This window comes from Rutilus rutilus (assembly GCF_951802725.1).
Source record: "Rutilus rutilus genome assembly, chromosome: 17".
Classification (NCBI taxonomy): domain Eukaryota; kingdom Metazoa; phylum Chordata; class Actinopteri; order Cypriniformes; family Leuciscidae; genus Rutilus; species Rutilus rutilus.
In genome coordinates this window covers 14,331,940-14,476,118 of record NC_140230.1, presented here as the reverse complement: position 1 = coordinate 14,476,118, position 144,179 = coordinate 14,331,940, and the positions used below count along the sequence as shown (strand labels likewise).

The 144,179-nt window shown below is 38.3% G+C and overlaps 2 protein-coding genes across 5 annotated transcripts; one reads left to right on the top strand and one right to left on the bottom strand.

Moving 5' to 3' along the window:
- Positions 1-19,990: 19,990 nt before the first annotated feature.
- Positions 19,991-22,260, top strand: twist1b (twist family bHLH transcription factor 1b). Of its 3 annotated transcripts, none has more exons than XM_084435703.1 (2): positions 19,991-20,865; positions 21,409-22,260. In XM_084435703.1, the coding sequence occupies exons 1-2, from the start codon at positions 20,449-20,451 to the stop codon at positions 21,460-21,462; spliced, it is 471 nt and encodes a 156-aa protein (XP_084291829.1). In that variant the 5' UTR covers positions 19,991-20,448; the 3' UTR covers positions 21,463-22,260. The 3 variants fall into 3 exon arrangements, with proteins under 3 accessions (XP_084291829.1, XP_084291830.1, XP_084291828.1); XM_084435704.1 differs by having other exon boundaries at positions 19,995-20,810; XM_084435702.1 differs by having other exon boundaries at positions 19,996-20,998.
- Positions 22,261-54,090: 31,830 nt separating this feature from the next.
- hdac9b (histone deacetylase 9b) lies at positions 54,091-117,357 on the bottom strand. Of its 2 annotated transcripts, XM_084386100.1 has the most exons (12): positions 117,071-117,357; positions 116,749-116,874; positions 71,090-71,331; positions 70,822-70,972; positions 69,502-69,625; positions 68,876-68,997; positions 63,062-63,193; positions 61,624-61,739; positions 59,718-59,840; positions 58,366-58,561; positions 57,698-57,909; positions 54,119-54,992 (listed from the first exon to the last, which is right to left on the bottom strand). In XM_084386100.1, the coding sequence occupies exons 1-12, from the start codon at positions 117,084-117,086 to the stop codon at positions 54,666-54,668; spliced, it is 1,887 nt and encodes a 628-aa protein (XP_084242226.1). In that variant the 5' UTR covers positions 117,087-117,357; the 3' UTR covers positions 54,119-54,665. The 2 variants fall into 2 exon arrangements, with proteins under 2 accessions (XP_084242227.1, XP_084242226.1); XM_084386101.1 differs by lacking the exons at positions 116,749-116,874; positions 117,071-117,357 and adding an exon at positions 80,754-81,372 and having other exon boundaries at positions 54,091-54,992.
- Positions 117,358-144,179: the final 26,822 nt, after the last annotated feature.

Below are 144,179 nucleotides of genomic sequence, written 5' to 3'. Positions count from 1 at the left end.
CTCACAGCAGCGTGTCGTGTATGTATTGGCAGTAGCAAGTCCCGAACAGCAGCAGCATACCAGATCTATTCAGTCAAGATCAAACATATCAACATTCTCATATTCATTACCATGCCAAACACTCAGAAAGTTGTCATGACAGAAATATAATGACCCATAGACAAAATAACCGATAAAAATAATAATTTATGCGGGAGCAATAGCTTTTTGAGCAGCACCGTGACATACTGCAGCTCTGCACAAAGCCACCCGAGTTCGAGTCTGGACTCGAGGTTCAGGCAAGCCAATTTGTTCACAAACTTTAGCCTCAAATCGTGGCATCTTGCAAAGCATTCCCATCTCTTGTGTTTTTATTAATGACATAATCAGCGATTATTTATATAATGCAATCAAACTGACTCTTGGCTTCTAGTATATATCATCACTTTTATGCCATCTTTCATGGTACGAAAGGTTTGTACATTATCATTAAAAAGCAATTTCTCTATAGAGAAAATGAATGGGATTTTCCGACGATTTGACTTTGTTCCCTATACATCTCACTAACATTTTAAAACTTCCCCCATTTTATCTTAGATAAACATAAACACACCCTGTTTAGATGGAAAATATTTTATGGATAGTTATCAGAGGACGACTTGCTCAATCAGCTGGAACAATGTTTCTTTAAATCAGTCAGTTTGTTTCTCTTGCTGGTCGCTTTCCACATTCGCTCGTCTGGATGAGCGGCGACCTTGTTCCACTGACTCATACGAGCAGAGTTTGTGACTCACAGTTGGCGGTGTCTGAGGGATGAGCTGTGTAAATCATCTCTGTTCTTCTCCCCTCCCAGAGCCACCAAGAACTTGGGGTAACCTGGACCAGTGGGACGTTCTGTCCGTAATTGCCTCTCTGAGCATTAAACCACACAGCAATCACGATATGAGTGAGTATTTGGAGGAAACTAGTGGAGACAGGAAGTAGTCCTCTCGTATCGTTTGCTGGCTCATCACTCTGGCAGAAGACGCTCGGAAAATTAAATGTCACTGTGTGGTTCATTTCAGAGGTGCCGCTGAGTTGATTTTGAGTGCAGAAAGTTCTACTGACTGAAGTTCAAAAATAACTGTTGCCCTTGGCTATCACGCTCTGTTGAGCTGAACTGATACATTACCGTATATATAAGGCAATGCATAGAGCAGCTTTTGTTGTTTTGACCACTCAAACAGAGGGCTCTACCAGGTAGCGGCGTGTGTGGTGAGTGCTTTAGATGGAGAAGACGAAGGGAATTCTCTTGTGACAGATCACTGACGCTGTAGCAGCTTAGGTTTTGCCAACCCCCACCTATAATGCAGAACACAGGCATGGAGAAGTGCAGTGAAGGATGTGGTCAGCGGGAGACGAGGCTTACCGACTTTATTAATGACTCATTAATTGTCTGTAAATGTTAGAGGTGATTTCCCATAGCACACCCTTTGGTACACTCCGCCTGATCCTAGATCAGAGTGGAAATTTGACGGAGGGTTATTTATTTTCACTGATTAAGCGTGTGTTCGGGAATTTGGGAAGTTCTGGGAAACCTTGTTACGAGGTTACCCATATCACCATTTATAAACAGTTTCACACTTTATAAAGAACATTTTGAATGAGTATTTTTGTCTTGTTTTCCAGTAAAAAGTTAAAAATCCTGATAACATTCACTTGAGAAGCAAGTAGAAGATAATAAACTGATTTCACAGAGAAGACTTAAGTAGTCCCAGACTAAAATGCACGTTGAGCTGTTTTAACTGAAAGCAACTTGCAATAAAACGTTAATGGTGTGCATCTTGAGAAAAAACAATGAATACATCTTTATGTTTATCTTTCTTACACAATTGGATTTTCTTTTCTCTTGATTTAGACATATAATTCACAAAAAGGTGTAGTCTAAATCTCATTATCTCCACTATGTTGCCTCCAGTTGTCATTTGGAGATACTACAATAAATATTTGTATTCTTTGATAACTGTATATGTATGATTCAGGGTAGTTTATTGTTGTCTAAGATGCCTACTATGAATCATGCAGCCTCTCCCTAGTTCACCATTAAACACCAGCCCCTCATGTGTGGTGCTGAGAGTCAGCCGAATCCTGAACAGACAAACAGCGACCCGCCGTCACCTCTCTAATGTCCAGCAGATGGCTGTTATAGGCGTGAACTGCAGGTGCACATTCAAATACCTGCTCTAACACACATGCATACGTGCACACATTTTTTTGTACTTAAAGGGATAGTTCACTTTGAAATTAATTTTTGATATGTTTTAGCTTACCTCAAGGGCATCCAAGATGTAGGTGTCTTTGTTTCCGCAGTAGTTTCAATTTTGATATTTTTAGGTCAAACCGTTCTTGTCTGTCAGTCATATAAAGCAGGTCTATGGTCACTGTCTCAAAACACAAGCACAGAGTCCAAATTAAAACAATTCCCCACGTCCAAATGAAACAATTCCCCATCATAAGTACACATTGATGGCCTAAGACACGAAACGAGCGGTTTGTGTGAGAAAACGAACAGTATTTATATCGTTGTTATCTCTTGAAAACAGCACACGTCCAAATGATCTGACGGCGCGGGCGGGTATAGATATATACATAGAGGTCGCCTTGGCTACGGTTTCGTTCCAATGAACTGCAGTAGAACTGCAGTAGCGAAGGCGACATCTAGTGTATACTGGCGGGTATAGATATATACACTAGATGTCGCTTGGCTACTGTTTCGTTCCAATGAACTGCAGTAGCCAAGGCGACATCTATGTATATATCTATACCCGCCCGCGCCGTCAGATCATTTGGACGTGTGCTGTTTTCAAGAGATAACAACGATATAAATACTGTTCGTTTTCTCACACAAACCGCTCGTTTCGTGTCTTAGGCCATCAATGTGTACTTATGATGGGGAATTGTTTCATTTGGACGATGGGGAATTGTTTTAATTTGGACTCTGTGCTTGTGTTTTGAGCCAGTGACCATAGACCTGCATTATATGACTGACAGACAAGAACGGTTTGACCTAAAAATATCAAAATTGAAACTACTGCGGAAACAAAGACACCTACATCTTGGATGCCCTTGAGGTAAGCTAAAACATATCAAAAATTAATTTCAAAGTGAACTACCCCTTTAAATCTTTTTAAGTACAAAAAAGGCTTCACACAGACCTCACTCATTCTGTTTCCAGTGGCAACTGAAAATGTTGTCCAAAAACAGATTTTTGATTTGTCCACATTTTTAAGGTAAGTGGTTGCAAAGTTATACTCTGTTAAGTGAGTGAGTATATTAAATAACTTCTTATTATGTTTACTGAAATTCATGAAACTGCATAATACCTCCTAAAGTGAAAAGTTATCTCAATCAGACTTTTTAATATTTAGACATTACATCTTTCAAATCTACAGGATGCAATAACATTAGTTGCTGCAAATGCATGCATAACTAAAATAGCCAGTTAAACATAATGTGCACCAAGCATGTTCTCATCAGTTAGTATGTTAGAATGGACTCTATCTTTATGATGGTGATTTCATATAAAACACCATATTACGTACTAGTTTGCCTACTTATATGCCCTAAAAGTGAGTACTCTTTTTGAGAAGAAAAAGTGGATACTTTTGAGTAGGCTTTTTGAACAAACTACCATGTCACAAAGCCGTAATACCATAAAACAGCCTGTCAATTAACCTGTCACAGTTAACGGTCACCGTGATTTTGCCAAGACACGTTCCTGGATCAACATAATTTTGTTGATCCTGGAACAACATCCCTGTCTTAAAATGTAATCCTAATCATATCCCTACCCCTAGACTTAACCCTACCCATAATTTATCCTTAAAATCAGAGGAAAATGTCAGATGAATAACAGTTATGTAGAAGCACCTAACGCTGACTGTAAGCCTAAATTTCACATAAACTGTAAACTTGTCCCTCAAATCTGATTGGTTGACAGGAATGTTGTTCCAGGTTCAACAAAGATTTTGATCCAGGAACAAGTTGTACTTGGTGAAATCACATTCCTCACAGTTAACACCCTCATTTACACTCTCCACATTGTCATTGGTTAAATTTCTGCTTCTCAAACAATTCTTCCTGTATTGAAAATGTGGCATAATGAGCTGAAAGCCCATTTGTCCGCATTCTAAGTTATGTGACGTCATTAATCTGCGCGTGTATTTAGGCTCCTTGCGCGTCTTCTGTGAACGCTCGCCTGTTTGTTTCATGCTGCACGCTGCTGTGACCGCTCCCAGCATGTTATTTGGGAACCCTCGCCTAATTGCTGCATGCTGTACGCTGCTGTGACTGCTACTAGCGCGCCTTTTGTGGACTCTCGTCTGGTTGCTTCTCGCTGCACGCGGCTGTGACCGTTTCAGGCGGACAACAATTTCCCGATTCGTTTCATTATAAACGTGGTTCTGGCTTCATTTGGATGGCTGTTGTGCAGGCGTCTGTGGACTTCAGGTGCGGTTCGTGACTTGGTGTGAATGACGACTGTATTAAACTATTGAGGGGATGTCCTTTTGGGTGCCTGGCTTCGCGGCTACGGAGAGCTACAGTTTGTGCAGTGTCATCGCTGTTTTGTCATAGGCCATTTTGAGACTGCTGTGATACGATGTTTTGATCCTGCTGTGCTTTGTTACATCTTCATATTTTCTGCTCACACACAGTTCCTTAGTGGATATTTTGCCCATATTAAGATCTCAAATTATTGATTTTTTTGTCTTTTGTTTTGATATTTTACTTTGCAGAAGAAGTAATTTAGGGTTTTCATAAGTGTGGGTTTTCTTTCTTTTGTATAATTTTTCATGTCTTAAATTGTCTTTTTTTGGTAAAGATAATATTTGTGAATTTATTTATTTTGTGTATTGCTTATTCATTTAAAATGTTGATTTGTGTGTAAAACAAATGTATTTGTTTTTTTGTTGATTTTGGTAAAAAGACTGTTGAATTTGTTTATTTTCATTTTCTTTATTTGATTTGACCTATTAAGGTTGAATGCCAAGGTCTGTTGGTGGATGCGTCTTTGCCATCCACCTGTTAGCTTGTATAACCTTTTTTTCTAAAATACTTTCTTCTTTGTGTGGTGTGGAGTGTTCTTTTTCAGGAACTGCGGCCTTTTTGGCTTAGGAAATTGATCGTTTCCCTCCTATCCTTGGTGGTGGTGTCTACAACGTGTGCCGTGACTGATCATTTCACTGGGGCTCTTTGTGCTGTGAGAGTGAGTGTGTAGTGTATGAGGGGAACATGCATATCTTTTGCAAGGCCGCAGCTTCCTTTTTGTGAACATTGTATTTGACTGTTTGAGGCTTGTCTTATGGGTTTTTTTATTATAAATTATAATAAACTTTTTGTAACTTTGTATAAATACCTGTGTCTCCATGCTTTTGTCTTTAGTGGGGAACCTGTGCGCGGATAATATTCTCTGGGCGAAATTCCCAGGGTGGCGTAGTCTAAACTAGAACATATAACATATATAGTGTCCTTTGTCCTCGTATTGCCACATTTGGCGTATAGTCGGCAGGACTTGCTTATTAATTTGATGAGGTTTTGGAGACATGGGTATTTGTTTTGTTTGTGTTTTTGTGTGATTGTATGCATTTTTGACAAAACAGCAGTGCCATAAACTGTTTCTCTCTAGCATCCCTACGTTTTTGTTTAGGTTTATGTATTTAGTAATTCATAATTCTCTTCTCAATTAAAATTGTTAGATATGGATGTTGAGTTGCAGGAGCTGCGGGACCTGGTGGCCCAATTGAGGACTGAGAATGAAAGGCTGCAGGGACAGCAACCTTCAGTAAGTGCCATAAGTGATTCGCAGGGTAGTAATGCAGCGACATCTAGGCCTTTAGAGGTCGGTGCTGGCACTGAAGCTGTTGATAGGTTTGTTTTTGTCCCCAGGGACCGGAAGTGCCCAAAGTTTAGTGGTAAATCAGGAGTAGGTATTAATGAGTGGGTTGAGGAAGCACGGGCCTGTATGCGGGTCCGTTGTCTGTCCACGGCCGATAAAGCTTTTTTCCTTTTTGATCATTTGGAGGGGGAAGCTCGAGAGGAGATTAGGCATCGTCCTGATTCAGAAAAGGGAGACCCTGATAAAATTATTGTGGCACTTCGTGACCTGTATGGTTGTTCCTTGTCGTATGTAGCACTACAAGAAGCTTTCTTCTCCCGTAGGCAACAGGAGGGGGAGACCTTGTTGGAGTTCTCCCTCGCCTTAATGGGCCTCCAGGAGAAGGTGAAGCAACAGTCACCGGCTGCGATGCCAAATGCAGGGGTTTTGCTACGTGACCAGTTTGTTGAATTCGTTTTAGATCCAGCATTGCGCCGTGAGCTTAAACAATTGGTCCGTCGTGAGCCGTCCTGTAATTTTTTACATGTGCGTAGTGAAGCGATAAGGTGGGAAAGGGAAGGGATGTTGGGAGGTGCGAGAGCTCGGAGTCAGTCCCTCCCGTTAGCGTATGGTGTCCAATATGGAATGCAAGGGCGTTCTGGGTTAGAGGGTGGTGGCTTGGTGGCCAGATCAGAATTTGATGAGTTAAAAGAGATGCTAAAACTTCAACAGGAGCAGTTGGGCCAGCTTACTCAAGGGCTTGCCCAGTTACAGGGTTCGTCCTTGCAAAAGCCCTCCCCTCGCAGGGGTCCTGTAATATGTAGACGATGTCAACGTGCTGGGCACTTCGCTAGAGAATGCGATGGTGAGCGGGTTTCTCCTCGCCCTTGGTCTCCCTCCACGGTAGTACCCGCATCTGGGGGAAGACAGCCCCGCCTAGCACAACAGTCGGAAAACTAGTTCCCACCGGGCTGCAGAGCCACAGTCCGGTTGGGGTGTCAATGGGCTCAGTTTTAAATCACGTTGAAAACATGCCTCTACTAATTTCGTCCTGTCCACATCTTGTTGCCGTCTTTGGTGGAGTTTCAGTTCCCTGTTTGGTGGACACTGGTTCAATGGTGTCCACTATTACAGAGAGCTGTTTCCGTAGAGATATTGCACCAGGAGAACAAGAAGAGCTTAAAATGTGTCATTGGTTGCAGCTGCGTGCGGCAAATGGGCTTGAGATTCCATATATTGGTTATGTAGAGTTAGACATTGAGCTTTGTGGGTGCTTGGTGCCTAAGTGTGGGGTTCTGGTGGTCAGAGATCCTCCTGGTGGCATGGGTGACAAAGTTCCTGGTGTATTGGGGATGAATGTCTTGCGCCGATGTTACCAGGAGCTCTTTGGTCAACATGGCCCTGCATTGTTTAGTGTGCCTTTTGTTACCCAGGCCCCGAGCGTTATGGTTCAGGCACTTCAGTATTGCTGTCACGTTAATACTGAACCTGTAGAGGGTCGTGCTGGTAAGGTCAGAGTTCGTGGCCACCGGGCTTGTTGTATACCCGGTGGTACAGTGAAATTTGTCGCTGCCACATGCTCTGAGCACTATTCTGATTCTCCTGTGCTTTTTGAACCACTCGAGCAGGGGTTACCTGCGGGATTATTGGCGTCTCCTGCGCTAATTCAGGTAATCCGGGGTACTGCATATGTGCCCATTATTAACGTCGGGATTTCTGATGTCATGCTTTATCCCCGTAGCCCTTTAGGAACTTTGGATCAGGCGCTTGTGGTCAGTTTGCCCCCAGATGTGGCCGAGATTCGATCTGTTGTCGCCACTGCCCAGACTCAGGTTCCCCAGGTGGTTCTCACTATGGAGGAACAGATTAATGCTTTAGGATTGCCAGGATTATCGGAGAAGGAGGTAAGTCAAGTGAGGGCGTTGCTTCATAGATACCAGTCGGTATTTTCGGCCCATGAGGGGGATTTGGGGTGCACTGGTTTGTTGGCTCATGATATTCCCCTCATGGACGACATTCCAGTTCGGCAGCGTTATCGTCGGATCCCGCCCTCTGAGTATGAGGTGGTTAAAGCACATATTAATCAATTACTTGAGGCACGGGTGATTAGAGAGAGCTGTAGCCCCTACGCTTCACCGATAGTCCTGGTAAAGAAAAAGGACGGTACCCTACGCATGTGCGTAGATTACCGTCAATTAAATGCCAAAACCCGAAAAGATGCATTTCCCTTGCCTCGCATAGAGGAATCTTTAGATGCCTTGTCAGGGGCCTGCTGGTTCTCAACCATGGACTTGGCTAATGGATATAACCAAGTCCCGGTAGCTGAGGGGGATCGGCCTAAGACCGCCTTTTGCACCCCATTTGGCCTATTTGAGTACAATCGTATGCCATTTGGGCTCTGCAATGCCCCCAGTACCTTTCAGCGATTAATGCAACGCTTGTTTGGAGACCAGCAGTGCCAGTCGTTATTACTATATCTTGATGACATTGTAGTGTTCTCGTCATCAGTGGCACAACACTTGATGCGTCTAGAGGTGGTTTTGCATCGTTTGGAGAATGAAGGGTTAAAAGCTAGGTTGGGGAAGTGTTCCTTTTTCCAGAAGGAGGTGAAATATCTGGGACATGTTATTTCGTCTGAGGGAGTGTCCACCGACCCCAGTAAAGTTGAGGCCGTGGCCCAGTGGCGCCGCCCAGAGACGGTCAAGGACTTGCGTTCATTCTTGGGTTTTGCAAGTTATTATCGTCGCTTTGTGGAGGGCTTTGCTCAATTGGCTGCCCCTCTACATCGGTTAGTGGCAGAATTTGCAGGGTCTAAATCCAGGAAGCATACGGTTGAACGCTTTGGGATGGCATGGTCTGAACAGTGCCAACAAAGCTTTGATGGTTTGAGAGGTAGGCTTACGTCATCTCCGGTCCTGGCCTATGCTGATTTCTCTCGACCTTTTGTTCTAGAAGTAGACGCCAGCTATAGAGGACTGGGAGCAGTGCTCTCTCAGGAGCAAGGGGGCAAGGTGCGACCTATCGCTTATGCGAGTCGTAGTCTACGGCCCACTGAGCGCAACATGTCAAATTATAGCTCCATGAAGCTGGAGTTTGTAGCGCTCAAGTGGGCCATGACAGAGAAATTTAGGGAATATTTGTTTGGACAGAAATGTGTAGTTTACACGGACAACAACCCCCTGAGTCACCTGAATTCTGCAAAGCTTGGTGCTACAGAGCAGCGGTGGGCCGCACAGCTTGCCTCATTTGACTTTGAGATAAAGTATAGGTCCGGCCGAAGTAATCGTAATGCTGACGCTCTTTCAAGACAGGGTCCACCTGGTTGTCATGGATTAGATTATGCGCTTCCTGGGACCAGTGTACCAGAGGAGATGCTGTGTTCTGTGAGACCGGAAGAAGTAGGTCCCCACGTTCTTCAGGCAGCAATGTCCGCTCTACCGAGTTACTCTACTGAAGAAATTAGAGTCCAGCAGCGTGCTGACAGAGTCCTTGCTGAGGTATTAGAGTTTTGGGATGGTCAGACCTTTCCCAAGGTGGAGCAGCGCCGAGGGCTCTCTAAGTCAGCACGAGTCCTACTCCGCCAGTGGAATAGGCTGGTAGATCGAGAAGGTGTAGTGTACCGCCGTGTTTTCCGTTCTGATGGAGGAGAGGAGATTTTTCAAATCCTTCTCCCTTCTTCTCTGTGCAGTGAAGTGTTGACCCTGTTGCATCAGGAACACGGACATCAGGGGATAGAGCGCACTCTCGAACTGGTGAGGCAGCGCTGCTATTGGCCAGGTATGGCAGCAGAAGTGGCCCAGTGGTGTCGAGATTGTGAGCGGTGCCAGGTTGCTAAAGATACGCAACCAGCTGCTCGTAGTCATATGGGCCATCTGTTGGCATCTCGGCCTAATGAGATTCTAGCAATTGATTTCACTATTTTGGAGGCATCTCAGACAGGGATAGAGAATGTTTTAGTGATGACCGATGTGTTTACTAAATATACATTGGCTGTCCCAACTCGAGACCAGCGTGCTGAAACAGTTGCTAGGGTGTTAGTGGGGGAATGGTTTTATAGGTTGGGAGTCCCTGGTCGAATCCATTCCGACCAGGGGCGCAACTTTGAGTCCATCCTGGTGCAGCAGTTATGTAGATTGTACAACATCAAGAAGTCTCGCACAACGCCTTACCATCCTGCGGGTAACGGCCAATGCGAGCGATTCAATCGCACTTTGCATAATCTCTTGCGCACCCTTCCCCCTTCAAGGAAGAGGGATTGGGCGTCTTGCCTCCCGCAAGTGGTATATTACTACAATACCACTCCCCACCAGGCCACCGGTGAGTCTCCATATTTTCTTATGTTTGGGCAGGAGCCACGGCTCCCAGTGGATTTCTTGCTTGGAGGGGTCCAGGACGTTGTTCCTGGCGACGTGCATGAGTGGATTGTAGAACATCAAGTAAGGCTACAGGCTGCTTTTGAGGGAGCTAGGGCACGGTTAAAACTCGCGGCAGATCATCGAAAGGTGAACCATGACCAGCATGTTCGGGATGTCCCATTGGCTGTTGGCCAGCTGGTGTATTTGAAGGAGTGTGGTAGACGAGGACGCCATAAAATCCAGGATTTGTGGAGTCCTGTAGCCTATTATGTAGTGAAAGCACCAGAGGATAACGGTGCTGTTTACTCTATTGCATCACGGGAAGAACCTGGTCAGGTTAAACATGTTCATCGTTCCCTGTTGAAGGGACGAAGTCAGGTGGTGACTCCGGAGTTGAGTTCTAGTGATGTGTCTTCAACTTTGTTAGAGACTGTGTATGAGGAGGGAGACGAGGTGGATTGCTGGCATGTGGTTCCAAGGGAACATCAAGAAGCAGGTGTGTCAGCCTTGGATGGTCATGCTTTGGTTGAGTCATCCATTACTGATGCAATGCCATTGATGGCCCCAAGTGAGCCTGATCCTGTAGAAGTGGGGGGTGGCAGCTTGGTCTCTATCTCGCCAGGGGTCATACACCCCCCTGAGCCAGATAATGGTCAGGTGAGGCCAAGACGAATGACTGCAGGACAACACTCTAACCCCCATCATCTTCCTAGGGCATTAGGAGGTTCTGGGTCTGCTATTCGATCAGCAGCTGTTTTTAGTTCAGTTTCTGTTTTTAGACCCTGGAGTTGAGTCCATCGTCGGGGCGACGTTGCAAAAGGTGGGGTAGATTGTGGCATAATGAGCTGAAAGCCCATTTGTCCGCATTCTAAGTTATGTGACGTCATTAATCTGCGCGTGTATTTAGGCTCCTTGCGCGTCTTCTGTGAACGCTCGCCTGTTTGTTTCATGCTGCACGCTGCTGTGACCGCTCCCAGCATGTTATTTGGGAACCCTCGCCTAATTGCTGCATGCTGTACGCTGCTGTGACTGCTACTAGCGCGCCTTTTGTGGACTCTCGTCTGGTTGCTTCTCGCTGCACGCGGCTGTGACCGTTTCAGGCGGACAACAATTTCCCGATTCGTTTCATTATAAACGTGGTTCTGGCTTCATTTGGATGGCTGTTGTGCAGGCGTCTGTGGACTTCAGGTGCGGTTCGTGACTTGGTGTGAATGACGACTGTATTAAACTATTGAGGGGATGTCCTTTTGGGTGCCTGGCTTCGCGGCTACGGAGAGCTACAGTTTGTGCAGTGTCATCGCTGTTTTGTCATAGGCCATTTTGAGACTGCTGTGATACGATGTTTTGATCCTGCTGTGCTTTGTTACATCTTCATATTTTCTGCTCACACACAGTTCCTTAGTGGATATTTTGCCCATATTAAGATCTCAAATTATTGATTTTTTTGTCTTTTGTTTTGATATTTTACTTTGCAGAAGAAGTAATTTAGGGTTTTCATAAGTGTGGGTTTTCTTTCTTTTGTATAATTTTTCATGTCTTAAATTGTCTTTTTTTGGTAAAGATAATATTTGTGAATTTATTTATTTTGTGTATTGCTTATTCATTTAAAATGTTGATTTGTGTGTAAAACAAATGTATTTGTTTTTTTGTTGATTTTGGTAAAAAGACTGTTGAATTTGTTTATTTTCATTTTCTTTATTTGATTTGACCTATTAAGGTTGAATGCCAAGGTCTGTTGGTGGATGCGTCTTTGCCATCCACCTGTTAGCTTGTATAACCTTTTTTTCTAAAATACTTTCTTCTTTGTGTGGTGTGGAGTGTTCTTTTTCAGGAACTGCGGCCTTTTTGGCTTAGGAAATTGATCGTTTCCCTCCTATCCTTGGTGGTGGTGTCTACAACGTGTGCCGTGACTGATCATTTCACTGGGGCTCTTTGTGCTGTGAGAGTGAGTGTGTAGTGTATGAGGGGAACATGCATATCTTTTGCAAGGCCGCAGCTTCCTTTTTGTGAACATTGTATTTGACTGTTTGAGGCTTGTCTTATGGGTTTTTTTATTATAAATTATAATAAACTTTTTGTAACTTTGTATAAATACCTGTGTCTCCATGCTTTTGTCTTTAGTGGGGAACCTGTGCGCGGATAATATTCTCTGGGCGAAATTCCCAGGGTGGCGTAGTCTAAACTAGAACATATAACATATATAGTGTCCTTTGTCCTCGTATTGCCACAAAAAAAAAAAAGGGGCCTGTTGATCTGTCAGTTGTGGGTCTTTTGTGCTGAGAACGCTCATGGTTTTTGCATATGTCGGACATATATACTGCCAACTTTTGAAGTCATGATTACGAGCTTGTCACATTCAAGTGCTTTGTTGTCGGAAAGAACAGGAATGGATTACAAAATATCCTTATAAAACTGAGTACATAGTGCATAGTATAAGTGCATTAACAACACGAATCATGGAGGACACCAGCTTTATTCATGCCTATTTATTGGGTAAATCATATTTAAATTCACGTACTTATGCACTATTCTATTGCATTTTGTAGTATAAATAGATTGAGTGCATTCACACTAAAATTCCAAATTGAAAAAGTGCACTTCAAATACCCTGATGATACACTTAATTAACCGGAGCTATCAGGCTCTGATGTTGGATTACACAATAGCCTTATAAAATGTAGTACATAGTGCATAGTATAAGTGCAATGTGTATTGTAGTTGGGACACACCTATAGACTTGTGCTTGATGATTTTTCTGCCTTATTTCACGTATATGTATCGTCGCACACCGACATTCTTTTACAGTGGCTGTAGTAATCTCTCTTTTTCGTTGAGCCCCATCTCAGCAGAACCCTACATATCTCAGGAGAAAGCGTCTATAGGGCAGCACTATGTTCAAAGTGGCGTTTCCAGGAACCGTGGCCTGGAGATCACTCAGGAGGGGTGTAGCTTTCAGCGTCCTGCAGGGAAGGGCTGAAGGGTGGTGGAGTTCTCACTGCTCACTTTGCACCTCTTTCCTCGCAGACTTTCTCTCTCACGCTGCCTGTTCCTCTCGCTCACCGACTGTATCTCTCAAGCTGTTCGTCTCACTCTCACGCTCTGCCTTCCGTGAGCTATTTGACTTTCTCCAACTCTAGTTGCCTGTCTCGCAAACTCTTTGCTTTTCTCCCTCTCACACTCTGTCTTTGTCGTTCTGTCCATCCGTCTGTCTCCCATGAGCAATTCACACTGGCTGAGATGGGAACCTCATAGTTGTGCCGTTAAGTCACTTCATTAAAGTTAAACAAACAAGCCGCCAGAAGCTCCGAGAGGTAACGTGATATTCAGCCCAATATCATGAATTCAGATTATTCTTTGGGCTAAAGTGAGTTTTCACCACACATTTCTGCCAGTGCATAATAAAGAAACTGTGGCTGTCTGCGGATCGTTCCAAGAAAAACATTGTTTAGCAGGCCAGTGATTGTGTACTGACAGGCAGGAGTAGTTCCCTGGGAAAACTACGCTTAGGTGAATTGAACGGTTGGTGTGATGGAAAAATTGTGATGGTGCAGACAAGAGGAGAGATATTGTTGCTGCTCCCACACATTTTTGGAGATCTCCTGTTTCTAAAAACCTCCAAAAAAAAAGATCGTCAGTGTAACGCGAGGCCTTAAAGCTGACAAAACGAAAAATATTCAGACGTCTGTGGCTCTAACTACCCCACTTGAATCGAAAGGGTCACACAAATTTTAATACCTCAGACAACCAGTGCATGACCCCTAAACACAATCTCTCCCTTTCTGCATCTCTCCCTCTCTTCCCCCAGCTGCAGAGTTTAGGAGTGCTGGTGGGAGGACGTTGTGGCTAAGCTTCCCTCGAGTGCAGGCTGCAGAGCCAGCGGGAGCATCCGTCCCCTTTCTCTGTTGTTTTTGGCACGGGACGCCCGGTCCCTCCCCTGCTTGCACTCCCTCAGCCTACAACCCTCAACCTCTGCCTGTTACCCCAACGTCCCATATTCATCCCCACACACAGCTGTAGCACTCTATGTGACCCTGACTGTCATCGCACACACACACACACCAACAAACAGGCATGCAGTAATATAACTCAAGTTTAAATAGATAGTCAAGTATGTTGATAACCAAGTATTTCACTTTGATTCATAGCATGCTGGTACACACCAAGGGTGCGTTTCCTGTACAACAACGTAAGTTGCTGCTTAACTTATGATGCGTCGTTGGAGAAATTAACTAGCTAGTTGCGACTGTTTCCCAAAACTGCAATAACATGGTTGCAACTCCATTGTTCGAACCACATTGGTTCAACAATAAGGGCTTTCGCACATGAGGAACGTTTTCATAGTGCCTATAACTATTGGCAGAAGTACCCACTTTTTGGAGTGTTTGGGAACTGGGAACAACTTTAGTTATAGGAACGCCTTTTGGGGGCACTAAATTAGCTCCTACTTCAGAGTAGGGTCTAACCCAGAACAATAGGAACTAGCAGAGGCGCAAGTGTATGTTGATTGGTCAAACGCATGCCATACAAAACACCAGCACCTGCCATTTTTAAATATACTTAGTCCACGAACAGTGAAAAGATGGATGGACCGATGCAAAAGTCCAGTCACTTCTCAATAGATCATGGCATCCTCCATCCTCCAGTTGATGTTAAATGCTGCGCTTAAATGATGTCGCTGTCGGCCATCTTACGTCTCTTCAGAGTTTCTACTGGCGGTGCGAATGCAACCAGGAAAATGGTCCTAGGGGAAAATTTAGTTCTTAGTGGGACTGCCCAGGTGGCTAGTTCCTATAACTGAGTGCCTATAACTATCCAGTGCGAAAGCCCCTAATATAGGACTGTCGTAAATGGCGTCACACGCAAGTGGTGGAGTAATAACCTCTGCTAATTAATCAATTCAAGATTGCAATTAATGTCAAATTTTTATAGTTAATTTACTCAAAACAACAACAAGCACGTAATCATGTTGTCGTGCAGTATATAATTGTAATTGGTGTACATTTTACTACTATAGGCTATATGCGGTTGTTCCCTGACGTTTTGCTTTATTTGACGTTTGTTTCATCACAGGTTGCCTCTTCATTGTTGACGTGCTAAAATATATTGATTGAAATGTATGTATGTATGTATGTGTGTATATGTATGTATATATATATATATATATGGGATAAAAGATATGTTGGCCTGTACCGCATGTTAGCTTGCTTAATGTGCCCAAGAGCACGATCAATTCCTAAAGTTATACAAACAAAGGTTTGCAATGCTGTTTACGAACATTGATTGGAACTATGGTTTCAAGAAACGCTGAATCATTGAACTGTGTTACTAACAGATCTGCTGAAAGAATTGTTCCTGCAATAACCTTTAATCTACTTCAAGCATAATCATATAGTGATCTAGGCAATGTGCTCTGGCATTTTCTATTGTTGTCACTGCCACAGATGCCCTGCGATTTATGGTAAGATGGGGGAAGATTCCCCCCTTAAGAACAATATGTATTTACATTTAAACTGTAAAATATTTATATATAAGATTAGCATGTGCGGGATGATAATGCCATTGACATCTAGTATGGGAAAAAAATGATTTTGGCAGTCAATAGCTACCGTCAACTGTTCGGTTACCAACATTCTTCAAAATATATTTTGTGTTCAACAGATGAAAGAAACTCATACATAAGGGTGAGTAAGTGATGACAGAATTTTCATTTTTGGGTGAACTCTCCCTTCAAGAGAAATAAAAACATTTTCTAAATTACTTGTCATAACACAAAAGGTAAAATTGATCAAAGTAACCCACAAAAAATGTTGTGTGTGTGTGTGGTCTGCCATGACATTCTGAGTAATGATTTGGACTGGTGTGGAGCAACTCAGTGGCCCCAAGAACATTAAAACAATGGAACAGTGTCTAATCTAAAAGCATAAAGCAGATCATGGGCCTCAAACAGATTTATTGTATAAATATAAATTCAGCAAATTTACTGAAATTTGATTGAAAATGGCTCTGAATTGGAAAAATGAATGGTGTCAGAGCAGACTTGTCATGCTAAACTTTATCTCTGGTAAAAAGAGGAAAAGCCAAATGTTGATTCAGTAAAGGACTGAAGGACCGAATTCCGTTCATTAATGCCACACACTATACATCTTATGTAGCCCCGCCCCTTTTCAGCACTACGCTCGTTGTCTTCCGGTTTGTATTTCCACAAAATCTTACTGAACCACTCCTTTCAAAATCTTCCCGGTCTACTGACATGTGTTATGACTAACCCGCATCAAACAATACAATGATCATGCTAACTTTTGTTAACTCTACACTAAATAAATCCACCTCAACAGGTAATAGACAGCGATGCCATAGAAATATACTGAGCTACCCCAAAAACGGAAGTTCAAAAGATGGCTGTGCGCTTGTTTCACTGGCTAATAAGGTTTATAGCTACGACTTTCACAGTCATCGGTTTGCTGTTCTTTTCTTGCTACACAACTATCTGTCGCCAATTAGTTTTAGTCAATACCCATTTCACAGGACTTATATCACACATTGAAGAAAGGTATAGATATTTAAACTGCTAAATATCTTACAGGCATCACGACACATCGGCACTTCTCTCAAATTGCGTCTTCGCTGTTTCTATTCAAACATAGCAGTTGTCACCCATGTGAACGAGCATAAATTTGCCTCAGATTTTGGGCTTTTGTGGGTGATCTCCATTGGCAAGTGGAAAATCAGGACTAAAATCGTGTAGAAATTATGTTTCATTAACAAAGTTCAGGAGAAGCACGTTCAAATGTTCTATCCAATCAACATGTCATCAGCAATTAAGACATCTATCCTATCAGCAATATTGGAGGCGCATATATATATATACACACACACACAGTTGACTCTCCTACGTTCCTCAACAGTTTCCAGGATCCCTCCACCACCCCAAATCCTCACTCTTGGCATGACGGCCATGAGGAGGATCGGCTTTGTTTCCAGGCGGACTGTCTAAGAACACGACACACACATCTCCTGGAAATCCTGTAGGATGTGACCAATCAGATGACAACTTTGAAACTCCCAAAGTGTTTTCCATTTGTGTGCCTTGCATATCAGACGTTTAGCCAAGGTTTGTCTGACACTAGCCACATCCAGACCAGCACAGTCCTATTCACTGAAAGCACTCATTCATAGTCCAGTCCTCAGATCCAGACAGACTAGATCTGTTTATATTCATCCTCACCTCTCTAATCTTCACCCATATCCGCTCTCTTTTTCGGTCCAGACAGGTCCTATCAAGAGCCGATATGATGTCTGGAGTCTGCCTCTCATCATGGCGTTAGTTCACTGAGGGCCTTAATATAATGAGAATAAACTGCTAACCCAAGCCCTCCAGCAAACATCTATAAAAAGTGATCAGTTGATTTACTTAAAAAAGTAAGGAAACCCGTTGCCTTAAAATTATTAAAGTCCCCCTGTAGTCAATAATTTTATCCCTTAAAACTCATCTTTGATCACCAAAATGACATATTTAAACGTTTTTTCCTTGAATTTTTTTTTATTCATGCCTTAAAATAGCTTGCAGTTCTATGAATATGCAATATGAATATGAATATTGCATGAATATGTAAATTATCCCCGCCTCCATTCACTCACACCAGCTCAGAGATCCACTTGTTGACGATCACACATTGACGTGATTGGCTAAGGTAGTTTGTGACGTCAAAAACACCAGCGATTTCAAACTGAGTTTTCGAGACTGTCTTTGGTTTGTCTTAAAGCATATTAAAAACACCACATAGACATATAACCAACATTAAAAACTTAATTTTCACCACAGGGGGACTTTAAGTAAATAATCTTTGTGCGTAATTAATGATGATTAGTAATGAACTTCCACGTAACTTATTTTTTTCAATTACGCATGAAGTATATTTACTTAATTTTAAGGCAACAGGTTTCCCCACTTTTTTAAGTTAAGTCAGCTGATCACCTTTTACAGTCTATCTATCTATCTATCTATCTATAAATGATTTACTGGCCTGTTTGGCCTACCAAATATACAATGGAAGATGGAAGAACAACTTGGTTAGGATATCCTGAGAAAGGGATGGATATACTTGAGCAGAACCCCTAATGAGCCTTCAACATTTTGAAATCAAAGCTTATGCCTCCCCTTCAAGACCAGTTGCGGATGAGGTTGTGGTGAATTCGAAACTACTCCATATATTAAAACACGCAGACATACAATGTTGACGGTTTGTTTCAGCACTTGACAGGAGTAGAGGCCCAAAGAGACAAGGATGTTCCTTTCACACTGTGGCTAATACATGATAATGCAGTCATTGGTATGGCTCCAGAGCAGTGCTGGATCTGGCCTGACGGGAGGAGCTGTAAAATATCAGATTCTTGGACTTCTCGATATTTGAGTCAGAGCATGAATCATCATCACATACTTAGTGCAAGTCAAAATCCTCACTCACTCGGCAGTCATGTGCAGGGAAATCGATTATATGCCACGTGTGTGGTGTTAGATGTATAATGTAAATCCAGGACCTGACTTTTAAGAGACCCAGGGAGCTGAAACAGGACTGCACAAACATTGGACTGAGCCGAACCAAAATCCCCATGTTTATCAATCCCCCGCCCTGGCTGCACAAATTGTGCAACAACTTTAAATTATGCAAGAGGTGAATATTGGACATAAACAAGATAATATAATGTCCCCTTGGTAAGGCTGTAATGAGTGTTATAAGGGTTATTATCGGCTGGTAGCTGAAAGACTCTGTAATGTTGTCCCTGGGTTAGAACATGAAGCATCACAGGGTGGAAATGTAAGACAAATTGCTGCCTTATATTTTTAAGTACAATCACCTTGGATGTTTTGGTAATTCCAATTTAATTGCATTAAACTGACTTTTTTTTTTAATTGTTCAATCTTGTTTAACTTAAAGTTGAAATTTGCAATGAGTTAAAGCAATTTAAAAACATATGTTGTATAACTTATTGATCATATCATTTTTTACAGTGAGTATTTGTTTCTACCTTCTGTCTTGAGATCGTTCTGCCTTAAAATTGGATGATTTGAGATTATTATCAGGTGATCTGTGAAAGTGTAAACTGTAAATGTCACAAAGTTACCTCCCAGATCAGTATGTTTTTCTGAATGATTTCAAGATCATTTAGTGTCTTTGATGATTGAGTCCACTGCCAATTAAATCCAAACACTTGGAACTCTAGTATTATGACTTTGAAATGAACAAACTACTGTACATCAACCAGAATATCACGACCCCTGGTGGAGAACGTTTATCAGTTCACTATAAACAAAGCTATAAACTTACAAGTCTGTGGAGTGTTACAGTGGATAGTATTTTATTTATGTGTTAAAAATAATTAGATTCTGATCCTTTACACTTAACATGTTTAGGTTTTATGTCTTGGTTTTGGATTTCAAATTGTTCTCCCAAGTGAAAGGCTGTCACAATCAAGATAGATTATGTAACGTAGCCTATATTTCATGGAAATTACTACACTGTGTCTGAATTCCACTTATTTGAATATTTTATATTTTCAGACATAGTTCTAAATGTATAATTCATAATTAATTTCTAAACACAAATCAGATACACATTTGTCTAATGCGTGTTTAACTTAGTAAAAAAAAAAAAAAAACACGTTTCTTCAGTGTTATTGAAAATTGTTGGTTGTTTTCAAAGTGTAATGTTTCACTGGACTATATTATTAAAAAAATAAAAAATTCTCAGAAACTAAATGTTGTGGTGGTTGTGATTTTGGTTCAAATTAAATATTTTCGTGTGATGAAAAACCCAATAACCGAATTAAAGAGTAGGAGGCTATAATTTCACAGGAAATACCGAGTTGATTAAAAAATGTCCTGACTTTGCATTCGTTGTTTTAAAATCGAATCAAAGCACAACGAATCATTTCGGTTAGTTGAGCGTGCAATCGCTATTTTTTCTGTTCACCAAAGAACTGTCAGACTTGACAAGGAAAATATCTTGAGTTTAAAAGTTCCCCCCACCCTCCTTCTCACGTCTTAAACCTTCTTGGCCAATCATCTCTCTTCTCACAAACACTTCACCAGACTATAAGAACTCCCCAACTTTTTCCCTTTCAACCTAACTCAAAGTTGCTTGGAATCCAGGATACCTAGTTATTTCCTCCAGAATAAGAAACATACGCTTGGAATTGTATTTCACCCTCATGAGGGAATAACGTCTCTATCCGCACGCGCTTTCAGCAGACTTGAGCGAGATGCCCGAAGAGCCCGCGCGAGACTCCTCCAGCTCCCCAGTGTCTCTCGCGGACAGTCTCAGCAACAGCGACGGAGAGCCCGACAGGCCACCGAAGAGGAGCGCGAGGAAAAGACGGTCTAGCAGGAAAAACGGGGAGGATTCCGATAGCTCGACCCTTGGGAAAAGGGGGAAAAAGTCTAGCAACAGCAGCAACAGCCCTCAGTCTTTCGAGGAGCTGCAGACACAGCGCGTGATGGCGAACGTGCGCGAGCGACAGAGGACGCAGTCGCTCAACGAAGCGTTTGCGTCTTTGCGCAAAATCATCCCAACTTTACCGTCCGATAAACTGAGCAAAATACAGACGCTGAAACTCGCCGCCAGGTACATCGATTTTCTCTGTCAGGTTCTACAGAGTGACGAGCTGGACTCCAAGATGGCAAGTTGTAGTTATGTTGCTCACGAGCGCTTGAGCTACGCGTTCTCGGTTTGGAGGATGGAGGGCGCTTGGTCCATGTCTGCATCTCACTAGTGCGCAGGGAAACTTTTTTTTTTGTTTTTGTTTTCAGATGGTACGCTTTCACAATATCCATCGCCTTTAATGGTGCAGCTTTGTAAAAAATTAAACCTTTACTAAAGTCTACACGTTTAGGCACACGTTGCAAAGCCAACAACTGTTGCATGTAATCAGATCGGATTTGTTTACTAGCAGTAAGGCTTTAATTTGAGACAAACTGCCTCTCTATTTAGAGATGGTAATAGCGCAAATAAATAATGAAGATTGGTCAAAATGTAGCTTACATCTAAAAAAGTTGCTAAACAGCTATTGCATTATGTAGGCTAATGCATAAGAATTTGTTTACTATCAGTACGGCCTATTGTAGCACATAATTTCCACAATCGATTAGAATTTTCTCAGAACAAGGGGTTTCTGTAAATAATGTTTTATATTGTCCCGCCTAAATCATGCTATTATTCGCAGGTGAAAGCCACGAACTTGGAAAACACGAGGACCAATGCGTCAACACAATGCTAGATTTCTACATAATCTTGGGGAAAACGGCAAATGTTCCAACAGAGGTCATGGCTATTATCGAGAGAAGGCCACGGACAGCGATTTGTTGCGCGTGCGCTGCATATGGACTTCCTTGCGAGTGTTATTGACGACGAATGTTGGAAATGTGTGCATATGCATGTCTTTTATTTTTTTTTAATTTTTAGTTTTTTGAAGATTCAGTTGTGCATAGCTTTCTTTGAGAAAGTGAAATTGCATCACAAGGACTGTTGATGAGAAGACGGGGAATGAAGCCTCTAGTTCGAATCCTGTGCAAAATACAAAGTTTTAGTACAATTCTATTTATTTATTGATGACACACTATTTGAAATGAAGGCAAATGTATCCTGTGTCGAAATGCATTCTTATTTTTTTTTGTTACTTCTGTAAATAAATGTGTATTTCTGCAATAAAAATGAAGAACCTTTAAGAAATATTTCACGTTATAGTATAATAATTCATTCACGTCATTCGTGTGTCCGATTCAGGAAACATTTAGGAAACATTTAGAAAGGGGAAATACAGTAAATACTCATTATTACCATTCCTTTAGTGTTATTATCACGGGTTGACTGACATGAAAAGCAAATCAGAGACAAAATACGTTAATAAAAAATAAATAAAAAAATCTGATCAAAACAATGAGGTATAGCCTAATTTTTTATCTTTAGTGTAAAAAAACGTGACAATTTTTATCAATACAATATATATTATATTGTATCGTTATAAAATGGAGAGAAAATGGTGTATTATCACATAAGAACACATCATAGATGCTTTTTCTTTAGATACATAAGACTGCGGTGGGGGAGGGGGGGAGGGGGATAATGGCATGTACCACTAAAATTTTAAGTCTAAACTTTTCTTTTTTTTTTACAGTTGCACTTAATATCATCGGTTTCATCAAGCTTGAGCTTCACAAATACGCACGTGTGTCATAGGGTCAAATCCCCAGGGACTGAAATGGATGTATAGCCAGAGGCTGCTCCAAAAAATACTGTGTGCAGGAAAAAAAAGCAAGCTACTCAATAGTTTTGTCTGTGTTGTGATGTTATTGTCAGGTTTAATTCATTTGTAAAGAAATAAAAATAAAATAAGAGCATTGCAATTTATAAAAAGTACAGTAATACTTGGGTATTATTCAATTCACTGGATGAAATCGAATGATTAATTAAATGCTTAAATTGCTATAACTGCGAAAGGCCTTCGTTACATTTTTCGTTACATCTATGGTTTGCACTGTAAAAAGTGATCAGTTGACATAACTTAAAAAAAGTTGGGAAACACGTTGCCTTAAAAAATATTAAGTAGGCTTAACAAACTTCGTGCGTAAATGATCAAATTAAGTTAGGCTATTTGGAATTGTCAACTTTTTATTTATTTATTTTTAATTACGCATTAAGTTTATTTTCTTGATAATTTTAAGGCAACGGTTTCCCTTTTTCTTTTTACAGTGTATGGCGTTAAATAAACGTATATGTAGTATACTGTCAGTTGACTTTGGTTTTATATGAAGTCTGGGAAAGTATTTTGGAAACATGGAATATTTGAAATAAAAGCACGTGCACGTTTGAAGGTGTGTAATTGGATTTTGAGGCATGTGTGGAATTCCCAGATGTCTATGAAATTTAAGCTGCCTTCAGCAGGACATGGGAAGGTGGGGTGGATGAAGCTGGCCTGTATGCTTGCTGAGCAACTGTAATGTTAACCTAAATAAAATAAAAAACCCTGAGAGACAAACAAACGAATTACATAAAGTTTTTATTTTATTTTTTATTTAGGAATAATTTATTGTGCCACTTTTCTAAGTGCCCTAACTGGTTTAAATGATAGTGCACATTTCTCATTTTGACATAAACGTCATAAAGTTCCCAGTGAACTTCAGGAGAAAAGTTTTGAGTTCATTTCCACTTGTAAGGCTTTTGGCAGATGGATGTTAGAGGCACACGAATGAAACTTATTTTGAACAGATGTTAGCATTTTAGAGTCACGTGAATTGAGCAGATGTTCAGATGTTGAGGTCCGCCTTTAAATAGACTATACTGAAAAACTTAGAAACAAAGCGTCGGATTTTCTTGAAGGAATAGACGCGCGTGGAGTGACGCTCGTTGTCCTCGGAGATTCGAGGTCTATACGGCGATTTGCTCTAAATCACGGCCCGTGGGATCCAGTGTCGAGAAGAACGCGAGTGGGAGTTTCCCAAATAAAGAATCGCTGTTCCAACAGGTACTGTTGCCTATGACGGTGCTGCTTATACAACATCATTGTGCATATGTTTGACTTTTGTTTGTTTGCTTGTTTGTTTGTTTTTTTACGTTCGGTCGAAACGTGAATGAGTTTGTGGCCTACTTGTCTTGAACGCCAGAACTAAGAATATATCTATAAATGATTCGCTATACTTTACACCCTAAATGATAATTCTGATGTGGTGTCACATAGCCTATAATTACTTTTATTATGACCCGATAATGCTCTGATGTCAGTAATCAGCTTTCCTAAACCTGCCTAAATAACAGACCAGTGTTATGCAGTATTATTTTTAATATTAGCCTAACAAATATGGAATTTTAGATGAGTTATTGTATTATAACTTAACATTTTCGTGGTTTGCAGAGTTCTTAAAAGTCTATAATCTATATTAAAAAGTGATTCTTTGTTCCGTGAAAACCAAAATGATCAAAATAAGTATTTTAAAAAAGCGAAACGAACCTTCATGTAGGGTCAAAAAGAAAGAAAGTGGAGATGGAAGTCAAAGCGAGCACAGCTGGCTCGCTAAAGCAACAGCTCAACAACTGCTGGCAATTCACTTTATGAAGGAAAATCATTTTCCACTAAAACGACAAGCAGATCTTCTGCTCCTGGAAACAGGTGCAACTTGCAGCAATCATTTTAAGCGTGCGAAAACTAATGCTCCATTTAATGTTTACTGGATAGGCCTACTTCATCTTTCAATTTTGTAGGGTAAAAAAGACACGGTGTTCATGCATTAGTTGTGATTTAGCGAAAGTGCAGCAACATGTTTTATCAATTCTTTTTTAGCTAAATTACTAATAAGCCTATACCATTCCCAAATAGGCTATAACGGTTTTTTCCCCCGTGAATTTCTGTATTGCAAACCATTATATATTTTTATGTGCAAGATTTTTAAGCTTTTGTTTTGAGATGTACATTTATTTAACATGCTAACACCTGTCAGTTAGCACTATTAATGATAACTTTTGAACCTTCCATAGTTTTATTTGGTTTAACTGTTAAAACTGTTAACCGTTTAAACGTGTGGTTTACATTTATCGTAGCCTATATAAATAAAATAAACAAATAAAAGTACTTTTGAAAAAACATTTGTCATCTGACATGCTGCAATTTCTACATTAAAGGCTTGGGCTCTTTAGACCGAGGGACATTAGAGTGTAACAATCTGGAGATGGTGCAGGGTTACAGTTATGCTCAGGTCAAGGTTTGTTCCTGGAGTAAGAGTTAGGGTTATATAAAACAGAAACTGTAGGCCCACATCTTAAAATCCCTTAACTTCCGATTTCCTATCTGAGCAAAGTGAATTAAGTCACACAATTCAATTTCAATATAATCTGACAATAAATATAACATTGTATGTTGTATGTCAAGATCATTTAATAATTAATGTGAAAAAAGTTAAAACAAAAAAGTGAACTTTTAGAAACTTAAAATATACTTATTTTAAGTTTATTTTTTATTGATAATACTTATTTTATTGATTAGATGAATCAAAAATGCTGTTTACTTCTGTAAAAAGCAAACCTTAATTTGAATCTATTTTATCATTTACCAAAAACGTGCAATGCACAATTCATGGTAGTTCATATATATATACTGTATAAAGTTAAGTCAAGTCACCTTTACTTATATAGCGCTTTATACATAGATTGTTTTGAAGCAGCTTTTCAGTGATAACAGGAAAATGATGCATTTTGGCTGTTGTTCAGCTGAAGTCAGTTCAGTGTTGATTCAGTTCCGTTGTGAAGATCATCAATTATTAAGTTAGTTAATTTAATCTATAATGCAGCTTTGCCAAACTGATGTCATCGTCCAGTTCAGTTCTCATTCAACAGCATCGGAACAGTCAGATCAATAATATTGTTGAATATTATCCAACAATACTGGATACAAGAACTGATAAGAATGTGTACCTTGAAATGCAATGCAAGTCGCTTTGGATAAAAGCGTCTGCCAAATGCATAAATGAAATGAAAAATCCCCACCTAAGCAAGCCTTGACAGTGGCAAGAAACCCAAACCAAAAAAAACCCCAAAAATATCATCCAATGTTTTGAAATCGGATGTTAAGATGTATATATATCGTCACCTTGGAATTATAAGGGTCTATCTGACATTTGTGTCAAAATTGAGTTATTCATATTCATATTCATATTACATTATGTGATTTTTTTTTTTTAATTGTGTACATTTTGGGACTTTTTTTTTAGAAAACAAAAAAGATCTATCCACAAAGGAGAATGAAATGCAAAAACTTTAAAGCTCAATATATCAAAACTGCTCAGAATGCAGATAGACCTTATAATTCCAAGGTGGCGATATATATATATATGCTCACATTTATTGTTACTAATGTTGCTTTGTAATGTTGATTGCATATAGGAGACAAAAACCTACAGGCACAGTCTTCTCAGCTAAACAGTGCAGTTAAAATCAGAAATCAGGAATGAAAAATGCCTTTAAGAATACTACCACTACCACTGAGAAAACTGTCATCCTTTTGCTTTTTGGGAATGACAAAAACTGACAGTTTGGTTGCCTTTGGCCTAGTGCTGCAAGTGTAGCATTAAGAGTGACAGAGCATCAAAAGTCCCCTTTCAAACTCATTCAACAAAGAGAGCGCTGAACCCCGATGTTTACGCAATGCTTAGCACACGCCACCCAGGGAGCAGACAAGACACGCATCATGCTGCCGCTAGGGGATACACAATGATGTCACACACAGGAAATGGCTGGAGAGACTTGGCACCTCGCGGTGGTTGGCCCAGCATCCACTGGCTCAGGAGGGCTGCTGCGAAAATAAACAGGCAATCAGAACACTGCACGAGAAGTACACAAATCCATTGTAATGTTTCATGGATAATAAAGGCAGAGTTTTCATATCTAGAGAACTGTTTATTTGTGCAATCCGCTTGTCCATAAATAGACTTGTCTTTTGCAGGACGGATAAACAGAACGTGGAAGTTAAAGCCGTTTTTGTCCTGCTTTCAAACTTTCCTGTTAATGTTTAGTGATGTTTACTGGGTGCTCAGACGAAAAAGAATACGAAAAATTGGATTCGTAAACGAGCTTAAGAAATACATCCTGGAAGGCTGGAAGCCGATTGGACCTAAAATATCATTTTAAGCTGCCATAATTTAACATGATCCTATAATTATATGTATTTACCGAATACATTCACATTATGAATTAAGGAATAGTTCTCCCAAAAATGAAGATTTACTTTCCAAAGTGTGGAACACAAAAGAAGATATTTGATATGCCTCAGTTGTTTTTGTCCATATGTCAATGGGGTCCAGAAACATTGATTAACTCATGACAGAGCCCAAATCAAATATTGCAACATATTTAAATGTCAATAACATCAAACCAATAACATCAAACAAGTTGATCAATGATTTCATTTGACAGACTTTTGGACCCCATTGACTTTCTTTGTATGGACAAAATCAGCTGAAACATTCGTCAAAATATCTCCATTTATGTTCCGCAGAAGAATGAGGGTGAGTAATTTTTATTTGTGGGTGAATTATTCCTTTAATAACATCAATGTATTATCCATTTATGTGTAGCATACTGTTACTTAGCTTTTGTTATTTCAGTGAATTGGTGCTTTAGCTTTGTTAAATGGTAAACAAATATCCCCAAGACAAATTTTATCAAGCAGCTCATATTGTATCACTTAACACCATATCTGCTGTTTGGCAGTAAAGTACCTCATCTGGCTCCAACCTGTTATGAAGAAAAATGTCTAGTGAATATACTGTAAAATAAAAGTCAGTTTAATGGAATTTAAGTTGAAATGACCTAAACAATACAAGTTGATTGTACTTAAAAATTTGAGTTGAATCTTGTATAACTTTTTAATGTACTTTAAATACTTGGATGACAACAACATATGTTGTCATAACTTATTGATCATATGTGACCCCGGACCACAAAACCAGTCACAAGTCGCACGGCTATATTTGTGGCAATAGCCAACAATACATTGTATGGGGTAAAATTATCGATTTTTCTTTTATGCCAAAAATCATTAGGATATTAAGATCATGTTCCATGAAGATATTTTGTAAATTTCCTACCGTAAATATATCAAACATTTATTTTTGTGAGTGAATGCAGCATAATCGCGAACATAAATGGACAACTATTTTCTCATATATTTAGCCAAATATTTTCCCATCATAACAAACCATACATCAATGCAAAGCTTATTTATTCATCTTTCAGATGATGTATAAATCTCAATTTCAAAAAAAGAAATTTACCCATGAGACTGGTTTTGTGGTCCAGAGTCACATATCAATTTTTTTTACAGTGTATAGTGAAAATACTGCTTGCAGCACTGGCACGAAATAACGCCATTGTCAGGCAAAAGAAAAGAGAACCGAACGTCAGCTTTCATGAAGGAGGCCGACTAATTACAATGGCCAACTTTCTGACAGCGCCATTAAATAAACACAAGTCTAAACATAAGTCCTTTCAGACATCTTAAAGCTTCTACAGAGCACTTTGTTAATATCCACAGATGTCAAATTAATGCACTTTTCCAGAATCATTTACTGGAGCAAAAAGTGAACCCTTAGGTATGTTATGATTGGCTCATTATTAAAGCTCTCCATCTCATGGTATTTTAGCTTGCCTTGAAATGTTCAGTACTAAGGAATCTTTCAGAGACAATGTGTGACTGATGCTCTTACCAGTCAAATGGCCTACGTCACTTTCTCCGGCCCAGGGGCGCTCACCCTAATGACACCCCCCACTCTCCCTCCTATGGGGTCGGCTCCTGAACAGCTACTAAGCTCCATAGAGTCATTAACCTGGAGCCCACCGGAGAACTGAAACACAGGCCTAGTTTCACTACTATATGAGGAAGATAAGTGATGTGTTGTTTCTTGGGCATTACAATGATTCCCCTTTTCCTTCCTCTGGATGTCAGGAAGCGTAACTGGGGCTAACAAGGCAAAAACAGCCTTGAGGTTAAAACAGGAGGGTCATTATCATTTAACCTCTACATCCTAAGCATGATTTGGCAAACATGCTAATAATTTAACATTTCATGCTTTTATTTTGTAATTATATAGCTAGATTTTGTATTCTAATCTGGAACTCGTGCATTTTAACACTATAGAACCTGTCAAAACTTTAGAAACATTACAATTATTTTTAGGCTGTATTTATTTAATCAAAATATTTTTTTAAATGTAATTTATTCCTGTGATGGCAAAACATAATAATAATGATAATGCTGCTCAGGAAACATTTCTTATTATTATTATTAATGGTCAGTTGTGCTGCCCTCATATTTTTGTGGAAATGGTGATACTTTTTTCAGGATTCTTTGATGAATATAAAGTTGAATGAACAGTATTTATTTGCATTTATTCTAAAATTTATTAAAGCATTTATTAAACATAAATCTTTGGGAACATTATAAATGTATTCACTGTCACTTTTGCTGAAATTAATGCTTACTTGATGAATAAAAGTATAAATGTCTCTCTCTGTTTTAATATTACCACAGATGTTTGAATGGTATCATTGTTTCCAATATTAAGCAGCACAACTGTTTTCAACATTTATAATAATAATAAACGTTTCTTGAGTACCAAATCAGCATATTAGAATGATTTCTTATGGATCGTGTGACACTGAAGACTGGAGTAATGATGCTGAAAATTCAGCTTTGCCATCACAGGAATAAATTACATTTGTAAATGTATTAAAAATTGAAAACAGTTATTTTAAATTGTAGTAATATTTCACAAGATTGTGTTTTTTACTGTATTTTTGAATAAATAAATGCAGTCTAGGTGAGCATAAGATATTTCTTTCAAAAATATAAAAACATTGTAAAGTTTCCAAACTTTTGACAAGGTGGTAATAAAAATGAAATATCACATCAAAAAGTGATGGCTGTATTTTTTAATGAGAGCGTGTTAGTCTTATCTGACCTTATAAACAGGCCTTCATTTCACTTTTGTGGTTGATATGATACATAACAGAATATAATATAAAAATGTATAGCCTTCAAATAGCCTAGTTAAACTGTGTGTTAATATGTATTTGACTAAATTAAAAATGTATTTATATACACAACCCTCTATAAGGGTTGTGTATATAAATATTCACAGCTATTCATGTGTGAAGAATGTGTCAGAATCAGAGCATAATCATTGGTTCTCATGAAGGTGAGTCAATCTGATGCATCTTTCAGTTCATTTCCCAGCAGGATGACGGTTATGATTTATTGTTAAAGGTGTCACGTTTCAGTCCAGCTAATTTAAATCCATAACCTGAGATGCAATAATTAGAAAAGCACAAGTAAAATTTTGATTGCAAATGACAAAAGTACAGAAATAAAGTATTAACATTCAAAATAAATAAGGTAGTTGTAACACATTTATTCCATTGAATATCTAAGCTAAGTTTATAAAAAATAAAATAAAATAAAAATCTATATACTATACACACAGACATACTAGCACATAATAGTGAGCCATTAAACAGCTTAATACAAGGTTTTCAGATAAAATTTAAACAGTAAAACTAAAATGAAGTATTGTAATTAATCAACTGTTACAAAGCATATAAAATGACTCTTGACAACTATCTCGAATAAAAATGTGACATCTTGTCCTGGCATTTATGAAAAGCTTAGTTTCAAAACCTCATACTGTATTTATCGAACTTCACAGAGCAACTGGCCCTGTATCCCCCTATTGTTATTGTTATGAATTTTCACTAGTAAAAGGGTTAAATCAGAGCACATCTGTTCGGTATAGAACAAAAATTCTGTGTGCAGGTTTGAATCTCTTTATATTATAGACTATTAGGCCTATTAAATATATTTAAAAAAAAAAACTAAAATCTAATAAGAATGTGACGAATATGAAAGATCAGAAAGTTTTGATGTGATACATGTACAAGGTCATTCTGTTTCTTATTTTCAGTGGACCTTTGATGTAGTTTCCCAAAAATCCTGCAAAGAGATCGGAATTTTGATGCATTTTGGTAATGTTGAAAGTCTGGTTTTTAGACTGCTAGTAAAGCCAGCCTTAAAGGGACTAATAATATTTCTGTGTGCTATATCTGATGTCTGAGTGATCTCTGCATGGCAGCTTGTTAGTTAATCTCAAGTCTCTTTGTCGTAACATGGAGGATGACATGAAGCTCTAACTTATCCGCGTGTAAGGGACCGGCGTCCCCGGGGAACCGGCTCCAACCTGCAGAGAGGCAAACCAAGTCACTTGTGACCCGGGTACTAAATCAAGTTCAAAGCATCCCACGGCATGCTCGCAGGTTTTGTGTTACGCATACGCTGTTGGGATCTGGTCAGCCTGCCTTATGTTTGGTCAACCCTGGGGTTGGCCCTTTGACTCTTTCTCACAGCTTGAAGCGTGCGGAGTGACATTTCTACTGGCAGGAAATACTCATTTAGACCTTGAAGGAATATTAAGGTTCAATACAAGTTAAGCTTAATTGACAGCATTTGTGACAATGTTGATTACCACACAATTTATTTCAACTTGTCGCTCCTTTTCTTAAAAAAATTAATAAAATCTGGGTTATAGTGAGGCACTTACAATGGAAGTGAATGGGACCATTCCGTAAATGTTCAAATATTCACAATTTTGATATAAAGTCACAAGATGTAAACACTAAACATGTTAACATGATTTTTCAGTGTGGAAAACAATGCTTATGACCGCTTACCACCGTTCAAGTTTGAGGTCGGTAAGATTTTTAAATGTTAAACGTTCAAGAAGTCTCTTATGCTCACCGAGGCTGATTTGATTGGCTCAAAAGACAATAAAAACAGTAATACTGTGAAATGTTATCACAATTTAAAACGACTGTTTTCTATTTGAAGATATTTTAAATGTCATTTATTCTTGTGATGACAAAGCTGACTTTTCAGCATCATTACTCCAGTCTTCAGTGTCACATGATCCTTCAGAAATCATTATAATGTGATGATTTGCGGCTCAATAAACATCTCTTATTATCATCAATGTTGAAAACAGTTGTGCTGCTTAATATTTTTGAAGAAACCATGATAGATTTTTTTAACAGCTTTTATTTAAAACAGTAATGTAACACTGTAAATGTCTTTACTGTCGCTTTAATCAATTTAATACATACTTGTCTTAAAAATTTACCTTTTTAGACAGGCTTTCCGGTGACTGTATCCATGTGTCTTTTATTGCTTGTGGTGTAAAGGGATAGTTCGCCCAAATTTTTTAATTTTGTCATAATTTACTCACCCTCAAGCTGTTCCAAACCTGCATGAGTTTCTTTCTTTTGTTGAACACAAAAGAAGATATTTTGAAGAATGTCGGTACCATTGACTTCTATAGTATTCTTTTCCCTACTATGGAAGTCAATGGTTTCTGTCAACTGTCTGGCTACAGACATACAGGTTTGGAACAACATGAGGGTGAATAAATGATGACAGAATTTTCATTTCTGGGTGAACCATCCCTTTAAGTCTGCACTTATGTGTTTTTAGGCCAAGCTGAGGGCCTTTGTCCTTTTATCTGCTTATATAAGGTGTCCTTGAGTGTCATGAAAGGCACCTATAACAAAAAAATATTATTACTAAAGTATTCATTTCTTTACAAAAAAAATCTTACTGACCCTAATTTTTTCAAGGATAGTATTTCTTATTACTTTATTGCTATGACAGCATAATGCCTAAAACAAGCATCAGATTTATCGGGACAATTTTACAGCTCAAATAATACACAAGTTAATTAATGTAAATGATTTATACAATTTTCTGCTTTTAAATCCTCCAATTACTTCTACTGCTCTGTGACCTTGATTTTTGCCTTTGAAAACAAGGAACCAGTCAGTCGAAACTATTTTTGGTGGTATAATCAACATTTTGCCACAAATTCTGCCAGTTGAGCTTAACTTGCATTGAACCCAAATGATTCCTTTAAACCGTTCCAGTATTTCCCATCTCCTGGCTTGCATATTTAAATGCATACAAATAAAAACTCAAAATACAGTCTGTGAATGTACAGTGATGAAAGCTGGTCGATCGCCGTGTTGTCAACACGTGATAAATCCTCGAAAATCATGAGAATTGCATAACTCATTGAGAACAAAGCAGACCCATTAGGTCAACAGCAGCCCATTAGGACTTTCTGCCTGAAATCAACATGTTAAATCTGCCCGCTGGCATCACTATTTTCCGACTGCACATACCACATGTCCGATAAGACGAAACTGTGGGGAAACTGGGTAGAAGAGGCATGGCAGAACGTAACGCTGTTTTAAAGCTCAACTGTCTGGCACCATTGATCGTGTTGATTAGCCTGCCTAAAGAATGTGGACATTCACGAAAAGTGTGGAGCGTTCTGAACTGCGCAGTGGCATGGGACCGTAATTACTGCCTTTTCCCTGCGACACACCATTAACTCTTCATGGGCTGTGGATGAGTGCAAACTACCAGCCTTGAAGGAAAACTCCATTCCAAAACGCCATTCCATCCTCCTTCCTTGCCGTTTCACTAACATTGTAAAGCTGCATGATGAGTACAAGGATTGATTGAAGAGTTCAATTTAAATCATGAGCTTAGATTGGACAGAAATGTGGAGAAAGCATTGATTTCAGAGAATAATACAAATATTGCATGTTGGGTTTGCAGGTGCCATTATTTTGCTATGATGTTAAGATAAATATGTACTTCAATGCTGAGCCAAAGCAATCTGTGAGTAAGATTTCACATCATTTTAAAGAACTCATCTTAAGCATTATTTTCAAAGTTTCAAATATATTTTTTCAAGGTAAAATGTTTTATTTACAAATTTCATGAATTCATAAATATGCCTATCATTAGTCGCACCACATGATAATGACTAAACTTTTCTTGTCATAAAAAGATCAAAATAAATTTTAAGAACCTTGACACAGTTGTGATTTATTGTCATTTCCTATTTTTTTTATGTTTATGCATGTTGGTTGGACAACACGACACGTTTTTCAAATATTAATAAGCAGTTTCTAAGAAATAACTAAAAGATTGAGCCAAACTACTGACTTTTATTTTTAAGAATGTAATTGTTTTTTTATTCTGATATCAAGACAATTGTAACAGCCTGATATTTTTCATTTTATGCCCTCCAACAAATTAAAACTTAAGGTTTTTATGAATCTAATTATTTTAATGAGGCTGTTTTCATTCTGATATCAGGACAGTTGTATCACCCTGATATTTTTCACTTTATGCCCTCTAAAAATATTTAAATGAATTTTAATATACACTAAAAAAAATGCTGGGTTTGTTTCAACCCCATGTTTGGGTCAAATATGGTCAAATTTATTAAAAATTTTAAACCAATGGTTGGGTTCGTCCAAATTTGACCCAAACATGGGGTTGAAACAACCCAGTATTTTTTAGAGTGTAGAAGTGTATTTAAGTCATTGTGTATAATGTATTTTTTAATTAGTTAATTGATAGGACAAAAGAATGAGTGTCACTTCCTTGACACAAAGTAGTTTGAGTAAAGGAACACAGAAAATGAATGTTTTGTTCTCCAGTTTCTTCCTCCACCCACACATGCATACTTAAACTTCTACCTGAGGACAGAAAGAAAGGCCTGGAAATCTTGGAGTCTTTCCACTTTATTCCCATGGTTGTTTGCATCTCTTAAAAGTAGTGGCCTGATCACAATCAAGTATTTTGGTACTAGTACAGTTACTTCAGCTTCTGTGACGGATGCGATTTGGTGATCGGAGCTTTTAAAATCTCAGATTAAACCAGTTCAGGTGACCTTTGACACTGGGCCCAAAACCACACGAATGCCCCAAGGCACATATAATGGCTGCTTTCCTTCATAATAAAGTCAGCATTAAAGTGCGCAAATTAGAGTAACCACAGCAACCAAATTAGAAGGCCAACAGCTCTACGAACACTTTTGCGACTTCAAAAGGTCTGCGAGCTACAGACTATGCAGGGTCTGGAAGAACCGGGCCTGGTTTAAATTAAGAAGCGACTTCCACATGCCTCACAAACGCAAACTCAAGAGAGACAGAAAAAATAATAGAAGGGAAACCAAAAAAAAAAAAAAAAAAAAAAGTGAGAAAGGTCCTGGGGAATGCCTCGCTGAACCAGCTCTCTGGATTCTATTAGGGCCAATTATCTTATCTGTTTCATTTCAAAGGCTGACCCAAGGGGCTCAATGGCATTTCAATACTGTGTTCATAAACAGACTGCAGCCTGCCGACTGGGTCATTACAACACTCAGACCCCCTGCCTGGGGTGATCAAATATTTGTGTGCTTTTGTAAATAATGCTTACCTTTTTTTTTTTTGTGCCTCCCGACAGGAAACAAAGGTTGGGTTTTTCGTGCAATGTATTTCGCTCTGCAAAGTATTTAACTTTTGACATCTGGTACTGATAGTGCGCATACATTTATTACCATACATTATATTCCGTATATCTGTTTCGAGCACAAACAAACATTTACTGCTTATCTTTCCCCTCAGTGCATGTTTTAAATACATTGTTTCATAATTCAAGCCGTTCCGATAAGGTGAAAACTTGAAGACCATCTTGGTTTCCTTCCCAGAGTCACTGTAATGGCTCCCAGTTCATGCATCAACTGTATCAGTGTAAGGAATGCAGTCCCTACGCAAATCGATCAGTCCAATAGTATACTAGATGACAGTTCAAAGTTTCCACCCAGTAGTTACATAACACCCTTATGACTTACAGTGTGATTTTCCACCCATGCTATTCTCACTGCTCTTTTCTTAAACATGCATCTCAGTAAGTATGCGAGTTTCTTTTTCATGATTTATATATCTGAAGAGATTTCTCTAATTATGGTCCAATGCATAAAATAAAGCGTTTCTTCTCAGTTTTTTAATCAGTTACATACATTAGGGTTTTATGTTACATCCAATATTGTTAAATTAATGTTTATTGTTTTTTTTTTTGTGTCATGTATTACAATGATGGTGTTTTGTATTTGAGCGAATGACACTTTAATCTTTCAATTAGTATTAACTCTCAGCTTGTGGAAAAGCTTGATTCATCCTGTGACTTTCTGATCACCACCTGTTTTTGGTGGTTGGCAGTGTATTACAAAGATACAAAAGTTTAAGTTGGTATATTAACATTATATCAGTTTATGAAATACATGTTTTACTGTTAATTTGAGTGTATGCTATCTTAGTGTGAGATGTATGTGTCATTGACATGCACCTCATTTATTTTATTTAAAAGTATTTAATAAGAAAATGTAGCTTGTATCATTGCTTTGTAGTATGGGTCAAAGACAAATAAGTGTGTCTGTGATAATAAACTAATTCAATATCCCTTTTTAATTTGTGCCATTAAGTCAAAAGTAATACAAATGATATCATAATGAGGGGGAAAATCTTTTTAAAAGGAACCTCTGTTAACTAGTTTGGTATAAAATACCTTTAAAATGATGATTAAGATGTGTAAGGAAATGATTCAAGGTGGAAAATCAGAGACTTTTTACTTGATGTTCACAATGCACTTTAAAAATCATTCAGTTGAAACTTTTTTTGAAATGGTATAAACGGTTTTCCACAAACCAAATAAATCCTACATGAATACAAAGAAGTTGGCACAGGTGTTTTAAACTCATTTTCATTATCACTTATTCATCACTGACCCACCTACTACAATGATTCGTTATTTAAACACACAGAGAAAACATTACTTCGTCAAAGGACTGGCAATGAAGTAAGTACTGGATATAAAAAAGGACCTAAAGGCTAAGCTGTGCCAAGATATTTACCTTTAAGGGATATTTCACCCAAAACTGAAACTTTGTCATCACTTACTCACCATCAAGTTGTTCCAAACCTGTATGAGTTTCTTCTGTTGAACACAAGAGAAGATGTTGGTAGCCAGACAGTTGACGACACCCATTGACTTCCATAGCATTTTTTGGAACAACTTTATGGCGAGTAAGTAATGACAAAGTTTTCAGTTTTGGGTGAACTATCCCTTAAGGTAACAGACCACCTGCCTAAGCACAATCTGAATTATTTAAATCTGGATTCATGCTCCCACATGATGGTTCAGGGAAACATCATCCCAGAAATAACACTGACTGGTCATGCTCTCTGGCCTGCATCATCAAACAGCACATCAAGCAGGGGCCCAATTCATGGGCCCTGACAGGGCCCCTCTCCAGCTCCAGTGTCCAGAGTGACACCCGGGTGTGGTGGGGTCCCATAGGCCAATTTAGGTAATCATACAATTAAGCAGCTCCGTCACAGAACTTAAACAATGCAGGTCTAATCAGGCAGGAGCTCCGTTGTGATTGAACAGCAATGGGGGGAAGGGGGCAGAATGAAAGGGGTTTGGGACCTGGAGCTGAAACAGAGACCCTGCCTCATCACGGAGATCTCATCACGGGCACACCAGGAAATGCAAAGGACGGTGGGGTCACCGCCGATTGGCCTGCTATGTGCCGTTGTCATGGCTACCATCCCTGGGGCCAATGAAAACAGATGACAGGAACAATAATATGAGGTGTAATCACCAAGGTCAGTTGCCTTCACTCCAGTCCACCTCACCCTCCGGTCTGAGCAAACCCATCTAATATTGACATTTTTTCCAGCATGTCGCAAGACTTTTGGAGGAGTTTTCTGTTCATCACAGATTCAGTATGACTACACACTGAGAGAACCCTGCCCTAACTTTTATATTTATTCCTCCTTGTTGCATAATTTTGCAAGCAAAGTCTGCCATCCTCACATAATGACTTGCAAACTGCAATGTCTGTTTTTAGACAATGGTGCGAGGACCTTCTTGGAATTGCTCCGTTTATTAAGACTTAAAATGTAATGATAAGTTTCCATTAAAATGGATTAAGTTGTCTTTAAAAGTTGTACATTTGAATATGAACTTTAAAAACTTGAGAAAGGAACAGTCATAAACAGTTTGAAGTGGTAAATGGCAACTACGTTTGCTTTGGCGTTAATTTTATACTCAGCAAAATTATGTATATTATTCATTTAAATAGATCTAATTGTTCCTCTAAATATTGCTTGAGGACTTTTTTGTGTGTGTGCCAACAAATGGAACACAAAAGGAAATATAAAAAAATGTCTCAGTTTTGTCTTTGTCTATTCCATGATAAAGTCAATGGGGTCCAATGATGTTTGGACACTAATGTTCTTCCAAATATATTTTACATAGACCCACATTCTATGTTCCAATGATTAAGTTTTACAGTGTTTTGATATTTTTATACGACTCATTCAGATTCAGTAAAATCACTATTACAGTGTATATTCAAACATATCGTCCTCCTGACCCAACATCCCTGGTCATACAGATTGAACAGTTTAATAATAGCGACTGAAAGCTTTAACCACTATTAAAACATATCGCAATCATTTTACTTTTATTTTGTCACTCTGCCAAAGTATTTTGAATTACTGTAGGCCTATAGTTTTTTTGAGCATTGTTTTTGTCTTGAAAAAATGATGTCAGAGCTGCATGGCTAAATCTTTTATCACTTGCCAAAAAGAACGAGGGCAAATAATTGCATCCAGATGTGAGGCGTTCTCATTGATAGCAGCCTTCATTTCCTGCCTCTGCTTTTTCAGACAACCTATTACACCTCAGAGGGAACTGCTGTTAAAATATACCGTCATCTTGTAAATCAACACTAACTTTGGGCAAGTGTCATTTAAGAACATCTAAACACATCTCCAGGTCTGTTATGTTTCACAGCGAGTTTTTCAAGAGTGTGCTGTTTACTATCAGTCATGAATGTGATCGGTCTGTCATATCATCAGGCTGTGCTAATCAGAGCTCATTAACGAGAGCTGAGTAATTAGTGGGTTCGCTGTTCAAAGCTCATCATGCCCCATGGTTATCAGCTGATGTGTGAAATGAAGGATGTACTTTTCCTTTGCATTACCTTTTCGATGTTTTATACTCCTTTTGTCTTGGTGATTTGAAAATATGCTTATGAATGCAAAATAAATGCACTGTGAATTTATTTCTAAAATTAAACTAAATAAATAAATCACTTAACTTTTTATTTGCCATCTGTTTTTAAAGGTAGAGTAGGCAATTTTCGGAGAGGCTAGCATAGCGAGCTAGCTTTGAACATCTCCAAAGCCACGCCTTCTTCGAAACACATGAACGCTTACAGGGAGCAAACAAAAGCGCACAAGAGATATGGCGTTAAACTACCTCATGTCTCAAAGCACATAACATTACAATTAACAATGAACATAACTTAAAGAGCTCTGACCTGTACCACCTGACTGCTGCAGATTAATTTCGGCATTGATGGTGTTGCCATTGAAATGTATAAATTTGAGTCACGAACCGCTCCGTGTATAACGTCACAGGTTTCCATCTCTTCCAAATTACAGTAGTTATGGCGTGAACGCAGCATAGGCTTGTTGTTTTGGTGCAGGAGGAACAGTAAAAGGTGGCTGTTGTTTTGGCATTCGGAACGAATGCAATGATTGGACGAACATTTTATGGTCCTGTGCCTTCCACCGATGACATATATTGTATATGCCATTCTGACATAATATATGTATATACATAGGCCTACATATAAATACATTTAGACCACTTGACTTAGTGATTGCTATCAGGATGTTGAAGCAAAATGTCTTATGCTTCAACCAGCTACCCTGCCTTTAAAGAGATAAATCTGTTGCTAATGGTTTTGCTAATAAATAAAGTGTATTAATGAGGCTTTTGTTCATAATCAATGGGATGGAAAGGCGTAGCGCCAAACACTAGTCCTTAACAGATTAATGAAATATCGATCTTGCGGTGCGTAGATTTAAAAAAAAATCCGCACAACGAAAATTGGCCAAAAAGCTCATAAGATTTTATTGTCCAGAGGCCACAAATAAAGTGCAAAAGTGCAAAAAAGTGCAAGGTGCGCAAAACGTTTTCGGGTTCAACCCTTCATCAGTGCCATGTCATAATGAATGTGCTTTTGTTCATAATGAAATTAAGCTTTTTTGTATAATATATATAAAAAATTGTAGATGGCTTTGTTTTAAGTGTATCTGAAAATGTACACCATAAAAGTGCGGCCTGTGTGCTATATTTATACATTTTGGTTGCTAAAACGGCTTAAATTACTTCATTTTCAGCCTGTTCTTCACACAGAGCTATTGTAGCGCACAAACTCTATGGACCACTTTTGGTTTGGCACATTCCATTGGTCGATATTGTTTGGCAAGAGCTGCAAAATGATTTTATATTTGTGTTTCACAAGAAAGGATATAGTGACAAAGTTGTGGTGAACTATTCCTTTAATGTAACATTAACATAACACAATCTTAAAACTGTATTCAAAAGTATCAATGTTTGATTTCCATTTTTTTTTTTTTTTCATTTCCATTTTTTTCTCAAAAATAAACGGCCTAGAGGCAAAATTCAATCTCAGACTGATGTCGGGATTGTTTGGAAGCAAAAGTAAACAATACAGTGGGGTTGCCTATTGACTCAGATGTCGTGTTTAGACTGTGATTAGTCTTCACAAAATGAGAATTCCTGACAGAGGTTCTGAGACGGCATGGCATGATAAAATAAACGGAGAACCGCGCTGTTTCAGGGCGAGTTCCACAGACCATAAACTTTCAAATCCATAACCGGGCCCCAGCGCTCATTGTCTAAACGGGTGGTCGCCCACCTCTCGATTTCCGTCTCCTTCATTTTCGTCTTTTTAGCGTGTATACATACTCTCCATCTTTTCACCTCCTTTGCTTATTTCCTCCTCTTTCCTCACTCTCTTTCTCCCTTTGCACCCCGTCTCTCCCTCATCTTTCACCATCTATCTGGCCTGTATTTGTGTTGCAGCTTCCTGCTTCTCTCCCACCCACTGTGTGGAGGGGCTAGGAGCTTACCTTCCCTGCGTGACACAACTTTTGGCCGCGCACAGGGAGATGGTGGAGCATGCTTCACTTCTAACTGTGTCACCATCCACCTGAGCAAACACTTTCTGGCGTTACAAGGGAGAGAGCAAGAGGAATGAAAGCGAGAGAGCGACCTGTCGGGGGACTATCAGTGGAGGCCTGGCATTGGTGCAGCCAATATATCAAAACATTAGTCTTGCGCCGGGCCCAGCTGAGATCTCCTTCTGGACATGGTTCTGCCTAGACTTCTTTTTTTCTTCTTTCCTTTGTATTTTCTTGTGAGGGGCTCCCTCCAACAGAAACACATACTTGTCATGCCTCACTGCTGTCCCTTGTTTGTATTTCTCATTACAAACAGCATTACGTTTGCAGGGCTCAAGTCTGGCCAACACACACCAGCCAGATTGTCAGGTCCAATGGTATGCTGAGTTGGATCCAGAGAATCCCAGTTTCCTCTTAGTGCATAAGGGTATAAGATAAAAGACGTTGGCAAAAATGTATCGGACATAGGAGCAATGTTGGGAAGGCTATATTTGGAACTGTAGCTTTGCAATTTTTGTTATTTTACAAGTAGCTGTCATGTAGTTCTTGACTAATAAGTATCTAACTCAGGGGTGTTCAATCCTGCTCCTGCAAGGTTTAGCCCCAACACACCTGCCTGGAAGTTTCTAGTGATCCTAAAGACCTTGATTAGCTGATTTAGGTGTGTTTAATTAGGGCTAGAGCTAAACTCTGCGGGATAGTTGCCCTCCAGGAGCAGGATTGAACACCCCTTGAAGTGCCTGATCAATAACTGCACTAATTGGTTGACCCTAACCTAACACTCACAGCTGAGTCGTTGCTTTTAAGATCTGTTCAAAGAAGAAACAACAACAACAGTTGAAGCCTGTGTCCGAAATCACCCCTATACCCCTAAATAGGGCACTATTTGAGGGGGCAGCTATTGGTAGTGGTGTCCGAACCCATAGTGCCCTCACTCAATCCCACAATGCACAATAATAACGAGTGTACAACCGATGAATGCTCAATGACTAGAGAATACCCATAATGCACTGTGAGAGTCACACGCCGAATGAATTCCCGCGTCTGACCAGAAGATGACGCCTACAGCTGAATCATCCATCCATTTTCCAAACTACTGGTCCAATGTGGCTACAGCATAATATCACACTCATGTAAATTATAATTTTTTTATTGATTATTACATAGTTTAATTAAGGTTTATACATAGTTTCCATGACAGAGACCAAGATAAATATTTTCATACTGGAGCTGCCAGTTTGCTAAGTTTTAAATCATTATTAAACAGCACAAACTATGCAAAAGCGGCAGCCCATTCGGCACACTCAGTGTCCAAATTCCCGAATTCATTCAATCCTTCAAGTGAACTAAGGTTGGGAATAGTATAGGGGCGATTTCAAACACAGCCAAAGACAATAGTTAAAGAAGGTGGAAACAACATAAACGGATATCAGAGGAGGTCAGAATAATGTTCCCTTCAAATGAAATTGAAAATATGTAATTATAAGCAAAGTATTTACGAGTAGGAAACTCAGAATTTGCAGAAACGCTAATCTATAATATAGACATCATATACCTATAATATAAAGTATAATATAAAGTCTGTAGTGAATTAGAATGTTATTTTAATTTTACATGCTGTATTTAAATCATTTTAAAGGTGTGATGTGTATAAAGTGTATAATCACTCAGATTTCACGGTTTGCTTCATGTAACAAACATTTAGTTTTCAAACCATGTTTAAATGAATTTTATTCAGATGTAGTTATTTGGGCTTATTGTTCACAATATATTTATTTTGTGTGTATAGGCTACCTCTGAGTTATTTATCAGGCTTGAATGCATGATTAATAAAATAAAATAAAAAGTGTAATACCCGATTTGGAGGTAGCTCTAATAGCATTGCTGCTTTTAGTTAGTTACTCCTCAACATTGAGACATTCAAGTATTGTTCAATCTCCAAACATTCATTTTTTATAAAATAAATAAATACATACAACAGATAAGTATGCATGTGTGAATGTCTTCAAGCATATAACAAAATGAAATATTCCACCAAATTCCTTACAAGCAAATGTTGTTAAAGTTAGATATGCCTCTTAAAGGCATTTCACTCAAGACCTTGGCAGTGGGGCTATAAAAAGTATTTTGCTGACAGCCATCAAACAAGCGATATATGATTGCACTGTCAGTCTTTCTTGGCGGATACCAGCATTTTATTATTAAAACCAGCATGTTGTCTTTCTCTTGATCCTTTTTTTCATCTTTTGCCAATCCCTGCTATAGAGGCTATGTCACTGTGCCATACCTCAAGAAGACCGGAGCCCGTCTTTCAAAACAGTCCCGAAAAGCCTCATCTCTAGGAGCTGTGGAACATTATGTATTCTGGAAAAGAACTCATAACTCAAAATAATGGCAGTCAAAATATGTCTGTCAGAAAACCAGTCAAAAATGAAAAATCAATTTCTTTTTCAATGGAACACAAACAGAGATTTGTGTTCATGCTGCTCTTATCCATTCAATAAAGGTGAATGGTGACCAGGAGCTGGACCCCCTGCAGTCAATAATTTCATCCCTTGAAACTTATCTTTGATAATCAAAATTTCATATTTAATATTTTTTTTCCTGTGAAAATAATTTATTCATGCCTTAAAATAGCCTGAATGTACCTCTACACCCTTGCTTCATTTAGTATACAGACTCATAAATGCAAATTAGTCCCTGCCTCCACTCCACTCCACTCCACTTGCACCAGCTCAGATCTATCTATCTATCTATCTATCTATCTATCTATCTATCTATCTATCTATCTATCTATCTATCTATCTATCTATCTATCTATCTATCTATCTATCTATCTATCTATCTATCTATCTATCTATCTATCTATCTATCTATCTATCTATCTATCACAATGTGCCAATTTAAAATATGCATATATTTAGTTTGCATGAATACTATTTCAGAGCTTGTGAATGACAAATAAAATTTCAATCTTTTATAGTGTTTGACAGCCCCATGTCATCTTCCTCTTTTTATTATATGGCAAAAAGCAGCATGAAAATTCTACTTAAAATGTCCTTTTTTACAAAAGATTGAACATCAAACAGGTTTGGAATGATCTGTTGGGGAGTATAATAGAATTTTCATTTTTGGGTAAATTATTCCTTTAATCATGTTGCACCAACTATTCTATGGTGCAATACAATCCCATTTTATTCTCAGGCTTTTGACTCTTGTCCCAGTGCAGAGGTCCATTCCTCATTCAAACAAAAATTACAGTGTCTCAAGCATTTACTACCCCCCTTGAAAAAAAAAAAAAAGAAAACAAAGTGCCTTCCCTCAGCACAGAACAGGATCCAAAGCAATCTGTTATCAATTTGAGGCTGTGTATCCAGGGAAAAGCACATGATTCCATCCAAGATATAAACGATAACAAACGTGCTTGAGGTCTTTTGAAGTTACGATGACAACATTCTCTGAAAAAAAAAAAAAAAAAAAATAGTGGTCGAAATTTCTAGAGTTAACAGATACAAACGGATGGAAAATAGTCCAAGATTTCCAGGCTTTTGTTTTTTCCTTAGGTGAAAGTTTAAGCATGTGGGTGGAGGTGAAAATTGAGGGACTATTTTTAGTTTGTGGCAGCCATTTCTTTGCATTCTCTGCAGAGATTACATACAGTAAATGGAGAAAACATCTGCCACTCAGTAAATCAGTAAATCCTCCTGAAGGACTTCAACTAATCTTAACACCTCCTTTATTTTCTTTGGCAAGAGTCAAAGTCTTTTTTTTTTTTTTTGCAAAGCTGTGGACTTCCAAAAATGTTACAAATTAAATAATTAATATTTTGAGGCCTGTATTTTGAGGCCTGTGGATAATTATATATATATGTGCATCATACCCTTTCTGCCAAAGTACCAGAACACAACACAACCAGCGATGCAGGCATGTGTTGGCAGCGTCATGTGTGACACTTCAGGCATTCAGTCGACATGCCTATGAGGCCTAAGCAAAATTCCAATCAGAAGAATGTCAGTTTCTCCATTCACATGAATGAGACCCACACTAGAGCTCTGATTATACAGAGGGCAGCTGCGGAAGAAAGCACCTGTTCCATCGCCAATTCCCAGAGTTCTTGGCATTAGGTAAAATTTTTCATGGCAGAGTACCCTTAGGCCATATGAGTTGGCGGTGCCAGCTGAGTTTCAAAATGTAAATAAGGGCTAGTGTTAACTGCAGTACATTGAGAGCTGTGGCATCCAACGACTCAAATCAGTTGATCCCCGTTAATAAAGAGTGATTTCCCAGCATGTTACGACTGGCATGCCATCACCAGCCTCACCAGAGATTCTGTTCCTGTCAGGACGGATGTGTTAGCTTTTAGCCTTATAGCACTCCAGCTGATGTTTAACTATTTACCATACAAAGTGACAAGATACAATACTGGTCAAAAGTTGGCCGTTAGTAAGATTTTTTTTTATTTTTTTATAACTTAATATAGCAGCCCAGACAGCTACATAGTGTTGGCCCAGATCTGGCCCACATGTGGTACGTGTGAAATCCACGTGTACCAGATGTGGGCTGGATCTGGGCCAACACTATGTTGCTGACTGGGAAGGATGCAAAATGAAAGCAATTTGCATTGTTACAAAATCTTTTTCAAATAAATGGTATTCTTTCTATTCATAAAAAAATCCTGAACTAAAAGTCATCACAGTTTCTACAAAAACATCAAGCAACGTTTTTTTGTGATAATAATAAGAAATGTTACTTGAGCAACAAATCAGCATATTAGAATGATTCATGAAGGATCATGTGTATAAAATAGATTATAATTGTAATAATGTGTTTACTCTATAAACCTATGAATTCTGACATAATGTTTCTAATCCTTTAAAACTGTTGTTTGGTGTGTGACTGTATTTTGTGCTTGCGGCCAAAAAACACCAGGAGACAGCCTTTTAAAACCGTTTTCAGCTCATTTAACCAAGGGTGTTGGGCAGATGGTGGGGGCAGCGGTGCTTAGTCAGCTCTGTTAATTCATGCAACAGATGTGAACACTCTTTACTCACACTGTTTATTTCTAAATGGGCTTGACTTTCACTTCCACAATAGAAGATTGATTATGATTCTCTTTGTTATTCATCATTGGAAACCAGTGAGTAAAAAGCATCGATGGTTCTGACTGTGAGTAAAAGCATCTATAGGGTACAAACCTTTGGCAGGCCTCTTCACGCTGTAATAGAGGCCTGCAAATTCGAATGTTACAAAATCTAACCAGGTATTCATTGGCTATACAATCACATTTACAGTACTTAGAGGAAATGACAAAAACAAAATAGAGCAGGGTAAAGCTGGCTGTCACAAAGAGGCCCGGTTTCTCAGACAGGGCTTAGATTAAGCCAGTATTAAGCCTTAGTTTAATTAGGACATTTAAGTAGCTTTTAATAAAGTTGAGACAAAACAAATTGCTTTCAGTTAAAGGAATAGTTACCCCAAAATGAAAATGATCCCATAATTTACTCACCCTCAAGCCAGGTGTATATGACTTTCTTCTTTCAGTCAAACACAATCAGAGTTATATTAAATAATATCCTTGCTCTTCCCAGCTTTGGAATAAAATTAAACAGTGTCCGAGTTTTTGAATCTATACGACTCCAGGGGGTTAATAAAGGCCTTCTGACGCTAAGCTATGGGTTTTTGTAAGAAAAATATCCATATTTAAAACTTTATAAACTATAATCACTGGTTTCCTGCAAAGGTACGCGTGTTCACGAGAGAGAAGTTGAAGTTTTAAAGAAAAATGTAGGAGGATTTCGATATCAGAGAAGAGGAGCTATGTCATACATCAGGTCAGAGGTCACCCTTCCGCCGGAAACTCGACTCTCTCGTGAACACGGCAGTGATTATAGTTTATAAAGTTTTACTTTTCGAACAAAAACCCATCGCTTCGCTTCAGAAGGCCTGTATTAACCCACTGGAGTCGTATGGATTATTTTTATGATGGATGGATGCGCTTTTTGGAGCTTCAAAAACTCAAACACTATTCAATGCCATTACAAAACTGGGAGAGCGAGGATAGTATTTAATATAACTCCGATTGTGTTCAGCTGAAAGAAGAAAATCATACACCTAGGATGGCTTGAGGGTGAGTAAATTATGAGATAATTTTCATACTTGGGTGAACTATTCCTTTAAGACTGCTCAAACATGCATTTTAGTCTGGGACTATGCTTAAGCCTTGTCAGTGAAACAGGGCAAGAGAAGTTGTCTCAAGGGCGACATTTCAGTGCATAAAAGGTTTTACGTTAAAAGTCCACTTACACAAATTTGTGTTTTCGATTCAGAAAATTGTATTCAGAATCGATTCAGATTCTGTCAGTTGGTTTCCAAAACCTTGTTCAAATGCATTTTTTTTAAATACAATTTCAATGACTGAGTGATTCATTTCATCTAATGAAAAACTGCCTTTTTCACTGGTATTAATATCAAGGTCAGGAGCATAACCTCACACCTTCAGTGGAAACAGTATTACAGTATATATGCTTGGCTTTATGCAAAAGCAATGTCTGCACCATAAGTTTAAGAAAAAAATATTTTCACCGGAAATTTGGCTCTAATAGATTTATACTGCATCCTTGATTTGATATCCAGCCATTTCAGAAGTGCACTAAAAAGTTCATCTTTGCCAACTTCGCCCCACTGAGCGAGACAAACCTGCTACATTTAATATAAGCTTCAGCCCGAAGCATGCGAACATGAACTTTACAGTGACTTTTATGGTACCCCAGCTCAGCAGTGACTTGAAACTGCAAGAGCGACGTAAAAAAAAAAAAAAAAACTGGCCCCACTGGTTATTCCTGCCAACTGTGTGATGACGTTATTTACACACTTCTAGGGAGAATTGTGATAGTAGTGACAGTTATAGTGTTTTGGACCTGTGTTTTATGTTTAAAGTGCAATGGTTGCTGCACTGCATGCCTGTGTTATCTGCCTTATCTTCCAAAAGTTCTCCTCAGAGAGCAGTCACTGACATATTGTGGATAATGCACTTTTATAACACGTTTCTCTCTTCAGCAGTTGAAGAGAGTAATATAGGAACATGTCATTTCTTCCTGTTATACAAAATTGCACTGGAAAAGGTTTGCGCTAAAAAGAATATTTACGTGAACAAGGTTGTTTTTTTAGTCTTGTTTACATTATTTTCGTATATATACATATATTATATACATATACACTGGCTGTGGGGGGAAGAAAAAAACATTTGACACAATGATAAAAAAAGGGGGAAAACTTTGCATAAGCATGTAGTTTCGTCAAATATTATCACGTAAGGAGGTGAAACCCTTGAAATTGAAATGTGTTTAAATGGAACCCTCAGTCCTTGATCACTTTGAATCTGCTATCTTCCCATTTGTCATCTTAGGTTTTAGAAGAGTGCTCGTGAGCCCGGCGTTACGTCTCAAAAGTGCAGACTCAGAGCAAGACTGCGAGTGTTTAGAGTGCCATTTAGGGACAGACAACTGTGGTTACAGTTCTCTCACTTAACTGCAAATAATTTTTCGCTTTAGTCTGATTCGAAAACTGGAAAACGTTATGTAGCCTATTTTTAAAGTTTGTGAGACTCACATTAGTCTATGGGGTACGTTTACATGACAACGATATGCTTAAAATGGAGAAGGTTTTCCTTTGAGTTTTCCGCGTACAGACGACACCATTGTCAAAACGATAATCATTCTCACAGATCCGCGAAAACGACTAAAAACGCTGTATTCTGCTGCCAGGCCATCAGATGGCGATGAAACACTATAGACTGAACACGTAGTACGCATGTGCATGATGCCATCGTCTTCAGATATTCACGTTTTTGTTGTTTACACGCAGACTTTTTTCAAAAACGTGCAATTTGAAACCCGTTTTCTAAAGTTTGCGTTTTCAGGCACCCAAAATACTGTTGTCGTGTAAATGAACGGCCAAAACGCATACATTTTTTTACGTTTTTAGTTGAAACCGATGTCGTCTAAACAGCCCCTAAAGATCCCTGATCCAACACACCTGTCAGTTATTATCAAGTGCTCCTGAAGATCATCTGATTCAGTTGTGTTTGATCAGGGTTGAAGAAGCCATAGGCACCAATTTATGTTTCTGCAGATTGTGTCACCGCGGAGTAACGAAGGCTGTCACAATTTGAAGGCTCCTTCAAATGCGGCCTCCAAATGCATCCTTTGTTTCTCATGAAATGAAGGATACACCAGATGGATCCTTCGCGGCCTTGCCTACCCCAGAATCCATTGCGCGCCAGTGAAGACAGTCACTGAACAGACCTCCGTATAGACCGTCCCATTTAAAAACGCTCAGTCTGACCTTCGTGGCCTTCGAAGAATTCAGTTGGCACTTATGGTTGCTTACTAAATGTTTTATTTTTGGCGCTGATGACTCCTTTCTTCAGTCTAAAGCCCTATGCTCCTCTGTTCGTCTTGAGAAACTACAACACACCTGACTGGCTTGCGCATGAGTATCATATTCTATTATTACATACATGCAAAAACACCAACGAGACGGATCCCTCAAACAGAATTATAGTAGTGCGATGATAAGTTCTGAAGTCAAATGGAATGATTTCCATTTTTAATAGGCCGCTCTGTCTGCAGCGCCTCTGCTCCATGATCACACAGGCTGTGAATGACACTTATAGGATTGAACTGGAAGCAGGATAAAGCTCAAGTCGCCAGCAGCATGCAGAAATCACAGTCTTAAGAGTCCTCTGGGTGCTGTTCTGCCTGGCGGTGCATTCAAGCAACACTTTCAAACATGTCCTGCCCAACTAACTCCAGAGGTCCCCAGCCAAAGGTCTGCTTTATGAGCCCTGGAGCTCACACAGTCGGACTGGGAAGGCAGGCACATAAAAAAACGCCTGGCCATGGATATCAAAGCCTCGTTTTTTCCTTCTCGCCCGCTCTTTATCATTGTCTTTCAGTTTGACTTTCTTTCGCTTCAGACTTTAACCAGGGATCGTCTCTGAAAGTTGGAAAACATTCTGTAAAAGTTCTCTTAAAATTACAAACAAAATGTTCTTGTAGTAACATTAATAAAACGTTCTCTCAAAGCGTTCTTTAAATGTCTGAGAGTTAATAAATCAAACGTTTAGTTTAATAGTTAGCAGTGTTTCATTAGTTATAGGTGCTTTATTGGCCTCAGTTATTTCATTATTTTACTTTCAATTTTATTGGTGTTAGATTGTATTTTGTTCTTGACATGTTTTTAGTCTAAATGAAGTTTGTTATTAAAGGGATAGTTCGGCCAAAAATGATATTTAACCCATGATTTACTCACCCTCAAGCCGTTTGAGATGTATATGTCAATCTTTTTTCAGACAAACACATTTTCAGTTATTTTAGAAAATGTCTTAGATCTTTCAGTGGTTATAATGTGAAGCTATGGGGTCCACCTCTTTCAAGTCCCAAAATGTGCATGCATCCTTCACAAAAGTAATCCATCTGGCTCCAGGGGGATAAACGAAGGCCTTCTGACGTAGACGTAGAATGAATGTAGAGTTTTGTTTTGCTTTGCTCTCTGGCTGCGCTATCACGTTCGTTCTACGTCACGACGCTTCCTACGCTACGTCCTACGTCATACGCCAGCATCCATCTCCGTGAACGCGCGTCGACCGCTACCAGAAGCCAGTTATTTTCGTTTATAAAGTTTTAAATATGTATATTTTTACGACAAAACCGCACGGACTACCCTCAGAAGGCCTTCGTTTATCCCCCTGGAGACGGATGGATTACTTTTGTGAAGGATGCATGCACATTTTGGGACTTGAAGGAGGTGGACCCCATAGCTTTACACTATAACCACTGAAAGATCTAAGACATTTTCTAAAATAACTGAAAATGTGTTCGTCTGAAAAAAGATTGACATATGGATCTCGAACGGCTTGAGGGTGAGTAAATCATGGGTTAAATATCATTTTTGGCCGAACTATCCCTTTAATGTTCAGTTTGAAAACCAACAATTTTGTGGTGCATTTGGATAATGAGAAAACGAATGTTGGCTAATGCTCTGTGAAGGTTCTCTTAATATGTTAACCTAATTTCACCAAGTGCACCATGTTCCTGGATCAACATCTTTGTTGATCCTAAAACAACATTCCAATTAACCAATCAGATTTGAGGGACAGCTTTACACTTTATGTGAAGTTTAGGCTTACAACGAGCATTTGGTGCTTCTACATCAGTGTTATTCACCTGTCATTTCACTCATATTTTAGGGGTAACTTATGGGTAGGGTTAGGTTTAGGGGTAGGGATAGGGTTAGGACAAATTTTTCGGCAAAATCACAGTGACCTAAATATTACATTGGATTTTTGTCCAATCTTGTTTAACATGTTGGAAGTCGTATTGAAGTTTCTTTGGTCTAAACATTTCAGTTTGAAAACAACACTTTGTGGTTCAATTACATAATGAGGAAATTAAACATTCTAAAAACATCGTAAACTGGCAAAGTGTTCTTAAAAACATAAAATTGTTTGTCTTTTTTCTGAAAACCTTTGGCCCTAACAGATTGGAGTGCAGTCAGCTCTTCCCATGGGAACCCTTATCCCGGGCCACTGCTCTTCCTCACCCTCACCTATCAGCCCGACCAATCTGACTGTGATATACAGCAGGTCCCGCACGCTGCCTGCTCTTTGAACATCCCCTTCTCCATTCACTTACCTCGTTAAACATGAAAAGGAAGATCAATGCTGTTGGAGTCACGATAACCGGCTGAATGACGCTGGCCAGTGAGACCGACAACAATTCTGTGGGTCAATGTTATGGCAACATTTCTTCCTTTTCAATCATTGAGGGTGGAGGACTGCCGTTCTCCTAACAGCAAAGGGCGAGACGAAAACTGGCTGTCCCAATGTCTCACTCTCCCATTTTGGCTGCTTGTAATACACTGACGTCTCCTGGATGAGGTCTTGACCGTACAACGTGAAACGTTGCAAAACCACCAAATAGCTTTACATAATGGGTAATGATAACCCAGCATGAGCCACAACGTCCCCATCAAGCAGTTACCACTCTTATATTTTGCTTTGCAGATATATTATATGTCTCACGATGAATCCAATGACAGAATTTCTCCATTGATGTAATGCCCATGATCTGTCAGTTAAGCAAAGCATAGTTTATTGCCAGTCAATCACAGTCGGCCAACTTGGAAGCAGCCGAATAATTGAACGGCACACCATGTACATTTGGTTTGACAGGCAGCAAAAAATAACACCAACACCAGGCCCTAGAGAACTGGGCATGGACGTGTCTCCAAAATAAATGATTCCACACCAGAGAGGAGCCTTTACAGTTCACACTCCTTTTTTATTCGATATAAATTTGGATCCCGGGTGGGCGTTTTATAACTCTTTCTTGAAAAGAAACGCTGTTTCCTTTACTGGCTGCCAGGATAGTCTCAGCAGTCTTGTATCACACCTTGAGTTTGGTCAAGGCAAATGGAAAGGACCACAAAAACACACACACACACACATCTGATTTCATCGTCTCACGTCTCCATGCCAGCCCATTGTGGAGTTGTTAGATACTAGGAATACTAGACGTGGCATTTTCTGTCCATCGCACTGTAAAAAGTTTCAAAAAGTGGCTTTTTAACATCCTATTACAGTCAATCATTCCTACATTCATTCAGTTATATGATACATTAATACTTACAAGCTAAACCATGTTGACCATGTTGATCCAGATGGATCATTCAAATTTATAGTGACAGGAAAAAAAGTTACATTGTTGAAGTGAATAATGAAATACTTTCACCTACCCCAGATTAATATGCAGGCAAAAGTCACATCATTTATACATATCATTTTTTCTTGTCTTCAAAACATTTGAGACATAAGCTGCTTAAACTGAAATTCTCCAAAAATTGACTTTTTACAGGTGGCACACTGCAGTTGGATCAATAGACTGGGAATTGTCCGGGCTCCGGCTAAGCCTACCTTGCATAATTGGTTAAACTTGACCTGGTCGCTTTAACCCAGGTTATATATCATCGTCTTGAGGTTCACTTTATCTTAACATCTTTAATGCAGACTTAGGGAACCTCTCATGTTCACTTCAAAGCCTCGTTCCGAAAGCCTTCAAAGTCAGAGACTAAAACCTCTGGATTGCCCTTAGAATCAGAAGCCGGACTCTGGCTGAGTGTGGGAAAGTTTGTTAGGGAGCGACTGCATTTTACACTCCAGTTCTGTTTATTTGTGGAAATTCACTCATCAACATCTTCATTGAAAAGATTGTCCACAGAAGTACAGGATGGAAAAGAACTTTATTTATAAAAGGTGATCTGTGACAGACGGGAAACACGTACGGTTACAAACTATATGTGACATTCTATCGTTAGCGGACAGTTCTTATTAACATCCAGTGGAAAAGACAACAGGAATGAAACAGGCCAGCTCAGGTTGACTCACAGGCTATTTGTAGACATAGTGATGGCTCACATCAATTAAACATGTTTTCCTCTTTAAGTTGTTTTTTTGTTTTTCATTCACAAAACATAATTCCACACCAAAAGCTTGAAATAAAAAAAGAGGAATACAGGAAAGATGGCTCGCTAACAAAAAATGACAATAGTTTCTTGATCACGCAAGTTGATCCGAGCACTTCATGAAGAAAGACGGCCAACGAATGGCAACACTGCCTCAGGAAAGAACAGAACGATTACCTTCTTTTTTTTCTACCGAAGAAACATCAAGCCTGCGTGTCGTGGTAAACACATCACGTGGGAATACAGAGGAAATGATTGGTTTTAAAAGGGGGCTCCCCCCGCCGTCTCCTCACTCACTTTGTAATTTGCCTCAACAGTAAATCAGAGCTCACTGCTGGGCCCTCTGACTTCAGCATGGAGTTGTCCTCTCCCAGCATTCCTGCGCTCATGAATCATTCTGATTCCTGGCTTCCACCAGGCATTTCCTCTACAACTCTCTCCCTCTGAAAATTCAGCAAGGAGCAGAGTGCCTTCGGTTCGGGCCACAGGAGAACAAGGAACACAGAATGTCATTCTAGAGCTTTCCAGATCGCGTTCCAACTGTTAAAGGAATATTCCAGGTTCAATGCAAGTTAAGTTCAGTTAAAGTTATTGGCAAAGTATTGATTACATCAACAACAACAACAAAAAAGAATGGGGCCAATCTAATAAAATGCTCACAGTTTTATTAGTATAACCACAAGATGTAAACAATATGCTTGTTAACATGGTTTTAGTGTGAAAATTAGCTTTCTAATTAAAACCCAAAAATGAACTTTACAGCTCAAATAATACACTAGTTTCAATGGAAGAATATTTACCATTTACATACAATTATATTATATTATTACTGAATCTTAAAAAAAATATATACAAAAATTGGCCACTAACTTTTAACCTTTTATTTATTTTTAAGATAATAAGAGTCAAATATATTTTTTGTGCCAATCAAAATTACACCACAAGTGCTGTCGATTAATCATAATTTGTACTGAATCCGGAATATTCCTTTAATTCCGTTGTTGTCGTTGTGTGCATTTTCACTTTTACCGACTTTGTCCCCAGACGATCTGTAAGTCTTTCAGCAAACAATAAGCTTACTCTTACGTACTGTAACATATCTTTATAATAACATTCATATAAAGCAAAGTAAGATCTATAAGAAATCCATAGTGCCATGGGAAAAAAGAAATCACAGAAATATCCTACAAGAGCTTTGAGTTGCAGTTTCTCAAAGGGCGGATAGAAAGTAGAAAGGATCTCTTAAATTATTATTTCAACAAACAATCAAGAATTGCTTCTTAGCATTTAAAAGACCAAGTGGGCTAAAATTCTCATCTTATTCAATTATATACAAAACATACAACGTACAATACAGATCACTTCACAAGTTCACGAATGAGAGCTCCCAAAGCAATGGCTCTGTGTCGTGTAAGCATGTCGCGTGTGTGTCAGCCTGTGCCTTCGTGTGCGGACGTATCTGTCGTTTCATATCATGGCCTGTATCACCATCCTCCCGTTCACCTGGTGAATGTAGGAGCTCTGCCTGTCAGCCAGGCTCTGAGTGGCCATTGTCTCATCGTCACTGGCTTCGGGCTCCTCCTTGACCCGGATTACCCCAGGATGAGTGTCCAGTGGCTCGATGGGTGATCCGGAGCTGCGGTTGCTGTCGGGACTGTGCCTCCTGATGACACCACCAGAGGGCGAGCTGTCCTCCTGCATGGGATGGTCATGTAAATCCTCTCCCTCTTCCTCCTCGGACTCCTGCAGGTGGACGTTCGGCTGACGGAGCTGCTCGATGGATTTCGATAGCATCTAAGGAAGAGAGAAACACGGTTTATTGTTATTGGAGGTTCTGTCAACGATGAGTGATTTACACAAACAGTGTCATTTACCAGAAGTGGAACTCATGCAGCTAAATAGTGAGGAGGAATCTAAACCTCATGTAAATATAGCCTACGTCAAGTAAATATAGTCATTGTGTCCGGGAATTAGTAACATACTTTTTTTATCTCCTAAAGCTGGATGTAAAATTACACAGGTGCCCTATTTAGCACATGTAAAAACATTCAGTTATTAAGCCAGAGAGCTAATCCCTGATTTCACAGCATTCATGACCTCATTTCCCTCAGAAATCATTTACTTCTAGGTGCATCTGTTTACAGACCATCCAAAGAGAGATTATTTACTCTTGAGTTGTTTCTAGTCAGTTTTATGATAAAAACTGAAAATAACAGGATCAATTAAATTACACTTATTTTCTCTGTTTTTTTTTTTTAAAGGATCTATTAATTACTTACAAATGCATTAAAGTTAAATTAATATACTGTATGACTTATATACACCTCTTCTATAATTTATTTTGATATTTTTGGGGGCATCAAGTTAAAAATGTCAAGGTTATACAACTTTCCTGATATCATAATAATAATTTTAAAAAAAACTTTTTTTATTTTTTTTATGAAAATGAAAATGAATGTAGCTTGGCATAATCTTTTATTAATATTATACCTTTGAAAATAGAATCGTAATAATATTTGGAAAAAAAATGTTTGCCAAATCAACAAGTCATGTGGTGCAACCAAACCCAAACATTATATTATACATGTCTCCAACAATATCATATTGAACTTTTTGTGGCAAGGCAAATATAGTTTAGGCTGTAAAATATCAGGTGGCCAACAGCCTCAAAAAATGAATGACATGTATGAGTGATTATTAATTCATGATATTTGTAAAAAACTATTTACTTTTTTTTCCCCTCTAAGCCTTTTTTGTATCATATCTGTGATTTGCTGGGTGAACATCCTCTAAGTGTGGCGATTCCATAATTTTTGCCAGGGGTTGTAATGATTAAGATGTGTGCAGTGCACATATTCAATGTGAAGGGAAAATATGTTTCAAGGTTTTACTTGATTGTTAAGACCTCGTGTTATTTTTTAGAATCATTAAACAAAGTTTTCTTGAAAATGGTATAAAAGTTTTTCAAATTCATATGACACCAACATGTTCGAAATAGGCCGACTATATACATTTCTAAGAACCTGTTTGAAACTATATTTAAAAAAAACAGCTGCACTCTGCATTTAACTCATGTTCTATTTAAACATGATTTGCTAGTTTCACATCATTTAAACATGAAAACCAAATCAGTTAGCAACTTTCAAACTACAATCATGCAACTATACCAGTCATTCGTGACCCAGACCAGACCTTTTTTTTTTCTTTTTCTTTTTTTTTTAACATGCCCCTGGTGACTGAGGCCATAACAATAAATAGGCAAAACAAGTGCTCTCTAGGTACTTTTGATCTTCATGTCTGAAAATTGCACATGTAACCTTGAATTTCCCATAGCACTCTCAGCAATAATAAGGCAGATCAATCTGCAAGCTCCCGCTAACAATGGAGTCTTTCACAGCGCGAGCCTCCCGTGTCGCTAACCTTGCATGCGCGGCAGAATAATTGCACTTAAACGGATGGCCAGGTCACGGCTGCTGGTGCACAGAAACACAAATATTTCCACAAGGGAACAAAAGTATGTATTCTATCCACTTTGGTGCCCATTTGAACTTGTCCCTATGCAATTTTGTGGTGTTAGCATGCAGCTGATGCCTTAAGCTATGCTAATTCAAATGCCGCTTCTGAACCCAGTACATGTTCTTCCCCTCACATAATGGAGATGGGCTGTCCAACTTTAGTTCCCATGTGAACTGAATGGTATTTCAAGGTAAATGTGTTTTATGATGACAATATAATCATTCAGCTTCATCCTCATCTTCCCATGACAGCACTAAGAACGTTTTTAGACCTTTAGATCATTTGCTTTGCTCTGAAACCGAGACTTAAATTGTTCAAATGTTGCATTTACTTCTTGGTTCGGTTCACAAGGCAACATCAAAGCAAACCAAAGTGTGCTGATGCTAGTCACATGTGAGACCAACTGTCCTCTGATTGGTCAGAGTGCACCTGTTTATGTTCTGGGATTTATGTGAATTTATGTGCGTTTTGTGGCTTTATTTTCATAAAAGTGTATACACACACTTTTATGAATGTGTATATAAGCCTTCATTCCCACAGTAACTGCTGCTTTTTACATAGGCTAATGCATTTCCCATTATGAATTTTCATATAGCTTGGTTCGTTGGTCCATTGGGTTGGATTGCTTTTTCACCACAACAGAACTGCTCTAGAGTTCGTTTTCAGTCGGGCTGAAACCACCCTGTTCAGGCCATCTCGGGCCGATTCCCAGACAGCAACATAGTGTCGGCCCAGATCCGGCCCACATCTGGTACACATGGATTTTACGTGCCAGATGTGGGCCGGATCTGGGCCGACACTATGTTCATGTCTGGGTTGTTTTGATGTGGGTCCAAGTGCGATTGCCATGGTCATATTTGCCTAAAGGGATTTGAACCAAGGGAGAAAACGTGCCAGTTTTTGAAAACAAAAGCTCCAAACGAGCCAGGTGTGAAAACACCTTAAAATCATTGCTGCACTGACAGTTGGCTAAATGACTGTACCTTGTTGATGTGGATCTGTTGCTGGTACTGTTTCTGCTTCTCCAGGAAGTTCTGATGTTGCTGCTGAATCACAAGTTGAGCTAGTGTGCTCTGGGGCAGCGGAGCAGATTGGGTGCGGTTTAAGGGCCGGTGACGAGGCAGTTTGGGTCGGGTGCTGCTTGGAGAGCTTTCCATCATGGCCAGCGGAGAAGGAGGATGCACAGGACTTTGACCTATGTAACAAAATGTATATAGACAATGTTATATTGTTTATAAAGTGTTTATAATGAATAGATTTAGGAATAATAATAAGGTTGATGTATAACTTTAAAAAACGAATGAGGGGAACTGGAAAGGTAGTGAAAGATGTCCTAGGTCGACCTAAGGTATGCGTGTAAGGGTTAATGTCAAAATCATAATTTTTGGGTGAACTGTTCCTTTAAAAAAAAAAAAAGAAGAAATTTAGAACACAAGCTGAAAGGTTACAGGTTCACACCCCACAAGGGACAATCTTGAGCAACCAATGTTGTGCTGCTGATCAAGGCACTTAACCCCATGTTGCTCCAGGGGGACTGTACATTAACTTAACATTGCCATGTGAAAGCCGTTGAAATAAAATGTATTATATTCTATTGAACAAGAATAGAGAGTTCTGAAGTATTCTGTAAGAATCTTGTATATGTTCTCACCAGTAGAGAGGATCTTTTGGTGGCGAAGTTGTTCCTTCTGGAGGAGGTGCTGCAGGAGAGCTTGGTGGCTGCTGCTCACTTTGGTCTCCATCGCAACAGACAGGGGAACTGGACCCAGAAGGTGCGTGGGCAAACCCTGAATGACCGCTGATACACCCCCAGCCTCAACATGCTTCTCCTGAAGTCCTAAAGCAGCCTGACAGGTGATAAGAGAGGATATTGTCTATTGTTTGCTCTCTTGTTCACTTGCAAAAGTTTTCAATATACTGATTCAAACCTCAATGTGTGCTATGATAAACAACAGATTATGCGGAATGGTCTGGAATATAGCATTAGCCAAATACAGACAAATTTATTCAGGTTTATTAAATTTTCTAAGTAAAGAGCAATAAGATATTTAAACTGCAAATTAACTGAAGATTATTTGGAGCTACATTTAATTATCCTGGTTTGGCTGGACTTTAAACAGCAGTAATGGATGAGGTGAATGGGGAGGGCTGGAGTGCAACTGACACCAGACACTTAAGCACAATATTTATCTAAGGCCTATAAAATCCCCCAAGGTCAAAGGCCAGCACCCTGAGGCTACACATATCATCCAGTCAGCCAGTGATGGCTAGTCTTTCAACAGTCAAAGCAATATGCAGCTGAGCCAAGGCCATAAACTACATTTCCCCTCATTTATCAGCGTAAACATCCACATAAAATGAATTAGAAGTTAATCAGTTTTGGTGACAAGAGTTTAAAAGAGACATTCAAATTAAAAATGTGATTTATTAATCATTCTATTGTATTTCATAAAATATTAGAAATATGTAGTTTTGCACACAAGTTTCATGGTTATTTTGAATAGGCTTGATACCGGAATGAATTGCTCAGCATCAAGTGATATAATATATATATGTGTGTACGTGTGTGTGTGTGTGTGTGTGTGTGTATGTATATATATATATATATATATATATATATATATATACATACATATATATATATATGCACACACATGCACTTCTTCTGTACTCTGTACAGTCTAATTCAGTGTGTTATGTTGTTCATGCCGAAAATCTGGACTTAGTGTGAGACCTAGACTTAGACTCAGGCCTTAACGGAGGAAGTTATGAAAGAGGATGCGCATGTCATTATTTCGCTTGCTTTATAGATGAAATGAACTAATTTAATAATTGATGATCTTTACAACTGAACTGAATCAAAACTGAACTGACTTCAGCTGAACAACAGCCAAAATGCATCATTTTCCTATTATTACTGTATTATTACTGTATAACTGTAAAGCTGCTTTGAAACAATCTGTATTGTATAAAGTGCTATATAAAAAAGGTTACTTGACTTACACTGATGGGAGAGGAGGCAGGCGGGAGACCCAGGGAGATGTTGGGCAGCGATGGAGACGTATAGAGATTTAACATAGACATTGAGCTTTCAGGCCCTAATAACCTCGACTGTGACGGCCACCGCTGTGATGGAAAAAGAGAGAGAGGGGAATGGAGGAAGGGGAGAGAGAAAAAGAGATATTTTGAAATCCCACTATGGACCATTGGAAAGAGCAACAGCAACAGAACAATAAACTTTAATGTACTAAAACGAATGACGGTTTTGTTCCTGCCACAGCGGAGCTGTATGAGCTCAACGTGGAGAAACCCACAAATGCAGAATCGTATCCCAGTCGCTATCATTTCACTGCATCAGAGAAAAAAACTGATCAGTTTTCGACTGTACTTCCTCCACTCAGTGGTGCGGCCCATCAGCATGTGGCAGAGAGGCTGTACTGTTTATCCTTCAATCCCTCCTGCCTATTCACTGACCTGTATGTGGATATCCGGCCTTATTTGACCCAGGGGACCAGTTCCCTCTGAAAGAAGATACCCAATGTAACGGATCACAAACACGGCTCGCTTACGAAACTGGCCCGCTGTCTGCGGGTAGCACCTCGGCCCAGCGGTCCGATCCATGAGACGTCAAGCTTATGTCAATACAATAGCGATCGGGCGTGTTTGTGTTGTTAGCGTGTCTTTGGCTACCAGCGGCTGGTGGATCAATTAAGCTCAACCACCCACCACCTCGACCCTGGATCACAGCGCAATAAGCATTCCTTCTCGGCTATTGCATTGGAGGTCCATGGGAGTGTAAACAGTGGTGTTGAAGAATAACACAGCTGCTAAGCTGAGGCTTCACAGAGACATGTCACATTTGCCCAGAATACACCTCTTTGTGAGCAAAGTCCACAGGGACCTGGAGGAACCGAGCCGTGAAGCCACCAGGAAGTGAGTCAGAGGGAGCTAATGAACATTTTGGGTTCAATACGTTACGCTCAATCGGCAGTAGGGATTCACGATTTGGAGAAAAAAATATATATAATTGCGATTTTTGTTTGTTGTTGATAAAAATCTCTAAGAAGAGCTTGCTTGCAGGGCTGTGCAATTTTTCCCAAAATGTTGTGATTATAAATCAATATGACTGAGATTATTATTGTTATTATTAGCTGCTGACATCTAAAAGAACACAGTGTTGCGCTTCACCTTTAAACACGCAGCGCATATATTTATTTAATTATATTTAAAATCTAACATTATTTTATAAAAGCACTTCAAAAAGAAAAGTTTTTTGACAGTTACAAATTTCCCCCCTCCACTTCCATAGTAAATGCCTCAATGTAAACCAGAATTTAGATTTTTTTAAAGAAATGGATAGTCAAAATTAATTTTGTTGTGATCAACATTATGAACAACAGTGCTGTCGATTGAGCATAACTTGTACTGAACCTGGAATATTCCTTTAATATGCAGGCTATATTGAAGGCTGAAGGTGTAAATGTCCACAACTGTCCGAAACTGTCTGTTTCAAGCAGTATCTCATCTACTCTTTCTTGCCATGAGCTTTACGAGAGCCGCAGGCAAAGAAAACCACATAGCTATGCCAGTAAATGTTAGCAGTATAGAGCAGGAGTTTGTGGGAGGAAGTGAACTGACTCTTTATTGTCCGTGCTGGGAGCCGTTTTCATTGGACTGCGACGGACAAGCAGGTCACATGCTGTAGAGACAGAGTTCTGTTTTCATAGCTGCACAAGGACAGGCTGGGTTTGTGTTGAGGAAATTTATGGGTGTGGCCTGGTGGCCATCAACTTTTCTTTAAGTCGTACAGGTTCTAATCTTTCAGGAAAGCTTTGATGAAACTGCTGTGAGAAAGCTAAACTGTTAATAGACTTTTGTACCTGTAATAAAACTTGTTTAATGGAAGTACCTCAGTGCGTGTGGTGACTGGTAGTGAGGAGGGTCCGTTTTCAGCCCCTAAGGCACTGCAGGCCCCGTTGGGTGAACTGGGCCCCGATCCTGGCGCACTGCTGCTGGCTGTGGATTCTGGGGAAGATTCAATTAAACAGGCATAAGTTCAAGTGTATACATCATTGACATTATCATTTATAAACTGTACAGATCTATATATCAACAAAAGTTTTCAACTAAGTATATTTTACCTGCAATTTTGAAGGTAAAAGAATAACACACATATACATATATATACATATATATATATACATATATATATATACACATACACACACAAATGTAATTTGATTCCAAAAATTAAGTACTTAAGTACTTGTAATTGAGATTACAATTACTTTTTATGGATTACATTATTATATATTATTCCCACAATAGCAGTAAATTATTCAGAATGATTCCCCTAAATCTTTTTTTCTCTCTTTTTACATTTTTCTTTCTTAAAATTCCTACCACTTATATACATTTGTAAATACTCAATATGTTTTTCTTTTCTTTTTTCATCCTTATTATCCCCAAAAATATCTAAATGAATTTTAATTAATCATTCTATATATATATTGCGATTTTTTTAAATGTATTTTTAAATAAATGAATAAATCCAGACAAAAAAGTGCTGTCAAATCGATTAATCGTGATTAATCGCATCTACCATAAAAGTTTGTGTTTATATAATGTGTGTGTATATATTATTAAATTTATATATATCATATATTTGTCTGTGTGTGTGTGTGTGTGTGTGTGTGTGTGTGTGTGTTTTTGTATATGTACATACACATACATACAGTATATATGTGTATAAATATGTGTGTATATACAGTATATACACACACAGACATATATATATATATATATATATATATATACACACACACACACACATTTAATAATAATTATACACACACATATATTATGTAAACACACTTTTAAGTTAGATGCGATTAACCACGATTAATCGATTTGACAGCACAAAAAAAAATGCACGTCATGTCATTGATCCATATCTCTATGTATTTTATGAGATATTGACTGGCATCTGGCGAACAGCAATAGAATGATATCATATTTGGCATCTTTACATAAGATTTACTGGATGACAATCTAGCCACTGTGTTTTTCCAAACCCAACCACCAACTGCTGCCACTGATACATCATAAATATACATAAGCGACTGAAATACCGTGGAAAAATCATTCAACCGGCCAAGGCTCAAAACCACATTGGATGGCACTCCGGATTACACCTGCCAGAGCGGCCGTTACATAATAACACTGAGCTTCACAGACAGTGGATGGAGAGAAACTGCCAAGTGGACTGCCAACCAGTAGGATGTCTTATTGTTTATGCCCCAGGTATATTGTCTAATGTGAGATGCATTATGGGACAGCACTCCTACCCAGAAGCTCCAGGGCTCTCTTTTTGAAGGGTGTCATGATGCTCCCCTCCTTCCTCCTGAGAAGTGGGCTGCTCCTCCTCTCTGCAACCTTCTGCTTTAACCTGGACCTCACCTTTAGATTGGGCTCTGAGACTGAAAAGAAAACAGTGACACAAATCTACTTTAGATTCTAAGCTTTTTTTAGCCAAGTGTTGTTACGGAAATGTTTTGATGTATTTGTAGCTGTGCCTATTAGTAAGCAGGAGAGGGGAATCCACAGTGTTGTGTAGTAGCATTCCTGTGCTGTGATGTTATCGGTCTGTGATTAGATCTGTGGGCATTTACAGGCTGTTTTTAAAGAGTTCCGTCATCACCTGGAGTAAATTAGGCTGAGTAGCACAAAGGTTTGGCATACACTGACCATAAAAAAGAATTGTGCAAAAATAAAAATAAAAATAAGAAAGATATGTTGGCATGATGTAATGTTTGAACATGGTAATATATTATATTCGTTTTATTTAAAGAAATTAATGCTTTTATTCAGCAAGGACATATTAAACTTATTACAAGTGACAGTAAAGACATGTATAATGTTAAAAAACATTACTATTTCAAGTAAACGCTGTTCTTTTTTAAAATTTGATTCTTCAGAGAATCCTTAAAAAAATGTATCATGGTTTCCACAAAAATATTTACCACATTTGTTTTTACCATTGATAATAACAAATCAAATCAACGTTTTACTATATTTTAGTATAAAATGTGTTATTATCAATGCAAATAAATTATTATATTAAAATTCAGGATTTGAATAATATTAACATTTTATAAATACTACAATAATAGTCAAGGCAACTTCAATTTAGATATATTTTACGTTTTTTAGTTTAGTTTTTTATAGTGAGTCTCTGTATAGTAGTAATTCAATTAAGAGACAACGTTGGCAGATGTTTTGGTGCGTAAAAGTAACGTCTTCTATGCAAAATCCTATTAATTCAAAACATAAAAAAAAAAAAAAAAATCGACAATGAAAACATTTACATCATTATATTCAAATTACACCCTATGGAGCATTTTGCCATCATTTAAATACTGTTGAATTATGGAGAAGTGTCTGTTTTGCATGACTGTAATCTACAGGCAAGTATTTCTAAACAACTCCCTGATGGGAAGTGAGTGAGTAAGTCAGCCACACAGATTCAGTGCCTCCCTTTGGAAAACACCCACATCACAACTGGCAGCCAGAAATAGCGAAATTTGGTCTCATTATTATGAGTGTTGTTTTATATTTTCCCCCATCAGTTCCCCATTGTGCAGTAGTACCACTCAGTGAGCAAGTTATTATGTTGATCAGTTGTTCTCGACTGGTTTTGCTTCACAATATATATCCCATTCTGATGCTCAGTTTTAACTTCAGCAGATCGTCTTGACCATGTATATATATATATATATATATATATCTTGTATTATTGTTTGTTCGCCACTTTATGTCATTCGGCACTCCAGTTAAGGTCTTATGATCTTGATTTATTTTAGAAAGGTATTGTTGCCATCCTAAAAAGACAGTTGACCAAATGTAAAGGACCATACAGGATGACTTGTATGAGAAGTGGGAGTCATGGGAAGACACAGCTGTAAGTACTAATCTCAAGGGAAAGAACTGGACCGCAGGCTGGGCTGCTATTTCAGGCCTCTTCAGAAGCAGAGGCAGGACTGTCTGCTCCCAATCCAGCAGTGCGCTAATGGGATGTAAATCCCGCAAGCGGAGTGGGCTGAGAGCGAACTGCAGGGAGCCCTCTCCAATCCGCCTTGCACCCCACACTGTCCTGATTGCCTTCTATTTTTGTTCCGGCGCTACAGCCTGTCGCCACGGGAACGCTACCCTATTGCTGTGGAGGTGGAAGAGCGATTGTTGGTGGGTTTAGTAGGAGGCTGTGATCGTGATGCCATGGGAGAACTCATCACTCTACTCCACAGCTTCGCTAAAAACGGTGGCCATCACTCTGTCGGAGAGACAGGCCCGACACCTGCTTGATTTTTCCCCAGCACTGATGTATACGGCCTGGAACTAGATGCCAAGCCAAACAGGAATATATATGAGGCAAAGACTTAACAGGCCCATAAATCAATCATATTATTACATTTGAAAGCAGCACTGGAGGGTACACACTGCTGAGTTCTATTTATTGTGTTGTCTCAACTCGAAGATGAAGTTCGCTTCAAAGTTGTGTGGCTTAGCATGTGTCAGATAAGTGTGAGGAGTGTAGCCTATATGTATGTGTAAAGTGACAAAAAAAGATCATCTCTACTAAGATGTGATAACCAGGGTCAATAATTAACACTCACCAAGAGCAAGTGTGAGTAAAAATGTGCGTGAAAATCCCAGTAGATCAGCAGTTTCTGAAATATCATCAACCACGCCACGTTCTCTTAAATCACCTTTCTTTCCCATTCTGATGCTCAGTTTTAACTTCAGCAGATCGTCTTGACCATGTCTACATGCCTAAATGCATTGAGTTGCAGCCACGTGATTGGCTGATTAGGTATTTGTGTTAACAAGCAGCTGAACAGGTGTACCTAATAAAATGGCCAGTGAGTGTATAAAAGGTATTTAATATTCAATTGTTCCATTGCATCCATTGCATTTCCTTAACGGCCCACTGAAGTGCCTTGGAACGCGCAGCTTTGTATGATGCCCTTTTCAGACTCCCCCTTTTCAAATAGCCAATGGCATTCAGTTTACCTCACAGACTGCAAGTCATACTTGTAAGAATTGAGAAATTAGGAAATGCCGGACAGTCTTGTTGAAGAGCGACCAGACCCTGAGAGGACAAAGGACCTCTCTGGAAATGAACATTTGAACTCCCCCTCGTGCACTATCAAGACAGCACCATGGAAGCGAATCATGAGTGCTGATGAAAAATTCTAGCCATTTCAGTCTTAACCAACGTACAATTGGAAAACGGAATAAAACTTGACCGAACACACATCTTCAACCCATATTGCTCCGTGACATGTCAACGGTCACTTTGGCCAGGTGGTATTTATAGCATAGGGGGCGGGACGCTTTAGATTCTAGAGAGCATTTGATTGGACAGAAGATGTGATGAGAAGCCCTCGGTTTTGTCATAAAAATCCGTGATCCACTTTAGCAGAAGTGAGAGACTGTAAGTTTTGGATGCTTACATCTCCTAAATGCGAATTTTGTCATTGTTTTGGAACACAGCAGCTTATTCATAACCTTAAGGCTAACATATTCATACTAAAAGCTAAAACAACGTAAATTTTGATTTCAGGGGACCTTTAAAAGAAAAGCAGAGTCAGACCTTCTAAAGATAACCCATCTGTGCACACACCTTATCCAGTCTATGGCCTCTCTGATACTTGTTTCTCTCATTAGTAAAAATACAAACACCTGTTTACCCAGGAGATGAAGGCTTTGTAATGCAACAACACTGCCCTTGCAAACCATATTACTTCATCATTGGATCTTGGTTCATTTTTCTTGTTCCCCCCCCCCCCCCATACCATATCCCTCCATCTCCAGTGGGGAATAATGGCATGGCATAATAAAGCATGCCTGGTCTGACGGCCCAAAATATCCACATTTAAGACACACAAACTCAAATCCCTCTCATCTCAGCTGCACCTGCTCTACATGTTTGGTATGTGGGTCATAAGAAGGAGTTTTTCCCCCCGTCTTCAATAAGCTGGGCTATTCCTGCCCGCAGCAGTGTCAAGTGCCCCCCACACGGATCTTTTCTAGTCCAGAACTTGGCACAAAGAAGATAGGTGGCGAGTAAACAAGCTAATCATGTGATCCTTTGGAGATAAACAGCTTGTTTTTCTTTGACAAGTTCAATCAAGGTTTTTTTCACAACAGTGAGATCAAACCAAAGCCACTTTGAGTTATATAGATGATTCAGCATTGATGACCCTGGGGAAATGAAGGATTACCTCTTGAAAAAGTGTCAGTTCTTGTAGCACTCACAAAACAGCCTTGTTTTGGTTAATTCTCTCTACAGTGCTAACCTAAACCTTTGACATATGCCAGTCAAGCATCTCCCATGAAATCCAGGATGTGGAACAACCAGCATCTTTGTGTGGCTCCTGTTGTGTGCCTACATCTAATTGAGACAGACAGGAAGAGGGGGAGGGGACCTTACACGAGTGTGACCACATATAGAGTTTGGAATCCAACTAGCAGGAAATACGTTTTAAAAGGTTTATGCAATGGATAAGATTAACACACATAAAGGACGGGTTATTCCTGACACTTATTTGGCTTACGGTAGCATATATTAATATGATTTGACAAACATTTAAAGTTAATTCTCTATGAAACGGTTTATTTCCGAAATTTTGTCACTTCAATAAGTTATGTAATAATGAATTAAGAAAAACGTCGAATTTGTATTCGAATTTTGTATTTTCCTATTTAAAAAGTCATGTCGTGCAACCAACACGCTGAAACACATAAAAAAAAATAAAACAGGCAATTATATCATTGAGTGTCTGCCAAGGTCAAAAAGTCTCTGTGCAAAAATCTTAAAATTAAGATGTGTACACAAAAATACAAGAATATTACTTGATGGTTACACCACATGACATTTTTAGAGTCATTCAATTTAAACAATTCGTAAAATGTGTAAAACGTTTTTTCAAAACCGCACAAACCCAATATATATATAAAGAATGTTGACATTGAGACGTGCTTTAACAAGATTTTCCCTTTCCTTTATCATGGTCTATCAATAATCAATCAATAATATGTTATTGATCTTAATAATATGTAATAGGGACCAAAGTAGTTCATATTTATAAGTTTTCCTAACAGCAACAGCTCAGGCCTTTTTTTTTTCTTTTCTTTTTTCTTTGTTGGGACTGCTTTCTCAGCAGGCTGTTTGGATTCCAGAACCTTCCGCTCCTTTTAGTTCTCAGGATATTGGCTGGTTTCAGTGGAGCGAAGCAGAAATTGATGCTGAAACTGGGAGGTTACTGTTGAAAAGCTAAGACAATAAACATGTCTCTTTCATGTGTCCATAAAGAGCTTATTTGAACAGAACAACCAACATAATTACCTTAGATTAGTTTACATTGGGCACACACAGTCTGCATAATTTAGGATTAAACCTCCATTGCCTGATCCCTAAATTATGTAAATACACAACATGCCAACCCATATGGTGAAGCATTTAGGCAGGTATAATTGTTTACCATCATAATTCAAAGGGACACAAAGGGGAAGGAATGTAATGTCATTTCCGTGACTTAACAGCACAGTTATGAACAGTTCGCCCTTTGCAAGAACTCATGACTGGCCAGCCAAGTGGGAGTCATAACTCACACTAATACTGACTTCCTACGAGACTCCCTCCAACACTGAGTCAACAAACCTGTGGTGTTTTCTTGTGAAAAGTCATGGATATTCTAAATTATTAAAGCCTCTTATATAGCTGAAAATTATATACCTTTTAGTGTTTTAGGAAATTTGTGGTTCAGTCGCATGCTATGAGGGAAAGAAACCCTACTGTGGAAATCTACTCTTCATTTACTGTACTTAAACTATCCATGAAATAATGCAAATATGGTTATTATCTCTCTCAAGGGATCCTGTAATTCTGGGAAAAACACTCTAATCAGAACCCCTCCTCAGTGCAAAAAGCAATGACTTGTGAGCAAAGCTACAAATTAAATATTATATGTGCAAAGCACATTTTGGCAATATCACAAGATTATAGTGGGAATGGATTGTGAGTGACTCCTTTTTGAGACAGTACAGCTAAACATAAAATAAAAAAAGGGATTTTGAGAGGCCAACTTTTAGAAACCTACCTGTCTTCCTCAGAGGAAAGTCGTCCCGGCAGTCCTGTGGGGAGGGCAGGGAGATCTTGTAGGAGGAGGACGCGCCTCCCAAAGGAGGTGAACTTTGCTCCAGAGAGGTGTGATGGGAGGCCCTGAACAGAAAGGAGATGCAAACTGAACTCCTGAACTTACCTCACAGTCATAAATACAACTGACAGCCCTTCTGTGCTCAAGCACCATCCACCTTAGTATCACTTTACTGATTATTAGCTAAAATCTGAAAATCTGAAAAGTGCTTCCAGTCTTGCTTTATTTTATAAACTATAAGTAGCCTACATTTAACTTTATTTGTATTTCATCTTTTAAAACACTACACTTTAAAGTTGGGGGTTTTCCCTAAAAAAATTACTGCTTATTGATAGTAATAAGGTAGTTGCTGTAGGTATTAGTACTAATATGCATGCTAATAAGCATCTAGTTAATTGTGAATAGTGAATCTGAAGTGCTACAATTTTAAAATATCTATTCATATATCACATGCTTAGATAGAAGTTAAATGTTTGTGCTATTTCTGTCCTACATCCATTTAAAATGAAATAACACATCTCAGCTTATTTAAAAAAGCACATGGTTTGAGGTTTGTGCAGGTTACTTACGTGTACCACAGTTTGGAGCTCTGTGTGATTTTCTGGGGGACCCCATTTGACATGCCGTCTTTGGTGGATTTACTCAACAGAAACTCTTGTAGTTTCTGCTTGACCTCCGTGCTGGCCGCTGCACCTGTCAGACCAGGAGACGCACACAGAGAAAAAAAATCATAAACATCTTGGGGTTTAATCAAATTATATTTAGACTTACAATGCATACAATAAAACTGAGACATTCCTGACAGAGCTCAGCTAGGTCTCTGGTTAGAGTCACTGTAAACAGAAAGAATGTTTGCAGAGTTTGGGCTTCATTTCAAGGTCAGAGAAATGATTGTATTACTGCCACTCCCAGACACAGCAGGATCAGCCTCAACTCAAACAATAGCATCTCTCCTACACATTCACCCACACGCTCTTCTCAAAAGCTCCAGTTCAGATGCCTATATAGCATTATTGGCTAAATATGTTTGAGCACCTTTAAACAAATGAAGGAATATCTCCCTCTTCTGGACAGCAGGAGTGAGGCACTATTCAAGGCTGTTATATAGAACTTCATGAACAAAAGGAGTTCTAATTGATCTGTTTATGGGTAAATCTTATGAAACCTGTCCAGAACATTCATATTCAGTCATATTTCCCATTAAAAGTCAAAAGGCAGAAATAAGAGATTATGTCATGCGTATAGAAAAGAAAGCCTATTGAAATCTAATGGTCCAATCAAATTGTTGTTTATTGCACTATGAGATGACAATAGCACATTTCCCTCAAAATTTGAATTAATCTGTAATGAAGTAAGTAATGATATATTTACTCCTCTCAAATATATATCATTTATACATATTTGTTGTAAACCCTTATATATATATATATATATATATATATATATATATATATATATATATATATATATAGTATATTCTACATATTTATATATTTGTAAACCCTTTGATATATATATATATATATATATATATTATATTACAAATTTTAACTAATATATAAATATATATGAAGTCACTTTGGTCACATTTACCCACATTTCACCCAATTACACACAGGCATTAACTTTATCTTTCCCTCTTTCCCTTTTCTAGAACTTTTACCCTCAATTATATTTACACTTATTACAGTTCGCCAGCTCAGATCTAGCCGACTAGATCTAGTCATTTTTTTGTTGTTTTTTGTCAGTTTCATCCAGTGTTGATCAACACCTTGAACATGTAAAAGACCCAGATGTCATTTGACTGATGCCATTTTGATGTCATTAGATACAGACAGGTTGTGGAGTGTTTGAGTGTTGTGTGGGTGATCGTGATGATGAGATCTTACTCTCTCTGCTCCGTTCTCTGTTGCGGAGGACCAGGACTTGTTGTTCACGCCGATGCCTCTCCAGTTCTCTCTCCTGACTCTGTTGCTCTAGTTTCCTCTCTTTCTCCAGCTGCTCCTGTTGTTGCTTCATGACATGTAGTTCCTGCTGCAACTGAGAGGCAGATGTTTATTACACATTTATTTATCTAGTTAGACTGTATGGTTGTATTGCACTTGTCGCTTTTTTGGGTTGTATCAACTCAGTATGTCAGTAGGGTTGTGTTGTTACCTTCAAATGCTCTTGTATCTGGGCCTGGTGCTGGCGAACCAGGTTCTCGTGCTGTTTCTGGAACTCACTGATGAGTAACTGTTTCTGAATCTGCTGCTGCTTCTGAATGAGGAGCAGCTCTTGTTGAAGTTGTCTTTCCCACACAATGGGGTCCGAAGCAGAACCCTGCATCCTAACGTCTGTACGCAAATCCAATGGGGAGCCCGGATCAAGAGCCAGTGGAACCTCTGGCTTAATGTCCACTGAGAAAAAAAGAGTGAGAATGCAAGGATTTAATACAGATGTCTTTATATTTTTGAAGGGTTATTATTAGTGATCAGTCAGAGATATTGTAACGATCAGGTATGACCTTCTTTAGACATATTACAATATTATTTTGTAACAAAATATGGTCTTGAAATTCATAATATTTGAAAAACTTTTTTTTTGACATGTGGTGCAACCAAAAAAGTCATGTGGTCCAACCAACATGCATTAAAATATCAGAAAATTTGACATTTTTTTATGTCAAGGCAATAATGTAAAATGCCATGTGGTGTACCTTTAACCTTTATTTATGCATTTTAAAAATATATAAAATATAATAATATGAATATATATATAAAATATGAAAATAGTGATTAAAATGTGTACACTCACATGTGTTCAAGATATGGGAAAATATGCTACTGCTTTTTCACTTGATAGTTACACCACATGACATTTTTAGAAATTAAAAAAAATCGAAACCGTATGAAAACAGCATGAATTCAAGGAGTACATTTCTAAAAACTTGGCAGAATTGCGCGACATAAAGTCAGAATTGAGTGATATAAAGTCGCACTTTTGTGTTATAAAATAAAACAAAACATTGAAAGCCAACTTGACTTAATTTTTTACTGAACATAACTAAAGCAAATTTTTATGGAAGCTTATTTCCTCCACAGAATAATAAATAAATAAAAGGTAATTGCGACTTTTTATCTCACAATTCTGACTTTTTTTCTCACAATTGCGAGTTTACATCTCTTTACCAGAATTGCGTGATATAAAGTCGCAATTGTAAAGTTAGAATTGAGATATAAAGTCGCAATTACTTTTTTAAGTTGGCTTTCAATGTTTTTAATGTTCATCAGCTGGAAAAATTGCTCTAACAATATTATTTGTCATTATATTAATGTAATTATGGTTACAATTGTGGTGTAGAGCGATTTTTAAAACGTATGATTGTTATGACTTGTTATAGAATTGGCCTTAAGCAACCAACTATCTCAAAGTCATCAAGTATGTATGGCCACATAGGAGCTTCTCTGATACAGCATGCAGAGATACAGTAGAGAGAGTAAAGCAACACAATATTTTTTTTTTTTTTTTTTTTTTTGCAGTAGTGTGTATATAAGAATCCCAGCATGTATAATTCCAAAGGTCATTACTAGCCATGATTTGGTCCAATGTGTTCTACTGACTCCTCTGGTCTGTATGGAGACTGCAGTGCCACAGTTTGTTATGTATATCACATATGTGATGTTTGTGTTCCTGCCTCTTATTCCCCCACCGTTCTCCCCCCTTAGAGCCATTATCACACCTTCACCATTATGGAAAATTGCTGCTGTAGTCTTCAAGCTGTGCCTCATTACAAGTAATACACCGGGTACAAAAAGCAGAGGACATCCCTAAGGTCCCAAGAACTATATATATATCCAACAGACATAGCAAGCCTGAAACACAAAGGAGATGTTCATCATAAGAGAATGTGTCTCTTCTGAAAGACGAAAAGCAATTACTTAGAGATGGGGTTTGGAAAGTGCGCATACGTACAGAATGTTAGAGTGTGGAGAAGAAAGACAAAGAAGTTTACAGAGAGGCTAGTCAAGATGTACTCATGGTTCAGTGAATCTAGGTTCCACATTTAGGAAAAGTACTCGCTAAAGTGGTTGTTACACAATTGGGAATGATGTAACAACAGGAAGCCACACATAGAAAACAATTCACTTTAAGATGATCTGAGTAAGCAAGTGTCTGGAAACATGTTTTTTTCTCTTAGTCAACATGATGGAGTAGTTGGCTAGTTTTTAATGAGCGTTTTAGTACACAATGTCAATGGCTGATAAACTGCACAGAATTGTACATAGCACAAAGGATATGGTTTCAGGTAAAAAAAATTGTTCTCCAAAACCTGTATCACTCTCTTTCTTCTGTAAAACACAAAAGAACATACTGTATTTTGAAAAATGTCCGATTTTTTTTTTTTTTTTCTACAAGTCAATGTTGTTGGTCCCCCGTCTTTGATTATGTAGACAAAACACTTGAAAAATTCTTTAAAATATCTTCTTTTGTGATAGAAAGATAAATTGAACAGATCGGTTTTGATTTTATTCAAATAAACGTAAAACAAATATAAACAAAATATAATGATTTGAGATTTTTTACAGTGCAGACAGACATAAATAGAACGAAAGATAGAATGACAGATGGAACAAATGAATGATAGAACGATAAGATAGAACGATAGATAGATAGATAGATAGATAGATAGATAGATAGATAGATAGATAGATAGATAGATAGACAGACAGATAGGATTTTAGTAAACACACTAGAAGAAAGAGACTAGATTAATTAGCTATGTATCTTTAATCCTCAGAAAGCTTGTTATTGGCATAACACACTACCACCTGTTCAGTGCTCACACACACACACACACACACAAAGAGGCAAAGCCTTTAAAGCATGAATTATATCCATGAACCAGTGTATCTTAAGCCTAGAATATTCCCCTAATGAGTTGCCATAGCAAAGCAATTATTGTGGCACATGCAGCAATTCACACATTAATGGTGAAGCATTTCTATGCTTGTTTGGTTGAACATAATGTTCTTCACCATCATCATAAAATGTCTGCATGCGCAACCGCCGATTATAAATAGCAACATAAAAGCAAGTGGTGCAATCTTAGACTATGACAAAACGCACACCCAATCCACCACCCAAACCGGCTGCCATGGCAACACTGGCGACATCATAATGACTCCTCTTCCTGCAGATATTGAGCTGCGCTGTGTGGTGTCTCCTCCCCGAGAGCACCCATGGATATTATATCATCCCTTCTATAAGACAGAAACATACATACACACACACACACACACACACAAGCGCTCCCTCTTTCTGTCGACACTCATACATGTCGGCTATGCCTGTCAGCTCCAGTAGCGCTCGAAGCAAGCGTTTGAAGCCAACTTCTGGGTGTTTAGCAAAAATTCACCTTGGTTTGTTGTCGTGACGGCACTTTCTTGGAAAAGAGTTTGAAGAGACATTTGCAGCTCTCTGTAGTTGAGGACCCTAAGCATCCTGGAATGATGGGGGGAATATTAATTCTGACTTGAGAGAGCTCTTCACAAAGAGCAGCCTGTTACAGCACTCATGGAGTCAACCAATGAGCTTCAACAATGAGTCACAGGCATTGGGCTCGCTGCCCTAATGGAGCTAAAAATAGCCTCAGAAACACCTGCTGGCTTGGAGCGCTCACGGTGATATCTCATTTATCTTATGTTTCTCTGCTTGCCCTCCCCACTACCGTCGTTAAAAAGATACACTTTGATCGACCATCCAAACGAGCTCTCTGTGAAGAAACCTCAGGTCAACTCAGCTGGTAGCAGGCGGTTTAGAGATTAAGAATGGCCAGGTTAGACCAAATGGCCCTCTGGATAACACAACTTAACCCTGTTCCAGGCAGCGTGACATCATTGCGACACATTGTTGGGAAGAGAAGCTTTGACGTCATTGAAGGTCTAATGTGAACAATTAGGTCTAGGGATTGAAACTGTAAAGAATTGAATGGTTCCAGTTTCGATTCCTCGTCATGGTTCTGGTTCCTCAACAGTTACATTAACCATTCTTGTAATACTTTTTTAGAAATAAATCTTAGGGGGGAAATTAAATTCCACTGCTAAATGAGATAAATTAATTAATAAATGTCAAACAATTCTTGCAAAAGGTGATTGGACTTTTTACACTGTAAAAAAAGTTGCTGACTTAAATTTTTAAGTACAATCAACTTGGATGTTTAAGTCAACTTAGATTACATTAAACTGACTTAAAAAATGAGTTGAATCTTGTGTAACTGTATAATAAAAAGTATAAGTAAACTTATTTTGATTAGTTAAAGCAATGTAAAAACAAATGTTGTCATAACTTATTGATATAATTTTTGTGTATGTTGCTTTCTTGAGGAAGCACAAACACTATGCAATAATACATCTTAATTATGCATTAAACAGCAATCGTAAACAAAACAAAAATGCGGTAAACATATTTTACTGTTTTTTTATTTTTTTATTACTGACAAAACACAAAATGTGTATCTAATCACATTGTCATTTGAACAACCAGCCAGTTACTACACTGGGTTACACTTTATCGCAAGGAAACGTTGATACAGTGTACAAGTACTAAGTAATATTAATTAATTACATGTATAGGCCTACTTGCTTTAGGATTGAGGTTAGGGTTAAGGTTTGGTTTAGGGTTAGTTGCATGTAATTATCCATAATTTGCTGTTATTATTACTATAGTAAAAATAGTAAAAAAAGTGTTTTGATTCACTAATAAGAACAGACTCATGATTCTCATTTGTTTGGGAATCATACTTCACCGTTTGCACTGAATATTACTGAGGGTACATTTGCAGGGTAACAACGTTTTTCCTTTGCGTTTTTCGCGTACAGGCGACAACGTTGTCAAAACAATCCCCGTTCACACGACTAAAAACACTGTAGGCCTATTATGCTGCCAGGCCAGTATTTGGCAATGTCACTTTATAAAGAAACACTACGCGCCAATAGACTGAAAATTTTCATGCACTGTTCAGGAAACTTCAGCTGTGTTGTAGTACAGTATCGCCATATTCATTTTTATTATTTACCATTATACCATTTAGCGAACCGAATATTAACCGTTTCTGTCATTGGATTAGGTAGTCTATATTGATTGAATCCACTGTGCTTTCATCATTTATTGTTAAATAAACTTAGTAATTGAAGCAACAGGTTGGATGCCATAGAACCGCAATGACGTGCATGTTTTTCATTCTATTTTAATTGCCAGCATGGCACTTGTTGAGAGTACAGTGGGAAGCGGTCCATTATTGCATCACCTGACATCATCACTAAATCAATGTTATGAGACAAAACATGCTCACACCTTGTGTTTTGGCCATGAGCCTTCGCGAGAACATTATGTGCAATGAAGCCAAGAAGAGCTGTTGATGTATTAACGCCAGTTGAGCTGAAAAGAGAGTCGCAAACCAGCAGTAACTGGGCTAAATATAACTGCATTTCTGAGCACACTCTTAATATAGGGAATGTGTGAAAGACTGTCAAACGTGTTGAGCCATCTGGTAATTTTAACTCGGGCAAAAATAAAAGCAACCTGTCAAATTTATATAAGCTATTGGGCGGCCCGCTCCCACCCTTAACCCCCCACATTTCAAGCACCTTAGCTTTCATGAACTGTCTTCTTTAGTTGTGGTTTTACTTCTGAATTCTCAACTGAACGGTATGACATGAGAGGAGAATTGTGGTGCAGATGTGGCACTGAATCAGTAAACACAAGTTTGAAGACCGTAAGCACCCTGTTTTATTTTTAGCAGGAAGGGATGACAAGCATCCTGGCCTGTGTCCAAACGGTTCCCTTTCCCCCAGAGGGCCAGACTCAAGGGATATGGTGACACATCTGCTGTACTACATTTCCCATAATCCCTTGAGCAATGCATTTCTCATAGACTCATGTTTCTCATTACTGTTGATTACAGAGATAATCAAAGCGTCGAGTTTGTAGTGCCGCATCCAGCTACAAAAGCAAACCACCCACACACCGTTAAGTGAAAAGGTACTAAATTAGACTCTTAATGAACCGTCTATACATGACACTTTTTATTGGGAGAAATGTGTCACACTATGATTTGTTACCTTTTAATTTTAAAGGAAATATACTTAAGTTTAATTTAGCTTGACAGAGTCAGTGGTAATGTTGTATAACTAAATTAAATTACATGGTTCATGACATTTAAAAAAATAATAATGCATAAATAAGCTCATATTTTAGTATGCTTCAAATGCTGCATATGTTAACCTTTCTTGTAGTGAGACTTGCATACCCTGCGCATCGTTTATGTACCGCTAACAAGCTGCAAAATAATCAGGTGCCCTATAAATTAGCACAGTTAAATGGAAATCTATTTCTTAACCTCTGTTCTCATAACAGTTTTTTTTATGTTTGGGGGGGGATATGGTATGTTTCTTAGCAAAAACAGGGTGATGCTTTTTTGGCTGTATATGCTGCGGTGACTGAGTGCTCATTACGGCTGATGTTATTCTGAGCTGCAGGCGTGTCTAAAGCAGGAAACGCTGCTGTATTTTTAAGTAGAAGCTTATTCCTCACAGCAAAAACAGGACAGGGGGAATCCAGATCATTCCATTCAGCAAAAAAAGATGTTTTCGGGTATATTTTTGGATGCATTATAAAATATGGGGGGATGAAAAAATTTATCAGAAAAATATACTGGTAAAATATGAGCGTATAAAATATAAATGACTTTTCCTGGTGTATTTAAAAATAGCCTTCCCCCGACATACATTGTATACTTTATTTAGAAATTTGAGGGTTTAAATAAAATATGTTTCAACAAAACATATTTTCATTACATATACATACATACATACACACACACACACACACAAATGTTGAGTTTCCATGTTTTATGGGGAAATTCAGACTTTTTTTTTTTTACAGTACAAACTGTATATCCCCTAACTCTAGTTCTAAACACAATCTTCAAAGAAATCTGTCTGCATTTCTACATTTTCTAAAAAAGAAAAACTAAATTCACTGATTTATGAGTTGTTTTCTCTTCATGGGGACCAAAAAATGTCCCAACAAGACACACACACAACTATATTTTCCTAGAAACCTAGAAACTCTTCAAAATTTGGAAAACCAATCATTGCAATAATCTAAATCTCAAAACCATAAAAAGGCACATAGCACATAAAGCTCACGTTTAAGAAATGTGATCACATCCATAACATTACGCATCAGTGAGAGAGTCATTCCACTCATAACAGCCCAACAAAATGTTTAATTTTCTACTGTATAGTTCTCCATAGACCGCATGATCACATTACTTGCTTATCACTGTCATTAGCATGATCCAAAACATCATTTTTTAAAGTAAAATAACCTGGGGTCATAGAGTGAAAGGCTACAGAAAAAAACAACAAGATGATGCATGAACCGCCTTTTATTTTATTCAGAAGTATATTAAAAACCACAAGGATGGCAAACTGCACAAATTGTCACTAATTATCACCAACATTAAGGGACTTCTTGCTCTGTGAGCATAAAATTGCTGCAAGTGTATTAGAATAGATTTACGAGTTCTTTACACTTGAGACACTGTGTTTTGTTTTTGCTGAAACAGACAAGTCAAATAAACTGCAAAATATTTTCCTCCAACGCTGGCTGACAGAAGATGATTTTCAACCTGTTCATTCAATATATTTTGTTGATTCAACCCGATTTGTAGCCCTCTAAAGTGTTTGCTTTAATCCACATAATCAGAATGACTATAACATTTGTTCGAAGTCTAGCTTCAATGGTTTAAAACTGACAGTGAGCGCACATTAGCATTACAATAAACATCTTCCGACAGCCGCATAGCTCCCATAGATTTCTGCCTCGACTCTGATCACATATTTTCAAATAGCTGTTTCCTTGAGCTTGGTTAGTGTTACAGAATAAATCCTTTAGTCTGCACTCTTAAGAAATACTTAACTTGACCTATTTGCCTCAGTTACCAAAGCACAGTTCATCTGATCGTTGATCACACAGTGAAAAGATCACAATGTTATGAGAACTACTTCAGATAGCCTACTCTACACTCTTTGAATTTTGCAGATATGCTATTTGCATCGAGCAGAACGACAGAAATGAAACACAAAAAGAAGAAACGGTCTTTTTTTATAACAAGTGGACCCTCGTTGACAATAATTTAAACCCCACTGCTTATCACATGACGGTGACAAAACTCTCTGTTAATAACTGTTCCACTGTACGGTTATATTAAGAGTAGGCTATGTGGAGATGGTATGATGGCGAAGTGCCACGGTGGCTAATCTTAGCACGCTAATGCTATAAGCTGAAAATAACATACTAATAATAGCTGACCCATAGAGCGTGCAACAGGCCTGCCTGCCTCACTCGGGTGGCTGTTGTTTAACCACATACTTCTGTATAATGCCTCGCATGCCTGTAAAGGGCTTTCACTGGACAGATGAGCATTAATTGAATTGTTCGGTATCAGAGTTTTGATGGGTGGAACGGGACGCCCTACTGACCTGGTTGGTTGGATTTAGCCTCCTAACAGGTTGCTCCGCTGAGGCTTATTGAAGACGACAGCTCAGTCTTTCTCGTCTTTGTGCACAGTACACGAAAATGAGGTTTTGAATAAAACCCTTAAAAAAAACGGTTCAACGTGGCTCTATATAGAACTCTCGGTTTCTTGACTCATTTTGTAAAAAGAAAGTTTCTATATAAGGAGAAATGTCTGTGTATTACTTTCATGTTGAATGGGTTATTTACATTTTTTTTTCTAGTGATAAAGTATGTTTCATTCATGATATTTAATTAAAATGAAAAATTTATTAAAACAAAATTTATTAATTAAAACTAAATCCATAAAGTGATGGGAACCCCTAAAAGGTTCTATCAATGAAGTGCCTGACAGAACCCTTTAAGGTTCTAGAACCTTTTTTTTTCTAACAGTGTATATTTAGAACGGCGGGATTGCATTATGCTACGCTTGTGCTGATTAAAAAATTCAGTGAAATTTCAGCTATGTTGCAACAAAGCTGAAATCTAGACATAACTCCTGCGGTTCTGCAATGATACGTGCAAGAGAGAAAAATCAGAGGTGAAGCAATGCCCTCCACCCTTCTTTCAGGAACTAAAATGACTCCATCTGTCTTCTTAATATACAATACATGCACTTCCTCCCCACCCCCAATTCACCCCAACTTTCATATCATGGATTTCCCAGAACACCACATTCTGAACCGGTCAGAGGTTGTGAGAGCAGCTTTCTGGCAGCAACCGCAAGTCAGAAACAACAGCAAAGAGCAAAAATGAGTCACGCTCAAATTTTAGACAATAAAGCAAACACACACTCGCTCAGTGATGTCAGACCCGAGCTCTCAGCAAACAGTGTCAGGTCAGAAATAGAATGGGCTGATTGTCTTTGGCAAATGCAAAAAGTAACGTGCCTTTCATGTTGACAGCGTATTTCTCTCAGGAAGTTTCCTCTCTCCTGAATTAAAGGCTAAAGTCGCATAACATCCTGTACGCGTTCTGTTTTCATGCCCATTATAACCTACCCTTTCTGCCGAAATGACGTCTGACAGGATAATTACACATACCTCAAGCCGCCTCCCTGTTAGTTTAGTGATTTAAGGTTAAACCAACTAATACACATCCACAGAACGGTACTCTCCTGAAAACTTTCCCCTCAGAGATCATTGCAACATCAAAAACACAATCTTACAGTACTCAGAATCTTGCAAACCCAGCAGAATAAAACTCTCTTGATGATGCTGTCACAAGTTTAGGATGTGAAATACTGACAGAGATTTACCTGAGTTGTTGACGTTGTGCATATCAGCGTTGTGAGGGGTCAGAGGCAGCCGGTGTTTCCCGATGCCGTCTGCAGAGAAACAAGAGTCGGCCTCGTAAATGGTCTGGAGCATTAGTACTTCAGTTAGCAGCACATCGTCTGCCAACTTGTCCCTTCCTCTCTCGGTCTCTCTCTGTGTGTTTGTCTCTCTGTCTCTCTTTCTCTCTCTCTCTCTCTCTCAAGAGACCAGGAACATTCGCCCCTGCCTCCTCCTCCTCCTCCTCCTCTTAAGCGACACCCGAAGAGTGACAGAGCTCTCCCTCACTAACGCTAAAAAGCTTCACTCCTCCTCTGCTCTGCTCATCTCCTCTCTTCGATCCTTCTCCAGTCGACACCTAAGTGGGCTCTGAGAATCAGCAGGAGAGTCTCTCACACTCTCTGCGCTCTGCCTTCCTCTTGTCCCGACAAAACTGCTTGTTATTTTCTCTCCGATGTGTCAGATTCACTGTTTTCGGTCCTCCCTCCCTCTCAAACAGTTTTTTTTTTTTTTTTGTCCTCCAAGGTGGCTCTCCGCTTTTTCAGAGTTGCAGCTCCTGATTCAATCTCTCTCCCTCTCGTTTTCCGTCAAGTTGCTTGCTGCAGAGAGGAGGAGGCTGATTTGCATGTGAATCAACAAGAGCATGGCCCACAGGTGACAGAAATAGAACAATGGCCGGCTCGGGCTATAAATAGGTCAGGCGCGGTGCGGGGATTGGAGCAGCATTGATGCGTTTAAAAATACCACACCAAACACAGCTGTGGCCCTCATCTACAGCCAGAAGGCATGTCTCTGTGTCTATCTCTCTTTCTGTTTTAGTATGCTGTCATTCTTTATCTCTTTTCTCATTTTCTTTCTCGCTCCATCTCTCTTCTATTATCATGCTTCTGGCCTCCATAAAAAGACACACAACCAGTTTTTTCCTGCAGATATAAATATAACCTCCCTGCATTTTGCTTGACATGTTGCCGCTGCTCTGAGCCGCAGCGCTGACACTCTCGCGGGGTTTCTGTGCTTAGCACACAGAGAAAAAAAAAAGCAAAATTTCTATGGTTGAGAACAATATACAGTAGGCTACATGCATTTCAGATCTTGCAATCAATGCCATGCTCGGTGTATTGTATTGATTAAAATATGAATGTGCACGTTGCATAAGGAACTGCAAAGGCTCAACATGCCAATAAATATCCACTCTATTTATAACACAGCTTATTTTATAGTCTGATACTAGTGGTTTTCAAACTGTTCTGGACCCGCTTACAGGGTTCCCTTCCTAAAATATACAGGCAGCTGTATATTTTCATGTATAAGATTTGTGAAAACAGATGTTAAATAATTGATATTAAATATGAAATAATATTTTTAAATATATTTAATAAAAAAAATTTATATCATAATTGTTAACATGTTAACTTTGACAGCCATGAATATATATATATATATATATATATATATATATATATATATATATATATATATATATTAGGGGTGTAACGATTTTCGAACCGAACCGAAAAACCGCGATACACCACCCACGATAGGAATCGCGATACTCTCATGGCGTACCGAACACGCCCGCCCCGCCCCCTGCTGTCCCGGCTCATTGGACCTCATGTCCTATGTGTACAACGAATACAGCGTTGTTGCCTAAGTTAACCACCATTAACCACATTTAATCGCAATAAGCTCAGTGAAATTTGTTACTTTCGATAATAAGCAAGGTGTAATCTTTCAAATTCTGTCTATTTGATCACGAAATTCAAACATTAAATGTCGTTTTGGCGCTCTTTGATGTGGCGTGACAGATCACTGTAGCCTACGGCTCCTCATTTAAAGCGGCAGCGCGGGGCGCGAGTAAACGCGATTCTCTTCCTCAGTTACAGAATAAATATGAATGGACACCTGAAGGTATGTTGAAAGATACAGTATACTTACTGAAAGACATCATAACTCGTGTAATCGCTCAGTCAGTGTTTCAACAGCGGAAATACGTCAGTAAAACGCTTAGTTTTTCACATAGCTTTATTTAACAGTTAACGTTACCTCAGGCAAGTCATTCAGTGTCCACAGCTTGTTGGTTTGCTAAGGAAATGAACTCTTTCACTAAATAAATGCACTATATTAGCCTATATATTATATTTTACTTAACCTGTTAATGACATCTTGATTATTTAATGTATGTTTAAAATATCTGTCATGAAAATGACAGCAACTGTGTAAATGATTATATTCAATAATAAATTAGAGTAAAAACATATGTTAATGTAAAAACTGCCTTATGTGCAGTTTACATGTTTTCATACAATTTGTTACTTGAGTGTTGATTATTATTATATCTAAAAATAAATAGCAACTGAATTTAGGCTAAAAGTCTAGGCTCTGTTGTTAAGCTTTAATGTTATAGTAATGTGCAAGTAAGGGCTCCTATATAGTTTACAGCATTAGCAGATGATTTTTTTTATCCTTGTGACACAATTTGTTAATTAAAGCACTGTAAAAAAAAAAAAAAAAAAAAAACCCACTCCACCTAAATGAACCTAGATGAACCGAACCGAACCGAGACGTCAAAACCGCGGGACGTACCGAACTGTCAGTTTTGTGTATCGTTACACCCCTAATATATATATATATATAACATTTATTTATTTATTATTTGTAATTTAAAAATTATATTTAGATGGTTTTGCATTCTCTTCTAAAATGTTCCCCGAGAAACTTTATGTTCGCTCACAAAATTGTTGTGCTCCCCAGGAAACTTTGCCTTTTGTGAGAACAATATTTTAGCGAACAAACGCAAAAGATTTGCAAGCGAATGCTGTGTTTCTCTGCGAAATGAGAATGCAAAAGTTTTGCGAACAAACGCAAAAGCATTGAAGGATTTTTCTACCCATCTCATATTTTTCATCACCTTCCCCTTAGAGGCTTCGTAGAACCTTTTGACTTCCACAAAGTTCTTTAAAAACACATCAACGCACTGACCTGAAGACCCATTAATGAAACGCCAAGAACTTTATTAACCACTAAAGAACCATATAGCAACTCAAGAATACAGCCAAAAATGGATCTTGATAAGTGAGGGTTTCTTGAACCTGAGGTTCTGCACTAAAGAACTTTTATTTTTAACAGTGTACTATGTGATATTTCATTGCCAACTACTTTCATTGCCAAGTACAGTTCTCAGGAGAACACATTCTTTCCTAGCTTGTGTAAACACTAACGCATGTCTAAGCTGAACTTGTTTAGCTTGTGTTTGTGTGTGTGGTCATTTGTGGAGCAGGTAGGGTGTATATTGAGGCCAGTGTTGCTCTACAGGAGGGATTTCCCAGCTGGCCAAATGTGTTTAAGATGAATTAGTAGCTCAGAGCACACAGGGGGAGCCATCTGTGTGACAGTCAAACTTTATTTAAAACTCTCACTCCAATCCCTTCTGTTGTCACACTGCTCTGAACTCTAATCCATATTTTGCTTTATTGTAATAACTTTTCCTGATTCCTTTTTCTAGACAAAACTGATTCTCCTGACATTAACAAATCAGAAAATCCAGTTTTGCATATTTCCAAAATGGACTTTGATGTTATTTAATGAAACACAAGGATGTGCCTCCTTGATGGGGGGGGGTATGTCACAGGGGATGTGTGTTCTTTGTTTGTTTGTGTGATTTTGCACTAGTTTAGAACAGTTTTCTTGTGTTTTCAGTTAGTTACCTTGGCTATTCAATGTTTGATTATCGTTTGTACAAACAGCACCCCACATTGACAGAAAAACACAGAATTGTTGACATTTTTGCACATTTATTTAAAAAGAAAAACTGAAATATCACATGGTCCTAAGTATTCAGACCCTTTGCTCAGTATTTAGTAGAAGCACCCTTTTGATCTAATACAGCCATGAGTCTTTTTGGGAAAGATGCAACAAGTTTTTCACACCTGGATTTGGGTATCCTCTGCCATTCCTCCTTGCAGATCCTCTCCAGTTCTGTCAGGTTGGATGGTAAACATTGATGGACAGCCATTTTCAGGTCTCTCCAGAGATGCTCAATTGGGTTTAAGTCAGGGCTCTGGCTGGGCCATTCAAGAACAGTCACGTAGTTGTTGTGAAGCCACTCCTTTGTTATTTTAGCTGTGTGCTTAGGGTCATTGTCTTGTTGGAAGGTGAACCTTCGGCCCAGTCTGAGGTCCAGAGCACTCTGGAGAAGGTTTTCGTCCAGGATATCCCTGTACTTGGCCGCATTCATCTTTCCCTCGATTGCAACCAGTCCCTGCAGCTGAAAAACACCCCCACAGCATGATGCTGCCACCACCATGCTTCACTGTTGAGACTGTATTGGACAGGTGATGAGCAGTGCCTGGTTTTCTCCACACATACCGCTTAGAATTAAGGCCAAAAAGTTCTATCTTGGTCTCATCAGACCAGAGAATCTTATTTATCACCATTTTGGAGTCCTTCAGGTGTGCTTTCATGTGTCTTGCACTGAGGAGGGGCTTCCGTTGGGCCACTCTGCCATAAAGCCCCGACTGGTGGATGGCTGCAGTGATGATTGACTTACTACAACTTTCTCCCATCTCCCGACTGCATCTCTGGAGCTCAGCCACAGTGATCTTTGGGTTCTTCTTTACCTCTCTCACCAAGGCTCTTCTCCCCTGATAGCTCAGTTTGGCCGGATGGCCAGCTCTAGGAAGGGTTCTGGTCGTCCCAAACGTCTTCCATTTAAGGATTATGGAGGCCACTGTGCTCTTAGGAATCTTAAGTGCAGCAGAATTGTTTTTGTAACCTTGGCCAGATCTTTGCCTTGCCACAATTCTGTCTCTGAGCTCTTCAGGCAGTTCCTTTGACCTCATGATTCTCATTTGCTCTGACATGCACTGTGAGCTGTAAGGTCTTATATAGACAGGTGTGTGGCTTTCCTAATCAAGTCCAATCAGTATAATCAAACACAGCTGGACCTAAAAATGAAGGTGTAGAACCATCTCAAGGATGATCAGAAGAAATGGACAGCACCTGAGTTAAATATATGAGTGTCACAGTAAAGGTTCTGAATACTTAAGACCATGTGATATTTCAGTTTTTCTTTTTTAATAAATGTGCAAAAATGTCAACAATTCTGTGTTTTTCTGTCAATGTGGGGTGCTGTGTGTACAATAATGAGGAAAAAAAAAGAACTTAAATGATTTTAGCAAATGGCTGCAATATAACAAAGAGTGAAAAATTTAAGGGGGTCTGAATACTTTCCGTACCCACTGTATGTACTATATGTAGGCCCACCAAATAACCCCTTTCCCAGTCTGAAGCTTAAAAGCATCTGGTCACCCAAACGCTAAGTGCTAATCATGCTAAAAGCAGTGATGACCGTCTCATAACACTGAGCATTTAAAGAGGTGGGTTTCACTTCCTCAAGCATAATGGCTAATGATTTTTTTAGGATGAGCTCAAGGGGAGATTGAAACAAGCATGCTTGGAAAGGGTTACTGATATTAGTAAATATTATAGCAAGAGTTTAAGTACCTGTAACTCAAGTAATTAATGGCATAAGCATGCATCTATAAATAGCGCATAAAATAGCAGTCTGGCGTCCTTATGAACTCACTGAGCTAGTCAGTTAATGGCACTTTCTACTGCAGGCATACACATTTAATCAACTGCACTATACAGGAAGGTTAATATCCAAGACAACCAATTAATTAATCTGTGCTTTGACTTTGGGTATCGAGAACTGGTTCCACTTTAAAACCAGTTCTAAATTTCCAATGGATTTGATAAAACACTTGCATTTTGATTCTGCTTATCGTTTCCTATGTGTACATTTTAATGTAATTTTAACCCTCAGGTTGTGTTTAAAACCCTATAACACTTTTGATGTTCCCGGTCAAAAATGACCGGCCTATAAAAAATAGCTTATAAATCACTTGTTATGCTATATTATAACCCAATATTGGATTCAATCTTTTTGTTAACTTGTTTTCTTTCAATTAGGACTGGTTTTATATTTCTATTTGTATCTGATTAATCGTAGGCCTCATTTATCTGAGAGTAGGAATCTCATTTTTTGAGTAAAAAAGCATTATTTTTGAATATTTTTAGAAATATTAAATAAAATATGAAAAAAATCGGCACTGTTGATTTACATTTACATTTAGTCATTTAGCAGACGTTTTTATCCAAAGCGACTTACAAATTAGGACTAAATTAAGCGAGTCATCATGAAGAGGCAAAAACAACAACAACGCAAGAAGTGCTCAAAATACGAAGTTCAGGCATTATTATTTAGAGTAGCATAAGCACGATAAGTGAGGTTTTAAAGGGAAAGGTTTCTTTTTTTTTTTTTATCATACTAGCCTACTTTAATTTTTCACAAAGAAGTTTGTTTTGAAAAACTTTTATTTTGTACAAAATGGCACATAGTCACACTTGTGGTGTTCCCGGTCTAAAATGACCGGCCTACAAAAATAGCTTATAAATCACTTGTTATTCTATATTATCACCCAATATTGGATTCAATCTTTTTGTCAACTTGTTCTCTTTCAATTAGGACTAGTTTTATATTTCTATTTGCATCTGATTAATAGTAGGCCTCAATATATCTGAGAGTAGGCATCTAATTTTTTTAGTTTAAAAAAAGCATTATTTATCAATAGCTTTCACAATATTAAATAAAATATGAAGAAAAATTGCTCTGTTTATCACACTAGTGCGTTTTAATGTTTAATCAGGGTGTTTGTTTTGAAATGCTTTTATTTTGTACAAAATGGCACATAGTCACACTTGTTGTGTTCCCGGTCAAAAATGACCGGCCTACAAAAAATAGCTAATAAATCACTTGTTATGCTATATTATAACCCAATATTGGATTCAATCTTTTTGTCAACTTGTTCTCTTTCAATTAGGACTGGTTTTATATTTCTATTTGCATCTGATTAATCGTAGGCCTCATTTATCTGAGAGTAGGCATCTCATTTCGGTCAAAAATTGTCAGCCATTGAAAGTGAATGGGAGAGACTGAAAATAAGAGAAACATTTTGTTTTCAGGAGCATGTTCATTATGTTCATGTACACATATGTACATGTGTGCTTGCAAACATCAAGCCCTTGGACCTGTGCATGTGTGGATACATGCATACACACATTATCCAAACACACACACACACACATGTTAAAACAGACAAACTATTTTGAGTATTACACACATTCTTTTTCACAGAGAGAAACTTGATCCTACCCTGAACTGCATCTAATATCCATTCATCCATCTGACATTCTCTCTCTCTCTCACACACACACACACACACACACACACACACACACACACACACACACACACACATGTGCGCAAACTGGATTTAGTCTGCAATGACCCTGTTTCGAAAGAATCTTTCTTTCTTGTTCTTTGTTTCATCACAGTTTTCAAACAAAATATTATGATATTTTGTTTTGGGACTAAAATGTACAATATAGATGTTATAGCACAGACACATATAGATGCTTCACAGTGCCTTGCTTGCCATTTATTTTGTTGCAGCACAATGGCGAAGAAGCTCTGTGTGCATGATGTTCTTCATCAGATCATTGATCAAGATTCAAGTGAGGAGGAGGCGATGCAGGATGGATCTCAGAAGAAAAACTACCTTGCCTCATAGGCGTGGGTGAAGACCAGGACAAAGTAACATCTTTCGACCAGAATGTAACCGTAACATCAAGTGGGCCCTCATCATCAGAAGACTGCTGCTCATCAGTTGTTTCAAGGTCTGTAGCATGTGGTGCCTTCCTCTTCTGATACATCTTCTAATTCTCCTTCACTGCAAGATCCATCCTGCATCGCCTCCTCCTCACTTGAATCTTGATCAATGATCTGATGAAGAACATCATGCACACAGAGCTTCTTTGCCATTGTGCTGCTACAAAATAAATGCCAAGCAAGGCACAGTGAAGCATTTATATGTGTCTGTGCTATAACATCTATATTTGTACATTTTAGTCCCAAAACAAAATGTCATAATATTTTGTCTGAAAACTGTGATGAAACAAAGAACATGAAAGAAAGATTCTTTTGAAACGGTCATTGCGGACTAAATCCAGTTTGCGCATACGTGTGTGTGTGTGTGTGTGTGTGTGTGTGTATGAATGTCAGATGGATGAATGGATATTAGATGCAGTTCAGGGTAGGATCAAGTTTCTCTCTGTGAAAAAGAATGTGTGTAATATTCAAAATAGTTTGTGTGTTTTAACGTGTGTGTGCGTGTTTGGGTAGCGTGTGTATGCATGTATCCACACATGCATAGGTCCAAGGGCTCGATGTTTGCAAGCACACATGCCCATAATGAACATGCTCCTGGAAAAACATTTTTTAGTTCTCTTCCCTTCACTTTCAACGGCCGGCCATTTTTGACCGGGTACACCACAAGGATAACTTTGTGCCATGTTGTACAAAATAAAAGTTTTTCAAAACAAACTTCCCTGTGAAACATTAAAGTAGACTAGTGTGATCAACAGTGCAAATTTTTTTATATATATATATTTTATTTAATATTTACAAAATTATTCATAAATTATGCTTTTTTTACTCAAAAAATTTGTCAAGTTGACAAAAATATTGAGTGATAATATAATATAATGAGATATTTTTGGCTATTTTTTGTAGGCCGGTCATATTTGACTGGGAACATAACAACTGTAACAAGGTGACAAAACCTCCCCTAAAAAAGTACGAAAATTGTCAAAAAACATTTGAGAAGTAGTTATACCCTTTGTAAACAAAGTCACTAAGTTTCAGTCCAATGGGATAACATTAACTAGTATTTTCAGGAAAAATAAAATCTTCTCCAGGTCAAAATGACCCGAACACAACCTGATGGCATTCAAGTGCAAGAAGAAGCAAAATAACTCATCTATAGTCTCATTGGAGGTTATGTGCAACAAACTTCAATATTCTATAAAACAGTTTGCATCGCTTCTGGTTTAGGTATGTGTTTTGATAAATACCAAAAATACCATTTCACTTAAGATACTTTCAGAAGAGCTACCAAAGATGAGCATAATCGATGTCCATCGCATATGCAGATTGATATCTGAAAGTGTTTTTATTTTATTTTTCTTCTTCTCACTAACATTTAGATATTTAAATAGGATAAAGCACCAACAATAAAAAGAATTGGCTAGGTTAGCGGATCGCTAGTCCGGTTATCTACGTCCATAGATATCACCGTCAGTTTGCACTTCTGTTAACACTTTATCCAACAAGTGGATGCAATGAGACCTATTTTCCTGTTTGTTCATGTGACATTCGGCGTAAAGGCGATTCGCTATTTTTGTTCATGGTATTCAGCTGCAAAAGAAAGTTTTGCAAAATGATACAGAATACATATGTTTGATATCTAAATGTTTGATTTCATTTTATTAAATTTTTTTACCTTATTGAGATCAAAACAGAGAATAGATACTCATCAAAATCGATTAGCAGCACTAAAATTCAAAAGATACGCAACCCTAATAATTATGCCATAAGAAGTCATAATTATGACATAAAAAGTTGTCTTAATTTTGACTTTTGTCTGTAATAATTGTTTTGGGGTGTCATAATTTCGATATGTAATCAATTTGTTCCGCAGAAGAAAGTCATACAGGTTTGTACGACAAGAAGGTCAGTAAATGTTGACTTCTGGGTGAACTATCATTTTAATTGTGCATCTTCATAGTATGTCAGGTGATCGATTTAGATCTCTGCATCTAAAATACTCTTCGCCATTTATTTACAGATAGCGTATACACTAATATTTATACTTCCCCTGCTGGTTTTTGAAAGGAAAGGGTATATATATTTGTGTTCATAAAGAGCAAGTAGCCCTGATAAATGGACAGAAAAAAAGCTAAGTGGCAGGGGGCCAGTTATAGCTCATCCACGTCAGCACTGGCCTTTATTCGTTCTAGTCTTATTAAAGCATTTAAGTGTAGCGTCAAAGTGTAAGCTGGAGTTACACACACACACACACACAAACACAAATATGCCTGGCCACTGCTATCACCTCCAGGACATGAGCTGGATCAGACAAAAGCTCCTGCGTTTTCTGAATTTAAATGTGAGCTAAATGGAGAGCTCTCAACAAAACTAGAGAGAAAAGGAGAACAAGAGAGCACATCAAAAGGAAAGGTCGCCACAATGGGCTTTGTGTCGCATCACAGACGGCACCACATCATGCTCTGCATTTACACAGACAAAGGGTGATGGAGTTCAGTTTTTATATGGATGTATATGTTACAGCTTTTTTGACTACATGAAGTAACTCACATACAAAACAAGACTCAATTGCATTATGTCCATACATTTCCGTCCAAGCACATTATATATTTTTTTCTTTCAAGGGCACTAAATGTGTTTACTCTGAAAGCTCTGCACTCTTTCTTTGGTTCTTTACTCTCGCCTCGTTCCATATAAAGGCAGCACTGCATTAGCTGTCCTCCGGATGAGCAAATATTGCTCTTTAGTTAATTAGATCAGACTGCAGCGTGTTTTTGTTCCATACTGGATGATGACCACTTTGTGTGGGAGAGGAGGTGTCAGTTCCAGAGTGTCTGCTCACTTGTTTTTCTTTGCTTCAAAGATCTGTCTTTTTTCTTTTTTTTTGTCTGTCTGTCTCTTTCTCTCTGCAACTCTTCCAATAAATGGATTAGGTGCACTGTCTGACCAAGAAATTACACTTTTTCATTAATGGCTTGGGTGTATGTGAGAGAGACAGTAGCTGTACTTTTGAACACAAAATTGCTCAAAGAAATATCAAAAGAAATTAGCTACACCTGAAAAACAACTATTTTATATATGCCTTAAAGATTCATAAAGAGCATTAATGTAGTCTATTCTCCTCAGAATATGATTAACAGACTAAAGGTATGATGTAATAATGATAAAAGTCCTTTCAAGTCAATAAGATGTAGCGATCAAAGTTATTATATTTGTTGACCTGCTTTTCTTAAAACTTTAATAGTATTTTCCAATTTAGCAACATGACACAAGCATGAGTGCTTGAGTGAATATTATTCGGAACATGAACTGACTTTAATGTGATTGAGTTGTAACACGGCCGCAGGCACACTGATATTCAAACAAAAGCACATTTGCAAGGATGATATTGCTTTTATACAATTGTTCAACAAACAATAGGGTAATAACTTACATTTTAGAGACGATATTGCCAGTTCATTTCTCTCATTTTGCTCCACCAACAGAAAAGGTTACAAAACCGAAGCAAGATAAACCGTCTCGTATCCCAGAGCAACACACTGAACACCGTGGGGTTTCTTCTGAATGAATCAGTGTTTTGAACAAATCGTTTGAGTGACTGATTCAATGAGTTAAAAAGTCGCTTGTCGCCACCTACTGGCGTAACGATGTAACATGCAGAAAGATCGAGCCACAAATAATAAAGGCCTGTTCACACCAAGGACAATATATCTATAAAGTTTTAATTGTTCTAATTCTATGAGAATAGCAAAGTTCATACCACAGCTATAATGATAACAACAGAAAAATAATGCTGTTAGAATCACTGAACGATTCAGAACGTTTTTCCAGCTAATGAACGATAAAAGCATATTAACAGCCAATCAGAATCGACCCTATCCTTGCTCACACATTTAAAGATTAAAGATTAACTAAACCCCTGGTCAGAGCCTGACTCCACCCACTGGCAATATTTGAAAAATGCTGGAAAAGTAGGCAGAGCCCAGCGGAGGGGGGGGGGGCGTGCATCTCTCTATAGGCAAGGGCGTGGTTAGCTGGTTCCCTCTGACGTCAGAGGGAACTGTCGGTACACAATCCGTTCCACCTGCACAATCCATTTCACGCATGCAGATCGTCTAGGCAGAAATGCATATTATGTTCCTTATTGTCTTCTGTAAACAACATTTAAGGGATTATTTTCCTCATTTAGATTATATAGATATATATTAGCCTATATAGACTCATACTAATACAAAATTACTCAACTTAAACGTTAACTAATATTAGCAGCTTTTAATTTAAAAAAAAACGACACAAACCGTCTTTGACAATACTACTGACCTCAGACCAAAACACGGCAAGTTAAGTAAGTTAAGCCTAATACCACACAGCAATGAATCGCAAAGGAGAGTATGGAGGAAACTGATCATGTATGTTCATGTAACAACTCACAACTCCTTTATTATTTTGGATTGGCAACCACGTAAACACATCGTAATGCATAGCGTAAGCTACATTTAAAAGCATCAAAATAGACCCGCTGTGAAATGTTAAACACAATACAACTAATGTTACACAAATATGCCGCAAGTTGTGCCGCCTGGCCGTCAAGTGTTTCATCGCATGCGTGGTACCGCTACGCGCATGCGTGAAACGGATCGTGGACCGACAGGAACCACAACTTTCATTAAGAAAATTCAACTGCAGTAGCCACCGTTCAACCTGAAGAGGGCAGCACTCAGACGTTTTTACACCATATTTTGTAGAATTAAAACACTTTAAACACAAATGTCAAAAAAAATTACTTGCATCAATGAACAGCATTAATAAAGCCCCAGTCTTACAGAGCATTAACTAAAAAAAGTTGTTTTAGGGTTTAGTTACCCTTTAACGCAGCAAAAAGCTGCAGTGCGCTCTTAATAAACAAAGCATTACTGTTTGGCGTCCAACTGTTGGACTATAATGTTCTGTATATATAACATAAACAATCCCTTGATGCCAAGCCAAGGTGCTGTCACTGTTGTTCCGAAAATGCAATAATAGCCTATCAATGTCAATACTCACAGTTGGGAATTTCATGTGAGGACAAAAGATTTTCATAATGGATTCAAGTTGGTCATGGGGATTCACCGCGTTGACTGACAGAAACGTGTTTACTTTGAAATTGACTTTTGTGTGAGCTGTGCTTTATACATTGCTACACAAGCCTTCTGCAAATAGACGATGGACCTTTTTTGCCCGCAACATTTTTTGCATATGTGACCACACATGACCTTCACATGCTCTCAAAAATTTCCTATAGTTTCCATTTCTGAAGTCGTGATTACAAGCTTGTAGCGTTCAAGCTTTTGTTGTCGAAAAGAACAGGAATCATGAAGGGCACCAGGTTTATTCTTTGCTTAATTATTGGTGTGTATATATAGTCTCATTCTTTGTCAAACATTCACCACACTATATCAGCTTGCTGACAATTCTGGAATTTTAATTCCAAATGGCTACAGGTTATTTTCGCCGTGTATAAAACATGCTTCAGATAATTATTCATATATGTAAATATGCACTACTTTAACAACAAGACAAGCTGTTGTGGAGAAAACTAATGAAGAATACCAGTCACAGCAGCAATTGTGGTTAGTACACTTTATTTCGATGGTCCACTTTAGACATTCAGCTATGAGTAACTTGGCAACTACAAGTCAGCTAACATTAACGACTAACATAAGTATTAGTAGACTGTTAGGTAAGGGTTAAGGCCTATTTATACTTCTGCGTCGGACCTACGCCGGAGCCTCTACGCTGTAGGCAACGCGTTGATTTTCATTTATACTTCTGCGTCGTTGTCCGCGTTGACGCGCAATTACACTTGAAGAGGGAGCATGTGAAACCCGAGGGAGCGGTCCTAGCAGACCAATCACAGCGCTTGCGTCCGCGTAGAGTTGACGCGTTGTTACATTTTTGGAGAGGTGCACGTCAGGGTACGCCGAAGGGTACGCGAGCTACACATAGCCTACGATGTAGCTACGGCGTGAGTTCGATGCAGAAGTATAAATAGGCCTTTAGGTGTTAGGGTTAGTTGACAAGGTTACTTAGTCAGTAGAATGTCTGTTGGTGGAGCATCGAAATAAAATGTTATCAGATATTAAGCAGACAGTCTACAAATATTTTAATGAGAGTTAGTTGACATGTAGTTGAAAAGTTATTTATAGTTAGTAGAATGTCTAAAGTGGACCATCAAAATAAAGTTACCACAATTGTTCTCCCCTCCGCCATGTTTAAAGTTGGGTTTCAAAATTATCCCCAAGGTTCCCAGTGGTCTTCAGAGGGCATTCATGTCCAATTTTTAACTAACTTGTATTTATGATAATTCCAATAGCACATAAAGGCAGCATTACTGACAGTGTGTCTGGAACACGCAAACACAGACAAGCTACTGTACTACTAGACAAGCTTCAGGACAAGAACTGTTATAAAAAGTATTTTACATTTTTAATTTAGTTTTAGTTAGATACAGCAGTCAGACTTCTGTTTCAGTTTGGTAGGTGGGATGTCCCAACCCGATCTAAAGGAATAACGTAACTACAGTATTTTACAAGGTGGCTATTTTGTATGAATTTGTATAATGTGACTTGTATGAGAATGTACATTTTTAGAAAAAATAAAATAGGCATGCAGGTGTACCCCTAAATATAACCGCCTGGGGCGTAAACATAAAAGGGAAATTAATTCATTATTAGTCACCAATTCACCAATGCAATGAGATTGTGTTAGATGTCTTATCTGACATGTGAAGATGGTTTGATACGTGTGAAAATGGTTCGATAACAGAAACTACTTTTTTCAACTCAGTTTTATTTTTAATTTACGGTAATAACCTAAGAGGAAACTATTGTGAGTTACTACAAAAGAACAGGGTGAAATATTCCATCAGCAAATGTGTTTGTTTACATATGTGCTATTTATGCATGGCTATATTTGCTCCCCTTAGAGTTTCATCATAATTGTTTGTGGCATTATAAGCGGGATGTACTCGTTTCAGGTTGCCGTTGGCAGAGGAGCCCAGTGCTGTAGGTGGACCTGGAAACAAATGAGAAATCTCTGTTCTCCCCTGGGTCCTGGCTCATCTGGGGCAATACACCTCACAGACACACTGGCAACATTTCAGGTTCACGCTCACACACTTGCATCAGCTCTCCTTCCCTCCTCCCACCTTATCCTGAGGTTTTCCCTCCTCTGCTCACTGCCATGTCGTCCTTCACTAAGACCTGCTCAGTCTCTCTCCATGTGAATTTGTCACCTCAGTCCAGCTCTATCCTGATTCAGCCACTAGGTCGAGCACGTAGAAGCCCAAAGGCATCAGGGTTGTTGACTGGCGGTCCAAACCCAATTAGCATCTCCATCTGGCTGTATTAAAGGGGCATGTTTCCGCTCCGTCTGATGATTTAGGCGCTGTGGCTTTATTAGGTTACTCAGTCTAGCCTCCGCTGGTATTTCCTGCAGGACATTTAGGTTGAGAGTGAGAGCACTTTGCAGCTCGGATCAGATAATGTGCAGAAAGTGCTTCTTCTGTTTACCTCATAAATTTCAGTGGAAGTGTCTAATAATGAGGCAAGAAAGAAACCTTACTAACACACATAGGTCATTGTCAAGGGACTAAATGCAACAACAACAAAAAATGTAAAGGGAAATAAAAAATAAAAAAATTTATCTGTCATCCAAACATCTATGACTTTCTTTCTTCTGCAGAACACAAAATACGATATTTTGAAGGTTGTTTCAAGATATATTTTAAAAGGATGTTTTCCATATACAATGAAAGTCAGTATGGGGTCCAAAACAGCTATAGAACCCCACTGACTTTCTTTTTATAGACAAAAAATACTCAAAATGTCAACATGTTCGACAGAATTTTCTGTTTTAAAGGAAAATATATGTGGAAGGTGTGACTCAGTTGAACCAAATTTAGATGGAATAGAATGGGCGGTCACTGCCACAGAAAAACACCTTTTTACCAACAATAATCATGCAACTTAATTATTGAAGATATGAATAGGTTTTTCGGAGGTAGCATTCAAAATCCACATGATGATTCTGACCATAGTCAAATGCGTTTTGGTGTGTGAGAAGACTGGATCATTATACGGGTAAAAGAGGCTGTTTCTCCATCAATGGCCATTCAAAAGTTAAAGTGCATTATAAAAAAAAAAAAAAAAAAAATGAAAGCAACCTATAAATGAGAAAAATGTCATGCAATTTTTGGAGGGCCCTTCCGAGGCTGTTTCTGCATTTCTGATCAACTCCCGTTGAGATGAACGGGAATGTTAACAGGTTCTCCAGGTATTACATACCTCCTGGAGAAAACAAATATTGCATCAGTTTGGTTTTGCATAAATTATGTGTTCAGGATGGTTTCAGATTGTAAAATAATATTTCTACCACTTGAATATTTTATTTTCAGCAGGTTTGAATAATATTCTATGTAGATTATTTTATATCACCATTAGATTATTTCCCCCCAGATGAACGCTGCCATTTGCAGCAGAGATGACATCAGAAATTTCTCCTCATCCCATTTCTATTGGTATTCTCTGTGCGTTGCCTGTCTCTGAAGAGGCTTTGCTGTCTGTCCTTTCGGTGCTGTATTGATAAAGTTCTATAAATAGACATGTTGCTGTGCATGTCGCTAGGAGGGAAGGGACAGTTCACTGAAATCCCCCTGATCAATCAGACCATGACTGCTGGAGCATATTGATTTACCTCAAAATAACAGTCTGGCTAGATAGAGTTTAGCTCAACCACACAGTCTCTCTCTCTCTCTCTCTCTCTCTCTCTCTCTGACCTTTAACCTACTGCAGCCTACATCCTCAACACACCTCAGCCCTCACATTGGAAATATTTGACTACCACCAACTTTATAAGCCATGTGGTCATCACCTGTCATAAATGCATACATTAATAGTGAAATGATGACACTTTAAATTCCATATGAGTAATTTTTATTTACAGTATCGGGCCATATTTTTTTATTTACAGTATCGGGCTCAAACCAGGAAAATCATGTTTTGTTAGTTAATTAAGTAAAAAAGAATGAATAAATAAATATGTAAATAAATATGCGATAAAATATTTATTAATATAAAATAATGTATTATATGAATTATATTATATTATATTATATCATCTCAGGTGTGCATTCTTTTTCTAATTCAATAGCCCGGAGTCGATTATTCCTTACATGTAGAGTAGAGTATCGTGTGAGAGAGATCAACTAAGCGAGCGCATTACCAGCATGCATCTAGCTGATATTCTTCAGGTCCATCTTATATTAAAATTCACAAAAACAGTTTGAATGTCCATTGTGGAAAGTGATATCTTCATCTTTGTCAGTTTAACAGTTAAGGGGATTTTCTATGACAGCTCTAGTCAATGCATTTTTAACTTGCGTCTTATTGTCTTGTTTCAGTCCCTTTCAACATAAAAGTCTTTACTACTGACTCGCTCATAAAGACAGTCTTTGCTGCCATGCCATCTAATGGTGCAATGCAATAATGTAGCTAACTTATATAAAATCTCAATACCAAATATGGCATGTTATTTATATAAAATGTTATTTATTGAAAAATTATATTTAAATAAACAATATTAGCATTATAAAAGTAGTTAGTACAGGATTTCAGTTAGGCTAAGTAAAATGATAAAGTTATGAAACTTCTTTGCCCTTGGCCAAATCGATTTGCTCTGGAACAAGTAATAGATTAAAAAGACCAAAGATTGCCCTTTTGATATGCTCAAAATGAATTATACCTCATGTTTTAACACTATCTACATAAGAGCCAGCCGCAAATTCCCGAAGGACTGGCCGAGATGACGCTGTTCTCTGTGGGTACATGAGCACTGAACGGCCGCTGACTGTCTGGAGCTCGCATCTACGGAAAACATCTAAATTCAACGGAGAAAAGTGAAGCAAATTAGAAGCACTCACTTCCTGATGGCTGAGCGTACTGCGCAGACTCAAACTGAGCTTGATGACGTGGATGTGACGTGAGCAGCCTGTCTGACAGTTGTAAGTCTTCTAGTAGCTGTGCCAAGAGAAATCTGAATCATTCCCTTCTGAATCTTGCAGAAACAGAGAGCGTGAGTAGGAGCTGTCCATGAGCTAGGAGCAGGAGCAACTTTATGATTCTCTATGGGCTTCTCCCTTGACTTTATCGGACTTTATGCCTCCACGTCCCCCCGATCAGAGCCGGACAGTAACGGAGTACATTTACTTGAGTACAGTACTTAAGTACAATTTTGAGGGATCAGTACTTTACTCGAGTATCATTTTTGGGGAGTACTCATGACTTTACTCAAGTACATTTGAGAGGCAAATATTGTACTCTTTACTCCGCTACATTTCTATCCATAACCGTGAGTACCCGTTACTTCTTCTAAAAAAGAAAAGAAAAGAAAAAAGGAAAAAAGAAAAATCTCGGAAACCCTCAATTTGTTGTTTCCCTCTCAAACGTGATTGGATTGCGCAGGTGCCACTGATTGGGACAGCCTATCAGCAATCACCTTCAGCTTTCCGCCAAAGTCAACTCCATGGTCAGATTTAGATAAGAGTCGAAACCATGGGCGAAACAATGGATGAAGACGCAGCAGGTCCATCCCGGGAATGTGCCAACCCGTGGCCCCACCTCTCCAGACTATTTCAATTTTCTGAACAAGTTAATGATAGTTTTCGCTTCAAGTGTTTGCTACACAGAAGTAAGCACTGTGGCAGTAGTAATGCAATATTTAGAAAATGTACTCTTGTACTCTTGATACTCAAGTACTTTTACTTAAGTAGACATCTGACTGTAGTACTTTTACTTGTACTTGAGTAAAATTTAGCAAGGGGTATCTGTACTTTTACTCAAGTAATGAAGCTGTGTACTCTGTCCGCCTCTGCCCCCGATTGACTGCGAGCTTCTCCTCCTGTCTATACGGTAATTTCCAGAGAGTCGCGTGGTTATGACGCAATCGTTAGCCTACTTTTACAAAAACTGCTTCTACGGGGCCATAACGTAAGATACAAGGTAATGGAGCCTTTTATACATTTTCGTGTTTCTTTAGAAATAAACAATGGACAAATGGAGTCTTTAAACGCCTCAGATGTAAAGTTATTCGCTGTCAAAGTGACGCCAAAATGAATGGGAGTCAATGGCATGCTAACAGCAGGTGATGGCTTGTTAGCCAATGGCGGCCCCCGGGGGTGGTACGCTATTCGAGAGCTCGATTACCCCCCTGAAATAAATGGTCAAATAGGCGCTATGTTTATACGTCACATATTTGAGGTCTAAATACTGTAACTACATTCTCGCCTAAAAAACTCTTAAACTACATTCCGTGACACAACAGTAGTAGGCTATGTCGTGGAAAGAGTACTAATAAATTGTACTTAAAAGTATTGTAATAATTTACTTGAGTACAATTAGAAGTACTGAAAAATAATATGACTCAAGTAAGAGTAAATAAGCAGTTTGCTTAAAAACTACTCAAGTAACTACGTTACAAAGTACTTTAGTATTACTTTTCTATTTTTACCCAAAATGGAGAGATGATAGCGATATGGAGCGCTAAACACTCACGTCATATCTGTTCCATTCATACTGGAAGCCCTGTACATACTGATTCATACCTCGCGCAGAAACTCCACAAGTGATATTCATAGAAGTATTAAACTTATGTTATGACATTTCAGGAAATGCCTTATATGGATATAATAACACGCAAATAGAGACGTTATTTTCAGATATCTGTGTTTATCAAGCTATCTCAAGTATTTTCATAAGAATGATGTATGTCTTTAAAGGGATAGTTCACCCAAAAAGGAAAATTAGCCCATGATTAACTTACCCTCAAGTCATCCTAGGTGTATATGACATTCTTCTTTCAGACATTACAAAATGTCCTGCCTCTTCCAAGCTTTATAATGGCAGTGAATGGCTGGAGAAAATTTGAAGCCCAAAAAAATGCATCCATCCATGATAAAAGTGCTCCACTTTTACTCCAGGGGGTTAATAAAGGCCTTCTGAAGTGAAGCCATGCGTTTGTGTAAGGAAAATACCCATATTTAAAACTTTATAAACTATAATCACTAGCTTTCGCCAGACGGCCGTACGCATCGATTTACGGTGGAAGAGTAACCCCCTGACCCGACGCACAGCGTAATGACGAACGTGGAAGCTCAGAGGAACAAAACACCGTAAATCATGGGCTAATTTTAATTTTTGGGTGAACTAACCCTTTAATGCAATGCTAATCAACATAGCTTGTATCATAGAATTTAATAAAATAATATATTCTCACTCTGTGTTAAGCAACATGAAACCACAGAGGTAATTTCAAACACGACTGACATGTATTGTGATTTTGGAGCAAAACATGATATTAAACATAAATTGTAGTGTAAGCTCATAAACGGTAGCTATGCTAAGCAAACATACTACATGTAGCTTTCCCTGTTGTCAAGAGCGATTGTTTTATTACTAATTTTGAAAAGTAAGTCCAGGTAAGATCATTTGAATGTTTTCATTTGAATCATTTCATAATTGAAATCAAAGAAGGTTAAGTGAAAGGTTCGATAAAAAAAAGGAGAGATTTACAACAGTATAAATAAAAAAGTGCCAGTAAGAAAAAGAAAAGAAAAAAAAATCAAGTGGGGTATGATGGTTACTGTAACATGTTAAATTAAATTCTCTTTTTTTTACGTTCTACCGAAAATGTGCTGGGAGCCCACTGTTGCTATAGTAACGAGCTACACTTTTTCATGCATCTGATTGACAGATAAATCATGCAATCTTACTTGACTGTTGTTGAGGTTTTTTCAGCCTTGTACAATATTTGCTGACCCATTTCAGGAGTTGCCATAATTAAAATTTTAAATAAGAATATGAGCATAGCTCACTTACCTTCACTGAAATGTTAGCGATACTGATTCAAAAAACGAGCGCCAGTGATTGAATGTCAAAGCGCGGTATGAACACCCCGCCCCCCAGCCGAACGGGAAGTTTTGATTGGTTTTGCACCCGAATCAGACATGTCTGTTATTGGCTGAAGCGCATCAGACCGGTCTGTGATTGGCTGAAACGCAGGCCATAGAGTTTTTATTCAACTCAAGTAAAAGTACAAGTACCACAATTTAATTATACTCAAGAAAGTATAAAAAATCTACTCAAGTACTGTAATGAAAATATTTGTAATTAGTTACTTTCCACCTCTGGCTATTTGTAAAATTATGGTAATTTGCTTGTCCGCCATGACACTCGCTGTGAGAAATGCTGCAAGGGGAGTGATACAAACACTGAAACTGTTCCCGTGGTGATATACTGGTAGAATATCTTATGGGTGGAATCAGAATCGAGAACCAGAACGAACTGTTGTAAATAATATAATATAATATAATATAATATAATATAATATAATATAATATAATATAATACAAGGGCGTAACTTTGGGTCTACCATTGGGGGGGTTAAACTCGCGGCATATTTATTAATTTATTTATTTATTGAATAATTTTCTTGTGTAAAAGGTAACATGCTAATTTGTATTATTCCTGTATTAGAAATACATTGTGATACTTTTACTGATTTAGGCTACTTAATGTAAATGCAGCTGTTCACTTGACTATGTATGCCATAATGACACAGTAGTTAAATTAAGTGTTTCTCAAACTTTCTCTGCCATTCCCCACTTCGGAGGTAGGAAAGGGTTCCGAGCCCCACCTGTCCCCAATCACCCCAACAAAATGTTAATAAAATAGGCTTTAAGTTTAACTCTTAAAATGTATTTTATTAACATCACATTTTAAAAACTTTACATCAAATAACAGCATTAAAAACTTTCAAATAGAGAAAATGAAAGTGCAATTATATTATCACTTTGCATGAAATAAGACTCAAAAGTAGATAAAAAAAAAAAAATGTGTGTTTGCATTTAGCCTCTGATAACATCAAATTCAGAAACTGGGAAAATACAAGTGTGGACTAACGTTAGCAGCTAACTTAGTTGTGCTTTGATTCATTTTGTCACTTTGCAAACTCCATGCAAAAAGAACTAAATAATAATAATAATAAAAAAATTAAATAATAATAATATCAAATTGAGCCGGAGGTGGTAAATTCCTAATAATGTACGTATTTTTTTTTTAGGTATTTTAATAAGATAACGTTACCTAAAATACGTTGCGCAATACAGCTCAACTAACGCGATCGTTATAAAGGTGTTTGAACAACAAAACACATCCACTTGCACATATTTGACAATCGGAATATCATATACAGTGTGTGCAGAATTATTAGGCACGTTGATTTTCTGATCATATTTTATTTCCAGGAACATTTTGCCAATTCCAAACCATATTAATCTTAATAACTACTATTAATTTTGTATTTAATCATGTATAAGTGATATATAATTGTTCATGAAGGCTGGAAATGAAAAATGTCTTATTTTCAGGTGTGCAGAATTATTAGGCAAGTTTTCTTTTACAGATAAAATAAGCCAAAAAAGAGATTTAACAAAGACTGAAAAGTCAAAAATATTAAATGCCCATGAGAAGAATGCAAAACTAATGCAATACTAGAGATTACAGTTAAGGCATGACCATTGGACAGTGAAATGCTCATTGGGTCAGCAGGGTCAGACAAATACAGGTGGAGAAGAAAAGACACATGTTAACTGCAAAAGAATGAAGAATTAAGGTGAAGAATTAAGTGTGAAAACCATCGGGAACCCTTTAGTCTCCAGCGCCACCATTTTCCAGAACTGCAACCTACCTGGAGTCTCCAGAAGAGCAAGGTGTCAGGGTCTCAGAGACTTGGGTTAGGCAAAGAATCCTAAAAAATGACCCCCTCTTAATAAGAATCACAAGCTGAAGAGTAGTAAAATACATGAAGACTGTTTTTTTATAGGCTTTATAGACAGACAGATTGAGAGAGACTCTTGAAGGACCAGCAACACATCCTCTTCTACCACTGTTTGAAGAATTCATCTTCCAGAATACGTTTTAATACGTTTTGGGAGTTAATTTTTAGTCCATCTCTGCAAAACGGACTTCAGGGTAGGAGATGGACTAAAAATAAACTCACAAAACGTATTAAAACGTATTCTGGAAGATGAATTCTTCAAACACTGGTAGAAGAGGATCTGGTGCTGGTCCTTCAAGAGTCTCTCTCAATCTGTCTGTCTATAAAGCCTATAAAAAAACAGTCTTCATGTATTTTACTACTCTTCAGCTTGTGATTCTTATTAAGAGGGGGTCATTTTTTAGGATTCTTTGCCTAACCCAAGTCTCTGAGACCCTGACACCTTGCTCTTCTGGAGACTCCAGGTAGGTTGCAGTTCTGGAAAATGATGGCGCTGAAGACTAAAGGGTTCCTGATGGTTTCACACTTAATTCTTCACCTTAATTCTTCATTCTTTTGCAGTTAACATGTGTTTTTTCTTCTCCATCTGTTTTTGTCTGACCCTGCTGACCCAATGAGCATTTCACTGTCCAATGGTCATGCCTTAACTGCAATCTCTAGTATTGCATTAGTATTGCATTCTTCTCATGGGGATTTAATATTTTTGACTTTTCAGTCTTTGTTAAATCTCTTTTTTGGCTTATTTTATCTGTAAAAGAAAACTTGCCTAATAATTCTGCACACCTGAAAATAAGACATTTTTCATTTCCAGCCTTCATGAACAATTATATATCACTTATACATGATTAAATACAAAATTAATAGTAGTTATTAAGATTAATATGGTTTGGAATTGGCAAAATGTTCCTGGAAATAAAATATGATCAGAAAATCAACATGCCTAATAATTCTGCACACACTGTATATCCTGCTATAGCTAACAAATTTGTGAAATGTTGAATAAAAAAGGAAATAAAAGCAGATCATCAGTCATTCAGCGCTATTGTGGCTGCGGTGTGACAAGCAATGAATGACGCGTCTCCATGGTAACCATAAAGTGATACTACGATCAATAACGGTCGCCTTGAAAAACTTTTAAAATTACGTGTGTAAAGGTTAAGTAAGGCTTACATTTAAACGTGTCTTTGTTTTGTTTTGAGTGTATGGTCAATAAATAAAGGAATTAAAAAGTTGGGCACAAATCCTGTTTGTCGCGCCCCACTTGTCATGGCTCTATTCCCCACCAGTGGTCCGCGCCCGCGCCCCACACTTTGAGAAACGCTGAGCTAATATAGGGGGTACCTCCGTTTGGTCAGGATTTTTCCTCTTTTTGTCTGGTGTTGACCAACAATGAAAAATCGTTGTCTGGCTGCCTTTCAGTGTCCTTTTCATCTTTCCATCCGTTAGCATGCTCTCCAACCATTCATCCCAGCGACTGCGCAAAATAGTTAAACAAACTTGGTAGAGAAAGCGGGTTGGGTAATACCAAGTAGTCGGTGCGGTGGGCGGGGGTACATTACAGATTTTTTTTAAATATGATACTATCTTTCTTGCTGGCAAATGAAATTAATAAAGAAAACGAACAAAAGTATTAATTCGGAATATTTCATATTTATTTTAATCTGAATGATGTGATGATATTGAGGGGGTTATATTAGCTGGATCTGATTTTTGAGGGGGTCATGACCCCCGTAACCCCCGTGCAAATTACGCGCATGCTATAATATAATATAATATAATACTGTATAGCTTGAACTGAGAACAAATCTGTGAACTGGATGCCACATGCCACATGTATAGGGATCAGAGATCACAACAATGGTGGAATACTGAGGCTCCTCGCTGAGTTAATCTGAGGTTTTATCTCACAATAATCTCTACATCTCAATCCATCTCTCTGGAAACACATTTCATGTCCTCACGAGCACAAATATACACTATAACATGCACACAAGGACACACAGACACACACACACACACACACTCTCTCTCTCTCTCTCTCTCTCTCTCTCTCTCTCTCTCTCTCTCTCTCTCTCTCTCTCTAGCTAACACACACACACACACACACACACACACACGCACACGCACACACACACACACACACACACACACACACACACACACACACACACATTCTTGTACATCTATCTTTATGAGGACATTCATTGACACAATGCAATCTCTAGCCGCTTACCCTAACCTTACCCATCACAACTAAGTGCCTAACCCGAACCCTTACCCTAAACCTACCCTTAACCTAATTATAACCTTATCCCTAAAACCAAGTCTTGACCCTCAAACAGGCCTTTAAAGGGGTCTCAGAATGTTCTCACTTTACTCTCTTTGTCCTCACTCCAATGGTCTAAAACTCAAACTGGTCTTCACAAAGATAGCACACACACGCACATACACACACACACACACTTCATGGTACTTTTTCCCCCTGCAGTTGACAGTCCAATGCTTAATCCATTACCTATTTAGGTATGTTACTATTTTGGGGATATTATCTGCTTTACAACCAAATTGCTCAATCTCACAATTTTTTTTTAATGATCATACTTTTTCTTGGCTCGAGTCTCCCTGTGTAATGCAATATTAAATTGAAATCTCCTTAATGAAATCAATGGACAAAAAGCATAAAAATAAGTAACTCCACTTTCTAAACTCCGTGTTTTGAAACTGACCATATACAGTAGCAAGAGTCGAATAAAAGGCCAAATAAAAGTAACTGATCTGAGGATGTTTCTTACATAATAGCTTAAGTTTCATTTGACTCAGTAAATCAGATCCTGCCTCTGCATTTAGGGAAAGGCTCTCAGGAAAGCTCAGTTCAGCACTGATCAGGACTAATCCCATCTCATTCTGTATATGTGTAAATGTAGGGAAAAACAGGAAATTATACATTACAGCAAAGGAAAAGGCAGATTTCCTTGACTGCTATTGTCTTGGATGTTACCACCTACGCCATTGTGGCTTTCCATGACTAGGGTGAATCGGGTTTCCTAGAGAAAGGTCCCTGAGAGAAGTATACAGAACAATGAACATAACAGATGACAATTTTTTCCTGGTTTTATTTGTAGAGAATAAATGGCATTCTCAAAGGAGGGTGACTCAAGCTTGCTTGACAGCAATATGAAAATTGAGCTTTTTCAGAATGAAAGAGTCTTTTTAAATAAAGCCAAGTGAAAAGTTCTCTTTGCACACTATCTCTGGCCTTAAAACTGAGCTCAGACCTCTTTTTGGTCCATTTTACTAAGATAAATTTTAATTCACACTGTTGTTATTATTATTCTGGGAATATTCTGGGGATATCTAATTTGATTTTATCAATAAATTCCACTAGAAACAAACCTTGTTGTATTATTTTAATTTAATACTGTGAAGCTGCTTTGATACAATCTGTATTGTGAAAAGCGCTATACAAATATACTTGACTTGACTTGACTTGACTTATTACTGTTGTTATTGTTTAATTCACACTTTACATTATTCTGTTTTATTGTATTAATTGTAATATTAATTACAATATTAATATGTATTTTGTATAAAACAACAACAACAACAATAATAAGTTAATAAGCAACAATAAGTAATTTACAATATTAATATTATTAATATTAGTTCATTTGATTTCAGAGGGGTTCAAGTCACTTCAGGTCACTTTTGTGTGTGTGTGTGTGTGTGTGTGTGTGTGTGTGTGTGTGTGTGTGTGTGTGTGTGTGTGTGTGTGTGTGTGTGTGTGTGTGTGTGTGTGTGTGTGTGTGTGTGTGTGTGTGTTAAATAAGGCAAAATTATTATCAAACTGCTCTCCGCCCAAAGTTTTTTTTGGAAAAGAGACCACTTGAATTTATTGTAGGCATTAATATAATATAATATAATATAATATAATATAATATAATATAATATAATATAATATAATATAATATAATATAATATAATATAATATAATATAATACAATATAATATAATATAATATAACAATTTAATTTGTATTAATGTAATATGTAATAAAAAAAATAAGTATACTATATTGTATAATAATATTTTGCCATTCAATTTATTATTATTACTATTATTATTAACAATAATAATTGAACTGTAGAATACTGTTATATAATATTAATATAATATGTATAATATTAATATAATTAATATCTAAAAATATTATCAATTATAACTGTATTTACAATTACAATTGTATTAATAATGCATGTTGTAATAATAATAATATGCTATTATATTCAGTTTTATCATTTAATTAAATGTATTGATAATAATAATAATAATAATAATAATACAGTAGAATATTGTTGCACACTATCAATATAATTAATATCTAAAAACATTAATATCAGTCTTTTCTCATTATCCCTTTGATGTTGTGTGGGAGCAGCAGGTCTTTATTATTATTTGTCAGAGGAGCTCCCAGAAGCCTGTTATGAGGAGTGGGACACAGATCAGAGGACACATCAGGTCAGCCCACTCATTTGGCCAGAAGCTCACAGTGCCATAACCTCCCACAGAATGTTTCTAGAGAGCACATTTACCCCATCCATCCTTTGCATCATTTATCCTTTATGATCCTTCCTTTCTCTCCCTTCCCAAAAGGCTCAACACAAATAAAGAATGTCTTAAGTACTGTTATAAAGCAGACAATTGTGCAGCACAATACAAACTGCTACCTAGTCCTGAGATTCCTCATTAAGTCCTCATTAAATTTCTCACAGTATTATAGGCTAAATATAGTCTAATCATGTAAATATTATATTTCCAAATAGAATATTTGGAAACTTAAGTCACGTTTACAAATATATGGATGTCAAAAAACAAAAAAAACAAAAAAACGCATGTGCAAACAAACTTTTCTCAGAGATAACTTCACTTTTCTGAGCAATTTTTGCAATTATTTTAAATCAAGTGGTGTCAAGGTTATCTTTCAACTGTCATTGGTTTTATATTGTATTATTCAATGAAAAGACATTTAGACATTTTAAGTGTGAAGTTGACTTCCACTTCTACTCCAAAGGGAGTTATTTTCAGTTAAGCACTGTTTCTGAACATCCTTCCCTGAAACACCACGATTGTAGTCTTGAGTTTACTGCCGGGAAAGTACACATCACAATATTGCTCATTTAAATAATTCCTGCCCAAGGCGTACGTAAAAAATGAGTTGCGTTAGTAGTGTGTTAAAACTCGCAGTTATGGCAAGGAGCGTGACATTTCCAAAACACGTTTGCAAAGGTTAACCAATCACAACACACTTAGCTGACCAATCAGAGCACATTGTGCTTTTCGGAAGGACTTCATAGAGACTGGAACTAAACAGAGCATTACTGATAGACTGGGAAAATTTTTTTAATGTTGGCCCATTGTATATTTAGACTTTTGGTCTTAAAAAGTCATATAAATTTCATTTTTTAATTATTGAATCTTGCTTTTTTTCTTTTTCTGTTTTTTAAACCATCTCAAGTCACCATTTACTAAGGGAAGTGAAAGTTTATGTATAGACACACAGTCATTCACATGCATATACACCACATGCTGTGTTTAGGAGTGGTTTCAGAGAGCCTAACCGCTCCTTTCATCCCAGATCTAGTTCCGCCCTGGTCTTTCCAACGAAACCACTGCGATGTCAGCCACACTAACAAGCTGTAAACCTCTCATCTTTGTTCTCTCTCTCTCTTGCTCTCTTTTAGACGGTATAGTGCTAAGAAAGGCAACAACCTCTCATCTGAGGTAACTATGAGATTTGTTGGCTTTCCACTACAAAGAGAATCAAACAGATGCAGTTGCAGAAGCAAACATGACATCAGAGCCACTAGCTGCATCCCTGGCCAGGCCAGAAGGACTGTGGCAAGGCTTAAAATAGAAACTCCATCGCCTTCATCAGCCTTATCATCAAGCTGCAGATGACAAGAGAAAAAGAAAAACAGAAGACAAAGAGAAATGGAAAAACTGTAGTATTGCCTACCTGTTGCAAAGATTTATTGTAAGATGCATGCACATGGTGCCACTAGTATACATTTTCCTAAAATAAAAAATTCAAATACTATAAAAGACTATATGCATATGTACATACAATAAAATTGTACTCAAATTATATATGCAACATATACGTATAGAAAAATGTTGTTATAGAGCAGACAACATTTATTTAATATGATTTAAATTATATAACATTACGATTAAAAATTAAGACAAAGCCAAGTTAATCGAGACAAGTTTCAAGCAAGAAGCAATTTGTTCACAACACAAAACTGTTCCGATATGTGACAGTCTCAGTCAATCAGAAAATATTTCATGTTTAATATATGAGGATTTTGGACCAATGAAATTTCAAACCAAACTAATGACAAAATGTATGTCCTAACTGGCATGACACATTCCAGGAAGACTCACTGTGTGTATTAGTGATGGGGATTTATCTGCAGGTTACATCGATACGCCAGTAGGTGGCAACAAGTGACTGCCTTTATAAGTAAGTCACTGAATCATTAATTTAAAGGACAATTCCGGTATTTAACACTTTGAGTCTATTTTGTAGTTTGTTTTGGATGAACAAGAGTGGTGGACAAAGAAATTTTGACAATGGTTCCTGTCTTGACTTTTTGACTATTTTAGAATTGCCCATGACCGCTTTAGAATGGGAGTCTATGGCCATGCACAAACATGTCCTTAAAACAACCCTTAACGTTCGTTTTCAAAACTGTTCAACTCACCGAGTGATTAGTGGTGTTCGTTGATGATTAAAAACAAATATATCAGCGCAATGTATGATTTCAATCCGTTTATTTTTCTATAGTGGAACTATTTTTTCAGATAGCTCACAACCGCGTATAAACTTACGCTCTTCCGCAACTTCCGTTGCTCTGCTCACGCTAGCATTCTGAGAGACAGAGAACCGAGCGAAAAGACCTAAAAGACTACAACCGAATGTAAACAGCCCCCTTTCCGTTTCCGGTAGCGCAGTAATATCAACGAGCAATGAGTCCTCCAACGGAAATCAATGGGATTTTACAAAATGGCAAATAAAACACGACAGAAACTGTATTTCGCTACGCTACTTGTTTTGGAACATCAACGAACACCACTAACCACTCGGTGAGTTGCACAGTTTTGAAAACGAACGTTAAGGGTTGTTTTAAGGACATGTTTGTGGCATGGCCATAGACTCCCATTCTAAAGCGGTCATGGGCAATTCTAAAATAGTCAAAAAATCGAGACAGGAACCATTGTTAAAATTTCTTTGTCCACCACTCTTGTTCATCCAAAACAAACTACAAAATAGACTCAAAGTGTTAAATACCGGAATTGTCCTTTAACTAATTCATCAAAAACATTGATTCATTTAGGACTGAAACAAGTAACTGCTATTTTAAGAGAGTCATTGAATCATCCACTTAACTGATTCATTCCAAAAATGGTAGCTGCACCTGAAATCACATACTGTCTTTGAATGTACTATATTTTAGTAGTAGTAGTAGTAGTAGTTTAGTAGTAGTAGTTTATTGTCATTACAAAACATGCTATACATTAAAGGAACAAACTTTTGTAGTCAGGTCCCGGCAATAACAATATACATAAACAACAATATACTGATACTAAAGAAAGGATGGACAAATTGCGTGTCACTGGAATTGTATCAGACCATGTCATGTTAGAACAATATTCAGAAGCCTCCTGTCAATCACACACATCTGGGATATATTGCTTCCCTGCTTTAGACACCAAACAGGGGCACCACTTAGTGTGACTAAAGCATGTGGAAACTTAAAGCAACTTCACATTTCTCATTTCACGCCTTTCTATGCAGCGCTACCCCATAACTCACCAGGACGGCCCAAGGGAGGGGCAGAGCAGGTGCACTGCACATGAAAGGCCAGAACAAAGGGCCGTCCAATCACAGAGCGTGGTGACCTGGGCCCCGAGGATGATGGGACCTGGTCTATGTCACCCTGAAATGTCTGTTACTGCTATCAGGGTCAAAACAAGTATGTATGGTAATGGGAATCACAGATCTCACGCTGAGATGGAATGCAGTTGGTCGCACCTGTCTTGTTGATAACCGCTAACATTCCATCTGTGTTGTTTACAAGGAGTAAAGTTTTTCTACAACTTGCTATAACACAAATTGCAAAGGGCTCAGCAAAGAATGATTTTAGTCAAATTATATTGCAGTTAATTCCAATATTTCAAGACTTTTTGGAGAGAGGTTCAGATTATTAGCTGGAGATGAGAGAAGGCGTAGTAAATTAGGCCTGCCCTAAAATAACTCAACCTTCAATGTCGAAGGCATTTTATGACCCTCCAGAGAGTGAAAGAATTAGTTCTCTTTCCTTTAGACTTCTCTTGCCCTCAGCTTAACAGACAGTCCTGCAATAATTAATTACACTCATTATTACTCAATGTGTCCGTCCTCACTGTAAACTGAGATATTCCCCCAAAGTCAAGAGTTTTAGAATGTTATAAGCTATCTGTCTACGTTTACTTTAAATGTCTGTGCCCTGAGTCACAACAGAAAAATCAATGGGAACATGTGCGTACATTACAACATTTGTTCAGTATTACCCAGATTCTTTGTGATAAAAGCTTTAAAAAGTCTATAAAAAAAAAAAAGTTTCAACTCCATTGAAACCCTTTTCAAACTCGCTAGTTTAATGTGTCTTCTAATAATTTCCAACAGTGGAAATAAATGCATGAAGGATAATGCTGTTTTATTTGTTTTTCCCAGAACAGTCATAAATCCATGTAATTTACACCACATTTCAAATCACCATTCATTCTGTGGTGGAAATTACGTTTTAAACATTTTTTAGATAAAATGCTGACTCCCCCATCTTGCTAAAGCTTATTTCATAACTTGCAAAATGCTAAAATGTTTGGGTCAAAAATGGACAAACTCAACCGTTGGGTTTAAATGTCATTTAAATTCAAACCAATGGTTGGGTTTGTCCATATTTGACCAAAGCATGCGTTGAAACAACCCAGCATTTTTTTAGAGTCCAAATACACTTAATGCAGTATTTTCACACTTTCACCACTATTTCTTTCTGCAGCTTGACTGGAATCGGCACAATCAAAATATTACAGTTTAAAGTATTATGATATTTGCCTTGAATGTTCTTTGTTTTCTTTACACATTATGTCTCATATTTCAAATCAAGAATGCACTTCACTGACACTGTTGTCTCCATGGTAACTACGTACACTAGGCTTTTGGTTTGTGGTGGATATAATTACACAACCAGTCATAATTTGGGTTAAAATGTACATCAATTATTTTCACACAATATTGAAATAGTTAGTGTATTTCACCGTTTTGATTAGTAAAATGTGATTATAGGTCACACATTATATTAGGTGTCTCCATGTACATAAAAAACTAATTGTTAGGTACAATGTACTCATTGTTCATGTTGTATTGCAAAATTTTTGCTGCCATTGAGGTGGGATACGGGAAAGCATACTGGTGGGTTAAGGTGTAAAGGAAGGTTCAACAGATGTAATTATAGAAATGAATTACAGATATAATTGCATACAGGTACACTGTAAAAAAAAACAACAACTATGTAATCAATAAGTTTTGACAACATATGTTTATACATTGCTTTAACTCTTCAAAATAAGTTAAGCATTTTCAACACTATCTCACGACCAATTCGTACGAATTCGTACGAATGATAAAAAGTTGGCTAATTCGTACGAATTCGTACGACCTCACTCGTACGAATTTGTACGATTTGTCTAAACCCACGTGATGGGTAGGTTTAGGGGCGGGGTCAGGGGTAGGTCATTCGTATGAATTCATACGAATTGGGCAATTCGTAAAATATGTACGATTTTGCAAAAATCTTACTAATTCGTACGAGTGAGGTCGTATGAATTCGTACGAATTAGCCACCTCATAGAATTTGTACGTTTTCCCGTGAGATCAGATTGGCATTTTTCAACTTTTTACTTTAGAGCCAAAGCACAACCAAAACAATGTTCTTCTGCAAAATGCATGCAGTTCTTTTAAACCACTAGAGGGTCAGAAGTTACATAGTATCCTAATGTGAGCTTCATTTAATATAAATAAAAAAATGAAATCTGTTGTATTTAATACAAAACAACCCCTAGAGACAGAAGTGGCAGAGTTGAAAAAACGTCCATAAAGGTTTGAGTAAGCAGTTCAAAAAGCTGTGTGACTGTCAGCTGGTCACATCTCCATTCTGCCAGCAGTAGAAGGATGAGTATGACATGTGTGAAGGGCCACTGCTAATGAGACCACAGATGCATTTGCACAGAATTATCACACTTTTCCGCACATGTTTTCTCTCTCAAACCCATACAGGCACAAAATCTGTTGATTTTTTTTACATCCATTTGCCTTATAAACAGCACAGGAATGAATGATGCAGTACATTGTGCGTTGTTTTCAGGCTTGGAATGATTGCTTCTTTTATCTTTTACCAGCAGGTGGCAAAACTTGATAGCCACAGTTTAATTTTTCTATCCGTTCACTCAAAATGCAATTCTGTACTGAGGTTGCACAAATCATCAACGAGTTTCTGACGATAAGGGCTTCTTTTAATCCCAAGTGCATATTCCATATTTAATCTAATGCAAAAGACTCCCCAAAAATCTATTCAATGTATTGTGTTTTCAGATACAGTATGTGTGCTGGTGAGAGCAGGTAAGTTGTTTCCCTACCGCTATGGAAATGTAGACAGCTCTGTTACTTTAAAATCTGATGCTGTTGCTTAGAGACCATTTTCTGCGTCAAGCCTGAAATGGCTCCCAATATAGAGCACAATAGCTCTCGTTCTGTTCAGCTCCACCCCTGTCTGCACTCTTATTGATTGATCTCCAAATGGATTAAATCTAAGATTAGATCACTAGTACGTATGTAAGCTCATCATTACGGGGGTACTATGATTCATGGCATACTCTGATCCATACCGGGCCACAAGTGTTAAATCGACCCATGCTGCTCTCATTGTTAGGGTTCATCATCCTCCTAACACTGTTTGACAAGGAAATATTTACTTCGAGCTACACGCTTCAGATCAAAAGGTCTGATGAGGAGAACGTGTCTTTCATATGATCTCACATCATTAAAATGTCTTAATCACCCATTTGGTCAAAGCAGGCCTATTACTCATTGTGTCTCCCTTCCGTTTCTGAGAAACCCACAAATTACAAAAGAAGCCTTTCAGTTTTTAGAGTCAAACAGGAAGCTTGTGAAAGGACATCTCATGAATGTACTATCCTATTTGCGCAAGGATGTGTGAAGCTTTCAGCGTTTCCTCTTTCAGGCACATTACACTTCCCCATCCAAGTTTCTCTCTCACAATAACAACTACCAAATCCCTGCCCACACTCCAGTACTTCACAATGAAGAATCAACAGGGATATACAAGTTAGGGAAAAAGCGCATTGTATATGCAACTGTTCAAAAGTTTCTTACACCAAGTGTCTTGCGCTAAGGCTGCATTTCTTTCATCAAAAATCCAGTAAAAACAGTCATTTTAAAAAATGATTAGGACATGATTTCAATTTTTATATATTTTACAATGTCATTTATTCCTCTGATAGCAAATCAGCCATTACTCCAGTCTTTAGTGTCACATCAGAGTTGAAAGCAGTTCTGTCATGACAACTCTCTGAGTGTTTGGCGTGGTAATGGATATGAGAATGTTGATATGTTTGATCTTGACTGAATAGATCTGGTATGCTGCTGCTGTTATTGCTGCTGCAGAGCAAGTTTGGGACTTGCTACTGCCAATACATACACAACACGCTGCTGTGAGCAAGTAAGACATGCAGCTGCTGTACAATATAGCGTACATGAATTACCCATAGAAGATCTATACAGGTGGAGCTGGGGAAGGTGGAGGGTTTATGAAAACACGCTGCAACTGCTAAAGCAAATGCTGACCGAGTATTTGAAAGTTGAGCAGCGAGCTCATTGGCTACTGATACGGCAGGAACCAATCAACTGTGCCCTCTAGAGAATGATGTGATTGCCAGCAGATTGAGTTAAAGGCACACTATGCAAGATTTGTAACTTAATATAACAGCTTCAAAGTCATTTTGATGGTAAACGAACTTGTAGTAGGGCGAATCATCCCCATAGCAAAGCAGGGGGGGAACGCTGCTGGCAAAACCAGCATTGCAGGTTTGAGAGGTGGCGCCCTGCCAAATCTCGCGAGAATCACGACTTGCTTTACGGCACTGCGTCACATACATCAACAACATATGAAGCAGCCTCTATGGAAGACACTCGCATTTCAGACGTGAATCATGGCAGAGTCGATGTAGAAAACAATGAAAGCGCGTTCGGAAGAGTAAAAGAAAAAAAAACGAGAAACTGATCATGTTAAATACAAGTACTCCACAGCGACTCTAGGGGTCGCTGTTTGACAAAAACGGAAACTACATAGTGTGCCTTTAAGGACTTTGAGAATCAGCCTTCACCATCTAGAGAGTTTCATGACAGAACTTTGTATTTGTGCTGCAGCATTTATTTGAAACAGAAATGACTATTTCCGTTGTTTTACTTCAAAATTTCATGTTCAATTCAAAGTGTTATAAATGGATAAATGAATCTATCAATGGGAATAGTAACATTTCAGCTAGTCAGCTTGAGATCCTTTCCATCTAAACTAGATATCTCTTAAGCCTAGAAGTGAATGTTTTATGAGCAGTCGGATAACCAAATGCATCCGTACAGTCATGCAGAGTCAAAGCACAACCAAAACAATGTTCTTCTGCAAAATAGATTCAGTTTTGTTTTTTAACCACTAGAGGGCCAGAAGTTACATAGTATCCTTTAATGTGAGTTTCATTTAATAATAATAAAAATAAAAAAAGTTGTATTTAACACAAATCAACCCATAAGAGACAACATGTGATTTTTTTTATTCCCTTGTCATTATTTACTAGCAATTTCTGAGTGACAATTGTTTCTACACATTTATTTCAGTGTATTTATTTTTACTTCTATACTTTAAAGTATCTTTACATATTCTACAAAACTTGCCTCTGATGCACTAACCTCATACTAAACCCATAAGTCCAAAATATATCAAATATTAGATAATGTTATCAAATGTTAGATAAAACAGTAATTCATTATTTTTGCATTTTTCATGATTTTTTGCACATTCTAAGTGAAGCATTTTTGTCATATTTAGTGCTATTTTTGCCCGAGCCCTGGTCATTTTTGGCCGTTGAACACAAAAAGCTAGGAAGTAAAATCTAGTTTTGCTGAGTAGTGATTTGGTAAGTCCACTTGCACAATAACACCATCCAGTGCTTGTTACAGAGACAAACACATACTGTATGATGCCACTCACCGTAGCCCCAGACTGAGTGCTCTGGCCTGATTAGAGTGTTAAAGGGAAAGAGGTGAGCTCTCCTGTCCCATCCTAATGGCCCATAGTATCCGTGTGTCATATAGTCGTCACAGCCTTCACCTAAAGCTGTTATTACAAGAACAAAAAACATTTACTGTGTGGAACAGAGAAAAAAAACAGTGATACATTTATCAATGTTATATTAAAATATACCATAACACTACATAATCTAGACTGTATCTTTAATGTTATGATTGGCCATAGACTTTTATATAATTCGTAATCGTTATCGACAGTTATCGACAGTTTATTTTGCACTTACCTTTCTTGATCTTCATAATGTAGTCACTCCTCTGTTGCAATATTAATCTGAGATCAGTCTAGCACACGCACCTCATTCATACACTCTTACACTGTAGATTCCTGTCAGAAAGTCACCAGCAGAGGAAGTGGTGTCTGATGGCCATCTGAAGTTTAAAGGGCTCTTAACATTGTCTGAGGATATGAAAAAGTCGTGCTCTCACTATTCCTCTTTCCCCATCTCACCGGTTTGAAAGGATTGAAACACAGCAGTTATGTGGGGACTGAGTCATTGGCTGCCTCTCACTTACTGTCACACATTACTACAGCACATTCACAGTCCTACGATACTGTCAGAAAACTCACGCTTGAACGCTACAACATATTTCGGTAGCACTTCCTATGAAACCTGCGTAATAAAAAGCATAATACAACAGTTAGTTCAAGTCCTTGAATTTGATTGGCTGGAAGGCTTCCAAGATAACTGATATTGATCACAAAATTTCCCGCCAACTTTTTTCAGCGGCTTTGGTTCTGGAAGTTTTTTTTTTTTGTATTATTGTTATTTTTTGCCATAGGGATTTTCAAAAGTCTTTGTTAAAGTGTTATAAGCTATGAACTAAGATAACCATACCAGATGAATCACAACATTACAAACTTTGATTTGAAGCAAAAAAAGTATTTGCAGATCAGACAAAAAGGCAACGATGCAAGACTCAGTGAGAGAAGTACAATAATGCATATTGTTAGCCTCATAGCATAATTGCCTAAATACTTTTTTTTTTTTTTAAATGACTTAGGCAATTATGCTATGAGGCTAACGATATAGAAACAATATATTGTATGTTTATAGAAAAATATGCATACATTTATATACACTAAAATATACACAAAAGTGTTCTTTTGGCACAATTTGTTTTCAATTCTCTGATTGGAGGAGAGTTCTTACAGAATCACGGGTAATATAGTTTCTCAGCAGGAATTCCACTACTGAACACGATTATAAAAAAAAGAATAACTTGAAATAATGTGAACTGATGGCTTCAAACTTGTATCTCACAGAAGGTCTGTTTTTTAAAGGTTTATAAGTTATTATTATAATCAATTCCCCAATGGATAAAACAATGCGATTTTTACTTCCAGAACCTGACTGTTGCAGACTTTTCACACTTTCAAACTATTTCTGCAAGTTAAATTGTTCAGCCAGTAAATTGGTCAGATGGCAAATTAACATCTTTTTGATTGAGGCATTGAATTATTTACTCAAGCAATTTGTTCCAACTGTTGCTTAAAAGTAGGGATGCACGATATATCGGCCACCATATCGGTATCAGCCGATATATGTAAATTTTTTATGTTATCGTTATCGGCCCGATAAGAAAATTTGGCTAATATATTAAAGCCGTGTACTTGGGACATGGCTTTTAATGGTGACTTGTTTTTGTAATCAGGATCAAAATGATATAAAAGTTGGATTTAAAGGGATATGACGCAGCGCCTGAAAATAGTTCCCAGCTTCCAACGTGACCGGGACTAAGTTTGTCTAACCTATTAGACCTATTTTCAGGCGCTGCGTCATATCATTATGCCTGCTGCACTCATGGTACGGCAGCAAAGTTTCTTGATTATTACGCAGGAATGAGAGTATAGTTCCTAGCCATATCAGCCTAGAAAGTCGCAACTTTACATTTTCCGTCGGTCTTAGTACACAATGGCCCTCATTTATCATTCTTGCGTAGAAACGGGCGTATATATTGGCGTAAGATTATGCTTACACTCCTCTCATCGCCTGATTTATGAAGCTGTGCGTACCTTTGAAATCCAGGTGTACGCAATACCTGCCCTTGATAAATGCCGCGGCTGAAAACGAGCGTCATTAGAATAACACGCCCCTATATATTCAAGTCTCCGCTCCCCCCACGCCCTCATTTTACGCCATGGACACACGGAAGACGGCAAAGAAGAGAAACTTCTTTGAGAAAGAGAAAGCGAAACCAGGGAAGTGGAAAGAAACAAAATTGATTTCTAGATTTTTATTATTAATGACGCTTATTGTTATTTAGAAGAAGAATGTCGTTATTATTATTATTATTATTATTTAAAAGAAGAAGAATGTCATTTTTATTATTTTGTCAGTCTGAATTATTATTTTTTTGGTCATTGAAAGCCTTTCATTACTAAACCCCGTGCACACCTGCCGGGCCTAACCCTGGCCCGTTTCAAAGAATAGTACAACGGCGAGCGCGTCGAATATAAACGCCTCGTCCGTTTGGGGAGCTGCGCGCGCAGTCTGCGGAGACTAGCGCTGCGGAGCCAGGCGAAAGTATAAACAAGGCACGTCAGGTAAAGCGCACAGGCTCGCAACTTAAGGAATACATATGCCTACAATTCAAATGCTTTGGTAAAGTCACACAAATTAAACATTGAAGTCCATGTTGCACAAAAATAAACACTTAAGTTATAATTACTATGTTGTTGTTTTTTTTTACAGTGGGTCATAATATATCATATCTTTTAGTTTGTCAGTGCGTTGTGTGGTTTTAGAAATTGTTTTTCTGCGCATTCCCGCACTCGAAACGTGCGTACACCACCTCCTGAGCTGGCGTAGGATTTGAGCGTGCCGTACGCCAACGTCCATATTGATAAATCTCAAAGTCACCGTGGTTTTGGGTGTACGCCAGGTGTACGCTGGAAATTTGGTGTACGCACTTTTGATAAATGAGGGCCATTGTAACTACAGAAGAGTCAAGTTTTAAATAGGAAAAATATCAAAACTCTTTGGTCATTTTTTTGAGAGAGATGCTAATGGTCCTGTCCGATTCAATGATCTATGCTAAGCTATGCTAAAAGTGGTACCGCCAGACCCGGAGTTCGGCTGAATGGATTCGAAAACGGTAAAACTCAACTGTTTAACTCTGGGGGAGTTGTAAAATGAGCCTATTTCCCAAAAAAGTGGAATATCCCTTTAAATTTATCGGCCAATTTATCGGTTATCGGCTTTCAAATATAAAGAATTATCAGTTATCGGTATCGTATCGACCAAAATGTTCATCTCGGTGCATTTCTACTTAGAAGTGCGCAACGGGAAATTTTGTAAGCTGTAAGCTACAATGATGAACCAGTAATGTGAATCTCAGCATTGTCATGAAATGGAAAAGTACATTGTTACTACTTTCAGTTCTCACTTTTTCACAGAGAAATACCTTCAAGTAATAGTAAGGAATAACCAAAAATGAAAATGAATCCAAATGTACTCCCCCGTGTCATTTCCAAATCCTTTTTTTTTCTTCTGTGGAACACAACATTTTTCTCATTTTTCTCATTGCACCCCTTTTACATAGAACAATAGTTCCCTGTCCACATTTACCACATTAAATGTTGATATAAATAGCGCTTCTGTTCTGACATTCTGACTCAATTGTAAGAATGAGTCATTTGAATAGCCATTGTATATCCAAAGAAAATTCTAGACTTGCTGGAATTTGTTGTTCTTACATTTCCAACTCACACAAATCTGTGGTGAGAATGATCCTGGGTTCACGAGGACTTTAGTTGGCAGTATGGCGATGACACTGCCCCCTCAAGCCATCTGACTGGAAAATCGTACACCTGCTGGGCTTCATCAGGCAAAAGCTGCTCTGTGCCAGGCACGCATGCTACACATTATACAGAAAAAGTTATGTTTAATTTAATGAGAGTCAACAGAACCACAGACCTTCTGACTATTCATTAGCAGTATTAAAATACCAATGCCCGGGTACATTTTTAACCATGTCTCACCTGTTTTAGTCATTCGTCCCACTAAGTTGTCCTTGTGATTTTTTTTTTCTTTTTTTTCAGTTACCAGTAATTTCTTGACTTTCATCACACATTCTGTCAGAACTGCTGAACCATGATTAATTATCATCCAAACACTTTGAGTGTGACTATGTTGATTTGGGGACATAAAGTGTGAGATGTTTTTTTTTTTTTTTTTTTACAAAAAAAAATTGACTACTTACTCATCGCTTAAAAAATTGCTTTAATGCATTTCATTTATGCTTTTTCTGAGGTTTTTATTGTAATGTCCCCAGATCCAACATAAATAGTTATCTTCTAAATAGACTTTATTCATTGATGTGAATATACATATTCATGTATATATACATATACATTTAAAATGTAGTTATTCACAGGACAAGCTTCAACCAAAAAGTTGCTAACTACATTGGAGTACTTAAAAGGGACCTATAATGCCCCTTTTACAAGATGTAATACAAGTCTCAGGTGTCCCCAGAATGTGTCTGTGAAGTTTCAGCTCAAAACTGCGAGCTCAATACCTCAATACCACATATCATTTATTATACCATGTTGTAAATGCCCATTTTTGAGTGGATGGAAAAACATGCTGCTTTCCGGCATGTATCTTTAAATGCAAATGAGCTGCTGCTCCCCACCTTGCTTTCCAGAAGAGGGCGGAGCCTTTACAGCTTGTGCCTCAGACATTCTGCCAAAAATGAACAAAACATCTGTTTGGGTTTGGTTATCATCTCTATCGTGGTCACGCCCACGTTACAGTTCATCATCATGAAAGTTTATTATTTGCATGCGTTTTAAAGCCATATCAGTCTAAACTTCTGATATATGGTTTTCTGAGTGCACACACCCTAAGCACAGAGAGCTGGATGTCAGACGGCGCATCCCATTAGTCTTAAAGAGGTGACTGATTATGATTTCACTTTTTTAACTTTAGTTAAGCCCCTTTCACACAGAGATTCCGGAAAATACACGGATAAAGTGACCCGGGTTCGTTTGATTTTGGTTCATTCACACTGCCAGTGATTTTCCGGAATCAGAGAGCGCGTTCACACACAACCCGTGTATGTCCCGGAAAGACACGTGACATCGATGTGACTTGTAATGTCTCAGCAGCGTCTTCAGTTTGCTTATGAGCTGCGATTTCTCTCTCGAGAAACCATGCTTGTGCATTTATTTCTCTGATTCGATCATAAACTTGCGCATTACGTACCGTTTCACAGCTGGCGAACGATCCCGCGCTTCAGCGTCATCACTGCGACACGGCATTATTACGGATTTTGTTCACACAGCGCGCGTTCCGGGACTGAACACGGCAAAGTTACTAGGTCCCCAACCCGGCATCGATGCCGGCATCAATCCCGGGTCGTGTTTGCGTTCACACAGAAGGCGTTCCGGCAATTTGCCGGCAATTTCCCGGGTTCAATGCACTGTGTGAAAGGGGCTTTAGTGTGTAATGCTGCTGTTTGAGCATAAACAACATCTGCAAAGTCAGAACGCTCAAAGTTCAAAGCAAAGAGATATTTTCTTTTAAAGAAATTGCTTTTTAAGGACTACAACAAAAGGCTGGTAGGGACTACACAACATTCCTCCCGGGTTAGTGACATCCCTAACCCTAAAATTTACATAAACATCGCCCCCAGGAATGCGATTTATAGATTATTGTGACAGATATGCTAATCAATGACTAGAAGATAACTACACATAAGCTACATAAATTCATCAACTAACCATTCAGAAATGTTGTCTTCATGTTGTCACTTCTTCTTGAGTCTCCATCTTTGTCTGACTCCGGTTTGAACATAAAAGGAAGTTTTTGAAATTTTCAGGACACAAGCTTTTGAAGCTCCACCATCTGTGTGGGGAGCAGCAGCTCATTTGCATTTAAAGGGACGGACACACAAAAATGGTGCATTTTTGCTCACCCTCAAAAAGTGACAATTTTAACATGCTATATAAAAATATCTGTGGGGTATTTTGAGCTAAAACTTCACATACACACTCTGGGGACATCAGAGACTTATTTTACATCTTGTGAAAAGGGCATTATACCACCCCTTTAAGCTAAGTTCTCTCACGTCTTATTGCGCTTAAATTGTCAAATACACACAGGGCCCTATTTTAACGATCTAAAACGCAAGTGTCAAAGCGCAAAGCGCAAGTAACTTTGTGGGCGGGTCTTGGCGCTGATGCTATTTTCCCGGCGGGATAAATGACTCTTGCGCCGGGCGCAAATCTAAAAGGGGTTGGTCTGAAGTAGCTTCATTATTCATAGGTGTGGTTTGGGCGTAACGTGAAATAAACCAATCAGAGCATCATCTCACATTCCCTTTAAGAGCAGACGCACTTTTTCCTTGGCGTATTGCTATTATAACGGCGGATTTGCCAGGCGCGCGTCAAGAGCGGTTCACAGCCGAGGAGAGCAACGCTCTCTTCACGGCCGTAAAAGAGAGAGAAGTGACATTGGGGATGGGAGAAACACACCCAAATTAGCTTCGGCTAAACAGGCATATAATAATGTGGGTAAATGTGTAAGCTAGATGTATGCTTTTATAATAAATTATTATATTTATAATAAATTATCTATCTATCTATCTATCTATCTATCTATCTATCTATCTATCTATCTATCTATCTATCTATCTATCTATCGTTTGTAATAATATGATTTGCAAAAATGAAAACTGCTGCTTCTGTGTAGATTAGAGAATCACAGTGTATGAGCGTTTGTGCACTCTATACATTTTGGTCAAGCATGCGCCCTTAAAATAGCATAATGAACAACGCGCAACGCGCCACTGACTTTAGACTAGGTTTTTTCTGGCCAGTGGCGCAATTGTTTTATGGAACAGTAAAATAGCACCAGGGAACGTTTGCGCCAAAACACGCCTCCTTTTTTGCGCTGAACCGCCCAGAGAGCGCAAGTTCATTCCCTAGTTTAGCGACGTGCTTCTGTGGAGGGAAAAGCGCGCTTTGCGCGGGTGCAAAATAGGAATGAAACATGCGTCGGTGTACAAAGTCAATTGCGCTGGGTGCAAGATAGGGCCCACAAAGTTAACATAAACACAGTCAGTTATTTCTGTGAACGTAAAAAGTAAAGAAAGCAGCAAAATATACAGTACCTACTGCTGTTAAAATGAATCAAACAACAAAAGAAAACAGAACACATTTATGTTGCACCATGTAAAAATTAATTTTGCATAATAGGTCCCCTTTAAGGCTTACAAAGCAAATTAATAATTTATTCAGAGCAGTAGCTATTTTTGATATAAAAAAAACAATAAAGGGTTTTGAATAAATGAACAAACTCTGACAATAGGCCTTTCTATGGAAGCTTGTTTCTGCCACGGGATAAAATAAAAAAGTAATAAATAAGGCAACTCTGACTTTTTATATCACAAATCTAATATCATAATTCTGAGAAACAAACAAAACAAAAAAGTCAGAATAAAAGTTCTGAAAGAAAAAATGTTTGATGGTCCCTTACACACATTCTGTTGACTAAATAACGTTGCACGCACCTATGTCTACTACCTCTCATTAGGTTTAGTAGAGTATTATTAGACTGGTAGGGTTAGGGTTAGAATAAGTTGACATAAAGTTGCAAAGTTACTTATAAGAAGCAGTCGAACACCAGGAGAGAACATCAGTCTGTGAGTGTTTACTTTTCCCAGTAGATTTTAGTTCGGTTCTTTGTTGCTAGGAAACTTTGTTTGATTTATTGTGTTTTACTCTGGTAAAACGCGTGCCCACGTGGCATTTGTTTGTGTGCCGTGACTTTTGAGTTTCCCTTGACTAAATAGTAGGGCGTGGCCTGCTGTATTCAAAAACGAAGTATTAGGCGTTTATGAAATAGGTTAGTGCACCGGCAGCCCTCATCGTGTGAAGACTGAAGAATGTAAAGACCAACGACTCTACCTGTGCGACTCCACCGAGCAAGGACACCGACAAGGCACTTGAGTATTAATTTCTTGTTGTTTATTTGATTATCTTGTTGTTTCCTTTCTCTTCTACACAACTTTTCATCTGATCTTTCTGTTTGTGAGCTCTCTTACACTGTGTTTTCAAATCCCTATTATTACTAACATTGTTCGGGGGAGGTGACAGGCATGTCCGTCATGGAGACAATATCAATTTAATATTTTAGCAATATTTTGGATTACATTAGCACTTTCTGATAAACCAAAATGTTATTTTACAGTATTGGCTCAAATTACACTTTAGTCAGAGTAAAAAATTACTTAAATTACTGAACAACACTAGCCTGACGTCCTCATACTCAGATTCTAGTCGGAATATGAGTCTGATACTGCTCCATTGGGCTGTGATTATTATGGTTTCAACCGAACCAGGAAAGAAAATGCCTCTGCACTCAATTGGATAGACCTACAACCAATCAGAGCAACGGAATAAGTGACCTATGTTCTTCATTCATCTTTCCGACCGACAAATGCCTTGATCGCGGTTCTCTGTTCCTCTTTTAAAATGAATGCGCTGTTGATATCTTCTATAACAGACTCGATGGCAGAATCTACACATGATGTTTCATAAACAAAGTTCGGGAGGAGCACGTTCAAATAATCAATCCAATCAACTTGTCATCAAACAATTACCATGTCTACCCTATCAGCATGAGAGGAAGCTTATTTATTCACTCTGTCAACTCACCTAACATTCCTTGACAGTTTTCAGCATCCCTCCACTCACTCTTGGCCTGTTCTTCCACAGCCTGGAATACGGGGGGAGTACTTTGGGTTCGGGCCGAATACCGAGCCTGGAGCCCTCTCCTCGGACAGCACGCCAAATTATTCTATCTGACTTATTTGTAGGCTAAGTGTGAACTTGTGAAATCTCAATTCTCCAGCGGCAGTCATCTTTGTTGTAAACAAATTCAACCCAAGCGCTCTTTGGTGACGTGGATGATTACGTTACAGTTGATCATCTGTCCATCATCATATAAAGCCCGCCCTGACAATTTGATTGGTCCGAACAGCTCTGGTTCGAGCATAATAGCTCCACAACGGATCAAGTCCAGACTGAACTTACCGACCTAAAAATATTGTGGGCGGGGCTAAGTTCGGCTAGCATCATCATAAAAATTAACACACATGATACTTTTAGGCTACTTTATTCAACAGTAAATAAAACATTCTTTTCAGTGTTAGGCTACTTCAGCAGCATATTTCAACTGTGCTTATGAAACAACAAAAACGAACAGCTTAGTTTTTTTTCAAAGCTAAAGGAAAAAAGTTTAATAAGTGTAACAAACGACTGCTATGGGTAAATAAAACAGACGGAATCATTTATTAAAACAAACATAAAAAAACATCCTGTACAGGCCTAGGCTGTACAGCCTACATATTGTTGTTCAAAAAGAGAAGTTGGTCTACGTGCTCAGGTGAGAGGCGTGTGTGGAGTCTTCACAATTAGGCCGGCGGTGGAAAAAACGTGCTCCGCTGGAACAGATGTCGCAGGAACAGCTAAGTACCACTGGGCAATGATGCTAAGTACCACTGTGCAATGATGCTCAGCTTTGTAAACCGATTCTCATTTACCTTCCACCAGTAGAGGGTCCTGGTTTACAGAGATGCATGGCTCACTGAAGTAGCGTTCGATTTCAGTGTCATGCGAACAAAAATCACTCGCGCCGCAATCCTCACCGAAAAGAGTGTCGAGTGCTGAAGTTGCTGCTGCTCGATCAGGCTGAGGGTCATTTTGAAAGGGTGTGACAGAATTTGTAATGGTGTCGTAAAGCTGTTTCAGACTCTGCTTTACTCTCTCTCGAAGCTCTGTCTCAAGAAACTTCAGATGTTTGTGTCTTGGATCCAATGTTGCTGCAATCAGAGGTAGAGCCACTTTCTCAGCAGCCTCAGCAACAGTGACTATGCGTCGTTTCAGAGTTTCTGCCACTGCTGTCTTGAATTCCGAAACTCTTGGAGACTCACTGGTCTGTGTGTTTAGGTGTTTAATGATGAGGCTATGTGTGATCGGATAGACCATCGAAACACAAACATGCGTCTCACTGCACATTGTTGTGGTGCACTTCAGAGACTGGAGAACAGGTATCAGTTCTTCTATAATCTGCCAGTGCTTATCTTTCAAGTCCAGTGTCTTCGCATCTGCAAGTTTTGTAGTATTGTGATCTTGACAGAAGAGCGCACACAGTCCATCTCTGTTCCAAAAGATGTTTGAACATATTGCACACAGAATTCCACCGCGTATGACAGTACTGGATAAGTTTGTGTTCGGGTACGTTCTGCTGTTGTTGTTTCTGGCGAAGTGCTAGGGCTGGGCGATATATCGCATGACATTGTTAGGCGCATCTCGTCAGTAAAGCCGGTTCCTTGATTAGAAGTAAATCGCCATCACCTGCTTTCAGATGGAGCGGCATTTACAACACAGAGCCGTAGTTAACTGACAAGCTGAGCCACGGTGCTGTGGTGAAAAATGTGCCACCAATCGGCTACTGGCAGCTATCACGCTTTTAACTGAAGCTACACTGAAGCCTTCGTTGATGGCTAGCTGCAGGGTGTGTGCGAAGCAGGGCACTGATCCCAAAGTCCTCGATTCACCAGAACCATGTTACTAGCGTTATCATGAACACATGCAATTACTCTCTCCGAGCTTGACAGCCACTGTTCTGTAGCATCTTTTAAGTAGATGGCTATGTTCACAGCGGTATGTCGTTCGTCGAAACTGCGCGTCTCTAACACTGCACTATGCATTTCCCATTCAGCAATGTAATGACAAGTTAGTGTTATATAGGATTCAGTGGTCAGCGAGGTCCATGCATCCGTAGTGATAGCCATCCTCACTGTCTTTGACAATCTGTCTTTCAGTGAAGAAGCCTTCTTTTCATATAGAGCTTCTATTCTTCTCGTGACTGTCTTGCGCGGTGGGACGTTATACTGGGGCTCAACATAATTCATCAAATCTTTAAAGCCTTCTCCTTCGAAACGAATGGGCAGCAAATCTTTCGCTATCATTTCAGTGATTAGTTGTGTCATCTTTTCACCTCTGGCCGAGTTGCATTTCTGTCTGACGGTAAAAGATGCGATGCTCGTCTAAGTTGCGTCTTTGGTGGTATCGGTTGACATTTTATGTACAAATACTAGATGATAACGCATTGTACTTATGGTAGATTTGTGTGACAGCTTGGCGCTGCATATTTTGCACTGAACTGTTTTTTCATCTATTTTGTCGAAGTGAAGCCAGACATCACTACGTGACTTTGAAGACATTTCTCTGCTTTTCGGTTTGGACTTTTTTTTACTCAGATCATCATTTTTATGATCGATTGTCGCTGTCACGTTCGAGTACTCGAGTGATCAAGTACTGTGCCCATCCATAGCGTTTAAATCAAATTTCACACGTCGGAGGCAGTTCAATCCTAACAACCTGCGTACTTTTCCGGTGTCTTCTAGTACTATATTCTCTTTTCCCATTGGTCTCTGGAATTGCCAGTCCGCTGTAAACAAAGCTGATTTCATTACATCTATGTCTAGTCATTCAGGTCTCAGCCTACTGGCCCTGACTGAGACCTGGATCAGACCAGAGGACACTGCCACACCGGCTGCCCTCTCCACTAACTTCACTTTCTCACACACCCCTCGCCTGACTGGTAGGGGTAGAAGGTACTGGTCTGCTCATCTCAAACGATTGGAAATTTGATCCTTTACCACCTCTGTTTGACAACAGCTCATTCGAATCACATTCAATTACCATCACTAGCCCTATTAAAATCCATTTTGTAGTTGTATATCGTCCCCCAGGTAAGCTTGGCAGCTTCTTGGAGGAGCTTGATGTGCTACTCTCATCCTTCCCTGAGGATGGTACTCCTCTCATAGTTCTTGGAGACTTCAACATCCACCTAGAAAAACCTCAGGCTGCTGATTTCCACACTCTGCTTGCCTCATTTGACCTCAAACGAGTATCTACTGCAGCTACTCACAAATCAGGTAACAAATTGGACCTTATTTACACGCGCTACTGCATACACTGTACCATACACTGGTCACTCCACTGCACACCTCAGATCACTTCCTCACTCTCAACCTCAACCTGCCCCAGAACACAACACGCACTCCTCCACAGGTCACCTTTCGGTGAAACCTACGCTCACTCTCACCCTCTCGTCTATCCTCTTTGGTCTCATCTCTTCCTTCTCTGCTAATATCTCTACTGTTAAAATGACTTACTATCACAACAAAATTAACAATTCTTCTGACTCTCGCATGCTTTTCAAAACCTTCTCCACTTCTCAACCCTCTTCCTCCTCCTTCATCAACCCTAACAGCTGACGATTTTGCCACATTCTTCATAAATAAAACAACCACCATCAGCGGCCAATTTACCAATCCACAAACTGACACGCACATTTTACCAGCTAACACACACATTCTACCCTCCTTCTCTCTACTTTCAGAGGCAGAAGTCTCCAAACGCCCTACCACCTGTCCGCTTGATCCTATTCCCACTAACCTACTTCAAGCCATTTCATCCTCAGTTGTACCCGCACTCACGCACATCATAAATGCCTCTCTTCACACTGGTACCTTTCCCACAATTAAGCAGGCTCAGGTAACCCCACTGTTTAAGAAACCCACTCTAAATCCAGCACATCTGGAAAATTACAGACCGGTATCTCTTCTTCCAGTCGTCACGAAAACACTTGAACGAGTTGTTTTCAACCAGATCTCTTCCTTCCTTACACAGAACAACCTCTTGGACAACAATCAGTCTGGTTTCAAAAGCGGACACTGTTGGAAACTCAGAATCGAAGACCAGGAGACTTTTGGGATCACGTTGAATAAGTTATTCTTTATTGAGGACTTCGCGTTGACGTGGCTGCAGTTCTTCCAAAGTCTGACTAAGTGGACGTTCTCATACAGTTTATATACATTTAGGGGCAGATACCAAAACTTTGTGATGAGACAGGTTTAGGAACCTGTTTTAGACTGAGAGTGCTGCCCATCCTAATCCATTCAGCATATCTATTCAAATGCTGAGACCCGAGTACAGGATTGGCAGGACTCTCTTGATAAAACACAAGCTCCAAGAGCCATTAAGAGTTTCAGTAAAACAGGACTGACCGGAGTCTTTTGCTAGAAAACTCTGATAATAATAATTTATACCTAACCTTAACATGCTAAATTCAATGTAAACCTAAATTAAACATTTTAATAAATTTGTAATACAACAACACTCAACTGAGACTGCCATGCTCTCAGTAATTGAAGCTCTGAGACTGGCAAGAGCAGCTTCCATATCCTCAGTTCTCATCCTGCTGGATCTGTCGGCTGCCTTTGACACAGTTAACCACCAGATCCTCCTGTCAATCCTAAAGATGAAGGGTATCTCGAGAACCGCACTCCAATGGTTCAAGTCTTACCTCTCAGGTAGGTCCTTTAGGGTGTTGTGGAGGGGTGTGGCGTCTAAGACCCAACATCTAGCTACTGGAGTGCCTCAGGGCTCAGTGCTTGGACCACTTCTCTTCTCCATCTACATGACATCACTAGGATCTGTGATTCAGAAACATGGTTTTTCCTATCAATGCTACGCAGATGACACACAACTCTACCTCTCATTCCAGCCTGATGATCCGATGGTATCTGACCTAATCTCAGCCTGCCTGACAGACATTTCTGGCTGGATGAAGGACCACCACCTTCAACTAAACCTTACGAAGACAGAGCTACTTGTGGTCCTGGCCAACCCAACACTTCATCACAACTTCACCATTCAGCTAGGCTCGTCATCCATAACTCCATCAAGGTCAGCCAGGAACCTTGGAGATGTAATTGATGATCAATTGAACTTCACAGACCACATTGCTAGAACTGCCCAGTCATGTAGATTTGCCTTGTACAACATTAGGAGGATCAGGCCCTTCCTATCAGAGCATGCTACACAACTCCTTGTCCAAGCTCTTGTTCTATCCAGACTGGACTATAGTAATGCTCTCCTAGCTTGTCTTCCAGCTTGCACCTCTGCAACTGATCCAGAATGCTGCAGCCAGAGTGGTCTTTAAGAAGCCGAAGAGAGCACATGTCAGTCCTCTCCTCACAAAATTGCACTGGTTGCCAGTTGCTGCTCACATCAAGTTACTGATGTTTGACAGAACAAGCACTGGCTCTGCTCCCTTTTACTTAAACTCATTACTTATGTGCCATCCAGAAACTTGCGCTTTGCAAGCGAACAACGTCTTGTAGTGCCATCTCAAAGAGGCACAAAATCTCTTTCTCTGACCTTTACCATGACTGTTCCCTGCTGGTGGAATGATCTGCCTAACTCAACCAGAGCTGCTGAATCCATAGCCACTTTCAAAAAACGGCTGAAGACGCATCTTTTTCGACAGCACTTGATCCAGTAATACTAACACTTTCTCTTCTATTCTATTATTTTTTTAAAATAAAAATAAAAATAATAATAATAATTAACATGTACTGCGTTAGATTAAACTGAGAAGGGTCATAGCACTTTCATATTGTTGTCCTACTGTTAGTTTTAACTACTTCTATTGTTCTTATTTGTAAGTCGCTTTGGATAAAAATGAATCAGACTTTTCAGTGCTATACCTGGGTCAATGACGTATAAGGATTTTCGACAGGCCAATTTTAAAATACAAAAAACAAAAAAAATACCTGTTGCAAAACATGTTTGTTCAAACATTAAGGATGTTGTGTACACAAATTCATATAAAAAATTTAATTTAGGTGATTTTAGTGTTTCTTCATCTAGATGAATTGGCCGTAGCCTTAAAAATGTCAAGTGGTGCGACCGTGATTTATCTTAAAATTAATTAATTTCCTTAACATGCTTAACTTTTTTTTTTTTTTTTTACAAGTTCTTAGTAATTAAAGTGTTTAGAAACAAAGTATTTGCATTTCTTTTGAGTTTTTGTAAATAATGATCTCATTTTTTGTTCTATAATTTCAGAGTTACCTTCTTAAATCTAGTTAACAGACTTATTTTTCCTGTAAATCACATAAAACTGATAAAAATGTTTTAAAAATATCATTCACTTAAGCATACTGTATCAGTGATTCATATTTCAGCCACAGAAATAAGATATTTTATTTCAAATTTAATACAGTGAATTACAGACCTTTTATTGGTCGCACCACATGAGTGGTAGCTCCAAATGATACAAAGACCATATATCTAAAAATCTAAAAAGTTAAAAAATCTATTTTAAGAGATCAATGAACAAAAAAATAAATAAATAAAGATTTAATCCAGATTTTATACAAATTTCGAATTTTTAAAAAAAAAAAATCACATCGCAAACATAAGTACACCATTTCATTTAACTTGCCTTAGAATTTCTTTCTAACAAATAATAATGTTATAGATATAAATAAAAGTATTGTATACAGGTAACATTTGGGGTCAATAGTTTCGGGGCTGTCGTTGGGCAATACGGACTTTCAGCTCCCTCCAAAGATTTTCTATTGGGTTCAGGTCTGGAGACTGGCTAGGCCACTCCAAGACCTTGAGATGCTTCTTACGGAGCCACTCCTTAATTGCCCTGGATGTGTGTTTCAGGTCGTTGTCATGCTGGAAGACCCAGCCACGACCCATCTTCAATGCTTTTACTGAGGGAAGAAGGTTGTTGGCCAAGATCTCGCGATACATGGCCCCTTCCATCCTCCCCTCAATACAGTGCAGTCGTCCTGTCCCCTATGCAGAAAAGCATCCCCAAAGAATGATGTTTCCACCTCCATGCTTCATGGTTGGGATGGTGTTCTTGGGGTTGTACTCATCCTTCTTATTCCTCCAAACACGGCGAGTGGAGATTAGACCAAAAAGCTCTATTTTTGTCTCATCAAACCTCATGACCTTCTCCCATTCCTCCTCTGGATCATCCAGATGGTCATTGGCAAACTTCAGATGGGCCTGGACATGCGCTGGCTTGAGCAGGGGGACCTTGCGTGCGCTGCAGGATTTAATCCATGACGGCGTAGTGTTACTAATGGTTTTCTTTGAGACTGTGGTCCCAGCTCTCTTCAGGTCATTGACCAGGTCCTGCCGTGTAGTTCTGGGCTGATTCCTCACCTTCCTCATGATCATTGATGCCCCATGAGGTGAGCTCTTGCATGGTGCCCCAGACCGAGGGAGATTGACCGTCATCTTGAACTTCTTCCATTTTCTAATAATTGCGCCAACAGTTGTTGCCTTCTCACCAAGCTGCTTGCCTATTGTCCTGTAGCCCATTCCAGCCTTGTGCAGGTCTACAATTTTATCCCTGATGTCCTTACACAGCTCTCTGGTCTTGGCCATTGTGGAGAGGTTGGAGTCTGTTTGATTGAGTGTGTGGACAGGTGTCTTTTATACAGGTAACGAGTTCAAACAGGTGCAGTTATTACAGGTAATGAGTGGAGAACAGGAGGGCTTCTTAAAGAAAAACTAACAGGTCTGTGAGAGCCGGAATTCTTACTGGTTGGTAGGTGATCAAATACTTATGTCATGCAATAAAATGCAAATAAATTATTTAAAAATCATACAATGTGATTTTCTGGATTTTTGTTTTAGATTCCGTCTCTCGCAGTTGAAGTGTACCTATGATAAAAATTACAGACCTCTACATGCTTTGTAAGTAGGAAAACCTGCAAAATCGGCAGTGTATGAAATACTTGTTCTCCCCACTGTAATCCTGACAATTAAACTGTTTCACAATTTCCACAAAAATATGAACATTGATAATAATCAGAAATGTTTCTTGAGCAGCAAATCATTATATTAGAATGATTTCTGAAGGATCATGTGACACTGAAGACTGGAGTAAAGATGCTGAAAATTCAGCTTTGATCACAGGAATAAATTACAGTTTAGTATATATTCACATAGAAAACAGCTATTTTAAACTGTAATAATATTTCACTCTTCTCCTAGCAAGGTACTCCGTTCTAGCTGCAGGGTCAGAATTTTTAATTCGCTTGGCTGTGGCATCTGGTCAAATAGATTAAAATAGTTTTAAATAAATAAATGGGCAATAATAAATACTTTACTAATAATTGCATAATTACTAAACTGAAATTACATGCTCTAAAAAATAATAATTTTGTTGCATTTTTCTCATATTGTAAACATAAACCGTCTGAAATATAAAAAAATAAATAAAAAAAATCCCAAATTGCATAAAAAACTATTACAAATGATACAAAATTAAAGTACTTTTTGTATATAAACATCAATTGAATATAAAGGTACAAAAACTGCCAATCTAGGACACATATCTATCATTGAAAACAGTCTGCAGTGGTCACACCACATTATATTTGGTCACACCACATGATATTTTCAAATGCAGTCAAAATTTACAGGCACAGAATTGGCCACCTAAACAAAACAAGCTAGCTTCCCACAAAAGGTCACTATGAAATTTATAATAAAACTATATATTTGACAAACCTGCTTGCTTCCATGGGTCCTTGGTAAATTGGTATATGATGTAACTTCCTGTGTTTGAATAGTTTTCAACATAAAAGTCCCAAAATGGTAGTTCCTTGATGGTCACACCTCATGATATTTCATAAAATGGACATCATCGGACAAAGTTTGTTTGTATATTATGATGGAAATATAAATACAAATGCTTAGAATTTTTTTTTACAGGATTATAGAAATCATGCCAAATAGTGCAGAAAATGAATTTCGAGTCATTTCAAAGACGTTTTCAAAACAGTTATGGCCGGACAGTCGCACCACATGATATTTTGACACTTTAAATAACAAAAAAATTACAAATAACTAAAGGTTTTTGAAAAGTTAAAGTGAGTACATACATGGGAGAGGTACTACAAATATAGGCTACAGTATATTTTTAAGCATTTAAACCTGTTTTTACCTGAAAAAATGCAGTCAGACAGAAAATCTAGGCGTCACGTCATTGACCCACCTACATATGAACGAGAGAGAGCTGTTTACGTGAGTGTTTGATTGTTCTATCAATTTAGAAATTAAAGTCAGCATGAAACAGAAGTCGCAATATAGTCTTTATCCCCTATTGTGATGTAGATCCGAGTGAAATGGCTTCTCAAACAAGAAAAAATGTGACTTGGATTTGTCCATCAGCAATTGATTGGATCGCAGTCATTTGCTATTGCTGATGTCATGTGAGTGACAGGTTGTCCCGCCCTCGCGCCAGGAAACACGTCATTAGAGAAGTGAAGAGATGTTGTTGAAAGATGGGAAGACATTTTGTTGAAAGATTACAAGGGGATAAATTATTTAGAATAAACACGGCAATGTACCATTTAAAATAAAGAATTGTCAAATTTTGAATTGTTTTGTTACTGATTTTTTTTTTTTTAACAGCTAAACTGGTGTTATGCTAGTGAAAATGGCGTTAAATTAGAAGAGTCACTCTTTGTAGTCACTCTCCAACACTGATGATTTAAATACATAACAGATGCATGCTCTGATCATCACTGTGTCCAGGGTTTATTGCATGCAATGACCTCAAAATAACAGCTTATGGTAGAGTTATTTTCATACAGGAGCATCTTGTAAAATTATAGAGCAGTTTTTTTAGCTTGCTTCTCCATTTGCACTCTTCTCTGTTCTTCTTTCAACAACATGTTTAATGTTCTTATGGCCTTGTTTGACTGAATTAGTGCATCTACAGGTGTCGAATTAATACCTGAGTTAAATTTATTCTGGTGTGTAACCACAAGCGTTGGTCTCCAGCCAGGAGCACTGCGCTCATTCGCATGTCAACATGACTACATATTCTCAAGCTGAGAGTTTTTCCCCTGCTACCACAGTAAATACATCATCACGTTTGTTTGCAGGTCTTGCGCATCAACAAAAATCCCTCAGGATTCATCTACACATTTCCCAATCTTCTCTCCCTACTTTTGTGTGATGATGAAGAGATGCAGTGGGGAGTTTCTCTGTGATGGATGACGTAGTTTATTGTGCAGCAGACGAGTGTTTGCGGTATGAGGGAGAAAGCGCCGGTTTGTGCAGGTGTACGGCTGCCACAGTAGTGTTTATCCTGGCTCGGTATTGTGTCTGGAAACAGGGGCTCTGACGGAGGTTAAACGTCCCCTGCGGCCTCAAAAACACTCTAGAACATCAGGCAAAGGAGGAGTCCAAGAACAGAGAAGCTTAGCTGGTCCTTTTTTAATGTTTTCTGAGAATATGTGCAGGTTTTTTTTTTTTGAGGAACTCTGCTTTTAAAAATGTTTTATATCAGGTATATGCCTGTCTTTTTGAGATGAGATCGCTCTCCTACGATGAAGGTGAAGTGTTACTTAGTCTTGAAAATAAAGTTATTTATTGCCATTGATGGGTCCATGAAGGACATTTCACATCCATGGAACCTTTCCATTGCACAAAAGTTGTTCTGTTCACTGAAAGGTTCTTTTTTAGGGAACCCAGGATGGTTCTTCTATGGCATCGCTGCTAAACCACCTTTTGGAACCTTTATTTTTAAGAGTAAAATTTGGCCACTTATATTACATTGATTCAAGGCATACATTTTTATAATTAAAACCCATGATCCTGCTGTTTCTACTGGCACGCACCACTGTTTGAGCTACAGGAATATTTGATTCTGATGTACTTGTATAGTCAAACAGTGTGCATTTATTAATAAAATGAAACATATTTTAGAGTTTATGAGTTTAGCATGTACAAGATAATGATCATGTCAGCTAACAGAAAATGTTCTCCCCAGTACATCTGGTACATGTGGATTCAACGCGTACCAGATGTGGGCCGGATCTGGGCCGACACTATGTTGCTGTCTGGGTCAGAACTTATGAACAAACGTTCTTCCAGTAACGTTAACAGAATGTTTGTTCAAAGTTGTCTGGTCTTTAAAAACGTTCTCAAGACGTTAGCACGAAAACATCACTGATGCATCGTTCATGGGACGGTTTTCTTTTTTTTTCCAAATCATGCTTCCCCTGGGAATCAAACCTATTACATTGGCATTGTTAGCACCATGTTCTTCTGTTTGAGCAACAGGATTACTCATGGTGCATTTTTCTGAATCATTTTAGTTCGTTTCGTCCAACTTTTTGTTATTGTTACTACTTACTAGTTTCAGATGTTTCGGAGAACAAATGAAACATTCCATTAATGTTCACATAACCAAAAAAAAAAAAAACCTGGACGGTTTGAACGTTCAGAGAACATTCAGAAACAACGTGATTGGAATGTTAGTAAAATGTTCTTGGAAAAAATGTTAGCTGGGATCCAATTTATTGTTAATGGAAATTACTGGAATCTTTTACTAATTTACAGTAGTTGTTCTTGCTCAAAATTATGAAAAGGGGCCATCTTGCCCCACTACTGAGGTATGATGACCCCCCCCCCCCCCCCCAAACAAGAAACCCCCTGGTGTAAACTAAGACCAACTCTCATCTGAATATTACAGAATATCTAAATTACATCTGAGATTTATTTTATTGTATTTATTTTCTCAAAGAAAGGTGTCATTAATGTAAAATGCTAAATGGAATTCTGTGTAAATATATGTTGACAAATAATACATTTGAATAATTAAATGATGACAGTTCAATAAAATAACAGAATCCCACTCAAAGAGATGCATGTGAATAAGTCTAATTCTATGAATTATGCACAGTCCTATATTTTTAACTGAAGTGATAAAATAAATAACAGCTCAAATAACAGCTCAATGAATTATAATAATTTTTAATAAGATAAATCATATAACAAGCGCAACTACAGGCCTTCTGTCCCAATTCTGAGGGAGGAAAGTCTTAGCATAATTTTTCACTTTTCACTGAATAAAAGAATGAATAGTTATTAGCAGAGCCGGACAGTAACGGAGTACATTTACTTGAGTACAGTACTTAAGTACAATTTTGAGGGATCTGTACTTTACTTGAGTATCATTTTTGGGGAGTGCTCATGACTTTACTCAAGTACATTTGAGAGGCAAATATTGTACTCTTTACTCCGCTACATTTCTATCCATAACCGTGAGTACCCGTTACTTCTTCTAAAAAATAAAATAAAATAAAATAAAAAAGGAAAAAATAAATATCTCGGAAACCCTCAATTTGTTGTTTCCCTCTCAAACGTGATTGGATTGCGCAGGCGCCACTGATTGGGACAGCCTATCAGCAATCACCTTCAGCTTTCCGCCAAAGTCAACTCCATGGTCAGATTTAGATAAGAGTCGAAACCATGGATGAAACAATGGATGAAGATGCAGCAGGTCCATCCCGGGAATGTGCCAACCCGTGGCCCCACCTTGCCAGACTATTTCAATTTTCTGAACAAGTTAATGATAGTTTTCGCTTCAAGTGTTTGCTGTGTTTACCAATGTAAGCACTGTGGCAGTAGTAATGCAATATTTAGAAAATGTACTCTTGTACTCTTGATACTCAAGTACTTTTAAAAACAAGTACTTCAGTACTTTTACTTAAGTAGACATCTGACTGTAGTACTTTTACTTGTACTTGAGTAAAATTTAGCAAGGGGTATCTGTACTTTTACTCAAGTAATGAAGCTGTGTACTCTGTCCGCCTCTGGTTATTAGGTAATCTATATGAAGTACTGTGAATTTCTTTTAAATTAATTCCATGCCTTGATATTTTCTTATTTAATACAGTGACATTCATCCACTTTTAAGTGTGGCTTGGGAGTTCAAATAATTTTGGAGCCCCTGAATTTTGTCTGAATTGCATTGCGATAGTGAGAAAAAGTATTTATGCACCTGCTGCATTTCTCTACAATTTAAGGAAGAGGAAGACTGCCACCTACTGTTCAAATGACAATAACTGAACATTATCCTGTAAAAAAAAAAAAAAACTTTTGTACGAGTCTGCAGCCATCCAGCCTGACATTAAAGACATGAATGATCAGTTATGCCTCATAACACGAAGGTCTTTCCCACTCCTACCGTCTGTCACTGATGACTGTTGGGAACGCAGTAGGACAGGGACTCTTTCATCCCTCCTGAGGGCTGGTGGAGGATGCGATTAGCACCGATTATGTACAGATTTGTCATCGTCATAAATCCACAGCTGTCGGAGGCTTCACATTTTTACATGTCACTTCAAATGCATTCCTGTCTGTCTCCTCCTGCTTTACAGCTTCTGTCCAACTCTACTGACGGCAGCCGAAGAGGGTCACTCTTCTCCAGCACTTCTGCACCGAGATGTCACGTTTCACGTCATGCTGCCTGAATGCTTGTTAGGAGCAAATTGGAAGCCCAGTAGTCATCCGTACAAGGTGTTGTCTGACTCTGAACCCTGGATCATTTTTCATCCTGACTTTCCTTCCTCTTCTTACTCTTCATATCCTTTCTTCTCCTCTCACCTTCTTTTTTCTATGTCAAGCATCTGGATGTGTGAGAGTGTTCGTGTGTGTGTGTGTGTGTGTGTGTGTGTGTGTGTGTGTCAGAGAGAGAGAGAGTGTGAGTGTGTGTGTGTGTGTGTGTGTGTGTGTGTGTGTGTGTGTGTGTGTGTGTGTGTGTGTGTGTGTGTTGTGTGTGTACCTACTTAACTATATTTTGGGGACAAATTTGTACCCAGAAGTGACCAAAACCTGACAAAATCTCTAAAAACTTTAGGGACGTCCTCATTTGTAAACTGTTATAAAAAATACAGTACTTACAGTTTTTTGTTATTTAAAAATGCAGAAAGTTTTGTGTGATGGGTAGGTTTAGGGGTAGGGTTAGTGTACGGAGATCAAATATACAGTTTGTACAGTATAAAAACCATTACATCTATGGAATGTCCCCATTTAGATAGCTAAATGTGTGTGTGTGTGTGTGTGTGTGTGTGTGTGTGTGTGTGTGTGTGTGTGTGTGTGTGTGTGTGTGTGTGTGTGTGTGTGTGTGTGTGTGTGTGTGTGTGTGCTGCCAGCTGTTTGCTATTCCTCATGCTGACTGCCTGGGAGTCTCCCTTGACCCAATGTCCCCATCCTTTCACAGATCTGCCTTGAGCTGCACTGAGACAATATTAATTGCTTCACAGTAGATACATTTACAGGTGTTTTTATTGTGCATATACTGATTGTAAAAAATTTAATTTTACATTTAAAAGACTAAAAAATGCTTCAGTAAAAAATCTTTTAATTGGTTAAGGTCCCTTTGCCTAAAGTAAAATATTGTTTAATACCATTCTTGGAAGTAAAAAAACAAACAAAACTACAGTGAAAAAAATGTAAACGGATATTCCCAGAATTCCCTGTGTGACACTTCACATTTGACGGTTTTTCATGTTTCGTTATCGGGTACATTAGGGTTTTATGGTACAACCTTTAGTTAAATTAATGTTTATTGCATTATTTTGTCATGTGCGTTATATTTTGTATGTGTGTGTTACCGGTTGTTCTGTAAATATGTTTACATTTGTTGTCACTGTATTGTTACAGTATTATTTTGGCTTCTTTTTTTTCACATTGCTCCATTCGGGCACACCTATTCATTATTTATTACTATTTTCCACATTTAAAGCGATAGTAAAGTTCTAAAATGAGAAAAAAGAAAGAAAAAAAAACACAAATGTAAGTATTAGAATTATGAATGCATGGGAATTATGTATTGGCCAATTTTTTGTTTGAGCTTCTTCACCTTTGACTATTGTCACAGCAGCCATATAAAAGTACATGATGCAAAATACCTGCCTGTTGTACATAGTCTAAGTGAGACCCTTTTGTTTTAGACAAAGAAAGACGGTGATGATGATCACATATGTTCATTGCCACAATGAACCATAAACCTCACGGGAAGTGTAAAGTTCAAAGGTCAGCAGGTCTCAGATAGGACTGGAATACAGGGGCAGAGTGGGCTTGACCTGCCCTGTGCACTCCCTTCACCCTCCCTTTGCTAACCGTCTACTAATTCAATTTGTGGGAACATTCAGCCATGGTGAAGGCAAATTCCTACTGGTATTAGTGGGGTTTCATGGGGCTTATGGAGCCCAATCCGTTGGGATTATCCTGCTATGAGTGGGTTTGCCCCAAACGCTATGACACTATTAGCTGTAAAACTAAACATCACCCCATCTGACAAAATATATAGCCTACTCACCGGCCACTTTATTAGGTACACTTTGCTAGTACCGGGTTTGGACCCCCTTTTGCCTTAATTCTTTGTGCTGCAAACATTCCTCAGATATATAAGCATTTTATGTAATAAGCAGTTCCATGGAATATTCTGTCATATATACACACATTATATTATTACATGATATTACACTTTATATTTACACTACAAATATACTTTAGATTTTCATTTAATATAAATATGTATCTAATGTAACATGGAAAGGCATTAAAATAAGCATTATTATGTATAATACGTATTTCTATGGAATATATATTCTATTATACGTCAATATAAATATAATTGGTAAAAAAAAAGAAAAACATTTTTATTATCATTTTAATTTTCATTAATCACCAACCAAATCATAAAGTTGCCAACACTGTTCCAAACAACAGAGGGCGGTATTACACAATCAAAGAAGAGAAAAACAATGGGAGAGGTACTCAAATACAGGAAATATTTCAAACAGACCCATTAATTAAATCTTAAAAATGATTAAATAATCATAATTCATATATCGCAAAATCCCACCAGGATGCCACATTCATACTCATTCAACAATTTGACACGTGTCACCCTTGGTCAGATAAGTTGGTCAGATAAGCTGAAGTGATCCGATCAGCTACACACATGCTTTGTAAAAGCTTTATTGAACTGTTCATTAGAGAAGGCCAATTAACTTTTAGGCAAGGCAAGGCAAGGCAAGTTTATTTATATAGCACATTTCATACACAATGGCAATTCAAAGTGCTTTACATAGAAGAAATTAAAATAATAAAAAGAAATAAGAATAATTAAAACAGTTTAGAAAAATACAAAATAAAATACAGTACAAACAGTCGGACGAACATTGGCACAGTGCTCATTCAGTAAATGCATAGTTAAACAGATGTGTTTTGAGTCTGGATTTGAATGTGACTACAGTAGGAGCACGTCTGATCTCCTCTGGAAGCTGGTTCCAGCTGCGGCTGGCATAATAGCTAAAAGCGGACTCGCCATGCTTAGAGTGAACCCTTGGTATTTCAAGCTGATATGATCCTAATGATCTGAGTGATCTGTTGGGTTTATATTCAGTGAGCATATCTGCAATGTATTGAGGTCCTAGGCCATTGAATGATTTATATACCAGTAATAATACTTTAAAATCAATCCTAAATTTAACTGGGAGCCAGTGTAAAGACCTGAGGACTGGTGTGATATGTTCATATTTTCTGGTTCTGCTCAGAATCCTGGCGGCAGCGTTCTGTATGAGCTGCAACTGTCTTATGGTCTTTTTGGGAAGGCCAGTGAGGAGTCCATTACAATAATCCACCCTGCTGGTGATGAAAGCATGCACAAGTTTCTCTAAGTCTTGTCTGGAAACAAAGCATCTTATTCTTGCAATATTTTTCAGATGATAGTATGCTGATTTAGTTATTGCTTTGACATGACTAATGAAACTAAGGTCTGACTCTAGTGTCACACCAAGATTCCTGACTTGATGTTTAGTTGTTTGACCCCTAGAGTGAAGGTATGCGTTCACCTTGAGAACTTCATCTTTGTTTCCAAACGCAATGACTTCAGTTTTGTCTTTGTTTAACTGAAGAAAGTTTTGACACATCCAACTGTTAACTTCATCAATGCATTGGCACAGGGAGTCAATGGGGCTGTAATCGTTGGGCGATAGGGCTAAGTAGAGCTGTGTGTCGTCTGCATAGCTGTGGTAAGCAATTTGGTTCCTTCTCATTATTTGGCTCATTGGGAGCATATACAGGTTGAACAGGAGTGGTGCAAGAATTGAGCCTTGAGGGACTCCGCATGTCATGGATGTCCACTCAGACTTATGGTCTCCTATACTCACATAATAACCTCTCCCATCTAAGTATGACCTGAACCATTTTAGGACTATCCCAGAAAGCCCCACCCAGTTTTCCAGCCTGTCAAGAAGTATGTTGTGATCGACAGTGTCAAATGCAGCACTGAGGTCGAGTAGTACCAGCACTGATAATTTGCCTGAATCAGTATTTAAGCGAATATCGTTTATTATCTTTATGAGCGCTGTCTCTGTGCTGTGGTGCGGTCGGAAACCAGATTGAAAATTGTCAAAGTATCCATTCGAGCATAAGAATTTGTTCAGCTGATTGAAGACAACTTTTTCAATGATCTTACCTATGAAAGGAAGATTTGAGATCGGCCTATAGTTGCTTAATATGGTCTTATCCAGATTGCTCTTTTTCAGGAGGGGCTTGACAACTGCAGTTTTTAGGGAGTTTGGAAAACTCCCAGAGAGAAGTGAAGCATTTACCACTTCTAGAAGATCTGCTTCTAAACTGTTTAACACACTTTTGAAAAACGATGTGGGAAGTGTGTCAAGAGCGCAGGTTGATGTTTTAAGGTGCTGTACGGTTTCTTCCAAAATTTTCCCATCAATTTCTTTGAAATCAGACATAGTAACTACTTTCTCAGGTGGTTTGATCTGTCTGACCCCAGCGCAACTCAAAGATGTGCTGATCACCTTTCTGATATTATTGATTTTCTCAGAGAAGAAAGAAGCAAACTCACTGCACTTGTTGTCTGAGAGCATTTCACTGGGAATCTGGCTTGGGGGGTTTGTCAGTCTCTCTACAGTAGCAAAAAGAGTGCGTGTGTTGTTTAAATTGCTGTTTATAATATTTGAGAAGAAAGTCTGTCTAGCTTTGCCTAGTTCCATATTGAAAGCATGAAGGCTGTCTTTGTAGATGTTATAATGGACTACAAGTTTTGTCTTCCGCCACATGCGCTCTGCTTTTCTGCATTGTCTTTTCATATTTTGCACTGCTGTTGAGTTTCTCCAAGGTGCCTTTTGTCTGCCACTCTTCTTCCTGACTTTAACAGGAGCAATATCATCAATTACACCTTTAACTTTTGAGTTAAAAGAATCAAGGAGAAAATCAACAGAGTCAGCAGATATGCTTGGTGTTAAGGATTTAGCCTTCATAAATAGGACACTAGTGTTCTCATTTAAGCATCTCTTCTTGACAGACACAGATCTAGCTTCAGTGGCAGGAGAGATCAATATATCAAAGAAAATACAGAAATGATCAGACAGTGCTACATCCTTAATAACAATCGATGAAATGTTTAGACCCTTACTGATAAGTAAATCTAGAGTGTGTCCACGATTGTGTGTGGGTCCATGTACATGCTGAGTCAGATCAAAAGTTTTTAAAACACTTTTGATTTCTTTTGCCATATTGTTTTCTCCATTATCTATATGGATGTTAAAATCTCCAGTAATGGCAAAACAGTCAAACTCTGAGGTAATTGTTGATAACAG

What these genes read in the sequence shown, in the direction of transcription:
- twist1b (XM_084435702.1), top strand. Translation starts at nt 20,449, where the DNA reads ATGCCCGAAGAGCCCGCGCGAGACTCCTCCAGCTCCCCAGTGTCTCTC.
- hdac9b (XM_084386100.1), bottom strand. An exon ending in CAGAGAACGGAGCAGAGAGA is followed by an intron (nt 69,626 to 70,821) that starts GTAAGATCTCAT and finishes CTGGTCTGACAG; the next exon opens with GTGCAGCGGCCAGCACGGAG. An exon ending in CTTTCCTCTGAGGAAGACAG is followed by an intron (nt 63,194 to 68,875) that starts GTAGGTTTCTAA and finishes TTTTCTTTTCAG; the next exon opens with TCTCAGAGCCCAATCTAAAG.